This window comes from Pleurodeles waltl, chromosome 10 (assembly GCF_031143425.1).
Source record: "Pleurodeles waltl isolate 20211129_DDA chromosome 10, aPleWal1.hap1.20221129, whole genome shotgun sequence".
Taxonomy (NCBI): domain Eukaryota; kingdom Metazoa; phylum Chordata; class Amphibia; order Caudata; family Salamandridae; genus Pleurodeles; species Pleurodeles waltl.
In genome coordinates, this window is record NC_090449.1 from 894,405,409 (window position 1) to 894,549,587 (window position 144,179).

Here is a 144,179-nt window from a genome sequence, read left to right on the forward strand (position 1 = left end):
CACGGTATGCTGAAGGTTGCAGAAGTGTTTCCAGGCAGAAATACCACAAACAAGCCTTGCTAGCTGCAAGTGTCGTGGTAAAGGTTTTTGGATGCTGCTGGGGACCAGGAAGGACCAGGATGTCGCCCCTTGGAGGAGGAGACAGAGGGAGTGCTCAGCAGCTCAGAGAGCCCCCACAAAAGCAGGCAGCACCCACAGAAGTACCAGAGCAGGCACTTAGATGATTTGTGAACCGAAGCTGGCTCAGAGTCACAAAGGAGGGTCCCACGAAGTGAAGTCCAGCTCAGAGGGTTGAGCACTGTAGGACGGAGTGCTGGGGACCCAGGCTTGGCTGTGCACAAAGGAATCCTTGGAGAAGTGCACAGAAGCCGGAGCAGCTGCAAATCACACAGTACACAGGTTTGCAGTCTATTGTGGGGAGGCAAGGACTTACCTCCACCAAACTTGGACTAAAGGATCACTGGATGTGGGAGTCACTTGGATAGAGTTCCTGTGTTCCAGGGACTACGCTCGTCAGGATGAAAGGGGACCCAGAGGACCAGTGATGCAGTCTTTTGGTGCCTGCATTAGCAGGGGGAAGATTCAGTCGACCCACGGGAGATTTCTTCTTGGCTTCCAGTGCAGGGTGAAGGCAGACAGCCCCCAGAGCATGCACCACCAGGAAACAGTCGAGAAAGCCGGCAGGATGAGGCGCTACAATGTTGTTGGTAGTCATCTTGCTACTTTGTTGTGGTTTTGCAGGCATCCTGGAGCAGTCAGCGGTCGATCCTTGGCAGAAGTCGAAGAGGGAAGTGCAGAGGAACTCTGGTGAGCTCTTGCATTCGTTATCTGAAGAATACCCCAGAGGAGAAACCCTAAATAGCCAGAAAAGGAGGTTTGGCTACCAAGAAAGGAGGATTGGCTACCAAGAGAGGTAAGAGCCTATCAGAGGGGGTCTCTGACGTCACCTGCTGGCACTGGCCACTCAGAGCAGTCCAGTGTGCCCCCAACACCTCTGAATCCAAGATGGCAGAGGTCTGGGACACACTGGAGGAACTATGGGCACCTCCCCTGGGAGGTACTGGTCAGGGGAGTGGTCACTCCCCTTTCCTTTGTCCAGTTTTGCGCCAGAGCAGGGCTAGGGGATCCCTGAACCGGTGTAGACTGGCTTATGCAGAGATGGGCACCATCTGTGCCCATCAAAGCATTTCCAGAGGCTGGGGGAGGCTACTCCTCCCCAGCCCTTCACACCTATTTCCAAAGGGAGAGGGTGTAACACCCTCTCTCAGAGGAAATCCTTTGTTCTGCCTTCCTGGGCCGGGGCTGCCCAGACCCCAGGAGGGCAGAATCCTGTCTGAGAGGTTGGCAGCAGCAGCAGCTGCAGTGGAGACCCCGGAAAGGCAGTTTGGCAGTACCTGGGTTCTGTGCTAGAGACCTGGGGATCATGGAATTGTCACCCCAATACCAGAATGGTATTGGGGTGACAATTCCATGATCTTAGACATGTTACATGGCCATGTTAGGAATTACCATTGTGACGCCATACATAGGTAGTGACCTATGTATAGTGCACTTGTGTAATGGTGTCCCCGCACTCACAAAGTCCGGGGAAATTGCCCTGAATGATGTGGGGGCACCTTGGCTAGTGCCAGGGTGCCCACGCACTAAGTAACTTGGCACCCAACCTTCACCAAGTGAGGGTTAGACATATAGGTGACTTATCAGTTACTTATGTGCAGTGAAAAATGGCTTTGAAACAACGTGGACGTTATTTCACTCAGGCTGCAGTGGCAGGCCTGTGTAAGAATTGCCTGAGCTCCCTATGGGTGGCAAAAGAAATGCTGCAGCCCATAGGGATCTCCTGGAACCCCAATACCCAGGGTACCTAGGTACCATATACAAGGGAATTATATGGGTGTACCAGTGTGCCAATGAGAATTGGTAAATTTTGTCACTAGCCTGCAGTGATAAATTTAGAAAGCAGAGAGCATTAACACTGAGGTCCTGCTTAGCAGAGCCTCAGTGATACAGTTAGGCACCACACAGGGAACACATAAAGGCCACAAACTTATGAGTACTGGGGTCCTGGCTAGCAGGATCCCAGTGACACATAACAAACATAATAATAACCTAGGGTTTTCACTATGAGCACTGGGCCCTGGCTAGCAGGATCCCAGTGAGACAGTGAAAACAACCTGACATATACTCACAAACAGGCCAAAAGTGGGGGTAGCAAGGCTAGAAAGAGGCTACCTTCCTACACCCATCATTTCTGGCAGGGAGCTTTATCTAATGGGAGTGTCGGCAAAAGTAAGTTATATAGCTCAGGCACTAACTTTTGATTGTTATTTTTCAAAATAAGCCATTTTTTTAATACTGTCAATGGGCGACTTGCCCCGTCTTCAACAGAGCAATGAGACAGCCAATGTCTGACTTGTATATAAAGAAGTCATTCTGAATCTGGGAGCTCGTACGGGGCTTTCAACTGGTCAAATGGGATGGGGCCATCTTCAATAAAAAAAGTATCCGATGGAACGACAGTCTGCCTTTTGCCAGTAGCAAAACACTTGTAGATCTACACCAGGGGTGAAATTGGAGTTCCCCAAAAGTGGGGTTAAGGACGAGGGGAAACGTTGTCAGGCCTTTGCATGTGGCGACTGAATCCCAGACTCTTAAGGTCAACTGTGTAACGGGAGAAGAATATAAACCCCATGGTCGCTGTGTCTGTCTGAGGAATGGAAGGGTGCCAGCAATTGCTCGGTCCACAAATAGCCAGTGTTTTTCTGACTCTGCCTGTGATCACTCCACAACGTTTCAAATGTGAGCTGCTTGGTAGTATCTCTGGAAGCGTGGGATCCCCAGTCGTCCTTCCCCAGGGGGGGCAATAGCACCTTTCTCTGCTCATGTGAGGACATTGTCCTTCCCATATGAATCGGAGTATGGCGTTTTGTAGTGATCCAAGCATCCCTGTTGGCAGGTCAACCGGGAGGGTCTGGAACAGAAACAGCACCCTTGGGAGGACCACCATTTTTACAGTACCAATTTTGCCCAACCAGGAAGGGCAATAGAGTCATTATGCAGTCAAATCTTTAGTAATCTCTTTGAGTAACTCTTTATAATTAAGGGCCGCAGTGGCGTCTCCAGAGGTGGATATTTGGATACCTGGATATGTGATACAGTCTTTTCTCCATTATATGGGAAGACATCTGGCAAGAAGTTCTTTCTCGGCTAGTGGGACCGTGAGATTGAGGGCTTGTGACTTATTAACAATTACTGAGAAGCCCGATGCCATTCCAAACCTCTTGACCTCCTCAAGGAAGGCAGGAAGTACCATTGAGGGGTTATCAAGAGCTACTATCACATCATCTGCGTACAGGCAGATGAAATGTTCTCTTCAGAACCGGATCCCCGCTATGCCTGGGTTATCGCGCAATCTTTGCACAAATGGTTCTATGTAGAGGGCGAAAAGCAAAGGTGACAGAGGGCAACCCTGCCTTGTCCCTATACTGATGGTAAATGGGGCCAGTCTAAGTTGATAGCAAGGGTCACCAAGCGCTTTGCGGCTCGGTGACCTCCGTTATCAACATAACAAGCCTGTTCTCAGAGGCCGCGCAGTCTCTGAGAACATATGTGTTATGTTAATAACACGGGTCACTGAGTCGCAAAGCGCTCGATAACCAGTGTTATTAACTTAACAAAACTGCTCTCAGAGACTGTAGGCTCACGCCCTGCGGCTTCTGAGAGCAAGTCTGTTAAGTTAAGGGCAGAGATGAACGAGCCATGAAACGCTTGGCAATCTCTGCCTTAACTCAACAGACTTGCTTTCAGAGGCCACAGGGCGTGAGCCTGTGGCCTCCGAGAGCAGCCCTGTTAAGCTAGTGGCAGGAGGCCTCGCACATCGCGTTAGACACCCTCTAGCCACCCTTGGGGTTAGAGGGTGTCTAACGCGATGTGCAAGGCCTCCTGCCACCATATGTTGGAGGAGGAGGATGTGCATGGTGCGAGTTACAGGCCTGAGGCCCCTAGCCTCGCGAGCTTGGGCCCTCAGGCCTTATAATGTACCAGATGATTGGGGCCCGTGGGCCCCGAGCACAAGGCTCGGGTCCCCAGGGGCCCACCATTGTACATAGGATCCCCAACAGCAAACGTTGACCCGTGAGGAAATGGATGCCTTTCAGCAAGGTACATCTACCTATAGTTTTATAGTTAGAGAACTGTGTCAACAACCTACTCTTATTACCTATTTTGCTTTATTTCTAAAAAAAAATTCTGATACTTTTAATTCTTTATACAGGATATGATGCCAAAGTACAGACGGCTGTCAAAGCACTACAGCGGATCCTAGAGGCTCAAGACGTAAAGTCTTCAGCGCAACAAGATACAGCTCTTATGGGTAAAAAAATTATCTGATGCCTCAGAGAACGCTAATAATCAGGGGTTTATATTGTAAGTGTGACATTTATTTTTTTTCCTCTTCTGCACAGAGCCCCTGCAGGCAAGCACGATCGGCGAGTGAAAAATGTGGAAGACGGCATTAAAAAGGCAGGCAGGAAAAGGAAATCTAGAGCACCTAAACATGGAACACCTATGAAGAAAAGCCTCAACTTCGGGAGCACATCAGGTGTGTTTTAAAAATGTAGAGCGTAAAGAATCTTGACCTCTCTCTCTCTTTCTTTCTCTCTCTCTCTACCTAGTTTTTTTCCTCCCTCTAGGATATAGCGGTTCTAGCATTACCTAAATTTATTTTATTTTTTATCTTTCATATCGTAGAACCATCACAAAAGAACTTAGAAGGTGTCCGCCGTAAGACCAAGCAGTCAGTGTCGCCTTTAAAGGACGTCACAGGAGACTTGCAAAACAGAAAGTCGTCAATAGCCATGGAGATTGGCGCAGGGCGTCAGGACAAACAACGACCAGGGTCTTCAGATAATCGTCATAGACCAGGTATAGCCCTTAACTACTGTACCACTTTACAAATAAACACCCCCACTGGTACAACAATATCTTCTATTGAAAGTACATTTCTACAAGGATTGGGACACACAGATGATGGAGCCGTTACACCTGCAGACACACAACTTCAAGTAATGTTTAAAATCATAGATGGGGATCCCAAACAGCGCAACAAGCCTAAAATAAACCGTCTTTCCTCAAAGAATCATAAGAAGAAGCAACCGGTGCCTGAGCAACAAGAGGTTCCTCTAGATCTCTCAGTTAAAACCACAGTTACGCCTCTGACAGGACCCCGTAGTCCACAGAGGTCTAAGTATTTTAAGGCTGAAATGGGTAATGTAGAGGCGGTTCCCAACAGATTGGTCCCAAAAACTCCTAGAACTATTTTGGACTCTAAGTTTGAAAATGTTCACCCTGTAGGGAACCTTTATGCCACCTGCACAGGGCTTCTAGGGGCACTCGCGGGTGGGGTTGAGGGTTCTGAAACAATAGTAGCCACTCAACGCAACAGAGCTTCTAGAGTAGACCCAGCGGCACAGCAATCTTCAGGTCAGCAGTCACCCGATCCTAGCCCCTGCGTGTCCCACGCATCCGTGGCACTAAGCTAATACGATCACCATTTAAGTTCCCCATATCTAATGTCCCGAATCACACCTCCGGAAGCGTACGATCCCACCCGTCCCCCATCCAGTGTATAAGTTCCCCAGTCTTCTCCCTCTTCAACATACCCTAATAGTAGTAGGGGTGGTAGCGGGTTAGAAACTCTACGTTTTAGAACCCCATCTAGCGAGGAACAGTCCTCCGAAACAGCCGGGTGTTCGCATTGGGGCCCTGCTTTTTTGACCCGTCGTGGTCCACTCATTCAGAAAGTGGGTTAACAAAGAAACTGCACCTGGTATGGCTCAGGGAAATATAAACCCAGCATCTAACGCCTCAAGTATTGACCCAGAACATATCACTTTGGACCACACTAGAATCCTGGACACCTATATAAAAGAAATACACCTATTCATTAGAAAGCTGAAATTCAGACTGAGCCTGAAGACTTTAAAACTCGGGAAGAGGGGTCGCGATGCCACATCCTCCAGAGCCGGCCTGAGGGCTTTAACCCAGAGGTTGATGTTGTATAGAAGGGAGGTGGTCCAATCATGTGAATCAGCCGCTGCAGAAATAAGTAATATAAAGGTGTGACTTGGCTTGAGGGTTTGCCTAAGGAGTGTAAGAACCGCATGTATTAATACTAGCGTCCACAGGTCTAAATATAAAGAGAAAACCCTGGATATACTCACCAAAGCTCTATTGTTCTTACGAGCACTCAAAATAAAAAAAACGTAAGATCTACCCAAAAACTGCTTAAACCCCCAAAAATCAACACCCGTAACATATAAAATGACCTCAGCTAGGCCTCAAAACATAAAGTTAGGAGAAACATCATAAACATAGGGGTTTTTCAGACTTCAGGGGGTAGAGCCCAGAGCATAGTTACCCCCGAACAACCTGCAAGACCCCATCCCTTAGTAGGTGAAGTGGTAAGGACACAGCTTGTAAATACATTGAATATTGATTGTTCAAATATGCTGCGGTCGGTTACCTAAAAACAGCTGGGCTTGTAAGAAACAGAAGTGGGCTAGTTGCACTAGAAACCATAAGCTTTTAATAAGGAAATTAAAGAAAGCCAGACTAAAGCCCTCATTATGAACACAGCGGTAAACACCGAACCGCAGGCGGTGGCAGTAATAACCGCCAACAGACGTGCAGTCCAAATGGCCAAATAATGAACAAACTGAAACACAGGCATCCTGAAAACCACTCACTGCCAGCAGAGGAATGCCGACAACGACGGCAGAGCCCGCCCGCCCACAGGCCAACGGAAAGGCCCTACCCGCCCATCAAATAATGAAGCACTAGACCGCCATCAGTTCCGGGGCGGGAACCACCACCATGCAAAGCCAGGCAGAAACTAACCAAATATAAGGAAATACTCACCAGAGGCTCACACAACATGCCGAAAAAGACATGGAGAGAGAGTTGCAGATTGTGCCAGCTGTCAAGGAGACCAGATTCTCGGGGCTTGTGCATGTTCCCAACATGTCCACCTCTTGGCAGCTCCAAACTCCACTAGTTATATAGCACAGAGTTAAAGAATGGCCAAGTGGGGGAATGGGTTTTGGGTTGGGAACAGCGGGGAAGGAGACCTGTGAAAGCAAGAGTTAAACAACACAATTGCAAGATTAATCACAATGACTTTCAATAAGTTTTGTTTCAAATAAACACTTATACTGAAAACATGAATGGCCTAAGGCTTCACTAGAACTAGGCCTCAAGAATCTAGGTACCTGGAAATCAAGAAAAGGTTATACAAGGTTTTCATATGAACAATCCAGAATTAACATATTGGCGGTCATTACAACATTGGTGGTAAAAGCCGCTTACTGCCGTGCAGAAGACCGCCAACACACCGCTGCGGCTGCGGAAAACCACCACAGCAATTATGACCCACAGCACGGAATCCGCCAAAATTCAGACACCCACACAAGTCTGCCACACCAAAGGTCAGTGATAAACTGGTGAAAACAAAACCTCCACCGTCACGCCAACAGAAATACGCCCACACTATCACGACACACGAATCCACGTGGCGGTCTTTCAACCGCGGTATTCCATTGGCAGTACACACCGCCGCGCTCAAAATACACACACTCTTACAAAACACAGTGGGTACACGGTCCAGGGGACGGAGGACCAGGAACACAGGGGAACTGGGAGGGCTGCTGTGCGACAGGGGGCGGACAGGCCCAGGGAACCCACTCCCCACGAGGCCCTCTCCAACATCATGGGAGCCTACCACCACTCCCAGGAGACGATGGCAACGGTACTGACCAAGTTTCAGGAGACCCAGTGCCTGCAGGAGGAACAGTATTTGGGCTTCAAGGAGGAACTCAGAGCCATCAATTCCACCCTGGGCACCATCGTAGGGGTGCTGAAGGAAGTACTCAACACCAGGAGGGACACTGTGGCACTACAAGGGGCCCCTGACTCTAGCCTGGATGATGAACTGCCCACCACTTCCGCCGGCGCTAGTGGACAGGAGGCACCGCCACAGTCCACCACACCAGCACCCCACCCCCTGCAGAGGGAGAACCACTTCGCAAACGGTCCCTGAGATCCAGGACAAAGACAGAGAACGATGCCAAGACCCCCGCCAAGAAATGAGACCACTCTCCCACTTTGTCACCCTGTCCATCCTTAAACTGCCCCACCTCCACTTCCTATGCCCATTTGGGCAATGCACCTGTGAGACTACTAGACTATACTCTGCCATGGACATTCCTCCGCCATTACCCCTCACCATTTTGTTGCCCCCTCCAATATTGAGCACTAAAATAAACACCCTTAAAGCACAAAACAATCTGTAGTCAGTCTGTGATTTCGGAATACTGTATTAGCAATTACTGTGGCAAAAACCTCTTTCATTTGTAATGTCAACATACCTATGTCACACAGCTGTAGTCCATGAGGAATCAAAGCAGATGTCACACAGTGGGACCCACATCTGTGAAAGTGTAAGGGAAAGTGACAACTCAGTGACCATACACTGGGTGAAAACGGTAGAGAGGTAGTAGTGTTTAAGTACATGTAGTAGGCAGGTTTGTATTCTTATCTGTGTTTCACTGGAAATATTGCTGGATCACTGAGTCCCTGTTGTCCATGTCTTCTTCTGCTTCCTCGTCTTCACTGTCCACAGGCTCCACAGCTGCAACAACACCGCCATCTGAACCATCCTCCTGCAGAAAAGGCACCTGTCGTCGCAAAGCCAAGTTGTGAAGCATACAGCAGGCCACGATGATCTGGCACACCTTCTTTGGTGAGTAGAATAGGGATCCACCTGTCATATGGAGGCACCGGAACCTGGCCTTCAGGAGGCCGAAGGTCCGTTCGATCACCCTCCCAGTTCGCCCATGTGCTTCATTGTAGCGTTCCTCTGCCCTTGTCCTGGTATTCCTCACTGGGGTCAGTAGACATGACAGGTTGGGGTAACCAGAGTCACCTGCAAATGGCGAGGGACAACTGTTAGACACACACTAACCTGTAGGGATATCCCCAGACCCAGACAACCATTCCCACTGTCTTCCTTCAAGGTGCTCACCTGATAGCCACACACGGTGCCTCTGGAGTTGACCCATCACATAAGGGATGCTGCTATTCCGCAGGATGTAGGTGTCATGCACTGAGCCAGGGAACTTGGCATTCACATGGGAGATGTACTGGTCGGCCAAACATACCATCTGTACATTCATCGAATGATAACTCTTCCGGTTTCTGTACACCTGTTCACTCCTGTGGGGGGGGGACCAAAGCCACATGGGTCCCATCAATGGCACCTATGATGTTGGGGATATGTTTCAGGGCATAGAAATCACCTTTCACTGTAGGCAAATCCTCCACCTGAGGGAAAACGATGTAGCTCTGCATGTGTTTCAGCAGGGCAGACAACACTCTGGACAACATGTTGGAAAACATAGGCTGGGACATCCCTGATGCTATGGCCACTGTTGTTTGAAATGACCCACTTTCAAGGAAATGGAGCACTGACAGCACCTGCACTTGAGGGGGGATTCCTGTGGGATGGCGGGTACACAGTTCCTGGATTGTGGCACGGTCAAGCCTGTAGGTGATGATCACATGTCTTTCCTCCATTGTGGACAGGTCCACCAATGGTCTGTACACCGGAGGATGCTGCCATCTCCTCACATGTCCCAGCGGACGGTGCCTATGAAGGACAACAGCGAGCACAGAGTCAAACAACTCAGAGGTACGTACCCACAGCTTACACAGAACACGATTCCTAATCCAAAAAGTGGCCTGAATGTGTGTTGAATCTAGGCCTAGGTATGTGTGACGCAGTTAAAAATTAAGCCATGTGGGCCCCTGAAATGGCGGCTGCCTGACCTGTAAAGTGGGACAATTAGATGTGAGGTAACTGCGCTGGTGTTGTACACCATTGCGGTCGAAGACCGCGGCGCAATTCTGCATTGGTTAACATTGGACCCTATGGGTCCCAGGAGCCAATGACGATGTACGCCGGTGGTGACGGTACGCACCGCCGCAGACGTGACCGCCATTTTCTATCTGTTGAATCACTCGATACCTGATCTTCGACAGGAGAGGACCTACACTTCAAGTGCTGCTGTGACCTCAGTCCGGAAGAGACAATGGCTCGAGTGTCTGGGGAAAGGGCCCCTGCCTTCACATCGGAGGAGTTGGAGAAACTCGTGGATGGGATCTTCCCCCAGTACACGCTACTCTACGGTCCTCCAGACAAACAGGTAAGTACACTGGGAGCATGCTGTATGGGCTATGCCTGTGTGGAGAGGGGTGGATGTAAGAAGGAAGGGGGGAGAGTGCGGCGTGCATGAAACAACGGTGAGTGCATGTGCCACATGCCAAGGGTAGGGATGGGGGCCAATGACTGTGACGGTGCAGTTGGTAATACGTTTCTCTTCCCCCTGTACCAATCATGTAGGTCAGCGCCCACCAGAAAAAGGATATTTGGCGTGCCATCGCCAAGGACGTCCGGACCCTGGGGGTCTACCCAGACGGAGCACCCACTGCCAGAAAAGATGGGAGGGCATTCACCGCTGGAGCAAGAAGACGGTGGAGGCTCAGCTGGGGATGGCCTCCCAACGTGGGAGGGGTGACCCTCGCACCATGACCCCCCTGATGATCAGGATCCTGGCGGTGGCGTACCCGGAGTTGGATGGGCGCTTGAGGGCATCACAGCAGCCACAAGGGGGTGAGTACACTCTCATCCTGCTGATTTTGCACGCAGTGGAGGGTTCTGGGTGGGGGAGGTGGGCTGTGGGTTTCCCTAGGCCAGGGCGAGTTTAGTAGGCAAGGTCCCTCCGTAAGGCAACATCCACTGCCTCCACTGTGTCCCCCTACTCCTCATCTCCCTCCTCCCTCCCAGTCTCGTCTACACTCACACCTGCATGCACTATATCTACAGCCACTACTGCCATCACCAGCACACCCACCACCACACCCCGCTCACGTGCAGTCCCCACCCCACTACCATTCACATGTCCCCTGTGTCCTCTCTCCCAGTGTGTCTGTGACGCCACCTCCCAAGATACACAAACACAGGCACACACCCACCCAACAGCCATCCACCTCACGACAGCCTCCAGCGCATGCACTTTCACCCAAAGTCACCAAACGAACACCTCCTACAACCACAACCTCTTCCTCCACTCCTAAACCCCCCCCCCAGCTACCCGTCCCAGTGTCTCCCAAAAACTTTTCCTATCCAACCTTGACCTCTTTCCCACACCTCCCCCACCCCGTCCGTGTCCTAGGTCCCGAACTAGCACCTCAGCCACAACATCTCCGGGACCAGTGGTGCCTGTAGTCACCGGAATCTGGAGTGCACCGGCCACCAGGGCAGCCAGTGTGGCACGGAGCCACAGCACAGACAGTCCCCCACCTGTGAAGCATCAGAAGTTGGCCAGTGCCCAGCGGGAGAGGGGGAAGACTCCAGCCACCAAGGCCGCTCCCAGGGGTCCCGGTGGGAGTGTGGAGTCAGCTGCGACACCTTCCAAGGTGGGGAAGGGCCACAAGAAAGCAGGAAAGTCTGGGAAGAGCAGCACAGCGGAGGAGACCGCCATCATCCCCGCTGCCCAGGAGGCCATCATCCCCGCTGCCCAGGAGGCCACAGCCATCATCCCCGCTGCCCAGGAGGCCACAGCCATCATCCCCGCTGGGCCAGAGAGGACCGCCAGCACAAGCCCTGCTGGGACAGAGAGGACCGCCAGCACAGGCCCTGCTGGGACAGAGAGGACCGCCAGCACAAGCCCCGCTAGGACAGAGAGGACCGCCAGCACAAGCCCCGCTGGGCTAGAGAGGACCACCAGCACAAGCCCCACTGGGACAGAGAGGACCGCCAGCACAAGCCCCGCTTGGCTTGAGAGGACCGCCAGCACAAGCCCCGCTGGGCTAGAGAGGACCGCCAGCACAAGCCCCGCTGGGACAGAGAGGACCGGCAGCACAAGCCTCGCTGGGACAGAGAGGACCGCCAGCAGCTGAGTCACTGCAAAGGAGCCCGCCGCCTCAAGCACCGCTGAACAGGGCACCGCCGCTGCAAGCACCACTGAACAGGGCACCGCCGCTCCAAGCACCGCTGAACAGGGCACCGCCGCTCCAAGCACCGCTGAACAGGGCACCGCTGTCTCAAGCACTGCTGAACAGGACACCGCCGCTCCAAGCACCGCTGAACAGGGCACCGCCGCTCCAAGCACCGCTGAACAGGGCACCGCCGCTCCAAGCACCGCTGGCCCATGAGCGCCAAGGGCACTGACGCTACTGAGTCCGTCACAGGCAGTATGAAGCACTCTGGGAACAAAGCCCCCTCCAGAACCAGTGGAGAGATCCATCCACTACCTCTGTCCTTAGCAGGATGAAGCACTCTGGGCACAAAGCCCCCTCCAGGACCAGTGGAGACTGTCATCCACTTGAGAGGCTGTGGCTTTGCACTCCCAGGATTGAACAGTGGACAACCCACCCACTGTAGAGACTTGAGAGACTGTGGCTTTGCACTCCCCAGGATGGAACAGTGGGCAACCCACCCACTGTAGAGACTTGAGAGACTGTGGCTTTGCACTCCCCATGATGGAACAGTGGGCAAGCCACCCACTGTAGAGACTTGAGAGACTGTGGCTTTGCACTCCCCAGGATGGAACAGTGGGCAAGCCACCCACTGCAGAGACTTGAGAGACTGTGGCTTTGCACTCCCCAGGATGGAACAGTGGGCAAACCACCCACTGCAGAGACTTGGGAGACTGTGGCTTTGCACTCCCCAGGATGGAACAGTGGGCAAGCCACCCACTGTAGAGACTTGAGAGACTGTGGCTTTGCACTCCCCAGGACTGAACAGTGGGCATGTGGCCCCCTCGTGGATTTGGCATCGTGCACTCAACCGTCTGAAGTGCCCCCCCTTTTCCTCCCCCTGAGGTGCCTGTTTTCTTGCTCTCTGATGCCCCTGCAGTGTTCTCTCCATCATGGTCGGGGATCTTGTGTGGGCTTCGCCCCTACCGTGTGGGCCCAGTGTTCCACGGACTTAATTGGAGCACTACCTGGACTACTATGCTTGGTGTATATTTTGTTAATGGTGTATATATTTTTTTTTGCATACTTGCTTTTAACATATTTCTATGGTTACACTCATTTCCTTTTGTCTTTGCATTCTTCCAGGGGTTTGGGGGGTGTAACTATCATGTATAAATATGTATTAGTGTGTGTGTTGTAGTGGGTGAGGGTGTTGCGTGTGTGTGTCCCTGTTTTTTTCCTCCCCCCTCCCATGTGTCGTAGGTGCAGTACTCACCGTGGCATCGCCGCCAGCGTTCGTGCTCCTGGTAGAGGAGCAGGAAGACTATCGCAGGGAGAATTTGGAGTTCCGGCTCCATGGTGTCCTAGTTCCTCGCGGGGTGTGTAGAGGTGAGCATTTTCCCTTCGGAATCCTGTTTACGCCGTGTTTTTATCCGCGGTGAATCCGCCCCGGAAAAGGTGGCGGATTGGTAGGTTGTAATACTGTGGGCGGTACTTTGTTCTCCGCCTGTCTGTTGGCGGTGACCGCCGCGCTGTGTGTTTGTACTGCCGTGGCGGTCGGAGTGTTAAAGTGGCTGTCTTTGTTGGCGGTTTCCTCCATGGTCGTAATTGCACATTATTAACCGCCGGCCTGTTGGCGGTCTTACCGCCGCTTTACCACCGACTGCCAGGGTTGTAATGACCACCATTATATTTTTGGAACAATAAATAACACTGTTGGATCTGGGTTTCAAGAATACTATGAACCTTGAATAACACTCTATTGAATCTGTGTTTCAAGAATACTATGAACATTGAATAACACTCTATTGAATCTGTGTTTCAAGAATACTATGAACATTGACTAACACTCTATTGAATCTGTGTTTCAAGAATACCATGAACATTGACTAACACTCCATTGAATCTGTGTTTCAAGAATACTATTAACATTGAATAATACTCTCCAACTAGTTCTTGGAATAGTCACTGTATTATAACAAAGGTTAAAGAACACCTGGTTTTCTCTGCATGAATGAACTGTACTAGAACCATGAATAACACTGCTACGTCACTCTCTGATTAAGAGTTTCAAGACTCAAATGCTCAGGGAATATTATGCACCTTAATCAAACTGCACATCTAGATTTCAATGTCTAGAAATGATTGCGCACTCTGCTGACCTGTATTTCAAAAGTTAAACACCAGGAATGAATTGCGCACCATGTTGCCGATTCGAACATCGAGATTCACTTGCAATGAAACGATTGCGCACACTCTGTGATTCAAGAGTTTAATGCCGGGAAAGAATCGCGCACACTGATGCCGATTCTATTATCAAGAACCAAATGCCATGAAAGGATCGCGCACACTTCTGATCTGGATGCCAAGAAGTAAATGCCTGGAATGAATTGCGCATACTGTTGCCGATTCGGAATTCACAATACAAATACCATGAAATGATGGCACTCACTGCCGATCTGAATGCCAAGAAGTAAATGCCTTGAATGAATCTCGCACACTGTTGCCGATTCGGAATTCACAATACAAATGCCAGGAAATGATTGCGCGCACTACTGATCTGAATGCCAAGAAGTAAATGCCTGGAATAAATTGCGCACACTGTTGCCGATTCGGAATTCACGATACAAATGCCATGAAATGATCGCGCGCACTGCCGATCTGAATGCCAAGAAGTAAATGCCTGGAATGAATCGCACACACTGTTGCTGATTCGGAATTCACAATACAAATGCCATGAAATCAATCGCACACACAATTTTAAGTTTAGGTCCAAAACTCGAGTGTCACTGGAAAACGGAGTCGGGGGCCTAACCCGACCTCCGCCTTACCGCCCTGCTTGAAGATCACCAAATAAACAAGGGCAGGCCTGGAAATGACTGGATAGGCCTCAGGGACAGGATCTCTGGAAAATGCTACTGCTCTGCACCGGGACCTCTGAATAGTGAGCACGTGGAGCTGGGCTGGCTCCCTTATATAGAGCCAAGTCCCGCCCATGAGCCACACCCAACCATGCTGCAAGAAATACTTCTAGAAGGTCTTAGAATAAAGGACCACACCCTGTAGTCCTGCAAACAAGCCTTGCAAATGAACAATGAATTACAAACAGCATGAATGACTTTTCAAGGTAGAAGCTCTGCAATGCAAAAAGTTAACATACTGCATAGAGACACAATGCATGAAATATGCCTTTGCATAAGGACTGGGTTTTTGCATTTACGTCGCCCGTAGAGCGCGCCCTGTCCTGATGTTGACACCAGCCCTGCTCCTTGCCATATACTTCCACGACCGAGACTGCCAACAAAGATGACGACAGTAAGTACCACAACCTACTATAAAAGGGAAGAAAGGGCACAGTTACATACCCACCCACTCCATTCACCCTGCAACGCTCCCACAACCCTTCACAGCAGCACAAGCCATACACCCCACAGCAAGAGGTACTTACCCGACACAAGGCTAATCCAACCTGCCCAAAATACATACATGTGCCCAACACCCTCAAACAATGAAACGAGAGACCACGGATCCAGAGTGTGCCTTAAACAACACAGACCACACACTAACCTTTATTCTGCTCACTGAGCAACAGAAGTGCATATAAGGCCAATGGCCAGTCCATAGGTGAATAAGTCCGATGGGCCACAATGGCCCCAACTTGACTCCCACAAGTGCAACTGTACTCCACCTCATAGGGGCAACAATGGGGCATCCAGGCACCTCAGGGAACAGGGGCAGGAGGTAGTGGGGGTGGGGACTTACGACTGGGAGTGGGGGCTTAGATTTCTGTTTGGAAGGTGGAGGGGGCTTAGGTTTTGTCACATCAACTGGTGGAGCGGTCTTGGCCTGGGGTGCAGCAGATGTTCCTGGGCCAGCACGGGGTCTCTTCCTCACAGGGGAGGTAGCACGGGAATGGGAAGAGGGAACAGGGGCGGGCTGTGAGGTGGGAGGAGTGGACAGGGCAAGGAGATGAGCACGTTTAGGGACGAGACGGAGTGGGCCAGTGGGATCAAATAGGTCAACACGGGATAGGAAAAGTTTCTTAGGTACAATTGGGGTGGACCTGGAGGAAGGCGTGGGAGTGGAGGTGGAGGAAGTGGTTGTGACAGGTGTAGGTGTGCGTGACGTGGGTGCAGGTGACTGGACAGTATGCTGAGGTGTGGTGGGTGTGTGGGTGTTTTGGAGCGTTTGAGTGTCTTGGGAGGAGAGGGGTGGACACAGTGGGACAAGACAGCCTGCCAGTGTAAATGGATGTTGTCTGCAAGTCTGGTGAGTGTGCTGCATGTGTCAACTAAAGTCGTTGTGGTGAGTGCAGGTGTGGTGTCTGGGGTGCATGAATGGATGTGTGCTATTGTGGTGACTGCAGGAATAGGGTCAGCAACATTGAATGAGGGTGCAGTGCATGTGGGTGTGCATGTACAGGGGACAGACAGGGAGGCGGAAGAGGTGGACACACTGGGGGAAGTGGATGTTGGTGTGCGTGCATGTGTATGTTGGCTGTGTGCATGCTTGTGGTGGGAGGTGTAGTGCTTGTGTTTTGAAGTGTGCTTCTTGTGTGTTGAGGTGTGTGCCTGCATGTCAGAATGTGTGCTTTGGACGGGTGAAGGGAATGGGGTGCTGGAAGGGGTAGAGGTGGTTGGAGGGGGGAGGGAATGACCAGGGACAATGGCTGCCGTCAAAGAGGAGGCCAGAGCCTGAAAAGATCTCTGTAGGCCAGACACAGCACCGTGAATGCCATCCAGATATGCATTGGTCTGCTGCACCTCTGATGCTAGTCCCTGGATGGCATTATCGATGGTTGTCTGCCCTACAGAGATGGTTCTCAGGAGGTCAATAGCCTCCTCCGTGAGGGCAGGAGGGCTGACTGGGGCAGGGGAGGAGATTCCTGGGGCGAAGGAGACGCCCACCCTTCTGGGTGAACGGGCACAGGCAACTCGGTGGGGAGCAACTGGGAGGGCGGTGATGGTATGGGGGTGGCGAAGATGACACAGTAGGGGTGGGCCCACTAGGGTCTGCCACCGCCAGGTAACTCTCATCGGAGGAGGTATCGGAGTCACTACCTCCAGTGGTAGTTGCCTCCCCCGTGGTACTCCCCTCGCCCTCCAACCCACTGGTCCCCTTGGCATCGGACGACTCTGCCTCCGAGGATCTGTGGACCGCTGCCCCCCCAATCATCGGTGCCTCAGCTCCCTCGCCAGATGATGCTGATGTACACAGACAACGCAAGAGAACAGGGATGGGGAGACAAAACAGAAGAGACACTTGTGAATAGCTGAATGGAGGTACATAAGTGGTTCACACATACTCCCACCCAGAAAATATTCCACCAGGCAGCACCTACCGCTATACACAGGGCTATGCACCTGACTAGTGGCCAGAACCCTGCTTTACAGCCATTCCCCACAGAACTTAAGGACCTGACGTACTGCAGACTTGACCCTTACACCCCTACTCCCCACGGGGGCCATGTTGTAGATGGACACTAGACAGCATAAATTTGAACGCGCACACACACACACATCCATCAAGAAGCCAAAATATTGTATATGTACTCACCCCCCTGTGACTGCTGTGCAGCCTTCCAGCGCCCATCCAGGTCCGGGTACGCCACTGCCAGGATGCGTTGCATAAGGGGGTCAGTGCCCGATGGGCAACCCTTCCTCGTTGGGAGGACTTCCCCAGTTGGGCCTCACAGATCTTCCTCGCCCAGCACTGCAGGTCCTCCCACCTCTTCCTGCAGTGGGTGCTCTGCCGGTTGTAGACCCCCAGGGTCTTCACCTCCTTGGTGATGGCATGCCAAAGTCCCTTCTTCTGGTGGGCGCTTACCTATAAGAGACACACAGAAAAGTAACACAGAGGTCAGACACTGGCCAATCATAAACAGCTGGCTATACGTCCACTATGGGACAGACAGTTCAAACCGACTAACAGCACACACACAGGCAGCATGTCAGGAACCCTGGACTATACAGTGTCACACGTGCACACATGTATGCGGCCATCAACCACCATTACACACATCCATGCCCCCCAATCCTCCTACTCACCTGTACCTCTGGCCGACCATAGAGCTTGGCGTACAGGGGCAGGACCACGTCCACGAGCTTCTCTAATTCCTCGTTAGTGAAGGCCGGGGCCCTTTCCCGTGCAACACGTGCCATTTCCATGACCAGAGGCAGGACACAGCAGTACACTCAGTGGAGTACCTGCATGCACGAGATCAGGGAGTCCCGTGAAGTTGGGGTGACGATTTCGCGTACGTACCGTGGCAGTGTGCACCATCACCGCCGGCGGCGATCATGATACGCTAAGAATGACCATTGACAACCATGTTAACCAATGAATTTGCGCACAGCGGTAAACACCGTCTTACGCTACTACGTCAACCGCTAGCGGTATGATGTCACTTCCACCATGACACTTCTGGATTACAGGGGGCAGACATTTTGGCCTTAAGTACGCAGTTGTAAAACCCTCATCAGCACAATGCAGGCCCTATTGTCCCCTAAACATCCATAGGCATGAAACAATATACATCACCTCACCTGAACAGTCCAGATATATCATTGTGGTCATGTTGCTGTAATGTCACACACACTAAGCATTTGTGTCGTCGACAATCATGCCAGCAGTGCTGAATGATAAACAATGTGTGCAGATGTATGTGTGTTCCTCACACATGTTTTCAACTCCTCCTAGGTACAGACCCTTGTAGCGAGGGAGGGCCCCATTGGTGTACAGACCACTTGTTGATTTGCAGACCATGGTGGAGCGTCACACCATTATCAATTATAGACCCACTCGTGCTACTATTCATGAACTTTGTGCATTACTGGATCCAGCACTGAGACCGGCTAATCAGAATCAGTATGCCATCCCTTCTGAAGTGCAGGTGCTCTCTGCACTCCATTTCCTGGACACGGGCTCATTTCAAGTAACAGTGGGCATGGGTGCAGGTTTTTCTCAGCCAATGTTTACCATTATACTGTCCAGATTCCTGAATGCACCCACATAGCTATCATCCCCCCAAGAGTCAGTGAACAGGTGTTCATAAACAGGAAGAACTTTCATTCCATGAACATTCATTTGGTGTGTACTGCAGACCAGTACATCTCACATGTGAATGCCATGTTCCCTGGATTAGTCCATGATTCCTTTGTGCTTAGGAATAGTAGTGTGCTACACAAGATGGAACAACTACAAGAGGACAGAGGATGGATCATAGGTATATGTTTCTGACACTTATTGCCACATAGCAGACAGCCAGGCTGTCTGCCTCTGAGGGTTGTCATTGACAGTCCTGTTCTTCACCCTTTTCTAGGTGATTCTGGCTACCCCAACTTGCGTTGGCTCCTGACACCAGTGAAGAATCCTGGAACAGAGGCAGAGAGGAATTACAGTGAGGCTCATGGACGTACTAGGAGGGTGATAGAGTGTACAACCGGTTTCCTGAAGGCGAGATTTTGTTGCCTACATATCTCTGGTGGTTCCCTAGCCTATGACCCTGAAAAGGTGTGTAGAATAGGGGTGGCCTGCTGCATGCTGCAAAGCTTGGCTGTGAGGAATTCTATCCCCCTCTTGGAGGAGGAGGGTTTGTATATCCAGACCAGCTTCCTCAGAGAGGGGATGAGTGTGATGGTGATAATGAGGAGGGGGACGATCTAAATTCCAGGACCCAACTGATACTCTACTTCCAGTAAATATGCGGAACTATTGGATGAGATTGCTGTCTGTGCAGCATACTGTCAGTGTGCCTTTTCATCTAGGGTGGTGTTGGGTCAATAGTCATTGCCACTGTGACCAGGTCTGCATAGGACAGGTAGTATTATAGTATAATAGTTCAACACATCTGTAGGCACAACAAGATGTTATGCGTGTGGTGCATTTCCTGCTACTCAGATAATAATAAATGAGTTATGATACAGTTGCATCCATAGTTCACTTTGTTTAAACATAATGACATCGGACATTGTAAAAGGTGAACTGGTGTTTTATTTGGTGCAGGGATTAAATCTTGCAGATTACAGTGATGGGAGTAGGCTACTGGTGGTTGTACAATATGCCAACATGGTCGCAGCATTTGTTGGCAGTAGTGGTAGGTCCAACTATGTTTACCAGAGTTTGTTGCTGTTTTCAGACGGTTTGGTCGTTGATTCAGTGGGACACTTGGAGGACAGTTATTGCCAGAGTCACTTCTTTGAGGGGGCCTTGGTCTTGGCAGGTGTTCCAGTGCCATATCTGGGCCTGAGGGTCCATTTGAGTGCCTGGTGTTGGCCTGTACGGGTCGAGATGGATGTCCCCTGTGTGTCCTGAGAAGGTGGAACATGTGCAGTTGCAGCTGATCATGTTGTTGGGTCTGTAGCCTGGCCTGTAGTAGGGGCTTCCTGGTCTGTGTGGGCCTCAGGCTGTGTTGGGACAAGGTGCAGCAGTGCACCTACTATGCTGGACATTGTGGCATTGTGCAATTTCCACTGCTCCATTGCCTCTTGGTGGTGTGCTACTGGCATCCTTTGACTCTGCTCCAGGGTGGATACTATCTGGGCCAATCTGTCCTGGGTATGGTGAAATGGTCCCAGGACCTCAGAGATCACGTCCTAGGCTGCTGCATCAATCGTGTGGCCTCCCCCTGGGCCACTGATGCCCTCCCACTAGGCCTAGCCCCCTGTGTCTGTGTCCCCTGCACAGGTCTGGTGGTACAACTTGTACTGAGGCCATCGTCTTCCTGCCTGTTGGTAGGGGGTGACTGTGGCCTCTGTCCATGTGTTCCACCAGTCTGTGGCCTGGATACACAGGTGTGGGGACAGTTGCCCTGGGCTGATGTTGTTGGCTGGGTGGTAGGGGTGTCAGTGGTGTCCTGGGTGGGGCTGCTTGATGATGACAGTCCAGGACTGTGTGAGGGGCCAGGGTGATCGTTAATGTCCAGGGTTCCATCGTCAGTGTCCTGGGAGGTGCCTCTGTCTCCCTGTGGGGCACTGCCACTCCTTGTCCTGTCTGTCAGGGTGGCATGGGTGGTGGTGCCTGTTGGGGGGAATGGGCATGTCTGTTACAATTGCATGATCGGATAGGGTGCACAGGACTGAGCAGTTTTGTGCAGGTTTTCACACTTTGAGGCCATGCAGGGTGCTTTTGTGAGGTTAGCATTGAATTTTGCTTTGGATGTAGAGGTGCATTGTGGGTGCTGTAGGCCATTGTGATTCCTTACAGGGGTGGGTGGCTGTGCACAGGGGGAGGGATATGGGCCTGTTAGTGGGTTTGTGGGAATGCAGGGGGACTGGATGTAGTGATTGTGGCCTGAGTGGGGTAGTGGTCATGGTGGGTGTTAGAGGGGTGGGGTGGTTCATGCATTACAGGTGTGATGGATATGGGGTAAATGTAGACGACTTACCCAAGTCCAGTGAGTCCAGTGAGTCACCCAGGGTGTAGGATGGCCAGTACCTTTTCCTTCCAGTCAGTGTAGTCGGGTGGTGTTGGTGGAGGTCCTCCCCCAGTCTTCTGGACTGCCATGTGGTGCCTGGATGCCTTGGACCTGACCTTCCCACGCAGGTAATTCCATCTCTTGCGGATGTTCTCCCTGGTGCGTGGATGGTGTCCCACTGCATTGACCTTGTTGACTATTGTCTGCCATAGCTCCATCTTCCTGGCGATGGGTGTGTCCTGGACCTGTGCCCCGAATAATTGTGGCTCGACCTTCAATATCTCGTCCACCATGGTCCCTAGCTCCCTTTCTGTGAAGCGTGGGTGTTTGAGGGGTGCCATGGTGTGGCCATGAACTGCACTCAGCTTCTCACCTCTGGATGCAGGATTGAGAAAAACACCTGGTCTTCTGCTGGTTCTGGATAATCCCAGATAGGAGCGACCCTTTCTAGTAGCCACGGTGCCGCTTGACAGAGAACGCCTAAGCAGACCGTACCCTCCAGAAGTAGTCTCAGTGGAAAAACCCCAAGAAATGGGGAAAAAACCTCAAACCTCAGTACTTGAAAACAGGACAAAGGCAAAAAATCTCCAAAAGCGAAAACAGGAACGACAAACAGGAGCGAAGAGCACCACCAAAGGGAAGTGTTTGCAACACAAGGCAGAGCAAAACTGAGTGACTTATATACTGGAAAAGAGGAAGTGACCTCACAGGAAATGAAACAACACCATCTTGAATTAGGAAAAGCCCACAGAAAAGAATAGGGAAAAAGGATGTCGTATAAAAGAAAATGGCATGCTGGGAAATGAAAACAGGAAGAAGAACATGGAGACCAGCAGAAATGCTGAGAAAATGAAGCACACAGAAAGCAAGAAAAAAGAAAAGAAAAAGACAAGAAAGAGACCACCACCGACAGAAGAGAATGCCCTAAAGTAGGTAAGGGCGACGCGACTGGGAGTGCAAAACATGCGTCCCGGAACGTGTCGCCAAAACGGAAAGAAAAAGCGGAGGACGGCGCTCCGAAAATCGGTACTGCGATCCACCCGCGGTCGGGAAAAGAGACACCACGGTAAGGCGTGGCGTCACAGGTGTGTGTTGTGCATGGTGTCTTGTGTGGATCTAGGTGCGGGTGCTCTTGTGTGATTGGGTGTATGTATTGTGTATTGTGGTGTTCGGTGTCTGCTCCTGGGGTTCTCTGTATTAGTTGGCCTAATTTTGTTGCAAAGGATTGTGGGGTGTGTCTGTGAGTGATTTATAGTGTTGTGGATGTGTGTCAGGTGTGTGGGTTTCAAACTTGCCAATGTGTGCATGTCCTACTGTTGGGTCCACTTTCCACTCGTGGCGGTCTGTACCGCCATTGGTTGTTCGGCTTCCCCTGACCGTCGCGGTGATTTGTGCTTCATTATTTGGAGGGCGGGGAGTTTGTGTGCTCGGCGGTGGCGGGTGGGAGGTACACCATTTCTGCTGACAAGGTCCTGGTGGTGACTGGTGGCAGGGAGATTTTTGTCGGTTTCTGGTTTTTGCATCATTATATGGCGGGTTTCTGTTCACCGCCAATGGTGGTCTTCTGTTCGCCTTCACCACAGCGGGTGACGGTGTTTACCGCCGTGTTCATAATGAGGGCCTAAGTGTTACAAGGAGGTATAAAAATATGCCAGCACAGAGCCATAGTCAACTATCAGTGAATGATATACCCCGGAGCCCCCATCCTGCGACGATCCTCAACCTGAGGATTCAGAACCAGTGTTTTTAGAAAGTGTTAGAAGGTACAATCGTAATGTAGAGAGGTTTAATGCTACAGAGCATTATGAGGAATTCCATTTTGATAACCTGGATCATACAAATTCCTCTGATCACGGCATTATAGCTATCCATCAAGCTGTACAAATGCTCATAGAAAGGTTCTTACATGATGTGGGTCCTAACTATTTCTTTCAACTACACTTCCAGGGGCAGGGCATTGACAGTCCGTTCACCCGTCGAACACCCTGCGACGTGTTTGACGCTGTAGAACTTCTAGAAAACCTCTTTAGCCTGCTAGAAAGGAAGGCTGAAATAGTTGTATATTGCATCTTCAGAGTCTTCGCCCTCGTTGTCAGGGGTCACAAAGGAGGTGTTTCCAGACATTTAAAGAGTATCTTGTATAGTAAGATCATTGGAAAGAGACAAACATGGTTGCTCAACTTTAACATAGGGGCATCCAAAACTTGTCTGGCTGCTAGCATAGCTACTGATTGATCGCTCTACACCCGATGCTCACATTCTGTCTAGAGCTGCTGAAGCCCCTAGGGTGCTTGAAATACCACACAAGCGGATGGTTGGTTTTCGGGACACAGGTCTTTTTGAGAACTTTTTTGCTGTTATGGTGAAAGTTCTTTACCACAACGGTTCCTGGAAGTACTTCACGACCGGAGAGTGGACGAAAAGACCGTGTATGTTCTCCATCATGAAAATAATTTTCATGGTATTTTGAACCTGAGTGTTTTTCTAGGAGCCAAGTACGTGTGCACCAATTGCGACCATATCTACAACACACAGACAGCTCACCAATGTGAAATGCACTGTAAAATGTGCCAGAGAGATGGGTGTATTGAGATCACGGGGCAGAAGGTACGGTGCCAAACGTATAATATGTTTTGTTGCTCGCAAAACTGCTTGAGCATACATAACAGACTTGTTCGCTGTGTCTCTAAAGTAGACTGCAGGAGATGCGAGCGCTACGCAGTGCTTAATTTTTAAATAAAAAGGTGCCGGGGCTCAAAGCCCTTCTCAAACATGCGGCTGCTGCAATTAAATGTGTGAACACGGAATACTCAGGAAGCGTAATCCTGAAGCCATTTCGGGCTTCTTCAATCCATAAAAAGCCACTCCCTGCCCCTTCAGCTCACTCTTGCAGCTTTCTACTTTCTCTCTTTGTGACGCTTTTTTGTTTTTCCCTTCATCCGTCTTTCCCACATGTGTCTTTTGCTCACAGGAAATGCTTGAGGCAGAAGAATAAGCCCCGGCCCTCAAAAATAAGTGCTGGTGCTCAGCACCGGAAACAACAAGCACAAATTAAGCACTGGCACTACGTTGCCTATGAGCATAAATGCATCGGTATAAAATGTCCCAGATATAAGGTATATTGTCACACGGGGTGGAACACAAGTGTTACATGGTTAAAGAGTTCCCTCAGACCAAAACCGAAGACTACATAGTGTTCGATATAAAGTGTACACAGGAGACGGGTGTTCATCAACCTTACTATATTTATGCTCATCATCTAACTTCCGATGACAGCTGGAAGTTTGAAGGGCGTACGAGCGTGAACGATTTACTCACCACTTTCATGCAACAGAAATTCTAGAGGTGCAGTATGCTGGCTCATAACTCGAACGCGTACGACTCCTTCTTTATGTTGCAGACCATGATTGGCAAATGATGGCTGTAGAGCCCAGGGTTCCAAACTGATGTTGTTAAAGGCAATGCATTTTCAAATAAGGTTTGTCGATACCCTAAATTTTCTGCCCATGAAATTGAGCAAATTACCAAAAGCCTTTGGTTTCCTAGGGAGCAAAGGTTATTTCCACCACTTTTTCAACACCTGGGCCAGTCAGAATTATGAAGGGGCCATGCCACCAGCCGACAGCTACGGTTTTGAGTACAGGATGCCGGCTGAGAAAGCAAGCTTTCTACGGTGGGACTATGAAAACCGTGAAAATCACTTTCATTTTCAAACAGAGTTGAACGCTTACTGTCAGGCAGATATAATGATATTGCGAAAAGCCTGCAACAGTATAACTAGCTGGCGGACAGTATAACTAGTTAATACTGTTCCACATCCCCACTGATGAGACAGAATGAATCCTTGTAGCGGATTAGTTTGATCTTAAGATTGATGCCGTTGGCGAGTAGTTTCTCTTGGTAGAAAAGGTCTGAGTGTATGCGACCTAGGAGGTTGAAATGCTTACTGCCAGCGGTGAAGCTTGCTCCTTTTACAAAACCCTGATTGCGGCCGTCCAGAGCAGTAGCTTCAAAATGACCGTAAGTATCTTTGTAGAAGAGCCCCGCTGAAAGCTGTGTGTCCAGGGCATCGCCGCTGTAATAAAGAATACTCTGAATATATCCCTATACGCGTACATGTTATCACTTTGCGTGATAAGGCGATCCCCGAGGGTAATGTCCACCTGATTAAACATGGTTGCTACGGAGTAAGTGATCATTGCCACTTTAGCATCGTTCGCTATATTGGAACCATCAGCTTTTACAATTTTACAGATGAAGTGCAAGAGCGTGCTGTTGAGATCCAAATACATATCCATGGACTCTGACACATAAAACTCTATTGACCCCAAAGGTGTTAAAGCGGCTAGCCTCCATGAAAAAACAGTTTTCGATGCTAGTCTGTGTCGATTTTAGAGAAAACAGGTCTAACTCTGATTTAGCGCATTCACCCGATGCGCAATGTACGAAGGCCATGCTAACAGGTTGATCGGCTTTTTAAAAAATATTTTCGTTAGCAACCCTTCTCTTCTTCTTTGAAGCTCTCTTCTGACTTACGGATCTTCGTTTGTGAGCGTTCTTTGAAGATCAATGTTTTTTTTATAGGGGGTCAGTGGACCCCTGCTCTTTAAAGCACTGTGCTTCCTTTTAACAGGTGTGCGAGACTTGTACACCAGCCCCGCTCCTTTTTGGTGTATGCTCTTTCTGAGCCTGAGAATCTATACCTGTGAGACTACCTGGATGATCTATTGGCTAAGGGTTTCATTCGTCATTCAACGTCACCAGTATCGTAGTCTTTGTTCTTCGTTCCCAAGAAGAATCGCGAGCTGCGCACCTGTATAGATTATTGCGCAGTGAACAAAGTGACCATAAAAAAATCGGTATTCACTTCCGTGGATCCCGGTACTTTTAGATCAGGTACCTCGGTCGACCATTCATACTAAAATCGTGTAGTATCTGTGTAGTGGTATACATAGACGACATTTTGATCTATTCATCTTCCACTGAGGAACATATAGGGCATGTAAGAGTGGTTTTACAACGGCTTCGTGAGCATCATCTCTTTGCCAAGCTGGAAAAATTTGTTTTTCACGCTACAACTGTAGAATTCCTGGGATATGTAATCAGTCCTGATGGAATTTCCATGGATAGGTCCAAGGTACAGCCCATCCTGAATTGGGTAGCCCCAAGATCCATCAAGGAAGAGCAACAGTTTTTGGGATTTGCAAATTTTTATACCCCACTTTTCTACCGTGGTATCTCTGATAACTAGTCTCCTACAAAAGGGGGTTAAGTTCCTCGGGGATGCAGAAGCTGAGAAAGCCTTCCAACATCTTAAAAACACATTCACTAAAGCAACCATTCTCCATTATCCCGAACCGGCTCATCCATTTTTCGTGGAAGCAGACGCTTCCCGAATGGCAGTGAGTGGTGTCTTGTCCCAATGAGATCCTGAGTCTGGGCATTTCCATCCAGTAGCTTATTTCTCAAAGAAATTGCTACCCGCAGAACAAAATTACACGGTGGCGGAGCGGGAACTTCTGGCTATCAAGCTTGCCTTCCAGGAATGGCGTCACCACCTACTAAGAGCTAGACACACTGTAACTATTTACACAGATCACCGTAATTTACAGTTTTTTCAAGCGACCAAGGCCCTGACACCTCGTCAATTACTTTGGCTTATATTCTTTAACGAGTTTGACTTTGTAATCACCTATAGGCCCGGTACTACACAACAAAAGGCAGACACGTTGTCTAGGATGGGTTTCTCCTCTGATGTTGCGCTAGAACAGGTCAGAAGCATTATACCCCCAGAAAGAGTCATGGCTGTGTGCACTTCCCAAGAGTTCCTTGAGAAAATATGGGTAGCCCAACACAAGGTTCCCTGTTCAAATGATGTGTATGAAAAAGAGGGTTTACTATACCATGCTGATCAGTTGTACGTTCCTACCAAAGAATTACGGGATACAGTGTTACATTGGGGACATGATTCTGTCCTCGCAGGTCACCCGGGTGGGAAAAAGATGTTAGATCTCTGTCAAATATGGTTTTGGTGGCCCACACTTGTGTAGGATGTCAGAAGCTACGTCCAGACTTGTTCCACCTGTGTTCGGGCTAAAACCCCACATACTGCAGCCACAGGATTGTTACTTCCCATGCCAATTCCGGTGGGCCCATGGCATACCATAAGTATGGATTTTATTTCTGATCTCCCAGCTTCCAAAGGACGCACTGTCATGTGGGTGGTTGTAGATTACCTAACTAAAATGGCTCATTTTGTTCCATTAAAATGCCTCCCTACAGCTTCCAAGCTCTCTGATTTGTTTGTCCAACACATTGTACGGCTTCATGGGTTTTCCACCACAATTGTTTCAGATCGTGGCCCCCAATTTACATCACTGCTTTGGCGTAGCTTCTGTTCCTCTGTCGGTGTAGATGTCCGCTTGTCCTCTGCATATCATCCACAAACGGATGGGTGGACGGAACGTGCCAACCAATCGCTGGAGCAAACCCTGAGATGTTACATTGACACATGGTCTACTGAGTGGGATAAGGCCTTACCTCTTGTTGAATTTGTATATAACAACAGTGTCCACACGGCTACAGGAGTATCCCCATTTTACTGTTTGTTTGGTCTGCACCCAAGAATGCTACCTATAACTGGGTCCCAAACATCCACAAGAGTCCCATCAGTACAGAAACACCATGAAGAGTTACAGGAGATTCAAAAACAAGTACAACACCATTTAAAACTCTACCAAGCTCAAGTAAAAAAACAAGCAGACAAAAGAAGGAGACCTGCTCCCTCTTGTCAGATAGGAGATCAGGAGTGGCTCTCATCAAAAAATCGCCATCTTGCAAGATTCAGAAAGTTAAACCACTGAATTCTAGGCCCCTTTCCTATTGCCAAAATCATCAATCCTGTGGTAGTAGAACTGACATTGACAGATGATTTCAAGGTACACCCGTGTTTCATGTGTCGTTACTCCGTCCCTAGTCCCCTGATACCCGCGATGCCCCACCACCTCCCCCGGTAAAAGTACACGGGCAATGGGAATTTGAAGTGGGTAAAATTCTTGACTCCAGGTGCGTCTGTGGTGCTCTACACTATTTATTGGCTTGGAATGTCTATGGGCCTGAGGAAATTTCGGGGAACCCGTGTCCACAGTTCATGCTCCACATCTTACTAAAAAATTCCATCTCCTGCACCCTTCCAAGCTCGGCCCTTTGAAAACATCCTTGGTGGGGAGGACTGTCAGGAGTCCCCAAGGTGCCTACTGCGTTATCTGTCAGCATCCCAAGGGATTAGGGTTAAATCATATCTCTTTTCTTGGTTAAACCTTCATGTTTCTAAGTAACTTACATATTGTGCTGTGTTACACAATTGGTTTTATCAATGCTTGTTTAACCAATGCTTGTTTGCTAATGTGAGCAGGTGTAGACATGTGCTTCTAATTGGGTGTGGTGATTCATCCACATGTGGAAACTCAACTGCTTTCCTGATTGGCTATAAAAAGCATAGTGAAGCATGCCTCCCTGCTTGGCTTTGTTTTGCTTCCTGATCTCAGCATCTGACTTGGCAGTCCAGCCCCTGCTGTCATCCTCGTATTCAGGACTTTTGAGGCAATTCTTTTCTTCGTTCCTGTACCAGCTGACACCAGGCATTCCTCCAAAACTCCGGAAAAGACTACAGCTAAGTGACTGGTAATCTCCAGGGAGTTTGTTCTTTGAGCGCCTCGCTTTCCTAGAACAGCTGGTGTATTTCAGACCTCATATTTTGGCAGAGTGCTTATCTTGAAGAAACAAATGTATTTTTGAACATTCTACATTATTATTGTTGTTACTTGCCTAAATGTGCTTCAGGAAATCTGCTTGAGCTCCAGTACTACAAAAAGTGACAGTGCAATTTTAAAAGAGCATTTATGTGACTTTTCTTTCTCTAATAGCATAACTCTTGGATTTGAATTGTATCATTCATGCCTGTGTTTCAGGTTTGAGGAATTTGCTTTTTGAAGGGTTTTTCACTCACACAGTGAAAACAAACCAAACTGTGCCACCCTACCTGTTTGAACCCAGAGTGGACATTTGTATTTTTTTGGATGGTTTTTGTTCCTTTTAGTTTAACCCTATGCATGCAGGAATGTTATATATGATATAATTAATGCCCTTGTTTGTGTTTCTTGTGCATGATAAGTGCAACCACAGTTCTAATTCTAGTGTGCAACAGTGAATCTCTGTGAAGCCAGCCCTAGTGTTGCAGTACTTATTGTTATGGTACTCATTTTGGGTTTTTGGTAATGCTGTGTTGGTAATTGTGCCAACAGTTTTTATTATCCAAGAAAAGTGCTGGAGCATCCCAGTGTTCTTCTACCGCTCCCGTGCCCACATCAGAAAGTGAGATTCAGTTTCAAGGAAGTTGAGTGCACTAACTCTACTTCACTCTGTCAACAACGACCTGCCCCCCCGAAGACACAGGGTGCCTGGCTGGACCTGAAGACGTGGCAGTGTTTTGTCTCTTTCTCTTCCACTCCCCATTTCCTTTTGGGACACCTGCCGGGGTTTCTGTGTCCACCAGGAAGTGCTGAGAGGTGTTCCAGGAGGTTGGGGGGCATACCATCGCCCCTGCAGACATCCTGCTTTTCAGATGAGTGGCCCCGTCTTGACACCGTCTAACATTATCTAACACTAAATGCATATTCTCACACAACTCAATGTTGGCTATGGTTTTGTCGATGGCTCCGACCACTGAGGCCACAGATGGGTAATATCCGTGAGGAAACCAAGTATGGATGGTCATAGCATCCTGAGTACGCTTTATATTAAATACGGCGTCGTACATTGAAAACGTATTCCATGTTCTGGGGTATTGGATTTCTGTTCGGGCTACCTCCCAATCACCTTTCAAGTCTGCAGGTTTAGCCATTTTTACTGTATAATTAGAAATTCTATTTTCAGGGAACATGTCCTTTGAGGAGTTTGACGGCAGAGTGATATAAAATGGTGCTGTATCCATCTTCGCATCTACAACGATCCCCCCGTCGTACTCACACAACCTGCACAGAACTGGCCGGTATCCAACTGTTAAATTTCTCAGGCCACCCCGCCATTTGACAAAACCTGGCGGTCAGCTCCTCTACCTTTACTTTTCAAAATCTTTTCAACCTTGTACACCCTGTGCGAATCATTAGGTACCTTCTGTAGCTCCTCCTTGTAAAAGACACCAACACCTTTTTCCTGTCATAGTCCTTTAGCCTGTAAATATATATACATCCTCTTTAAATTCCACCCTTTCCACTGGTAATATCTCGTCACTAAAAGTCTGTTGGTAGCCCTTAGTAAACACCCCTTTCAGTTTTGAAACCCTAACATGGTCACCTTCTTTTAAAACAGTCTTCATTACATCTGCAGCAATCCGACTCCCATGCACAGTTCGCCACACCTTTAACGAATTATCAGCCATTACATCTACGGGAGCCATTTGGATGGTTCTGTGGTAAGTGGCGTTATAAACATCTAAAAAAGCCTGTAGAACATCCACGTTCCAGCAGGTGTTATAAGCTGTGAAATATCTCCACATCTTAGACTTTAGGGTTCTGCTAAAACGCTAAAAAAAATGATGCTTTTACCTTCGTGTACGTTACAGATTGTTTAACGTTATGCTGCTTTAACAATTTCTGAAACGCTTTGTTTAAAAATTATTTTGCTGCGTCTGTTGGTAGTTTTTGAGGGGTTCACCCTTTCCTTAAGATTGCTTTAAAGGCTTCAGTTACACCAGAACCACTTTTATCGCTTAGTGCTTCTGCGTAGGCGTACTTGGGCAATACATCTATAACCATAATATGGATTAAACACTGTTATTATGCTTTGCTAAATCTTGAAGACTGATTATTTCCGCCTGCCATTGATAATCTACTTGTGCATTAACTATGGTAGGTCTTCTCTTAAAACGTTTCCTGGAGAGTTTATGGAGTGAATATGCCTCTTCCCCAGATAACCACGTCTTCACAAGTGCTCTGTTTACCGGCTCATTTTCAACTAGAGCCCTTCTAAACAGTGCTTCGGCGTCCCCAAAGCTAAAACACCTCTTGTATCGTAATAAAGCTTCCTTAATCCATCACTCAACATGTTGTCATCTGTTACAAACCATGAAATGAAAGACACAAATTTTGTGTAATGCCGTTTTATTGTAAAATAAAAAATATTAGCACGGAAAAAAACAATATACTTTATATTTCTAGATACAGATCTTATGCTGTGGTATTGTTGGACATTAGACTATCTTTTGACTACATGTACATACTACTACACTCACTACATACATTACTAGGTGTCATGCCCCTAATCGACCTCAGCGTCACAAGTTTTGCTATTTTTATAGATATAGACTTAATAGCTCTAGACACAACTTCCCTCTCACCCCTCCTATAACTTTGTACACACAGGATACTGACAGCATTCATAAGTTTGTACAGCTCAAGGCCCGACAATACTAAACCCTTCTTTGTGAAATAATCATCTTTCAGAAACTCCAAGGCTGTGCGTAACGCGATCGTCAGCAAAAGTCTTAACTCACGTATACGCCTTTTGTACACGCTCCAATATTTATCGGCTGTGAGCATCCACGCGTTGATACACCATTTGATTAAACATTCAGGACTGTCGCACATCATTGTGGCGGGTGACTCAGAAATGTTCAAATAATGCAGAGTTACATGGTGTATTTCAGCTATTCTTTCTTTAATCAGCACATATACCATTCTGCCAATGCATATGTATCTGGGGTGTAACTCATAGACATCTTGCACCTCGACATTCTGATACACGTCCTAAAAGTGAGTAAGTACGTACATTAAATAATAGCGTGTTGACCCTCTTCTCAATACTCTACATTTTTTTTAAAACAGTCTTTGCTGGGCTAATGGACTGATTCTTCTATTTTTAAAATAAACATCACACAACTGTCTTCCTATTACCCTTTCTATCTTCTTTCTATCAAAATACATCCACAACCCCTGCACACACTCAAGTTTTGAACCTGATTTATTTGAGTATTGGATCTCTTTGAGCACTGCTGATATGATCTTAACCATATCGGGGTGTACATTTTTCTTTTCCTTGGACATCCCATACACAACTCTTAAAATTTTATACACCTTGTACAGGTCTAGCCTGCTACATATATGTCAAATTGTTCTTGGTGTGTACGACTCATATAGACACTTGTGAGCCTCCTGTTATGTTTCGTTAATTTTATGCCCATAACAAAGATTATAATAGTCGCGTTTCACACAAGTGTTCTCAACAGTCACTGCAAAACCTTTAACAGGCCATATTGCATCTGGCGGGACGCCCTTTTTCCTTTTCGAAAACGCCACCATCATAGGTACAAACACAATTCTTATGCGGCTCTTTGTTCTGGTTTATGGAATTTTCAGACAGTTTTGAACAACATAAGCAGTAAAAATGTACATTGTTAAGCTTTGATGATGATCCTTCTCCGGCGGCGCTTTTTGTCGATGTTTTCTACGGTTCAATCAGAAACAAAAACATACTATTAGTTAAAGGTAACAAAATATACACATTTATGTGTTAAGTGTCTATATCATACTTTTTACTAACCTCTTCATTTTCTTGACACTCGGCTGCGCCTCTGAAATCTTGAGAATCGCACAGATCCATTGATGCGTGACTGTCGTCAGTGTTTAGACGCGGTTGCTGCACGATAACTGCATCCGTTGCCTTTTTCTCCACAAACCCCATATCTTCATAGACAGGGGAGTTGGGAGGCGCTAGAGATTCTTTTACATCATCAACATCGGTGAAAATGTTTCCAACATTTAACTCTTCACTTGATGTTTCGCCATCGCTGTTCTCGCACTTAATAGGGGATATCAGCTGGTGTAAATCCTTGAGGCTGAGCTTTTCAAGCCAATGGAAAAGATCCTCTTGAAATCCTGTAACATCGCATACCTCGTCTTTAGGAGTACCCTGCTGCGCGTTCTCATCCAATACCGACAATTTTAGGGTTCGGTAATATTTGTCAAGTGTTCAAGCCACCCTCTGAGGCCGCCTTTTTGATGAGGGGAGTGTTTCTCTTCATAATGACAGAATAATCTCTTCTAGCTAGATGCTCTGGGTTTAGCGCAGGTCACTTAGACAGCCCCTTTTATGCATTCTAAGGGTCAGAAAGGGCGTATTCCTCTACAACGTGACACATGCTCTACAAAGGGACTCTTATTTGTTGGGGGAATGTCGCATAACCATGCCCCACTGTATTAGCTCCTAGCCACATGCCTAACGTGTTCAATGTCACAATCCCACTGATCCTACTATACCTACGCCAGTTCCAGGGTTGTTATGCAAGGCTCTAGGGAGGGTGGGTGGGGGCTCTGTAGTTCCACTGCATCTCCCTCTGAGGAGCCACACTGCATCCCAACCAGCCTGACGACATGAACATGCCCAGACTTGTCCTCTTAGGCACAGAAACACAGCTCACACCTGCACGGCAGCCATTTTACACAACACATACACCTAGACACTAGGAAAAGCAACAGGGTACGTGACTAACACGTCATCACACTATGTCACAACACACATGCCTCACCTACACCTACATCAGTTCCGAGGTGGGCTCCCAGGGGTAACCGGACATCCTGGTAACGGATGTGATGTCATTTTCAGGGCGGGACAACTGTCACTTTTGAATGATGAGGAAAGGTATCCCTGATTGCTACTGATATATATATATATATATATATATATATATATATATATATATATATGAACAGGACATTGAGAAAACCATGACGAGGTTAGAAAAGTGAGGATATATACAAAAGGCATTAGAGAATGCTGAAAACAAAGCAGACACTTTTGAACATGAGGTCCTTTTGAAAGAGAAGAATAACAAATTTGGGACAGTCAGAAATTGTTCTTAGACTTAAACAAACATTGGCATCTATTAAAACTTGATGAGGAATTGAAGAAAGTAATTCCTGATGGTCCACTTGATCTTTCAAGCAAAGGAAACTCACTAGGGCAGCTTCTTTGTCCAAGGGCACGTATAAATATTCAGATAATATAAGCAACACAAGAAACCTGTCAAAAGGTTTTTTCAAATATGGTTTTTGCACTCCATAGAAAACTCTAAAACATTCACATCAGCAAATGATAAAAGGGAAAGAAGGAACAACTAGTTCATAAACTGTACCACCACCCATTATATGTAAATTATTTATATGTTGTGCATGCATGAAAATATATGTTGATTCTACAAAGAAGGCCCAACATTGGAAGGAGCACATCAGGGCATCAGGGCTGTCACCAATAAGGATGTATGCTACCCTTTGGCAAAACATTTTTGCATTGATCACCAGGCGAATGCTCTTCAGAAAATCAAACTGCGGGTATTCAAAGTATGCCAAAAGATTGATGAGATGGTAACTGAAATTGAGACCAGCTGAAACACCTTTCAATATGTGAAGATAGGCTTGAACATAAATGACAGATAACTATTTATAAATGTGGTAACCACAACACTCCTCAATGCGTAACAACGTACTTTATCTGATGGGTTACAGTAATGTAATAGTTACAAAAATTTGATGGTATAATTATGAGTGTTGTGTGAAATCATCATGTCTAGGCTTGCAAAGCTCCCTACTCCTAAAAGCTAATGATGCAAATATGATCCATCTGTTTAGTTCTGCTACATTAAATTGCAAATGTGACTTTTTCCAAGATTTTTCAGAAAACCACTTCTTGCCATTTTCCTGGAATTTATAAAAATAGAGAACAAGTAAAATGCTAATACATTTGACTAGTTTTAGGATGTTGATCATTCTTACTCTTGGCTCAACATATAACCTATAGAGCATTGATTGCCTTGTTTCTGCATTGTAGGATCCTCACTGGAGTAATAAATGTAGAATATGCCCAGAACTTTTCTTCTCATAAATGCAGTGTGAATGAAATGTAAACGGCTCATCGACACTTAAAGCGTCCAGAAATAAGTGTTGCATTCTTGGTATTTGTTTTCCTTTCTGGAATCACCAATTTGAATCAAGACCAAGACTGCACTGCAGCATTTTTCCAACTTAATTATTTGTGCAGTTTTCGATACAATAAACAAAAAATTGCACACTCTTTTCAGTTACATTGTAAGAAGTAAGGGCCATATGTACGAACACATTTTCCCATAGACACAGAATGGGTAAAACCCTTTGCTACATCTGGCCCTAAGTCGCACAGATCCATATCCCTCTCCTCCCCAACCTCAACCCCACCTGGCCAGCAATGTATGTACTCTTACCTGTGTATCGTCAGTGGCCCACACGCAATATACACACAACAGCCAGGTGGTCTATATTCTAACCTCACATTTTAAGTGTGCACATTACTGCTACTTGCCCCAATTCTCGTCCAGTGCAGTTCTCAGTCCTCCACCTGTGCTTCATTATCCACCCCCTCAGCAAATTGCTCTTTGATATCTCTCCAAGTCTCCAGATCGTTTTGCACCTTCTTGTCCCTTTTAATAATTTGAATGAATATTTCTTCTGCTAATGACAATTCCAGCATGCCCTGCACCCATAATATGACACCGGGATGTTGTTCACCTAACCAGCCAATGGCAACCCGCCTCCTTTGCTAATAAAAAGGCAGCTGTAAGAACTTAGATGGCATTTTCTTCTGCTTCGGTCGATCAACTTGACCCAACAAGAAGTGTGGAGGATCCCTGGGCAGTGCAATCCCTATAGTGTATCCCTGCACCCACCTTAATCCAATAATCCAAGACACTCGAGCAGGACCAGGCCATGTGCAGAAAGGTTGCTCCCTCTGCATCCCGGGCAGTCCGGTGATCCAATCGGGTGCATCTTTCTCAGTGTACTTAAGGTTAGATATGCATGACCTGCATAGCATCACGTAGCTGAAAATATATCAAACCAGTAACAGGAACCTCAAAACCCTTGCATTTCAGAAAAAAAAATAAAACATAATAATAATATAAGATAATGTTGCTGGTGAGCTCAAGAATGGACAAGGTTGTGCGGTGTGGCCAAGAAAATGACTGATAACGTGTGAACATCGAACTTTGCACAAAAATCCTACAGTTATCCTGAGCCTAAATATTAGTCTATCACTATAAATACCCAAGGGCGATTCCCCAAGATCTGGATAGACCTAGTGGTGAGTAGGTAGGCAGCAGAAGGAGCTCGAGCATCTGGCCTTTTAGAGGCCTGCCTGAACTTACCACCAACATGGTTGCACCTGAGGAACAGAGGAGGTGGCGCAACTGAATATTGGTGGACCGCGTGCTACTCGCAGAAGGGCTGGCGCCGGAGAGAGAGGCGGAATGGCCCATGACTCTGAGGCGGTGCGGCTGATGGCAGATAGGCAACATGCCTTGGTCGAACTCTACTCCTAAGGCAGAGATGTACTGTAGGGCATTGGGCCACGGCGGGTGTGGCCATTTGGGGGGTTGCTGCATCGGAAAGGTAAGAGGAGGCCCACTTGGGCTCGCAGCCAACCTCACTTTTGAAGATGAGATGAGGGCATGTATGAAATGTGGAGAGGGAGACGATTGTACTTTCCCCGCGTCCTGCCACTGGCATTGTGAGAGATATGGACCAGGGCGAGAAGAGGCAGCTTGTGGGACTGGCTCTGAAAAACCCATAGGGCAATGAACAACCACTAATACCTGGGCTACTGCAGGATTCTGGAATGTCTATGTTTCATCTTAGAAAAGGCAGACAGGGCAGTATCAGCAACGATCCCCAAGCCCCCCGATAGAGAAATAATCAAGAGCGAAGTTAGAATTAAGCGAGAGGTGCCTTTTGAATTGAGAATAAAGTGCTCTTCCCAGACTGAATGAAAATTGTCCAGCGGCAGTGGAAAACATGACCAGGTGAAGCAGACAACGCAGTTGGACTCAATTATATGCTGCTAAATTCTGCCAACTGAGAGGGGCGATGGGACACAAAAAGTGACCAAAAAGCATAATTATCACCAGTAGTAGGGCCTAAGGAACAAAAGATAATTGATGTGTTTGAGGGGCCGACCTAGAAGATCACAATACCCCAATCAAAACACCACAAATAGGCTCTCAGGAGGAAGAGACACAACAACAAATGAGACCAGGCAAAGAAAAACACATTGTAGAAGAAGACGAACCCATTTCATATAAACCATAAAAACTTGCCTGCTTTCATGAATTAATGATTAAGTATAATTGGGTGAAAGAATCCAGGAGGTAAACTTCGGGGGCGAGGTTGAGGGGTAAAGAGGTCCCCTTCAAGTTCTATATAGCGCACTAGAGTGAATACGATAAGAGGCACAACAACAGGAAAGAATGCTGCACCAAGACACCTTACTGAATCTACGCTCCCCCAAGGGTTAGCATCGCAGCCCACACAGAAAACCACAGAGGTGTGGCTAAGTTGCAGGACTATAAGCCTGATTTAGAGTTTGATGGAGGGGATTACTCTGTCACAAATGTGACGGATATCCTGTCCACCGTTTTACCACCCCATATTAGCCTTTGGAGAGTGCAATACAGCGGACAGGATATCCGTCACACTTGTGAGGGAGTAAGCTGCCAGACTCTAAATCAGACCCTGAGTTTGTTTTGATATAGGGTATTCCATGATTAATTTTGTTAAGTTATGGGAGAACTATAGAGGGAAGAGGTGAGGGGGACAGACCCTTCCAGTAGGGGACGTGACCATTTTTCAAGTTTAGTGGACAAAGGAAAAGTAGGATGGGTGAGGGAAACACGTTGGGAATGTTTCAGGTACAGTTCAGAATGCATGCTTTCAGAGAAACCAATACTCATGACCAAGACACGGGCAGAGACAGTAACACAGCATATGAGAAAGAAGAAACACCTAGTAGAATGATACCGGTAGTCCATAATTTGTCATTAAAAATGCCCTCCTGGAACGTACTTGCTCTAGAAAACAAAATTTAGAGAGGAAATGTGGCCCTTTATATACATCGACACTCCCCAGAAATTGTGTTGCTCCAGGAAATACATCTGGTGAGGACTGAGTGCAAATTCCTGGGATGGGGTCAATATTCATGCAGGCTTCTCCCGAAGGTCCAGAGGGGTGACAATGCTCGCAAAGAAACTTCCTGTTGGAAAGTGGATTATTGGTAAGGGCAGGTTGGTACCTACACTTAGTTACAGGCCACAATTTCACAGTAGGTCCAGTCAAGGTCTCAGTAAATTAATCCTTGCTCAACCCTTGGTAGCTTAGCCCACGAGCAGTTAGGCTTAAATTAGGAGACAGGTGTGTAAAGCATTTAATATAAAATAAAAAACAGTAAATAAGTAAAACACAACACAATAAAAATCCAACATCAATTTATACAAATAGGAAATATTTTTATCCTTGAAAATGACACCCAAATGACAAAAATCCATTGTAGGGAACTGGATATATGAATTGTTAAATACTGAATGTAAAAAGATGCTTTCTAGTGCCTAAAAGGAAAAAGTGCCAACCGCAGACATCTGGTCGCGCTTGACCGGGGCACAGTCAATCAGTAATCACCAGTATCATTCAAATAATGGTGTAATCAGGGCCAAAGTGATGACTTTCTTCCCCTTCCCCTTTTTTTAAATAGCTAAAAAAAAAGCACAGCCTTAATGGGAGCTATATTGAGATGTAAGTAATGTGGCAAAAGCAAAACATTACAATAATTAAGTCCTATCTACTCCCCAGACTACAGCAGGGAGTAGTAAAGGAGATACGCACTATAATCATAGAAGCCAATTCCCCATTGCATGTATTGGGAGGATATTTTAACAAAGTTCTGCTACCTGCATTTGATAGAGAAGTGCTTCCCTGGACATACACACACACACACAACTCTCCACAACTCTCACAGTTAATATGGGCAATGGCAGTGACAATGTTCATATTTTTCTGGGGCACATTAAATTTCCTCCTATGTTTATCCCAACGTGGGAAATTCCTCCCATAGAAAGAATAGTTTTTCTGGTGAAGAGATTTCAGATAATTCACCCCTGATTATGACGATAGGAGGGAAAACCACAGAAAGATGGATTAACTGGAGATTAAATTCATGGGAGTTAAAAGACCCAGCGGTAACAGCTGAGGTTAGAGTCGACTCTAAGATTAATTGTAAGGAGACTCCCCAGTGATATTCTGGGAAGCGTTCAAGGCAGTACTCAGGGACTAACGCAGAATATTATCACATGTAGTAAAAAAACACAAGATTGAGAAAATTAGGGCTACAGTTTAGAGATCCAGTAGCTGTAGTCAGTGTTGTACTACTAATTCTTCCTGATGAAAAGACAAGGAGGCCTGGTTCTCTAGCTGCTCTTTGAGACTATATATATGGCGGCAAGGGAAGAAAGCATCTTCTACCAGCCACCCAGTCAACACTGGCGGTCTGGCATAGAGCAACACAGGTGGAAGATAAGGTTACATAGGAAACACTTTTGTGGCAAAGGAATATACTGAAATAAATTCATAAACTAAAAGAATTCAAAGCATGGGACCATATTGGAGTATCCATATTAGGGGACCTGATATAGGGGCACAGCTTAAAATGCTTTTCAAGTCTGTAAAATTAATAGTATGACTCAGAGCCAATTAAAAAATACAAACAGTTAGGACATGTCCTACAATCTGAGAAGCTAGACGGGCCAGAAATCCCAGAATATGTAGCTTTGGAAAACAGAGTGCTTCTGGGAGAGTTCAAGAAAAGGCAATTGTGTCCTTCAGTGGGACCCTAAACAAATAACATGTGGAATAGGCTGCAGAAAATGAGGGCCAGATGGGAGGAAGATTTCAAAGCAATTAGGAAGCTGCACTGATGCACTTGAGAGACGTTGTGATAAAGGTAAGACTGGCACTGATTCACCTATAAATCCTTCACAGGCTATACTGCAGTACAAGCCGTCTCTATAAAATGGGACTGGGAGAATTAACTGCCTGAAATGTAAAGTAGAAGAGGACACCTTTCTACACAGTATGGGGCTGAAATAAATAACAAGAATTTTCAAAACAATTTTAAACCTGATAATTGAGTTATACATCATGTGGTGTTGAGGAGATTCATTACTAATATTACCTTGGTGCCATGAGCATTGCAGCTATGACTGTTATGTGTTATCTATATAAAGGCATTCCAAACTGACATGGTGGAGCATGCTATAGAAACTGGGGTTGATCCTAGAATGTAAAATTCCCCCAACTGCCTCAGTTTATAATTGTTAGGGATCCTTAATGACGTGGAACTTCCAATAAGCAAACTTAGGTTTTGCATGTTAGGACTGATTGAAGCAAAAGGGACCTTTCAAAAAAGTGGGGTTCCGAGAATATACCTACCAAATCCCTATGAAATAAGAGAGTCAGACTGGCATGGACCTATACATGGGAGCTGAAAAAGTTCATAAGCTGGAGAGAGGAGCACCAACCAGAAAGAGTACCCAAAGGTAGAAAAAGGTAAATTCCCAAGTACATCACCTACACATCTTATTACACAGGGTATGTTTTGAAATCCCCATGTAAATATCTTTACAGAGGCAGTACCAAAGTTACATTATGTAAAATTATACTTGAACACTTGAGAGTGATTAAAAATGGGGATAGGGCTTACCTTGTCACAAGACACTTTAATGAATATCATGACAGCAAAGCTGAGATGCTTTGTTTCTTTGGTATTGACAGGGTGGAGGAGTATCCAAGAGTATGTGACAGAGAAATTCCTCCAGATAATGGAATCATGCCTTATTATTGATTTGCAAACTAAAAGTCAGTGGGGTTTGAGCAAGGATGAGGGGTTGGCGGTATGTATTGGAATTTAATGATGCTGTGGTAACAACAGGGACTGAAACGCACATTGAGTTTGTAGCCAACCCCTGTGCTAGTGTTTTATGACCTGTGTACCTGAACCTTTAGGAAACAGGTGGAACATATTAATTGCCTGAGGAATGCATCAAAGAGGTTTTTCCATTCTACTAGTACATACATTTTATTACCCTGCTGTGGGAGGGACGGGCAGACATATGGACAAGGAGGCTGGGTTTTCTTCCCAATGTTGATTTTATTTGTATTTACAGATTGTTAAAGAAAAATGATATGTATATATGTCCATGGTCTTCAGCAATCTGCTGTAGATATTGTGTAAGGGTGAATGTTTCTTCGGTCTCCTTTCTGCAGATGCCTTCTCCTGGGTAATGCCGCCCAGACTTTCAGAGAAAGAGATAGCGGTAAGTATATAGATGAATAGTCAATTTTGGTGTACCATCACCATCTCCTGGTGTGCCCTTCTCTTTGTGCCAGATTTCTTTCCTAGAGTGAGGGAAACATGCAGACGATCTACCCTGGGACTTTGCCTGTGTGTTGTGTACTCCTTAAGGGTCAGGAGTTGGGTATCCTTAGTGACCATTACAATGTAACATGCAGGGGTTGCCGACTAGGTTAAAGGTTCAGTTTGGTGGTCTTCAGTGTCTTTTAGTTTAAGGGGTTTTAAGGTATATGACTTCTGTATATCATCTCATAGCTTAACAGGGGAAAACGCTCTAACGTAGGGGGTGTTTTGGGCAGCACATGCGCATGCAGAAAACAAAAAAGAATGGTGTGCTCAAAATGCAGTGTTATAGAAAAGGTCAGATGCGGTGCCACAGATATGCCCATGCGTAGTGTTACAAAAATCAAAACACCCTTACTCGTGCTGTTCCCTCCCCAACACAAAACAAACCTCCTCCCTCTCCCTCCCCTCAGTTCTCACCCACTACACCGCAACTCTCCTGAGTTGCGGTGGCTCTTCAGCTTCCTCTGGGGGTGTCCACCTCTCCTCGCTCCAGGTCTCAGGATCTCCCTCCATATCTGTGGCATTCTTGACGGCATCAGCAGTGTTTTGTGTTTTTCCCTCAGTCTGGCAACTTCCTCCTTCTTCTGGACTCTCAGTCTCTCCCTCACTCTCCTTCCATCTGGTGACAGCGTCCTTTTCTCCTCCTCCATGCTCCAATGATTGGCTCTCCCCTTGCATAGTCCCGCCTTCCTGTTTAAAAATACAATGGTCCCTTTTTAGTGTTGATGTGCATAGAAACTCTCCTGCTTTAAACCTTTCTTCTCCTTTTTCACAAATGTTCAAGATGTTATGGTGCTCGGCGCAGCAGTTGTGGGTAAGTCTGTGAGGTAAGTAGGGGGCCTCTCACAACTGCTTTTTCCATTGTATTAACTTTTCTCTATTCCTTATTTTGGAAATGTATCCTTGACACACATTTTTTAAGGATTTTTATCTAATTGGTTGTGTTTCATTTGGTGTCCACAAGTCAAAGTGGATTGATTAGGATACTTACACTCAGAATGCTTATAATGTGGTATATGGTCATTTACGACATGTTATAGACGTCAAAATATGGCACCAGCCCTTGACAATTCATGCATTCTTACTTGACTAACTGTATTTTGCTTTTTAGCATGAATTGCAGGATAACTGTGGTTTAGCACTAATACACTTTATCATCATGGGGGATGTTTGATTCCTGTATCCATAGGCAAAAAAGTATGCATTGCCCGTGCATTGCACAGTTAAATATTATTCATACATTGAAGGTCACATTGATGTAAAATACATGTGTTTATGTATTAAGGTCTACATAATGAATTATGACCTTTATGCTGGTGATTATGCCTATGTTCATTTTATAGATCATGTGAAACATGCTAACATATTCATATGTTTAGTACTGAATTGTGCCCACCATGTTTAGAAATATCTTGGGAAAATTTCATATTTGTGAAGAATTTCTTTCATTTCCATTACTGATGAATTATGTTACAAATAGAATACAATGGGCCAGATGTAGCAAGCAGTTTTGCTCATTGTGGGGGTCATTACAACCCTGGCGGTCCAAGACCGCCAGGGCTGTAATGACGGAAGCACCGCCAACAGGCTGGCGGTGCTTCCTAGGTCATTACGACCGCGGCGGTAGCGCCGCAGTCGCACCACCAGGGCTGGCGGTTTTCCGCCACAATGGCCCCGGCGGTGATAATCCTCCAGGGCAGCGCTGCTTGCAGCGCTGCCCAGGGGATTACGAGTCCCCGACCGGGGACTGAACCGCGGTTTGAACCGCCAGGAAAAGGCTGGCGGTACGGGGAGTCGCAGGGCCCCTGGGGGCCCCTGCACTGCCCATGCCTTTGGCATGGGCAGTGCAGGGGCCCCCTGACAGGGCCCCATGCAGCTTTTCAAAAGCGCGACGAGTGCAACTGCACCCGTCGCACGGCCACAACACCGCTTGCTCCATTTGGAGCCGGCTTCCATGTTGCGGCCGAGATCCCCGCTGGGCCGGCGGGCGGAAACTCGGTTTCCGCTCGCCGGCCCAGCTGGGATGTCCAAATGGCCACCGCGGGAGTGCGGCCGCATTGCCGGCCGCACGGCGGTTACAACTTGGCGGGCGGCAGTAGCCGCCTGCCAATGTTGTAATGAGGGCCTCTGTGTCTATGGGAAAATGTGTTCGTACATATGGCCCAATGTCCTTATGTTTGGATTTTTCATGTTTTGAGATTAATCTGTATGTTATACATATGCAGAGTATGGTTATTTGGTTTATAAGAGCATGGAGGACTGACCAATATGTATGTGATGTTTCATCTCTCCATTGGAAGTAATTTGTTAATGCTAATGCTGGTTTACTTAGATTTCTTGCAGGTGGTTGGGCATGCTCATAACTTAACAAAGACTCCTTTGAAGCTGAAAAGTGTTGTTGGTATGTTGCACAATAACAAGGTATTCTTCACTGATGGTGTGCTACTTTGTTCCTTTGAGAGGAGTTCCTGACTACATATATAACGTTGGTGCCATTTGATGAATCTTCACAAAACTTTCCAACCTTATCCACCTCAGCTTCTTCCTGGAAAGTTTCAGGGTGATCAGTCATACGGGGGGGGGGCTGATAAAAAGGGGGGGTCCCAAACTCCAGTTTCTCCATGCAATTTCCATACAGAATTTTAAACAGTGTTACACCAAAACAGCTAAACAGAATTTTAATTTGGCAAAAAGCTAGCTCTTTACCTATAATGCATGTTGTTCATGGTTTGGTGTAAATCTGTTCAGTAATTCTTGATAAATTTAAGTTCAAAATTTATAGATACTGACGTTTTCTCTAAAATAATAAATACTAGCTTTTCGATTGGCTGAGGGGCTTTTTTGGCATGAGCACTCTGACTGGCAGGCCAGAACATGTTAAGAAATGGTGCAATGGCCATTACAGGATTTGGGGACTTGGCCTCTTGTCCTGAGATAAAAAATAAAAAATAATAATAAGGAAGCAAGGTAGAGGCACCATGACCCACGAGCCCTTGTGGGGAGTCCTAACTACAAATTGTGCTCCCACCAACTCTGCTTATAACTTCACAGATTGCATCACTCACAACATGTTCAATTACATCTTTTATGACACCACTGATAACTGAAGTGTACAAAACATTGTGTCACACAACACCAACAACACAGCAACATAACATCTACCAATACAACTGGCACACTCACATTGAACACATTCCATGTTGTCAGATTCAAAACACATAAGAATTGGATGTGTCATGGAACACAAACACCACTCTCATTAAACATCCCAGGTATCGACCCACACACCACCCACATTGCAACACGATGGAAGGACAATGAGATGCACAATAGTCAGAGAGACAAATATCCCAAGCTCACTTTGCAAACAATACCTGCCCAATAGGGATGGGGGCATCCAGAGAACTCAGGGAAGGATGCTGCACTGGGACACATATCACTTTACCCATGCCCCTAAAACAACATTTGCACAGGAACTGGCCCTACATGTTTCTCAAGGACAAACAATACGAGAGCCAAGTGACATGCCTATCTGCAAAATGTGGAAGTACAAATCAAGAAAGCAAATACAACAGCAGCTGCATGGGACATACATCTAGATGAAGTAGGCTCAAGGTGCACACAGCAAAATGGGCACATGCACAATCAAATGCAAACAAAGGTAGCATAGTTGAACACCCTCCATGTCTGCAAGAACAAAACTCAAGCTGCCACACATGAGACCAATCTACAATCCTAATCAGGGGGACAAGTCTAACACCATACACCATAGACATTGGACCACCCTAGGTTAAATACTTACCATACCAAACAGAATACAATGAAATGACACCACAATTGTTTTAAGAAAACACATATCTATACAGTCAACATCTACCTTAGTCATGGATGACACTAGCACTGCCCACAATGTTAGATTTTCGTAACAACAGCAAATGGATCAGCAATCAGGCTGAAACACACACAACTGTAGGCAGGCAACACAAGTCACTCAGGAACAACATAAAGATAGAAAAGGAATCGCAGGACAAATGTGTACCTAAAAAACAACAATTTGGGTTTATTTATAACACAATGGATAATAGCAAAGGCCATTGGCCAGTCTGTCTGATAGTCACTGCACAGTACTGTACCCACACTTGACTCCTATTACTGCCAGGGAGCCTCCACAGGAAGGGGCATCAAGTGGGCTTGTAGGCACCTCAAGGATCATCCTGGGGAGGGAGGTTGATTTGGGATGGGTGGGTTTGGGAGGGGTGTACTGTTTCTTAGGAGGGGTGGGCTTCTTCTTGGGAGGGAGGGGGTATGGGTGCTTTCAGGGGATGGGCAAGATTGACAGGGGAGGACTTCAATGTGATATGGATGGGTTGGAATGTGGATCAGGCCTCTTGAGTTTGGGACCGGGGGTGGAGGGAACAGGGGAAAGGGCAAGGTCAAAGAGGAAACTCTCCTTTGAAGCACTGGGATGGTCATCAGAAGGGGTTGGGGATTTGGAGGATGTGGGAGTGGTTGTCTGGTGTGTCGGTGTTGATGTCTTGGGTGTGTGAGGTATACTTATGTTTCGGTGGTGTCTGATGTGTGTGTTGGGAGCTGGGAGGAGGTGATGGATGATGTGGGAGTGGTGGATGTGTCTGTTGGGGTGGTATCTGAGGGTATGCTGGTAGTGGTGGATGTTTGTGTGTCTGTTGGGTTGGTGTCTGCAGGTCTGGTGGGTGTGGTGGATGTTTGTGTGTCTGTTGGGGTGGTGTCTGCAGGTATGATGGATGTAGTGGATGTCTGTTGGTGTGGTGTTTGTGGGTATGGTGGGGGTGGTGGATGTCTGTTGGCCTGTTGGGGTGGTGTCTGAGGGTATGGTGGTTGTGGTGGGGGTCAGTGCCTGTTGTGTTGGTACCTGTGGGTATACAAAAAGAAAGAAAATCACCACATACTCCTGATCACACTTGAACAACAGCTCTGATTAGCAAATATTACCATCATGTCAATTAGGTCCCAGCAACAAACTCTGCCAAAGCAGCCCCTACTTGTACCATACCGTATGCATGCATGCCATCTGAACTGTAAACAATTGCCCAATTGTATGGCTGAAGTTGTGCAATCACAGTAACCATTGATCAAGTAGGAGACCACATCACTTTTAATGCTTTGTCTCATGGAGCATACCTCAGTTACCTGCTGTCAAACAATAGTAGCCCAATGGCAACTTCATTCCGACAGATCCCACACAAGGTCATGCAGGCATTTATTTCTCACATAAACAATATCACAACAATGTGAAATGATGCACCCAGAACACGCCACGTTGCTGACAACAGTACAGTAGCTGGGAGAAGGTGACATGGAATTACTCATGTCACACTTGAAACATATCAACAATACACACTTCACCAAGTGGAATTTGTCCCAATGGAGTCATGAAGGTAGAACCAAAGTTGCTCTGAGATGCCACACATTTGGCATGGAAATGTTCACTGTAAACTTCATGCGCAAATTGACAGGGAGATATTTCCCTAAAATCCACAATACAATGAATCAGCAAACCCCACGGCAATCACCCCTAATGTCTGGTACCCCTTACAATTGCATACTCTGTTTGCATTAGTAGATACCATTATTCCTTTGTATAGTGGAGATGCCCAGGGATTTGCAAGTACCAGTAGAAGGCCCTCAACATGTTGCTTAATGGGAAGCTACATCAATGTCACCATTTTGGTCCTCCAAACCCATATGTCTGTGCATGAATGGTTGTACCCAACCACATGTGATTTCACCATAACTGCAAGTCACTCCATGATGCATGCCAACAGTCAGGTGACAAACCTTCCCCATTTCCAAGTGCATTGCACTTTGCCACATGATGCCACATCAATGGCCTGGAAATGCACATTGTGTCAAAAAAATGTAGTCATACAACGTCTTGTCCCTCATTGCTACTGCAGTTGTACATGCCAAATGACATGCAATGATGGGTGACGGTATGTGTCAGCCAACAATCAATGGTGACACACTCTTGTCTGTGGCATCACATAAGATGTACTCCCATTGCATATGTCTGATTCACACATAGGTTGGCATGCATATATATGTGAGGGAATACAGGATTCATCCCATGAACACAGGTTGACCATGCATTAAACAGTAGCGTACACATTTGGCAAAAGATAAAGGGACACATGCCAACAGGTAGGCACAAGGAATGTTGTCAACAGTGATCGCATACAAATCATGTCCATGGACATTCCCCACTTACCACATAAAAGTATTGATCTGTAGCTGCACCCAAATAACTATGTATGCTCTATCACATGTATGATGGCCATCTTTATATTACAGAGTAGTGAGACACAAGCACCCGTCACATGCTGTAGACAAGTAGCCTCTGGGTGGCAGATGCCAATATACTCATTTGACCAGACACATGGCTGAGGACAGTGATCCATCACTTCCTTCATTTGGCCTGTAACACTAAGGAGTTTTGTTTTGTTGCATAGAATTCACCCCCCCTACTACAACAATTACTTGATTGATCAATGTACACAGCCATATGTTGCCGCTGGAGGGCAAATTGTTTGTGGATTCTACAAAGTTGTGTCCTAGGTCCCTGAGCCAATAGGTAAGGCGCATCAGTATGCACCACATGACATATCTACACAAAGTCACTCATCTCCAGTGCCACACATGGCTCATACCTAATTGTCAGGGGGAGATGTCAGAACCTAACACCTTAACTTGGGAATATGACAGGCAGGAATATGCCCTGTACTCGCCCACTTGTGGCTGTTGTGGTCCCATCAAATGCCTATCAAGGTCTGAGTATGCCACCGCCAGGACGCGTGACATTAGGGGGGGTCATGGTCTGATGCGCGCCCAAGTTAGGAGAACAGCCCCAGCTGGAACTCCGTGATCTTCCGGGCTCAGAGTCTCATGTCCTCCCACCTCTTGTGACAGTGGCCTCTCCGCCGGCTGTGGACCTGCAGGGTCTGCACTTTCTAGGCGATGGCTCTCCATATCCCCTTCTTATGATGGGCATTGACCTGCAAGAATGCAAAAGACAGATAAAGGGATTACAATCACAAATTTTCACAGAAATGGTTGAGTCACACACGTCAGAAATACCAAGCAAGAAATTGGCAATTTGTTAACACACCACAAGTGTAAAGCACACAAAGTAATAAGTACAGGGACACGACTGCAAACATATATATCCATCTGCAGACTAACCCACCACCCTGTTCAGGGCCTAGAATGACCAAGCAGGCCTATAGACATCAGATAGTCCATGCTCCAGTAAAATGTACTGTGATGTGAGCCACAATGAATCACTACCCAGCAATGTGGCTTCTGAAGGGTAAACTCCTGAGCCCTGAATAGACAAACATATTCACACATAGTACAGACCTCACCCTTACACTTGAGTGACAATGAGGTGGCTTGCATGGTGGCTACAGGAAGTGTATTCCTTGTCTCAGTGTAGACATGTGGCCTACCAAACGCAGACTCATGCCACTTAAGGGGGTGGGTTCTGTGGTATGTACTTATATCACAGAATGCTCCTTTGGACATATGTATCTATCCTACATAGATGACATTCAATATACAAAGGTATGCATTGTATACTTTTTGCTATGTGACCAAGCTACTGACTCACATATCATGGCCTCACAGGAATCAACACACTGTCTGCATTGTGGGTTTATCATCAATGCAATAAGCCTGTACAGGACAAATATGACTTCTGTGAAGGTGACAACAAAGCTGTGGGAATAAGGGACCTGTCATGAGTCAAAAACACACACTGACAATGAGGCCGAATGCACATATAGACTACTTCTGGGATGTACCTCAATACCCTTTCCTAATTTAGTCAATGGAATGAGGCATTCATGGAAAGTTGTGGCACTAGAGCATCATATTGTCCACATGTCAGGATCAACTGGTGTACAGGGAGTGGGGACAGTGCCACCATTGCACAGCCACTGTGGCTCTACACCAGCTTGGACTATGTCCCATATTGGGAGATACATTTGACAGGCCCACGTCTCTGCAGGCTGAGCATACAGAACCTACATGTCACTCCATTTACAACACTTCTATATATGACAGTACAACATGTGGCCATCAGGGAATTGGCATGTGGTGTGTGTGGCAACCTGAAGGGCAGAGTGAGTCAGGATATGCCTTCAAGACTACAGTTTGGCAAGGCCAGATGTGGGTTGAAAGTGGTACTATACACATTACTTACAAGATTCTCAAATGACTCAGACAAGATGCATACAATGCTCATGCTGTCATGCACATACATGTTGTCCAACATTTAGAACCATCATGATGAAAGAGACATCAGTGGATGACAGGCAAAGTCTCCTTACCTAGTTATGTGCATCCAACACAAGGAGAATCTAGGACCCCAAAAAACTCACACAACACGATGTGACTGAACTTAACATGTAGTACTGGCCACCAATTCCATACCTGCACAACGGACATCCCACTGATGCCACACAGACTGCAACAACAGGCACACAAGAAGTCCAACTGCTACATAGGGGCACATTGTAGCCTGTGACGAGGGAAAGCATAGTGCTGAACAGTATCAATTGTGCCTATGAGATTCTTACCTGCTCCTCTGGTGAGCCATAGAGCTGTCCATGACATCCAGACAGATGTGTTGAAAGCCATGGGGGTCACATGTGACCTTTGTGTCGTTGCCAGCTGTGATTTGGATTGGATGTCATGTCTATCCAGTCAGAAATCCAGTCTTATCTAGTCAGAAATGCTTTGTCACATGATATTGTTGGCATGCATTATGTATGTTGCTGTGGACACACTGACTAATGTTACAAATCATGTCTTGTCACACAAAGGTACCCTGGTAGAGGGAGGATACAACAACCTACTGTCTACTGCCCACTGCCAGACCTTCAGACCATGGAGCAACGCCACATAATCTTGTTGTACCGCCTGGATAGGCAAACAATAGTGGACTTATGCTGTCAGTTGGAGCCAGACTTATGCTGTCAGTTGGAGCCAGATCTGATGCCGGCTATTAGTTATCAAACCAGCATACCACCCATTGTACAAGTCATGTCAATTTTACACTTCCTGGCCCCAAGGTCCTTCCAGCATACAGTGGCCCTATCTGCTGGTATGTCCCAAACTATGTTCAGTCTGATGTTGTAGTATTTCCAATCAGCAATTTTGAAACACATTGAGAGCTACATTAGGGTACCCGGCATGACAATTTAGCCAATGTGAAGGCTGACTTCTAAGGATTTGGCCACCTGCCACATGTGGTGGGGGTCATTGATGGTAAACATGTTAACTTGGTGCTACCTCAGGCCACTGAACAGGTCTATTGCAACAGAAAGAATTTCCATTCTATCAAAGTGCAAGTTGTCTGTTTGACGGATCTCTACACGTCACATGTCTGTGCCCATTACCCTGGATCAGACCTTGATTTATTCATAATGCGGAACAGCACGTACCCCAGCTGAGGTCACAACTGCACCCAGAGAGAGCCTGGCTGGTTGGTAAATCACCTCTGTCCCGATTTTGTGTGTGGGCAATGTCAGGTGCTACACTCATGAAGTGAGTGACTCATTGTTGCACTTCTGACCTATTGCTTAAACAGGAGACTCCGCATATCCAAACTGTCCTTGGATGTTGATACCGGTGTGCAATCCAACTACGCCAGGGGAAGTCCGCTTCAATTAGGCCCATGGAAGAACACAGCAGCCTGTGGAGCGGGCTTTTGGGCTCCTGAGAACCAGATTCCGCTGTTTGGACCCGAATGGTGGAGCTCTCCTCTACTAACCCAGAAAAGTGTGTCAGATCACTGTGGCATGCTGCATGCTTCACAACATCGCCCTGCAGAGGAATATCCCGTACATCCCAGAGGGGGGGAGCCTGCAGTGCCACCAGGTGCAACTCATCTCATCAACAGCTACTTTGCATGAGTGTAAGTATGTCATGTCATGTAATACCGGTGGCTGTACAATGAACTGTAGTTGTGAGAATGTGTGGAGTTGAGCATTTTGGAAACAGCTAGGGAGCTGATACTCTGCTGCTTGATGAGATAGCGTTTGACACATCCCTACCTTGACGATGTTGCTTTGTTTGTGTAGGTTTCCTTGCAGTGTACTTTCTTGCATGTAACTTGTGTCATAGGTATGGTTTCAAGCCTATACTCCTTGTTTTGTTCTTTGTCTGGTATCTTCGTATGGGCATTTCAGAGTTGTGACATTGGCAGGTATCTGATGCTGTCCTGACATACAAAGTGGACATGGATTGTTCCAGGTAATGTAGGTCGCAGAGTTTGGATGTATGAAACCTGTAACAAGACAGCTTGCACAGTGTTTAGGTGGAGGTACAGAAGTGGCCATTGCACTTCTCTGGTGTGTTGTGGTGGGCCTGATGCATCATGTGTGTCATCATGTCTTCATAAAATATGTAGTCCTAGCTTTTGACCAAGTCATTTTTCTTCACATTGGCTAACCACTCTTTCCGTATGACCTGTACATAGCTGTAGATGTGTTTTATCACTGCACGTCACAGTGCCTGAGCCACAATACTGACATATGTTTATGTCATACCACCAGATGCATGGTAACTGGATTATGATGGCCCTGTGATCAAGGACTGTTGCACTGCCATCTGTCTGTATCTTGGATTATGTGATGTTGGATTACTTTGGTGTGGTATGTGATAAGGCTCAATCTGCTGACATTAACCACTTTTGTGTTTGTCTATTCAACAGGACAATGTCTGGCAAATCCCTTCCTTCAGTGGTCTAGGGGTCTGTACCTGTAAATATGTTCATTTACTCAGTATGAGTCACTAATTCTTGATTTCCAATAGTCCAGACATATTGACAGCCTATGTGCTGCCCACTGTAAAAAAATGTTTGGTGTTGACCAGGCACTTGTAGTAAATTGTTGGTGTGTAATGGTTGTAATCCTGAGCTGGACACTTGTACCTGTAACATATCCCTGCTTGCACAAGTAGCTTGTATCTTCATTGAATGGTTCACATGGTCTTACATCTCTACATAGCTAAATGAAAAATGTAAGTGAGCAGACAATGAGTTTGTGATGGATGAATTTATTACAATGCTGATACAGACAATACATTTTGGACAGAAAGTAACAAAATAGTGAGGTGAAGGGGTCAGTCATGTTGAATGAAATCACTGGAGTAGATGCACACCACTGGGAGTACATAGTCCAGAGTACTCCTCCCATTGGAGCTGGAAGGTGGTTGAGGGTCACTCCACAGAGTGAATGTGTGGCACACAAAGGAGATCCTATAGGAAGGGGTCACTTGCTGGCAGTGGTGAGTGTCTTGCCAACTGCACCTCCTGGATTATTTGCTGGACGTCCCCACTTGCAGGCGGGGGGCTGCTGCCACAGTAGCAGGGGTGTCTAAAGCTGGTTCTTCCTCTGGCAGAGCCTCCCTTCTAGTGGCTGGCACCGATGTTGAGGTTTGGACCGCCATTGGCCGACCACCGTGAAGGGACTGCCACAGCGACTGTGTGCTTGTAATATGCGTAGCGGTTGGCTGCAGTGCTGACGTCTCTGGTGGTCGAACCACCTAGCTCCAGGCCACCACGTCACTGGCTTTTTTGCTTGGCAGTTGACAGCCCTGCCTCTGTAACTCGTAATAGGGTGGTCTGGAAGACCGCCAGCATGGCGGTCTTTTGAGGACCGCTAACATGGCAGTCTGGTGGTCCAACTGCCAAACTCATAATGAGGCCCTAAGTCTCCACCTATCCACATAGTAAACCGCACCTCAAATCAGTTATTAGGGTTTCACATCTCCCTGGAGACAGACAGAAAACCACAACTCCATAGTTTTTTGGCTTGCTTTTAAAAGAAGAGAGTTTCAAAGTTAGGATGTCTTTTGGTTAAGATCAAAGAGAAGAGGAACAGCAGGATGAAGAAGAAAACAACTTACCAGTTCCAAAGAATTCCTCTGGCATCCGAAAATATTTCTCCATCCCTTCAAGAGAAAAGAAAGTTCTTCCAAAATTTGTCCAATTTAATATATGCAGCAACAAACTTTCAAGAGGTACGGTGAAGTATTGACAAGGCACATCCTCCATTTCGAAACACCTGAAAACTACAGATAGAAGGAAGTATCACAGGATGATAAGAGCGAGGGAAGGTGATGCATCACCATCAGCAGCTAGACCATCTATGGGACCCTTAGCATCTGACCAGATGGTTACCATCCCCTCTGTTTTACCAAGACTGCAAGACACGGTCACTCATTGTGGCAAATGTCATATGCCAGTTGCACTAAAAATGTCATCAGTTGCCCGGTTTATGAATGCTGTCAACAAGCATAATTGTTAATTTTTTTTCACCTCACCGTTCCATCTTTCATTACTCTTTAAACACAAGTAGATATCTGAAGAGCTACTGTAAAATAAATGTAACTTTTCATGACATACCATTAGATTACATACTATAAGCAAGTGACTAGCTACATAATTGGTTATGTCAGTGTGTAACAGGCTGTGTAAGTGTCTGAGTATGGATATATAGATGGGTATATGAGTGGCTCTACAGGTGAGTGAATGGTGTGTGAGTGGTTGAGTGGATATGTGAGTGAGTGTATCAGTTCCTCTGTGGGTATGTCACTGGATGTGTAAGTAGTTGTGTGGGTGTGTGACTGGGTGTGTTAATCACTCTAAGGGTGTCTAAATGGGTATATAAGTGGCTGTATGGATTGGTAACAGCCAGACCTGGCATCCTTGGAGTGGTTTCCCCTGACGTTTTGCCTTCTGACCTCCTGTTTTGCTGACTTAAATGCTACTGGGGGAGCCTGCAGCATTGATTGTGCCACCCACTACAATAGTCCTTTAAACATGCCTCAGGCCTGCCAATGCAGAGCCTGTGTTAGCAGTTGTAAACTGTCATTTTGACCCGGCAAGTGCACCCTCTTGCCAGGCCCAAACCTTCCTTTTTAGCACATGTAAGTCACCCCTAAAGTAAGCCCTAGCTAACCCCAAGGGCAGAGTGTAGTGTATTTAAAACATTGGACATGGACTTTTATGTTTAACATGCCCTGGTAGTGAAAAACTATTACATTCATTTTCACTACTTCAAGGCCTTTCTCTCCCATAGGTTAACATTGGGATTACTTTCCAACAGTCTTTAAGTGTAATTTCCAATTGGGAAAAGATAGAAATTTGGAGTTTGGTGTCTAATCTCACAGTTTCAAATCACAATTTATAGTGAAGTTGGATTTTAAATTGTAAGTCTGAAAATTCCACTTTAGAAAGTGGGCATTTTCTTACTTTACCCATCCCATTCTTCTGCCTGTCTCTGAATACGTGTCTGGGGTGGGTGACAGCTGGGGTTTGTGCATTCCCTCTAGACAGCCACACACAAATAGAGCTGGGGGGCATTTACATCCTGACGGCCCATCACCAGATTGATGGGCCTGCCTGGGCTAGATGGGAGGGATTAGCTGACACACCTAAATAGGGCTGTGCCTGTCCCCACACAACAAGTTGCATAACCCCCTGTAGAGTGTCTGGAGCCAGGGAAAGAAGGGCAGGGACCTTATGCTCTTTAAAGGCCATTCTTTGAAGTCTCCCCTGCTTCAAAGGTTCAATGGGTATCAGTACTGGACTGCAAACCCCACCAAATCAGTACACTTCTGGATTTGAGGACATTTTTTCAGGAAGGAGGACTGCTGTGCTGCAAGGAGAGACTGCCACTCTGCTGACCTGCTTTGCTGTGCTGGCCTGCTGCCTCTTGCCAGGGAGTGAGAAGGACTGGACTTAACTCTCTGCATCCTCACAAGAAACAAGTGACTCCAATGGCTTGCTGGCTTGCCTCCTGTTTTGAAGTCTCAGGGACATCAAAGACTTCCTCCAACTCTACTTTAGCTGTTAGACTCTGCCAACTATGAGTCCTGTCCTGGCAAGAGGTGCCAATCTAGTCCTGGGCCTTGAAAGGAAACTCTGCAGCTGGTCTCCTGCAAAAATTGACACATCAACTCTGTTTGCCGATCTGAACTTCTGCAACTCCCTCGACAACAACACATTGCTGCTGAGGTCGAGGACTTCGCTAAGTGGCTCGATGACGCATCGTCTTCATCACAAGGGGTTCGACAAAGCATTTCGAGGGCACCGCTTCGGCAACTGCGTGGCTTGATGATGATGCATCCCCTGGACTGCGCAGATCGGAACCAATGCAACATCTCCTGGATGTCAACGCAGCCCTCCCTCCAAGGTACTGTTAAGCAGGCCATGCATGGGTTGTGTAGCCGGCCTGCTCTCCATCACGGTTTGCCTGAACTTTAAATTTACCCCAGTCTAGTGCAACCTCGAATATCCTTTTATGACTAGTGACTTTTAAGTACTACATTGCAGTTCATTCTTTAAAAAATTATATCTTGAGTTCTACTTATTGGATTTTTGTCATTTTGGTCTTGTTTTACTCAAACATATTCTCTATTTTTGTAAATTGGTGTGGAGTCTTTTTAGGTGTTTTCACTGTTACTGGAATTTACGTTTTGCACAACACTAGACACATTGCCTTTTAAGTTAAGCCTGACTGCTCTGTGCCAAGCTACCAGAGGGCGAGAACAGGTTAATTTAGGGTGTGTATCTGACTTACCCTGACTAGGATTGTGGTTCTAATTTGGACAGGGTGCATACATCTGCCAACTAGAGACCCAATTTCTAACTGTAACTGGCTGTCTTAGTGGGAATTTGGGTGTGTAACTGTGTGTGCTTATGACTCTGTTAGAGGTGGATACAAAAGTGTTGTGTGGGTGTGTGAGTGGATATATAAGTGCCTCTGTCCCTGTCTGGTTGAGTGGCTGTATGGTTTTGTAAATAGGTATGTGAGTGGTTGTACAGGTGGATGACTGGGTGTATGACTGGGTGTATGGGTATGTAAGTGTGTGTGTAACTGTCTGAGTGTTGGGCATATGAATGGCTGTATAGATATGTGAGTGGGTGTGACTGTGACTGCATGGGTGTGTGAATGACTATGTAAGTGGATACAGAGGTGACTAAAGGGGTTTGGGAATGGTTTAATAGGTGTGTGACTGAGTGTGTCAGTCACTGTCTATTTGAGTAGTAGGTGCCTTAGTGCTTCTGAGGAAGTGTATAAGTGCCTATCTGACTGTATGAGTGATGCAAACTATATACTATTAAATTACATACTATAGGCAGGCACCCTCAACTAATTTCAAACACATTATTTCATACTGGCTTAATAAAATAGCTATATTTTCATTACAACAATTCCTCTTCCTCCTTTGCTGCTCACTATATTTTTAATTAATGGTTTCATCTAACCTCTCTTCTATTTTGGCTTTTACTGTAGTGTAGTGGTTACCAAACTTTTCACTTCTATGGCCCCCACTTTATCATTACTGGGACCCGGGGACCCCCACTGAAACATTACTGGAAGCCGGGGACCCAGGCCTATACATTATTGATGATTTCAAACGCAATACAATAAAACAAAAAATACAGAAACAATCATTCCATCAAACACATCAATCAATCATTTGTTAAGCGCGCTACTCACCCAATAGGGTCTCAAGGCGCTGGGGGGGGGTGCTACTGATCGAATAGCCAGGTCTTGAGACGCTTCCTGAAGGTCAGGAGGTCTTGGGTCAGATGTAGGTTGACGGGGAGGCAGTTCCAGGTCTTGGCGGTGAGGTGGGAGAAAGATCTGCCGCCGGTTGTGGTCCGGTGGATGAGGGAAACAGTGGCAAGGTTGGCGGAGCGGAGCTGGTGTGTCAGGACGTGGAAGTTGAGACACTCGTTGAGGTAGGCAGGGCCGGCGTCGTGGAGAGCCTTGTGAGTGTGGATCAGGAGTTTAAAGATGATCCTTTTGTTGACAGGGAGCCAGTGGAGGTCTCTGAGGTGGGCGGAGATGTGTTCGTGGCAAGGGAGGTTAAAGATGAGTCGTGCTGAGGCGTTCTAAATGCGCTGAAGTTTTCTCTGGAGCTTGGCCGTTGTTCCCGCGTAGAGTGCGTTGCCGTAGTCCAGTCTGCTGCTGACGAGGGCATGGGTGACTGTTCCTCTGGTTTCAATGGGGATCCATCTGAAGGTCTTGTGAAGCATGCGGAGGGTGTTGAAACATGAGGATGAGATGGCATTGACTTGCTGGGCCATAGTGAGCGATGAGTCCAGTATGAAGCCGAGGTTGCATGCGTGGGTGTTGGGAGTTGGAGAGGCTCCTAGAGGGGCAGGCCACCAGGAGTCATCCCATGCTGATTTGTTGGAGCCAAGGATGACGATCTCGGTCTTCTCCCAGTTGAGTTTGAGGCAGCTTACCTCCATCCAGTTGGCGATGGCGTGAAGTCCGTTGTGGAGGTTGGTCTTGGCGGGGTCCTTTGTGAGTGAGAGGATCAGTTGAGTGTCGTCCACGTAGGAGACGATGTTAAGGCGGTGGGAACAGACGATGTTGGTGAGCGGCGCCATGTAGACATTGAAAAGGGTGGGGCTGAGAGCGGATCCTTGGAGTACTCCGCAGATGGTCTTGGTGGCTTTTGACAGGAACGGAGGGAGGCGGACTCTCTGAGTTCTGCCGGAGAGGAAGGATGTGATCCAGTCCAGGGCCTTGTGGTGGATTCCAGCGTTGTGGAGGCGTGTACGAAGTGTATGGTGACAGAAGGTGTCGAAGGCTGCCGAGAGGTCAAGGAGGATGAGGGCCACGGTTTCACCTTTGTCGAGCATGATCCTGATGTCGTCGGTAGCAGCGATGAGAGCGGTCTCGTGCTGTGGTTCTTGCGGAAGCCAGATTGGCAGATGTCGAGCGGGCTGTTCTCCAGGAAGTGTGATAGTTGGCTGCTGACTATCTTCTCAATGACCTTTGCTGGGAAGGGGAGTAGGGAGATGGGTCGGTAATTCTTGAGGTCTTCGGGGTCTGCCTTGGGTTTTTTGAGCAGGGCGTTGACTTCGGCGTGTTTCCAGCTCTCCAGGAAGGTGGCGGTCTCGAAGGAGCTGTTTATGGTGGTACGGAGCTGGGGGGCGATGATTTGGCTGGCTTTATTGAAGACATGGTGAGGGCAGGGGTCGGCGGGTATTCCGGAGTGGATGGTGCTCATGGTCTTGGTGGTGTCCTCGTCGTTGGTGTGGGTCCAGCCACTCAGGAGGTTGGTGTGGTTGGGTGTGTTGGGGTTGGCGTTGGCAGCGGTAGTCGTGGGGATCTGGGAGGCGAAACTGCCTTGGATGTCCGTGATCTTGCGTTGAAAAAAGATGGCGAGGGAGTCGCAGAGGCCTTGCGAGTGGTGGGGGTCGGCTGAACAGGACTTGGGGTTGGTGAGTTCTTTGATGATGCTGAAGAGCTCCTTGCTGTTGTGTGCGTTGTTGTTGATTCGTTCTTTGTAGAATGATCTTTTGGTGGTCTGGATGAGCTGGTGATGCTTGCGGATGGCAGTCTTGAGGGCGGCGTGGTTGCTCTCTGTTTGTTCTTGGCGCCAAATCTTCTCGGTTTTCCGTCACTCCCGCTTGGAGGCCTGAAGGTCAGCCTTGAACTAGGGTGCTTTCTTGCTGGTGCGGGTGATGGTTGATTTCCTAAGTGGAGCGAAGGTGTTGGTGCAGTCGTCTAGCCATTGTTTGAGGTTGAGGGCTGCGGTATTGGGGTCGCTGGTGTTGGGTGGCGGGGCGAGGGTGGAGATCAGTTGGTCCTTTGAGATCTTTTTCCAGCTGCGGTGAGGGGTCGGTTGCTAGTGGTGGTAAGCGGTGGGTTTCTGGAAGGAGAAGTGGACACAGCGGTGGTCGGTCCAGTGGAGTTCGGTGGTATGGGTGAAGGTGATGTGGCTGCTGGTGGAGAAGATGGGGTTGAGTCTGTGGCCAGCTGAGTGGGTGGGCGTTGTGACGAGTTGTTTGAGACCGAGTTTGGCGAGGTTGGCGAGCAGGGCTGAGGAGTTGCTGTCATCGGTGTTCTCCAGGTGAAAATTCAAGTGGTCGAGGAGCATGTAGTCCGTGGAGGCGATGGCGTCGTGTGGACGGGGGCCTGGGGGTCTGTAGACACGGGTTCCTCTCAGGGTGGTGTTGGCTTTGGCGTAAATCTGGAAGTGCAAGTGTTCGGCGGCATCAATTGTGTCATGGGTGTTGGTTGAGATCCTGATGGTGCTCCTGTGGACTATGGCGATTCCTCCTCCCGGTTTGTTGGTGCGGTCTCTTCGGGCAATTTTGTAGCCTTCAGGGATGGCTATGGCAATGTCGGGTTCCGAGGAGGGGTTCATCCAGGTTTCGGTGAGGAAGGCGATGTCTGGGGAGGTTGAGGTGAGCAGGTCCAGAGTTTGACGGCGTGCTTTTGGACGGAGCGGGTGTTGAGGAGGATGCAGCTGAGGTGGTTGTTATGGGTGGAGTTGTTGTGGTGCTTGGTGGCTTGGGTGCAGGTGAAGTTGCACATCCGGCAGGAGAAGGGTCCATGGGTGTGTCTTGGGGAGGTCTGGACGCAGGCGGTGGGGTGGCCAGGGTTGAGCGCGTGGAGTGCTTTTAGCAGTGTAACAGCGTCTGGCGGCGTGGGGGGCACGTGGGACAGGGGGCCTGATGCTAGGCACGGTAGGCGTGGATGGGCGCAGATGGGAGGGAGGAGCAGCTGGGAGGCGGGGAGCGGTGGGCAAATGGGGGTGTGAGGGGGCGGGGACGCAGGGGACGCAGAGGCGGGAACGAAGAGAGCAGGGAAAAATGGCAAATTAGGCAGAAGACGAGGAGAGGCACAAAAACAGAGTCAGAGAACAGAAAGGCACAAAAACAGAGTCTGAGAACAGAAAAGGCACAAAAATAGGAGAAACGGCACAAATAGCACAAAGACAAATTACAGGACACACACACAATACTTATGGCAACCACTAGACACCAGGGATGAGGCGCAGGAGGGTGCCTGCGGATGGTGGAGGGCCTCGAACTCGCAGCAGCAGTGAGGGCGGGGTCGGGGTACTGAGGCAGACAGGAGGAGCTGCGCAGCGTGTAGAGTGAAACCTGGCCTTAAATCAGTTCGGGGGTCATGCATGATCATTTCAAGGGGTGTCTAGCAGATATAGAAGGTATACTATTCCATACCATTAACCAATGTATCCCTCTACCACCCTCAACTTTGGTATCCTATCAACCTTTGTATCCCATACCATTCTAATTAGTTGTACATGAAGTTTCAATTTTTTTTGTATTTAGGAGTTTTTTATATTTTATATCTGTATTGTTTATGTTTTGTTATTGTTTAAGGGGGAGTATGGTATTATGTCTAAGGTAAAATCTCACAAGCTGTAGAATGTTTGTATTCACGAGCTGTAGAATGTTTGTATTCGCGAGCTGTTGAATTTTGCATTCATGAGCCTTAGAACAATTAGGAACAAGAGTGTCTTGAGGAACGTTGGGAGAAGGGAGGATGATGTTGAGGAGAGAGGACAGGAAGTTTCTATGTGCTGTCCCTATTTATACTGTGATTGCGGCGCTCTTGATCCTGAGCTGAAATAAAGCATCAAACACATTCTCGTGTTAGTGCTGTGCTGCCAAACACAAGAATATACCATGCGCAAACAGCCCACCCACGCCAGAACAGTATGGATGTGAAAGAGAAGTATCCTTTCCAAGAGCATATGGATTGTGCGTTCAATAAATAACAAGGTAGGAGCTATGTAAAGCATCTAACTCTGGCCTGGAAGAAAACTGTGGCATCTTGCTAACGACGTATGTCCGACATAAAAAAAAAAAAAAAAAACAATAACTGCCTGGATAACTGGACTGCATCTGTATCCACCCCTCTTGAATGGTTAGTAAGTTTCACTCTCAAAGAGAACCTCCCTCAGGAACAGATGTGACAACACATTGGTGACCGTCACAACCACCACTGTGTTCCAAAAACCCTTTCAAACCGCTAAGGCACCTTCTTATATACAATTTTTTGGGCAGTGTTATATAGCACAAACTCGACTGAAGGTATTTGAGAGCTTTACGTGAGCATCGGTTACATTACACAAAGACACATTCATTTTTGGTAGGCATCACAGGAAGGCCAGAATCACAGGATAGTGAGCCACGCCGAGACTCTAACTTGGTCCCCCGGCTCATAAGTCGGCAGCTCTGGCTATTAAGCCACATTCCCTCCCAAAAGGTTTTGCTTACATTTTATAACCCTTCTTAACACAAACCACCACAAACCGAGTCTGGAGGCAAAGTGGGCTAACAGGACACTAAATAACAAACACTATATATATAAACAGCAAAGACAGCAAATTATACTGCGACGCTGAATGCAAGACAACGCACATCATAATCCCAACGAACAAGGCAACTTGACTTCGTGAGATCAAACAAATGATAACACATTTTATTTAATTTGCTAACAAATAAAAACAAAAATAATAATTCTAATGATAAGGTTGGAGCTTTTCTAAATTTTAACTGAAGCCACACATTGCCCATACTATATTTTGTTTGATGAACCTGCACTTCTCCCATGAATCAATCTGGGGATACTAATTTAATTTTTAGCCTCCAATTTCAAATTCCTTGACATTTACAGTATATTTTAAAAATTTCAGTTGTACATTTAGCCACTTTATTTATGTACACTTTATTAAACTGTTAATATTTTTTCTAAGCAGTCACGGATCCCCTGAGGAGGCTTCGTGGACCCCCAGGGTTCCCTGGACCACAGGTTGGGAACCATTGCTGTAGTATATGTTAGCTACACATTTTCTTTTAGCTTACAGACACTTATAAGTTTTTAAAAATATACTTTATTTTAGTACAACCTAATTAACATACCTGTAAAATCTCTTTGCTCTTGTTCAACCTTTATTTTAATATCTGGTAACATCTGTTTTCCACAGCAAATCTCAAGTCAGAAATATGTCAATGCTCCTCTGCTCTCAGTAAAAAAGTACCAATAATGACTACCCTTCCCACTGCGCTCTCACTCATACACCTGTACTTAACAAATCACAGACGTCCTTTCATCTTTTATCTTAGTTATACGACTTCCAAATGATCACTATTTTTAACCCTGTCCATGTTTCCTGTAAATAATCCCAATTTGGTACGTTTTTTGGATCCATTAATTCACACAACAAAAAGCAGTCAATAGTCTGCTGTCAATGCTTTTCATTTATAATTTATTTTATTTGTAAATATTGTTAATTACACGATATACGCTCCTTACTGAGCAATTTGTGTACACCAGTCTGCTTTTCACTGTCACAGTGTGGTCTCTCTTATTCCCTTCTCCCACACTCTTTTAGCTGTGTTTCCATAGTAACCATGTTTCTAATAGTCTTTGCCTACCAGTAGGTCAAAAGTTCACAAGACCTTCTTCCAACAGTATAAAGCTTCACATTAACTGCAGCAGGTGTGGGTGACTGTTTGCAATTCCAAGCATATCCCACACAAAATACTTTTTCATATTTTTCCAAAGCCAATCACAGAGTTAATTACTTTTAAGGTCTTGGCTGGACAAGTTGTATATACTTTGTGCCTCCCATTTGCTGGCTCCACCATGGCTCACCTATTCTTTCTCACCATTTGTCCATCGCATGCATTTGTCATGCCTTTTGCTGTGTTTAACCCTCCCCCAGGGCAGGAACCAAGTACTAGACTAATACACTGGTCACCATTTTAGCATGTGTTTCAGGAACTACTTTCTTCTTTCTTGAAAAGCAATTGACACAATAGGTCCTGTTTTCAATCCCTTCGAGCTCCTCTGTAAACAGGCCAGTAAATCGTGTTGTGTTCTCCTCACATTTGCTGTGCATTCCAAGACTGAGGTCAAAGATCTTCCCCTGTGCTGTCCCACACTACCACCTCCCTCCCAAAGCTGCTTTTTTTTCCTATTGCGGCACTCGCCTTATTTACTCATATTCAAAGCAAAAAATATAAATATATTCCTGGAATATTTGGGCAAAATATCATAGATTTTGAACTTTTGTAGATTGTAAACCACAAGTAGTTAAACTACATTGTTTAGTACATTTAACAAATAGCTCTTGTGCACCTGCCAGAGGACATTAAGCAAGGTCATACCTGAAGGAATTTAGTTTATTGCTTGCAAGATTTTAGGGCTTGATTAAATATAATACCCGGTCACTGTTTGCTACTATTACTGGAAAACACTCACAAAGAGAGAGAGGCCCTACACAAAATGATGAATGAAGAAGCTATGGTTTTGTATTCCTCTCTCAAAAAATTAGGACATTTTCAAACAGACTGACATCCTAATCTAACATGGGCCGCTCATTTTTTCTGTACTGCAGGATTGTACGATGGGTGTGACTAACATGTGAACAAAATCATGTCTTTCAAATGTAGTAGTGAAGAGTAGGAAATGCCCCTCCCCCAGCCCTTAAGTTATTATTTATGATAGAATTAGGCTTCCACCCCTTAAACTAAATTTGGTCTGCGAGTTATCTCCGTTAACCCTCTCTGTCAGACTACTCACAGTAAGCCAAATGCCCAGTAAAAGAGCCTTTTTATTGCTTGCCTGACTTTATCGTTTTCTGCTCACTCATAATTTTCTCTTCTGTTTTTCGGTCTTCGGAAAAAACTCTTTAGCAAATCGAGGCCACGTTTATCAAGGAACAGATTGACCTACAGTAAGCTCCCGGTGCGTTAATGTACGTACCAGGGAACAGTTACGTAACTGTTTTTGTTTGGGGTGGACAATGTTAGTTGGACCACTTTATTAAGTCACCACTAACTGGGACATTCTGAGATTGGGAGGAGGAACGCACCATGCCGTGGTCGACCCGTGAGCAGCCGCTTGTTAGGGAGCTGGCCTGTGCGGAGAAAGGCAAGGGATGTTTTCCCTCCCTGGGGGTGTGGTGATGGTGGACATTTTCACTTTCTTTTTAAACCACAGCTAGTCTCTCTCTGTAGGCCACAGTAAGGCAGCTATGTCCTCTAGTTATGGCACAGTAGGGGTCAGGGAGCTCATTATTTCAAGTGTTAGTGCACCTTCTTCCTTATCAGCAGGCCGAAACGTTCAGTAATGCAGTTACAATTTAATATGTTTTATTTATGGTGTAGACTTGAGTCTTAACTTTTTCCTGAAATGGCATGCACCATTTGATTATGTAGCTTTGCAGTTCCGTTTTCCCAAAGTCTGTGACTCTAATCTAAGAGTGCATTAAGGGTAGCGTCACTGGGTACTACAAAGATTGATCGCTTGGACCAAAATAGTATCAGTGAGAGACACTGATGTGTTTTGTTGGCCTGCATCTGAATACAGATTTTTTTAAACAAATCGGTTCATTTAAGTATTGCTTCTAACTATAATGTACATGCCACACACGTGCATGTGGCAAAGAAGCTTCCATAGCTGTCGGTCTTATACCTATTCTGTGCTTGCAAACAAAGCTTGCACTGTTGCGACAAGTACAGCAACTTTTCTGTGAATAAGAAAAGGTGGCACTTGTAGTGTTTTGGGTACATTGAAATATGAGTCAATTAGGTGCCAACTTGTTTTTAAGAGGATACGCAAAGCAGAAGACGGCAGCTGTGTTGATGAGATGTTGCCGATAAGCTATCTGTGCTGGAGGATCAGGGAGAGGCAGGCTGTTTGCCCAAGAACCACGGCTGTGATGTATAATGCTAAATCATTTATGACCCAGAACAAGAAACCAGCTAACCTCTACTTTCTTGGTCAACTAATCTGTGACAAATGCCAGATGATGTTTCTTAATATTTATTTATTCATTTGGACGTTTTGGATTTATGAAAAACCATCCTTTTATTTGAAAAAACGTCATACAACGGTTCATTCCTGTCGTTTCAGTGCTTCAGCTAAAGTGCCATCCAGGGAGCGTCCTGTGCTGTGAAACCAAAGCCGGGTATTCAGCTAAACAAGCCTTCCTGCCAGGGGACCTGCTTACCTGAAAGAAATGCAAATGTGCGCAATGAGTTAATCTGCAAATATAAGGGGTAATCTGCAAACATAACAGAGGTGCTTGGGAGCCAGTACTGGCTTTAGCTGATTGAATCACTTGAAGCTTTGTGATGGCAAAAATTCGTTCTTTTTGAGTGGTAGTGCAAAGAGTTAACAACTGAGCTGTGAATGCGTGCTTTTAATAGTTGTACTTGTATAGCTCTTACACCTCCCAGGGGTTGAAAGGACGGTTATGTAAACAAATTGCATGAAGTACAGTCTGTGTATTACTAAAATCTATGTTTTGGAAGCAGCATTTAACCTTAAACATTTATGCACATTTGGGTGCAGTCTATCCTATTCTGTGTGTAATGGAAGTTTAAAATACTTACTTATATGTTCACAGTGCTTTCTGTGACAGGCTGTGACCTCGTAGCACTAAAAATACACAAGTCACTGTTCTCCACTTCACCAACCAATATTTAATTATGTGGCTCTCTGGTTACACACAGGTGTCTAAGAGGCATTAACTAATAGAAGTTTTATAACGTATTACAGTGCATTTCCCACATTAACAACTTTTTACAATGTATTTTTCATTTAAGCTGCACAGTATTTTATATGTAGCCACCTGACAGTGAAACACCCAAAAAACTTACAGAATATTTTGTTTTTTTAGCCACACCTTAAGCCCCATACTCGCTGACCCCCATTGCATGCAGCATCACAGTTCCCATACGTTTGTTAATGCACTCTGACCACTGTTTAAGAGCTGGTATTCTGAGTCCAGTAACTGGCCACACAGCCAAAGTGCGGTGTTCCCTAGATGACAGCTACGGAGAGCAGCTTCCAGGACCAAGTTTATATTGCCTTTAAATTTTTCTACTTGGAGTGTTTAACTGGAATATTTTCAACGTAGCTTTATTTTCCTCTCAATAGTTCAGTATTCATTCTGTAACCACGTTTTTTTTTGTCACAACAACAATATGTCCAGTAGTTCACTATGGCATCATTTAATTTTCACCTCAGCACGTCGTGTCTGTATGTACCTCTTTAATTTTGTTTTGTCTGAAAATTTCTATCTAAAATAAACTACAAAATAAAACAGGGATAATTATTTCATACTTAAATGCTGCTTCATTAGCCCACTGTTCGTCAACAGCTCTCCAGTGGTTATTAACAAACCTGGCAGCAGTTTAGTAAAACCTGCACTATATTCAGTGCAATGCATGTGCATTATTGACTCTGGATCGTATTCCTACTCAGAATTGATGTGAAACAGAAAGGAAGTGTGCCACTGATATTTCTGTGACTTGACTGTGTTATTTTGTGAACCCCTCCTAATTATAGCGGCGTACACAAACACATTAACATTGACATCATTTAGAGCTCCCGAATTGCTGAGACATTTTGGCTTTGCCACATAATTTCACTCCACACCATGCCACATAACGCCAAAAAAGTCCACGCCACACAATTCAGCGCCACACAATTCCATACCTCGCAACATATTTACACTCCACATAATGCCACTCAACACCACATAATTAAACTCCACATAATTACACTCTACTCAGTACCACAAATACACCCCACATAAATTCACTCATTGCCACATAAACTACATAAATACACTCCACAACATGTCACATAATTCCATTCAACATAATTTCAATGAACGCCACACAATCCAACTACACACAGTTCCAGTCCACACCACATAATTCCACATCAAACCACATAATTCCACTCCACAACACAGTTCCACTACACACCACATATATCCAATCCACAACAAATAATTCCACATCATGCCACAAAATTCAACACCACACCACATAATTCTACTCCACGCATTCCACAATAAACAATACCACTACACGTAATTACACTCCATGTCACACAGTCTCATTTCAGATAATTCCATTACACTCAATATCACATAATTATTATCCATATAATTCCACTGCACACCATGCCACATATTCCAATACACATAACTCACCTCAACACCACACAATTCCATAAACAATTCCAATCCAACCCACATAATTCCACTCCACACCACATACATCCACTCCACTCCATAACACATGGCTAAAATACATTGACGTTGCCAATACCAATAGCTCTTGGATTGCCATATAGGCAAGACCTTTTGGCTTTTCCAATGCTTGTTTTCTTAAAGTCATTACCTAATTTTAGTTTCCTGCAGATCTCCACCATCTAATCAAATATGTTCTTTTATATTTTAATTGCTGTCCTCCATTTTAATTGCCTTTCATTTTCAAAATGGACTCATTCTGCTGCAGCCTTTTCCTGCGTGCTAAAATTATCAGAGTCTGGATTGTGGGCCATAGTTTTGTGTTTTGGGCTATAGAGAATGTTAAAAAGAGTGTCATTGACAGGGACCTAGGTTTACCTAATCGGGCCATTACTGGGGTTGGCCAGAGAGGGTTAAAGTGGCATCAGTTGCTGTCCTTGGTTGAAAGCACTGCGGATTGCCAACATCCAGACCTCATGATTGTGCACTGTGGTGGCAATGACCTAGGCCAATTATTGAGGTGGGACTGGAAATTATATTGAAGGATACCCTTGCTAAATAAATATTACTTTTCCTTCATACTGCCTTGGTGTTCTCCAAAATTTACCAAAGACAGAAGTGGCAGCGGTCAACCCAATTTTGTCCGCAGATAAAGAAATCCTGGAAACATGTCAATAAAGCTCTTTCTGCTATTCTCCGAGACTAAAACATGGCTCTATATACCATAAAAACGTACGCTTTGCTATGCACGGAATCTATTGAAAAGATCAAGTCTGTTTCAGAGATGGAGGCAACAAGGTGTTCCTCAACAACTTAAAAGACTGCATCTTGTTCTATATGTAATTATTGTCTACACACCATAAACACAGAGACTCTTTTCAGATCCGGCCCTTTTCCCAAACACCGGTTGTTTTTGTTTTCAATTGTTTTTTTCTAATTTCTCACTCAGATCTGTGGCTGTGCCGTGGATCCCCGGCCAAATAAGTGGTCTGCTGGCAATGTTGCAGTTGGACCCACGGATCTGTTCCCAACCATAAGCACACATTCACCACAAAACACCACAATAAATTCAAACATATCTTATTGCAATTTATATAACTATATAACTACCTGTGTGTGGGTGCATGAGTAGCTGTGTAAGTAATTGGGTGTGCGAGTAGCTGTCTTGTGCCTGTATAGGTGTGTGAGTGGTTTTCTGGATCTGTGAGAGGGTGCATAAGTGTCTGTATAGGTGTGTAAGTGGTTGTGTGGGTGTGTAAGTGTTCTGTGAGTGGGTGTGTGAGAGGGTGTCTCAATGGTAGTGTGGGTCTGTAAGTGGGTGTCTGTATACATGTGTGAGTGTGTGTGCAGGTGTGTTACTGGGTGTGTCAGTGGTTTTGCTGCGTGGGTGTATAAGTGCCTTTGTGGGTCTGTGAGTGGGTGTGTAAGTGCCAGTAAGGTTGTGTATGTCGCTGTGTGGGTGTGTGAGAGCCTGTGTGGGTCTGTGAGTGTGTGTGAGTGATTGTCTGGGTATCCGAACGGATTAACAGTGACTGTATGTGTATGTGAGTGGCTTTATGGAACTGTGAGTGGCTGTATGCATGTGTGAGTGGGTGTATGTTTGTAGAATTTGGGGTCTGGATTCTTGAATCCGTCATGGATTCACAAGGGGGCTGTGCTGAGTGGTGCAGTAGATTTGTGGATCCTCGAAGCCCCCCAAAAACAATTTTCTTGCTCATGAGGGGTCCCGCACAGACCCCTTCATGAGTCGCATGAGTTGAGGGTACCTCTACCCTGACCCCTTCTATTACTTTTCAGTTTTATTTTTTACAGCAGGACCAAGTCCCTATATACAAAATGACTGCTTCAACCTTCCTGTCAGGTTGCAGCCAGTCGATCATGGTATTACTGTTGATGCGTAGATTTGCGGATCCATCGCAGTACATCTGCATCACTAGATATACAAAAATCTTTTTTTCTTTAATAACTCCAAAACAACTGAACAGATTTAGACCAAATTACAAAAATTGATCTTTCTGGACCAAGGTCTAGCTTTCTGTCAAAGTTGGTGTAATTCTGTCCAGCGGTTCAGGCTGTATTCATGTCTAAATTCCCTATGGGAATTTGCATTGGGGAAAACGTGTTTTCAGACCCCCTCGCTTGACAAACCATCCCGAAACTTTCCAGACAGCAGCTGAAGTGAGTGGCAAACTAGTTTTGAAAATGTTGTGACGATTCATCACACGGCGCCAAAGTTATTAGCAAAACAAACAATGCTTTTCCTATGGAAACCACGTCCTAACTATACCTACCTACTGGCGACTATATACTCACTGAAAAACCCAAAGATTACAGGGATGTTATAGTGAGGTTCTGAATTTACTCGTTCAAAACCATAGAAATTCAGCAGTTATAGTTACAGTTCTTTCAAGTAACTAAAACTCGTGCCCTAAGGTAACTATTACTTGCGCCTTTACCATGCACAGTTCCGCTGTCCCTACTTTTTTATTTATTTATATTTTCATTTATTTGATTTTTTATTAAAAAGCCCTTTATGGGCTATGTGGGACCACGAAGGAGCCCTTTTTTATTTTATTTTGTTTGACCCCCTTCAGCGTAGGCATAGCCTCCTTTTTTTTTTTTACTTTGCCCGGGGCGGGGTGGTTCCCTGGGTGCAGTGGGGCATCGGCCCCCCACATATATTTAATTATAAGCCCTGGGGAGGTGGTGGTCCCCAGGGCAGTGGGGGGCTGTGGGCCCCCAATGCATGATATAATAGAAGCCCCAGGGGGTGGTGGTTCCCAGGGCCCCCACATATATAAAAATAGAAGCCCTGGGGAGATGGTGGTCCATAGGGTAGTGGGGGGGCATAAAAAAAATGAAAGGTCTGGGATGGTGGTGGTTCCTGGAGCGGTGGGGACCCCCACACAAAAGTTTTAATGCCCCCATGACACGGCCCACCCATTGGCTTATAAAAAGAAACAGGCGCTGGAGCCCGTGCTTGTTTTTTTTTAAAGAAAATGCTGCCTTGAATTCACAAATCTCACTAACTTGCTGCAAAAAATGTATTAAAAAAATGTTTTTTTGCTCTGGCTCATCAGTGCTAAGGGGTCAGGGTATCTCGACCGTTGCCCCTTTTGCATTTTTTTTTTACTTTTTCAAGATGGCTGCCAACACTTCCTGGTTTGAAGTGTTGGACGCCAATCAGAGTTGTGCATTTCCGTGCACGAGCTCGTTATTGTTCGGGAATACTTCTTGGCCAGAGATATACAAATTTGAATTTCCCTAAATCTCTCAAAAACTACTGAACGGATTAAAACCAATTAACAAAAAGCACCCTCTGCGTACTGACAGCTAGTTTTCTGGCAAATTTATTGTAATATTGTCCAGTGGTTCGAGCTGTAGACATGTTGACAGCTTCTATGGGAATTAACATGGGAAACACAATGTTTTTTAGCCCCTTTTTTCTCGGCCCCTGCTTGACGGATCACCCCAAAACTTTACATGCGCACCAAGAATCACTCGGACACATTTTTTGGAAAATGTTGTGAAGATTTGTTGAACGGTGACAAAGATATAGGCAAGTCAAAAAACTATTTTTCTATGGTCCTAACTATAACCACCTACTGGTGGGAGAAAGAGAGGGAGAGAGCATGTATGTGTGTGTGTGTTTGTTTGTTTACTATCCTTGTGGGGACTAGGGTGTGATACCACACTCATGCTGTGGGGACTTAATTGCACTGTGGGGACCTGAACTCAGGTCCCCACAAGTCAATGTCTTCTAAATGATTTTTAAAAAATGGCTTTAGGAACATCTGTGTAGATTTTTACAATTTTTTTTTTAATTGCCTTGTGGGCACCTGTGTTTCATAAGGTGTGTTTATATTTTTGCTCAGCTCTGCCCCTGTAGACCGAAGGTGGTACTGCAGTCTTAAACACACTTTGGCCCTCATTATGAAGACGGCGGGATACCCTGCTGTCAACCGCACTGACGGTTGACGGAAGACAGCCAGCGCAGCAAAGCCCCCGACGACCCTATAATGATGTTCCCACTGGGCCGGCAGGCAGAAACAGTGTTTCCGCCCACCGGCCCAGTAGGAAACAGGGCCTTTACAATGACGCCGGCTAATGTGGCAGTGCGCCCTTCATGCATTTCACTGGCCGTAATTCAGGCAGTGAAATGACGGGGCTGTGCATAGGGGCCCCGGGTCACCCATTCCGCCAGCCTTTCCCTTGCGGTGTAAAATGGGACTCATAATCCAAAGAGCAGCGCTGGCAGCGTTTTCACCATGGCGTTTTTGCCACGGTCATAATAAGGCGGGCGGACCACTGCAGCTGTCCGCCTGCCACCGTGAGTCTGGCGGTGCATGGACTACCAGATTTATAATGAGGGCCTTTGCACTTAAACACACTTTGCTTACTAAACACGCACACTAGCTGCAGAAAGGACAGACATTTAAAAGGAAAAGCTGCATAACGCTGTGTTTATCCTAATATTTTTTATGCAAATTACCCTTTTCTATATTTATTTAAATAAAACTTTATTTACATGAAGTATTTAATTTAGACTTTTTGTGTCTGAATGTTGTAAGTTGTTCTATAAATATTGCTAAAAGTTTTTTGGGTCAGTTTCAAATTCCAGAATACTTCAGTAATTCATTTTGACTACTCCCTTTAGTTAAAGAAATATGGTGCACTATACTGCAATACAATATAAACTGGTTTTATCATTTTTGACAAACAACTTAGAGGCATCAATACTTATTGTTACATTTTGAGGCTTACGCCAGGATTTCATAGCCTTTATGTTGCTTTGCCTTTCTAATTTTAGGGTTTGGGGTGGGTAGTGGAAAGTGGTGGACAGGGTAATGTTAGGGTTTAAGGGTGGTAAGGGTAGTTTTAGGGTTTAAAGGTGGGTAGTAGTAAAGAGTGCTAAGGGTAACTTTAGGGTTTGAGGTGGGTAGTGGTAAAGGGTGGGCAGGTAATTTTAGGGTTTAGGGGTAGGTTGTGGCAAAGAACGGTAAGAGACATCGGCCGTAGTGTTATGCTGCACTGTGAGTCTGCACACCAGGCTGTACCTAAATCCGGGGAGGGGGCAATCACCCCTCCTTGGTCCCTCCTGCAGACGCCCATGTGTACGCCACTCCAGTCCACCTCACTTCACTCTATGCCACTCCACTGGATGCTACTCCAACATGCTATTCCACTCTATGCCATTCTACTGTATGCTACTCCACTCTACTGTGTTCCACTGTATGCCACTCCACTGTACAACACTCCACTTTACGCCACTTAATTCTGCTCTATTCGATTTGACCTCCATTACAAGGTACAGGACTCCACTGTATGCTATTACACTCTACCCCATGCCACTGTGCACCACACAAGTCTACACCACTCCATTAGATGCCACTCCACCATCCGCTACTCCATTTTACACTATTACACTGTAGCCGGGCGCCGGACATCCCGCTACATATACGGAGAATTGCAAGTATACGGAGTGCCCCGGGGGTCCCATGGACTATGGACTTGCGCCTGATAGAAACCGGGATATCCGGGTTTCTAAAAGTATGAAAATAGTAGAAGGACGGCGCGCGGCGCGCACTGTTGTTGCAGAGGAGGGAACAGATGCCGGAGAGAGGAAGAGGAATGTGAGCACGGAGGACGACGACGCAGAAAGCGCCCTGCCGGCAAACGAGGAAGAGAACACCGATCCAAGCTCTTGGGGAACCCAAGACACGAACCAGGACGGAGCAGGAGACTCCGAGGAGCCACAATTCCGCCACGTCCCTGGAGGGGTGTAGCTGCAGCAGGTACGGTCCTGCCTCAAACAAAAGTTGAACGCTCTAGTGGGAAGGGAGGAGGGTGGAGAGATGGAGCGGAGGGATGTTGGGAAGGGATCATTGAAAAGGGGGGTGAACACCAATAAAAGGGGGGGGGCACTATTAACAATCACGGAGGCACTTAACTGTGACCAAAAGAAGGAAGTTTGGAACTCACCAGGGTGAAAGTGGAGATAGGCTCCTATCTTTCATTTCAGTCCTTTTCTTTTACCCCAGTTCTGGACCACTACCTCGACTATCACCATTCCCACGGCATCTCTCTCCCTCTCTCTCTCTCTCTCTCTCTCTACACCCCCTCCCTTACTAACACCATCCCAGAAATCCCCAAACGTACAACTTACCTACTGTCCAATTCTGTTTTCCTTCCCGGTCCACCTGACGCCACCACCGCTGAGAGTCTTATCATTCTACGCCGAAGACCCTAGAAGAGAAGAAACCAAAGTAGATACGCAACACCAAAGGAAAGAGAGAGACTGTGTGAAGGCAACTATTCACTTCCAATAAAGCCACTTGTATAAAAATCAACAAACTGGAGTGTCTCTTTCATCCCTATCGCTATCCCACTGCCACAGTGGTGTCAGAAGTGGGATTGGTATAGTAGCGGTAGAGGACGGAAGGACAAATAACCCGAACACCATGGAAGGGAAACCCACACTAGAGGACATGATACAACAGCTTGCAGAAGGTCAACGTCATCTACAGATGGTATGGGAGGCCTAACAAAGGGAAGCCAAGGAGGATAGAGAGGCCCTCCAGAGTGCACTAAAAACACAGGCCACCATTATGGCAAATAATCTGTTGGTGCACGAGACAGCCCTACAAAACTTAACGGACACCATTGCCGCCAGTAAGGTTCACCCCAACGTACTGAGTTCGGTACTCCAAAAGTTTCAAGAGGGAGAGGACCCTGATGCGTTCTTTACAAACTTCTAGAGGGTGGCTTCCTCCGCTCAATGGCCCGAAGAGTGATGGGGTCAGTATGTGGCTCCCTTATTGACAGGTATTCTACAAACTGCATATCAGGCGGCCAACCCGGATGGAATCACACCCTACAACGAAAGCAAGAAAAGTATCCTGGAAAGGGTGGGACACGACACGGAATACTATAGTCTAAGATTCCGCAAGATAAAGTGGGCCCCTTCCGAAGACCCTAGGACTTTATATTAAAGGGTAAAGGCCTTAGGACTTATATGGCTAGGACCCACAGGGACAGAAAGGGAGGACGTCATAAAAGCAGTCCTTTTGGAACAGTATTTGGAATCCCTTCCTCCTCTCACACGTAGCTGGATTCGACAACACCCTAAAGCCGATACCTCCAAGGCCATTGACCTGGCCTGTGCCTACCATCGCTCTACTGAATTTAAGAGTGGGCCTCCCAAACTAACAAGCTCTTCTGCCCGTCCTCCAATAGCAGCTCCCCGGCCCCTGTCCCGGAAGGGGAGTGAAGACACTTGGTTTCCTCGAACAATCGACCGGCCTCCTATGCAACAACCCCAATGCTATAGCTGTGGTGAATGGGGACACATAGCTCGGGCATGTCCTTGCAAGGAGGACAAGGCAGAACCCATGGAGATTGGGGTAACCCGGGGACGGGTCTTATGTACCGGGAAGGGCAATCCTAGGTGTATGCAAGAGATAAAGGTCAACGGCAAAAATATTAAGGCCTTAGTAGACTCGGGGTGTAGCCAGTCAGTCCTCAGAGCCGATTTGGTTGCTTTATCGGAATACCAGCCCCACCAACGGGTTTCCATACTCTGTATTCATGGAGACAAGAAGGACTACCCAATGGCTGTCGTTCTTCTCGAGTGGGAAGGGAAACAGGTAGAGGTCCCTATGGGGATTATGGACCGCCTGGTAGAAGAGTGTATCATAGGTATGGACTGTATATTGTTTCCTTAACTCATACTGAAGGTAAAAGCGGGAATCCAATTAGAGTCCTGGTGGACAGAGGCCCCTTTTTCGGACATGCCGATAGAGAGTGGAAAATCCCGTTACAAGCCTACACGGTGGGAAAAGAGACAAGAGAGACAGCTATGCTAGACACAAGGGGAGGAAGCAAACGCAAGGGGGACACTAGGTACTACCACAACCCCCTTACCCTCTTTCCGTAGCAGTCAACGGGAAGACCCATCCCTTCAACATGCCTGGAGAGGAGCTAAAACGGAAAGTACTGGCGAGGTGGGTCCTTATTTCCTTATGTGTAAAAATCTCCTATACAGAATCACCAAACACGACCAGCATGAAAAAAGACAATTAGTAGTACCAGAACCCTACCGAACTCAAGTTCTCTATCTTGAGCACAATCAACCGGGGGGCTTTATGGGAGAGAAAAAACAGAGGAGTACTTATTGCGATGGTTTTATTGGCCGGGGGTTTATGCCCCCATCTGACGAATTTGTGCCCAATGCCCAAAATGTCAATTAGTAGACCCCGGATCTCAGAGGAAAGTACCCTTACAACCTTTGCCTATAATAGACATTCTGAGTTGGCATGGACCTAGTAGGTCCCCTCCTCCCATACACAAAAGGACATACTTACATACTGGTTCTCGTTGATTACGCCATCAGATACCCAGAAGCCATACCTCTCACGAGTATGACGACCAAGAATGTGGCTCAGGCCATGATTGTTTTTTTTTCCAGAGTCGGATTTCCTAACAAAATTTTAACAGATCAGGGTACTCCATTCATGTCCGCTTTAATGACTCATATCTGTAAAATATTGGGGGTCAACCAACTCAAAACGTCATTATATCATCCACAAACCGATGGCCTTATCGAAAGGTATAATCGTACTATAAAAACATTGTTACGAAAAACCGTCTCTGAATCGGGGAGGGACTGGGTAAGGAGACTCCCTCTGGTCCTCTACGCAATAAGGTCACATGAACAGGCCTCTACGGGCCATAGTCCTTTCGAGTTGGTCTTCGGACGACAGCCCCGTAGTTTACTTGATATGGCGGCCGAGACATGGGAAGAAGAGGAAGGCGGAGAAAAACCCTTGTTAGAATACGTCCAGGAGCTTAAATGCCAACTACAGACGGTTTGGGAGGATGTCCGCAACCACATGGAAAGGGCCCAGGAAAAGCAAAAGAGTTATTATGATCAGGGAGCAAAAACAAGACAATTCCAACCCAATGATAAAGTACTCCTGTTGCTTCCCAGGTCAGACAATAAATTATTAGCCAAATGGCAGGGTCCATATAAAGTCGTGAGACCAGTCTCCCCTGTTACGTATCTCATAGAATTGTCACAAAACCCGAAACGAGTGCAGGTGTATCATATAAACCTATGAAAAGAAATGGGAAGAACCCACTATTACAGTACCACCTATAGCTACAGGGTTCTTTGTAACCCCCGACAAACCCTTGGACATTGAATTATGTCCCACAACCCCAGAGACGTCATCCCTCTGACCCCAAATCAGTCCTCACATACAAGAAACCCAACACCGACAGTTGAACGAACTTCTAGCTCAACAAATCAGGTTATTTTCAAAAATTCCCAGAAAGACCACATTGATACATCATATTAAAACCCCAGAGGGTCAAACCGTGCAACTACGACCTTACCGTATCCCGGAGGCCCGAAAACATCTAATTGAACAAGAAGTAAAAACCATGCTACAAATGAAGGTGATAGAACCGTCTGTCAGCCCCTGGTGCTCACCAATCGTGTTAGTCCCGAAACCAGAAGGCTCGGTCCGTTTTTGCATTGTCTTTCGCCGGCTAAATGCAATATCCCAATTTGATACATATCCCATCCCACGGGTAGACGATCTCCTCGAGAAATTAAGGAAGGCCGAATTTATGTCAACCCTTGATTTAACCAAGGGATATTGGCAAATACCACTGGCTCCAGCAGATCGGGAAAAGACAGCTTTCTCGACCCGCTCAGGACTCTACCAAATCACAGTGCTACCATTTGGCCTACATGGCACCCCTGCTACTTTCCAAAGGTTAATGGACCATCTCTTGAGACCCCTCCAATATTGCGCAGCCGCGTATTTAGATGACATAGTGGTCTTTAGCGAATCGTGGGAAGACCACCTCCAGCATTTACACCGCGTTTTCCAGGTCCTAAGCGCGGCAGGCCTCCCAGCCAATCCAGCTAAATGTCACCTCGCCCATGACCACATCGCGTATCTCGGATATTTCATAGGGAAGGGACAACTGCGACCCCAGACTAATAAAGTAGAGACCATCCAACGGGTCCCGATTCCAACAACAACAAAAAGAGCTCCGTTCCTTCTAGGGTTTAATAGGCTATTACAGACGGTTCATACCCAACTATTCCACTTTGGCAGCCCCTCTTACCGACCTTCTACGGAAGGACCAACCATCCAATCTATCTGCCTTGACGCCTGACCAACTATCTAGCTTTCATCACCTAAAATCTCGCCTCATGACAACCAGTTTTACAATGTCCCGACTTTACGAAACCCTTTCACCTCCAAACCGACGCCTCGGACGTAGGGTTAGGTGCAGTTCTGTCACAAGCAGACGACCAAGGGCATAAACATCCTATAGTATTCATAAGTAGAAAGCTGTTACCCCGGGAACAACATTATCCAATAACTGAAAGGGAATGTCTAGCCATAAAGTGGGCTATAGAGAATCTACAGTACTACCTCTTAGGCCATTCATTCATCTTATACACCGATCATGCTCCGCTCACCTGGTTAGCCGCCCACAAGAATACGAACTCTCGCATACTACGGTGGTTCATGGAGCTCCAACCATTCTCCTTTCAGATATGTCACATCCCTGGAACTCACCAGTGCACTGCTGACCATCTATCCCGTTACCCTTGGACAACGGAACTCCATCAGTCCCGTGCTTGGGAAGGGAGATGTAGCCGGGCGCCGGACGCCCCGGCTACATATACGGAGAATTGCCAGTATACGAAGGGTCCCGGGGGTTCCATGGACTATGGACTTGCACCTGATAGAAACCCGGATATCCGAGTTTCTAAAAGTATGAAAATAGTAGAAGGACGGCACGAGGCGCGCGCTGTTGTTGCAGAGGAGGAGACAGATGCCGGAGAGAGGAAGAGGAACGCGAGCACAGAGGACGACGCCGCAGAAAGCGCCCTGCCGGCAAACGAGAAAGAGAACACCGATTCAAGCTACTGGGGAACCCAAGACACAAACCAGGACGGAGCAGGAGACTCCGAGGAGCCACAATTCCGCCACGTGCCTGGAGGGGCGTGGCTGCAGCAGGTACGGTCCTGCCTCAAACAAAAGTTGAACGCTCTAGTGGGAAGGGAGGAGGGTGGAGAGAGGGAGCAGAGGGAGGTTGGGAAGGGATGATTGAAAAGGGGGGGTGAACACCAATAAAAGGGGGGGAGCACTATTAACAACCACGGAGGCACTTAACTGTGACCAAAAGAAGGAAGTTTGGAACTCACCAGGGTGAAGGTGGAGATAGGCTCCTATCTTTCATTTCAGTCCTTTTCTTTTACCCCAGTTCTGGACCACTACCTCGACTATCACCATTCCCATGGCATCTCTCTCTCTCTCTCTCTCTCTCTCTCTCTACACCCCCTCCCTTACTAACACCATCCCAGAAATCCCCAAATGTACAACTTACCTACTGTCCAATTCTGTTTTCCTTCCCGGTCCACCTGACGCCACCACCGCCGAGAGTCATATCATTCTACGCCGAAGACCCTAGAAGAGAAGAAACCAAAGTAGATATGCAACACCAAAGGAAAGAGAGAGACTGTGTGAAGGCAACTATTCACTTGCAATAAAGCCACTTGTATAAAAATCAGCAAACTGGAGTGTCTCTTTCATCCCTATCGCTATCCCACTGCCACATACACTCCACCACTCCACTGTACAAAACTCCGCTCTACGCCACTCCACTCTACGCAATTACACTGTACACAACTCCACTCTGTCAGTCCACTCTACACTATTAAACTGTATGTAACTCCACTCTATGCTTCTTCAATATACACCACTTCACTACATGACACTCTGCTATACATTACTCCAATATTTGCTATTCCACTCTATGCCATTCCACTGTATGCAACTCCACTCTGTGCTACTTCTCTCTGTCACTCCAGTGTATGCCACTCCACTCTACCCCACTCCATTCGACGCTATTCCATTGGCTGCCACACCACTGTATACTGTTACACTCTACTCTATTCCAGTGTATGCCATTCAGTCTACACCACTCCACTGTATACCACTCCACTCTACGCTATTCTACTCCACACTATTCCACTCTAAACTATTCTACTCTGCCAATCCATTGTACTCCACTCAATGCTATTCCACTGTATGGCACTCAATTCTACACTATTACACCATATGCATCTTCATTCTTTGACCCTCTGCTGTATGGTATTCCACTCTACCCAACTCCACTGTATGCCACTCCAATGTATGCTATTACACTCTTACACCACCCCATAAATCACTACTCCAGTCTAAATCACTTCCCTATATGCGACTCCACTGTACACTATTCTAAAAATATTACACTTTATACCACTATACTGTATGCTACTACACTATACGCTATTATACCCTACACCACTCCACTGTGTGCCTCTCCATCCTACGCTGCTCCAATCTATTCTATTCCACTTTATGCCACTCCACTGTACACTACTCCACTCTACGCCACTCCAGTGTGCTCTCTTCCATTCTATATAACTCCACTATACAAAACTCTACTGCACTGTATGCCACTCTACTAGACTCTACTCCACTCTGTCCCCATGCTCTTCACTGTCCAAATTTGCACTCAACTCTATGCCCATACAACCAAGCTGCAGTAGGCCACATAAGGGAGGAACACCATGTGAAAAGGCCCACAAGCCAATCCTGAAGCACAGGTAAAGAGCATATCCTGTGGAGGAAGGCAACACAACATCCCCCCCCTGCAAAAAGGAGATCGCAGGCAGGCCAGGGAACCCCTCAGGACAAACCTCGCCCCAAACATGAACAGGAGAAAGAACTGAAGCAGGCAGGAAGAGCTGCCCAGAATGCAGACATCGAGGAGAGACACCCAAGAAAAGGGTCAGTAACTCCAAAAAGACCCAGAAGCAGACCCACCACACTGGCCACGAAAGAACCAGCCAGAAAACAAACACCAAGCAGGAGCACAAGTGTCCCACAGAGCACAACCGGCCATGAGAAAGGACGGGCCCAAGAAAGAGATGGAAGCAGAGAGAGACAAAACAGCAGCCAACACTGGAGGAGATCCCCAGGGAACGGCCCAAGAGGCAGGAACCAGAACAACAAGGCTCAACACCAAAAAGAACAAACAGCCTAACCAGTAAGGAACCGCAAACAAAAGCAAACACAGGCCAACCAGGACCCCAACCACATACCAGGAGGGAGCACAACTGGAACAGACCAGGACAGAAGACACACAGCCAAACCAAGGCCCCAACACCGGCAACAGGACAAAAAAGAGGCAGCGCCACCTATACCAAGAAAAAAGGCAGCGGCCAGCGGAGGCCCGACAAGAGGGGAAAGGAGACCAACACTCCCAAAACAGAAGCCACGGTCCACCATGCAAGTACCCAAAAAAGGAAAGACTCCTGAGGCAACCCAGAAAGACAAGGAAGCGAAAACCTGAAACTCCAACAGCAGGGAACAGGGACCTCGAAGGAGACACAGACCCTGAAGGAACACGAGGGAAAGGAGGGGAGACTAACAAAAAAGCCAGGAGCCTCGCCACAAAGAGTGCCAATGCCAAGCCAGGAGCCACACCAACCCAGTGGGATGTAAGGAAGGCCGGAAAAAGAAAAAAACGGAGGGGCACTACAACAAGCACACCAGCCACCACAAAAAAAAGTGTGCACCAAATCAGCGCTTGGAACCGGAAGAGCCAGCCAAAACTACCACCAAGAACCGCCAGTCCGAAAAAAAGGGGGAGGGGGCGCAGCAACAGACCCCACACACCCAAGGGGGACTTTACAAGGTCAGCGCAACATGCAGTGCAACCCCACCAAAACAAAGAACAGGGAGGCACCACAACAAAGCCCACAGGCATTGGGAGAAGAAACTACCAATGGCGCGCGGAAGCACCGCATCCTGAGAGCGGAGGGAATAGGTAATGTGATGTGGTATGTGTAGAGCCTACAACCATGAAAAAAAGCACCTGGAGGACGAGCCAGACTTGGACCAACTTCTGATCCCCGTGGGGGAAGGGGGTGCCGCTGCGGGGAAGCCACTGCCACCGTCTAGCCCAAAGCACAAGCGGTAGTCCAACAGAACATAAAAGTAATTGGAAAAGACTGTAAATAAATGCGACCTCACCGGAGTCGTCCCGCCATAAAGAAGGCATGCACAAAAGAGCAATCAATAACATCAGCCCCCCCTGGCATCCACAGAATAGGCATCATTCCAGCGCAGCAGCATAGTGGGGGGCCACAGCAGACACCAACAGGAGCACGGCCCAGAGAACAAGAAGAAACTGCCAAGCGCTACTTACCCCAGGAACACGCCAGCAGCTGAGCCGAAAGCATGCCACCCGCGCATGATCAGCAAACACAGCGTTCGGTTGCCTGCAGACACTACAAGGCTCCCAGACGGCCAGCTGTCCAGGAGACCCTGCAAACAGACTGCCACTGTCAGAAAAAAAATAAGGGACTAAAACCCACAGCATCTCGGGTGAAGGGCAGGGCCCAAGCGGTAACCAGCAACCTTCCAGCCCACCACGGAGTCCTGGCAGAGAACTCCCTGGCACACAAGGGCCTGCCCAGCGGCCACAGCCATAGAAAACACAGTCATAGGAAAAAAAAGTGGCAGCGGACTGCAGGGATATGCGCAAAACAGCAGTCATCCAAGCCCGGCAGGGACAACATCCCCAAGTCCTCATCCTGTCGGAAGACAGAAAAAAAGAACAGGCGCAATGCTGGGTGAGTACAATTTTTGTACTACCAGAGGGAGTGGTTGAGAGAGATATCCCAGCATTCCTCTTGTTCTTTTTTCTGTCGTGGGAATAGTTATCTCCAATAAGTGATGAATGGGACGAGGACTGGAGGGACCTGGGAGTAATGGAAATTACCAAGCCTGCATAGTCTTGATCCCACAGCTTGCCTTTTCAGTTCACCACTAGACACTCCCAGCCTTGTTATCTCACTCTTGCATTTTATTTTTCATCTATGCTTTCTCCTGACTTTCTCTTTCTTTTCCCATTATGGCCCTCATTATCAATCATTTTTTTTTTATAGAGTGCGCTACTCACCCTAGAGGGTCTCAAGGTGCTGAGACATTGGCGGTAAATCCCACTTACCGCCATGCTGATTGCCGCCAACATACTGCAACAGCAGCGGATATCTGCTAACCATATTATGACACACACACAAATCCGCCAGCCCAAAGGTCAGTGATAAACTGACGGTATCAAAACCCACACCGTTACGCCAACAGAACAATGCACACAACATTATGACCCACGAATCACCACGGCAGACATTCAGTGGCGGTAAACCATTGGCGCGTTCAAAATACACACACACTAACAAAACAGCACCACATTGGACAGTTCAAACTACACACACCTGACACCCATCCACATACCACACCCACACCACTATAAAACACACACCCACATTACACACAACCCTTTACGAATACCAATAGTTGCCACCAGAGAGAGACAGCAAGAGCACACACACCACCAGAGCCACATACCACCATCACCTATACACCACCCACGCAACTTACATCACACACCCCAACATAACACCCTACACATCCTCACCCACACCACTCACACTACACCAATGGCACCACAATGACACCCCAGATTCTCTGAGGGGGAGCTAAGGGTCATGGTGGAAGAAATCATCCGGGTGGAGCCACAGCTATTTGGATCACAGGTGTAGCAGATATCTATTGCAAGAAAGATGGAGCTATGGCGGAGAATCATGGAGAAGGTCAACGCCATGGGCAGCACCCCAGAACAAGGGATGACATCAGGAAGAGGTGGAATGACCTACGAGGGAAGGTGCGTTCCATTGCAGCAAGACACCAGCTTGCAGTACAGAGGACTGGTGGTGGACCCCCACCTCCTCCAAACAACTAACAATATGGGAGGAGCAAGTCTTGGCAATCATGCATCCTGAGGGCCTGGCAGGAGTAGGAAGAGGACTGGACTCTGGTAAGTCAACTCTCTACATCTATCACCCCCCTACCTGCATGCTATCACATACCCCCACCCTCACCCTCACTCCCATCACTCCACCACTTCCCACACACCCCATGATTACAACCCACTCATCCCAATGCCAAGCCCTGCATGCCATACCAATGCATGGACACCACTCACAGCCCTGCATGGACACCTATCACTACATCATGCACACTAGAGAGAATCAGTTAGCACACCAAATAACAACTCACACAAGGTAAAGCTGCCAGGGGAATAACAACCATAGAGGGCAACCCAGCCATGCACAATATGTCACACACAGAAACAATAACACTGCATTTACATCCCCACAGGTATCACAGCCAATGTCACCAGAGAAGAGGTGCCAGCAACAACCAGTCCCCCCACAGAAGAGGCCCACAGTGAAGGCAGCAGCTTTGCTCGCCTGGATCTGGAAGACCAACCTGGCCCATCAGGGACCTCCAAACAGTTGGTTACCCAGGCACAGTCTCACACCACCACAGAGCCTCCCCCTCTGGAAACACCACCACAGCACCCACCCAGCGGTCCCATACCTCTGTCCCCAGGTCACGTCAATCATCAGTGTGTCCGCCACTACAGGGACCCCAGGGCACCCCACAAACCCAGGACAATCAGGGACCTGGGGTCAGTGGCAGTGGGCACACGGTTCAGGGGACAGAGACACAGGACAACAGGGAAGCTGGGAGGACTGCTGTGCGCCAGGGGGAGGACAGGCCCGGGGAACCCACTCCCCAGGAGGCACTCACTGTGATCCTGGGAGCATACCAAAATTCCCAGGATACGCTGGGCCAGATCCTGGACAAGATGCAGGAGAGCATGTGGCTGCAGGAAGGACAATAGCTGGGGATCAGGGAGGACTTGAAGTCCATTAACACCACCCTGGTCTCCATTGCAGTGGTGTGCTGGCAGACATGGCCAACACTATGAGGGAGGCAGTGGCACACCAGTGGGCCCCTGCCACTAGCCAGACTACTGAACAGCCCTCCACCTCCGCTGCCGCTAGTGGACAGGACCAACAAGCCACCAGCACCCCTCCCCCTGCAAAAGGAGAACCACCCCGCAAACATTCCCTGTGATCCAGGCAGAAGCCAGAGACTATTGCCAAGACCCCTCCCAGGAAATTAGACTCTCCTGATTGTCACCCTTGTGTCCCACTCTGTCACCCTGTCCACCTTGAACTGCTATTGCTCCCCTTCCTATGCCCCCCTGGACAATGCACCTGTGCTACAAATAGACTGGACTCTAAGCTGGACTTTCCTCCATCATCACCCCAGCCCACAGCACTTCCCCCTTTTCATCAGAGCACTGCAATAAACACACTTTGAAAAAATACAAGTATGGAGTATGTCAAATGATTTAAGTGTGTATTCGTTTAACAAGCCTTAAACATTGCAATTCAACTGTACAGTAATGTATACATAGTGAAGACCTGTAGTTGGCTGCAGTGAACACACCAGGAGCAATAGTGGGCACCAACATCTGCAAAAATAGATGCCAATGGGTACAGTGAGTGGGCAGAAGTAGGAACGCACAGCCTGCCAGTGACATTGTCACACATCAAATTGTCAATGAAATGTGAAATAACACTGTCTTACCTGTGTGTCATTGGAAGTATTGGCGAATGACCGCACTTCTGTTGTCCTCATCCTCATCCTCTGCCTCCTCATCTTCACTGTCCACAGGGTCTACTGCTGCCACATGTCCATCTCCAGCCACCTCCTCCTGAAAAAAAGGCACATGGTGTCTCAAGGCAAGGTTGTGCAACATACAGCATGCCACGATTATCTGGCGGACCTTCTTGGGTGAGTAGGACGGGGATCCACCTGTTAGATGGAGGCACTGAAACCTGGCTTTCAGGAGGCCGAAGGTAGGTTCAATAATCCTTCTTGTCGCCCATGTGCCTCATTGTACATTCCTCAGCCATTGTCCTGGGATTCCTCACAGGGGTCAGTAGCCATGATAGGTTTGGGTAACCTGAGTCACCTGCAAATATCGAGGGACAACTGTTAGCCACCCACTAACCCTTATGTCCCACACCATACCCATTCACCAACATCCACTGGGTGGGAACCAGGGCTCACCTATTAGCCACACCCTGTGTCTCTGGAGTTGGGCCATCACATTTGGGATGCTGCTATTCCTCAGGATAAAAGCATCCTGAACTGACCCAGGATACTTAGCATTGACATGGGAGATGTACTGTTCCGCCAGGCACACTATCTGCACTTTCGTTGAGTGAAAACTCTTTCGATTTCTGAACACCTGTTCATTTCTCCGCGGGGGGACAAATGCAATATGTGTACCATCAATTGCACCAATAATGTTGGGGATATGTCCCATTGCATAGAAATCCGCTTTCACTGTGGCCAAATCCTCCACCTGGGAGAAAACAATGTAGCTGCGCATGTGTTTAATCAGGGCTGACAACACTCTTGTTAGCACTATTGAGAACATTGGCTGTGACATTTCTGCTGCCAAGCCCACTGTCACTGGTCCGCGAAACACACCATCTGCACATTCATCAAGTGATAAGTTTTTTAATTTCTGAACACCTGTTCATTTCGCCATGCAATATGTGTCCCGTCAATTGCACCAATGATGTTGGGTATATGTCCCATTGCATACAAGTCAGCCTTCACTGTTGACAAATCCTCCACCTGGGGGAAAACAATGTACTGAACATGTGTTTGATCAGGGCACCCAACACTCTGGTCAGCACTATTGAGAACATTGGCTGTGACATTCCTGCTGCCAAGCCCACTGTCACTTGGAAAGAACCTGTTGCCAAAAAATAGAGCAATGATAGCACTTGCACAAGTGGGGGATCCCAGTGGGGTGACGGACAGCAGATATCAGGTCAGGCTCCAATAGGGCACACAGCTCTGTGATTTGTGTCCTCCATTGTTGCCAAGTCCACAAGGGATCTGTATGTGGGGGATGTCTCCATCGCCTATTCATCTGCAGCGGTTGCAATCTATGGGGCAAAAGAGTGAGCAGCTGGTCATTATCTGGACATTGTAACCACTACAGTACAATGCATATTGTGATTGTTACAATATTTTGGTGGCATATGTCCAGAATGTGAAATTGTGAACTGTGACACAGTTAAGATCCATGGCCTGCCCCTCACCCCCCCCGAAATGGCATCCGCCTGTCCTGAATGGAGCGACAGGTGGAAATGAGGTAATTACGCTGACGTTGTGCGACGTTGCAGAAGGCAGTCGGGAACCGCAGTGCACCTCCTCATTGGATAATATTGGGCCCTATGGAGTACAGTGGCTAATGGTGAGATACGCCAGCGGTGAGGGTATGCAATGCCGCGGACGTCACCGCCATTTTATATCTGTTCACTCATTTACTACCTGACCTTCAACAGGAGAGGACCTACACTGCATATGCTGCTGTGACCTGTGTCTGGAACCTACCATGACTCGTGTGACTGGGGAAAGGGCCCCTGCCTTCACCTTGGTGGAGTTGGAGTGACTGGTGTATGGGGTCCTACCCCAGTACCAACTTCTGTATGGGCCTTCAGACCAACAGGTGAGTACACTGTGAGTAAGATGCATGGGGCATGAATGCATGGAGTGCTGTCTGTGAAGGCCTTGTGTAAGGGGGTGTTGGTGGATGGGCCCTGGGCAGTGTGCAGCATGTATGCTGGGGCATGTCTGTGCTAATGGGGATGGTAAGGGGCATGGTGGGCCATGAGTGTAACAGGCAGGACGGTCTGACTAATACCTTTCCCTGTGTCTATTTCCTCTGCAGGTCAGCGACCATCAAAAGAAGGGTATATGGCATGCCATCGCCAAGGACTTGCAGACCTTGGTCTACGGCAGGCAGAGCACCCACTGTCACAAACGGTGGGAGGATCTGAGACGCTGGGCACAGAAGACCGTGGAGGCCCAGCTGGGGATGGCCTCCCAACGAGGAAGGAGTGCCCCTCGAACCCTGACCCCCCCGATGGCCTGCATACTGGCGGTGGCCTATCTGGAGCTGGATGGGCGCTTGGGGGCATCACAGCAGCAACAAGGAGGTGAGTACAGTGCCCTTCATTGCTACTTACGCCTGGTGGGATGGTATCCGGGTGGGGCATGTGGGTCTGTGGGTGCCCCAAGGCCAGGCCTGACATTGCAGAGTAGGTCCCATGTTGGGTAGGGTTCTGATGTGAAATTCCTCCAACCTAGCTAGTAGGCATCCACTACTGGGCAGGGGTGAGTGGGTCTCAGGTATGCTGCAGTTGGCGGTGTATGTCCCTATCCATGGCCTGGTGACTAGCATTGTAACTGGGAGTGCATTGCCTAGAGTGTAGGGCTGTTCCCTGTGTGTGATTGTGTTGTGTACGCCGACGGTGGTGTAGGTGCCTCCATTGACCAAGTGTATCCTTTGTGTGTCCCCCTCTTTTTGTTTTGTCATCCTGTCCTTATGTGCATTAGCATCATCTGGCGGAGGAGCAGAGGCACCGGAGACAGAGGGAGCTGCATCCCACAGAACCCAGGAGGCAGAGTCCACCGAGGCTGAGGGCACCAGTAGAACAGAGGGCGAGGGGAGACAGGAGGGGACAGTTCTGACACAGATACCTCCTCCGATGGAAGCTCCCTGGTTGTGGGGGACACCGCTGTGCCCACCCCAGCTACAGGTACAACCGCCACCCTTGTACCAGCACCGCCCTCCCAGCAGCCCCGCAGCGAGTTACTCATGCCCGCTCACCCAGGAGGGTGGGCATCTCCTTCGCCCCAGGCACCTCAGGCCCTGCCCCAGTTAGCCCTGCTGCCCTGAGTGAAGAGGCTATTGACCTCCTGCGATCCATCTCTGTTGGGCAGTCAACCATTGTGAATGCCATCCAGGGGCTGGCAGCCCAAATGCAACAGTTCAAAGCATTTCTGGAGGGAATTCACACTGGCTTGGCGGCCCAACAGAGATCAATCCAGGCTCTGGCCTCCTCTGTGATGACAGCCATTGTCCCTGTTTCCACCCTCCAATTTCCTCTTCTCAGTCCCATTGCCCTTAACCCCAATCTATCCCAAGCACATAGGCAGAAGAGCATGCACACAGGACAACACACAACAGTGGGACAGGCAAACACAAGCACCACACTTCATCCCACAGGCACTCACACAAACACCATCCAGATGCAGACTTACCAACATCCACTGCCTCCACTGTGGCCCCCTCCTCCTCGTCCTCTACCTCCCTCCCAATTGCGTCTCCACTCACACCTGTATGCACTACATCCTCATCCACTACCACCATCACCAGCACACCTATCAGAACACACACCTCACTAGCAGTCACCACCACAACATCCATGCACACGTCCCTGTGTCCTCTCCCACTGTGTCTGTGCCCCTTCCTCCCAAAGTACACAAATGCAAGCACTCAGACACCCAACAGCCATCCACCTCACAACAGCATCCAGCCCACGCACCTGCACCCAAACACAGCAGACTGATACCTCCTAAAACCACTCCCTCTTCCTCATCTCCCAGACCTTCTCCCTCTTCCCGCCCGATGTCCCTAAGAAGCTTTTCCTCTCCACCGTGGACCTCTTCCCTACACCTCCTCCCCCCATCCGTCACATCAGTCCAGGGTGGTCAGAACCCAGGCAAGCACCTCAGCCACCCAGTCCACAGGCACAGTCTGTCCCCAGCAACTCTAGGTGGGAGGATCCTGGCCACCAGCCAGCCAGACAGAAAGGGTGCCTGCCCAAAGTGCTTCAAGGATGGGCAAGGAGCCAGCCCCACTACAGGAAGGAAGGCCACGGGCTGTTGACTGTGACCTTGCACTCCCAGGGCACGATGCCCCTCCAGAACCAGTGGGGATGCCATCCACTCACCCCATCCTCCCCAGGATGAATATCACAGGGCACGATGCCCACTCGGGAACCAGTGGAGAAGCCATCCACTCACCCCATCCTCCCCAGGATGAAGATCACAGGGCACAATGCCCCCTCCAGAACCAGTGGAGATGCCATCCACCGGAGAGACTGTGGCCTTGCACTCCCCAGGACCAAGCACAGGGTATGTTGCCCCTTCCAGAACCAGTGGAGGTGCCATCCACTCACCCCATCCTCCCCAGGATGAAGATCACAGGGCATAATGCCCACTCCAGAACCAGTGGAGAAGCCATCCACTCACTCCCTCCTCCCCAGGATTAGGATCACAGGGCACAATGCCCCCTCCAGAACCAGTGGAGAAGCCATCCACTTGCGATACTGTGGCCTTGCATTCCCCAGGACAAAGCACAGGGCATGTTGCCCCCTCCAGAACCAGTGGAGAAGCCATCCACTTGAGAGAATGTGGCCTTGCACTCCCCAGGACAAAGCACAGGGCATGTTGCCCCCTCCAGAACCAGTGGAGATTCCATCCACTCACCCCATCCTCCCCAAGATGAAGATCACAGGGCACAATGCCCCCTCCAGAACCAGTGGAGATGCCATCCACAGGAGAGCCTGTGGCCTTGCACTCCCCAGGACCAAGCACAGGGCATGTTGCCCCCTCCAGAACCAGTGGAGAAGCCATCCACTCACCCCATCCTCCCCAAGATGAAGATCACAGGGCACGATTGTAGGAAAGTACCATCTTCCTTGGCATGTTACCCCCATTTTTACCTGTATGTCAGTATGTTTTTGCCTGTCTCACTTGGATCCTTCTGGTCAGGACCCCAGTGCTCATAGTTTATGGCCTAATGTGTGTGTCTGTATAGTGCTTGACTGTGTCACTGAGGCTCTGCTAATCAGAACCTCAGTGCTTATGCTATCTCTGCTTTTAAAGTTGTCACTGTAGGCTAGTGACTTCATTTACTAATTTCAATTGGCACACTGGACGCCCCTTATAAGTCCCTAGTACATGGTACCTAGGTACCCAGGGCATTGGGGTTCCAGGAGATCCATATGGGCTGCAGCATTTATTTTGCCACCCATAGAGAGCTCAGACAAAACCTTGCACAGGCCTGCCATTGCAGCCTGCGTGAAATAACGCACATGTTATTTCACAGCCATTTCCACTACACTTAAGTAACTTATAAGTCACCTGTATGTCTAACCTTCACTTGCTGAAGGTTAGGTGCAACGTTACTAAGTGTGAGGGCACCCTTGCACCAGCAAAGGTGCCCCCACATAGTTCAGGGCCATTTCCACGGGACTTTGTGAGTGCGGGGACGCCATTACACGTGTGCACACATACAGGTCAATACCTATATGTAGCTTCACAATGGTAATGCCAAATATGGCCATGTAACATGTCTAAGATCATGCAATTGTCCCCCCATTCCAAATCTGGTATTGGGGAGCCGATTCCATACATCCTGGGGGCTCCACCATGGACCCCCAGTACTGCCAAACCAGTTCTCTGAGGCTTGCACTGCAGCTACAGCTGCTACCACCTCACAGACAGGGTTCTGCCCTCATGGGGTCTGAGCAGCTCAGTCCCAGGAAGGCAGAACAAAGCATTTCCTCTGAGAGCAGGGTGTTACACCCTCTCCCTTTGGAAATAGGTGTTACAGGCTGGGGAGGGGTAGCCTCCCCCAGCCTCTGGAATTGCTTTGAAGGGCACAGATGGTGCCCTCCTTGCATACACCAGTCTACACCGGATCATGGACCCCTTTTCCCCTGCTCTGGCCCGAAACTGGACAAAGGAAAGGGGAGTGACCACTCACCTGTCCATCACCACCCTAAGGGTGGTGCCCAGAGCTCTTCCAGTGTGTCCCAACTTCAGCCATCTTGCTTTGCAAGGTGTGGAGGCACTCTGGAGGGCTCTGAGTGGCCAATGCCAGCAGGTGACGTCAGAGACCCCTCCTGATAAGAACATACCTGATAAGGTAGCCAATCCCCCTCTCAGGGCTATTTATGGTCTCTCCTGTGGGTTCTCTTCAGATTCTGCTTGCAAGTTTCCTTCAGGAATCCTCTGCAACTACTACTTCATCCTCTGACCTCGGATCAACCTCAGCCGGCTCCAGGAACCGGTGTAACTGCAACAAAGTATCCACAAGGGATACTTTTCTTCTGCAACTTCAGCTCCAGCCAGCAACTGCAACAGTATCCACGGCGGGCACACTCTGGGGACTCCCTGTCTTCATCCTGCACCAGAAGGACAGAATAAATCTCCCATGGGGTGACGGAGTCACTCCCCTGCGCATGCAGGCAGTTTCTAAGATGACGACCAGTACACTTGGACTCCTCTCACAGCGACAAGCGTGCTCCTAAGGACACAAGGGTGGACCCCATCGATCTACACTGTCCTGAGGTCCTGCTGACGCAATTTGGAGGAGGCAAGACATTGCTTTCCCTAAGAGCAACAGTACCCCTGTGTACTGCATCTTCTTCACCTCCTGAGGCCTCTTGGCACTATTTGCTAAATTCCTTCATGCACAGCCTGGTCCAGGTCCCCAGCACTCCATCCTGTGATGCTGAACTCGCTGAGTTGTTCTCCGGCGGCGGGGGACCTTCCTTTGTTGTGCTGCATCAACTGCATTTTGCACCTCCTTTGTCCCCATGTTCTGGGACTCCCGTGGGTGCTGTCTGGCATCCTGAGGGCTCTCTAAAGTGCTGAGAGACCCCTCTTCTTCCTCACACAGAGTTGAGGCCCACAGGTCCCTCCTGGGTCCAGCCAGCGCCATTTTGACACAAAATGCAGATTTGTGGTAACCAAGGCTTGTTGGTGACTTCCAACACAAAATCACATCTGCGTCCATCTTCACGTCGTGGGAAATCTTTTGCATTATGCAAGAACCCACTGCCATCTTCCTAGGGTGCATTCCTGCAGTCTTCAACTAACCAGGGACTCTTCTTTTGCACCCTCTTCTGGCTTGGCAGTGGCTCCTGTCCTTCCTGGAGCTTCTTTCAACTTCTGGACTTGGTCCCCTTCTTTTTCAGGTCTTCAGGTCCAGGAATCCAGCAGTTGTTGTTTGCAGACTTGGTTGGTTACTGCAATAATCCATATCACCAGGTGTAGTGTGTCCTAAGGAAACTTGCAGTACTTTACTCCTGATTTTCTGGGCTCTGGGGTGGGGTAATATACTTGCCTTTACTGTATTCTTACTCTTCCAGCGATTCTGCATACACTATACTTGTCTAGGGGGGATTTGTGGTTTGCATTCCACTTTCTTAGTATATGGTTTGTGTTGCCCCTAGACCTATTTTCTCTCATTGCATTCTATAGCATTTCCTATTGTTTGCACTATCCTATGACTAATTACTTGTCTAATTTTGGTGCCTAGTGCATATATTGTGTATAATACTTGCCTCCAGAAGGAGTATTGCCTCTAAGATATTTTTGGTACTGTGTCACCCAAATAAACTACCTTTATTTTTGGTAACACTGAGTATTGTCTTTACTTGTGTATAAGTACTGTGTAACTATAGGTGGTATTGTATGAGCTTTGCATGTCTCCTAGTTCAGCCTAAGCTGCTCTGCTATAGCTACCTCTATCAGCCTAAGCTACTAGAACACTACTACTTCACTAATAAGGGATAACTGGCCCTAGTATAAGGTGTAAGTAACCAAGGTACCCACTACAAGCCAGGCCAGCCTCCTACAATGATGCCCCCTCCAGAACCAGTGGAGATGCCATCCACTTGAGAGACTGTGGCCTTGCATTCCCCAGGACAAAGCACAGGGCATGTTGCCCCCTCTAGAACCAGTGGAGAAGCCATCCACTTGAGAGAATGTGGCCTTGCACTCCCCAGGACAAAGCACAGAGCATGCTGCCCCCTCCAGAGCCAGTGGGCAAGTTACCCACTTGAGAAACTGTGGCCTTGCACTCCCCACGAAAAAGCACAGGGCATGTTACCCCCACCAGAGCCAGTGGGCAAGTCACCCACTTGAGAAACTGTGGCCTTGCACTCCCCAGGACATGTTGCTCCCTCCAGGACCAGTGCATTGTACCATCTGCCGGCTGAGGTGCCCCCCTTTGTCCGTTCAACTGAGGTGCCTGCCTATTTTCGACCTGATGCCCCTGCAGTGTTCTCTCCGTGTTGTTGCAGGAGTGAAGTGGGGCCTTGGACTTTGTAATGTTACCCTGTGGCCCACGAACATTGAGGACTGGGCAGTGTCCCTTCATTTGTAAATATGTATATACTTTTTCATTTGGGTGCACATATTGCTACCATTTTATCTTATTACTCTTACTTTTGTCTACTGGAGTTGTCCTTGCATTATTCCTGGGGGGTACGGGGTAAATATGTTATGTTACTGCTTCTGCTTGTGTGTATGGTGTTGGGGGTGGGGATGTTGCGTGTTGCGTGTGTGTCACTCTCTTTTTCCTCCCCTGTGTGCTAGGCGGCTGTACTCACCGTGGTTGTCTTCGCCATTGTTGGTGTTCGTAGTGGAGCAGGACGTAAATCAACATTGGGAATATGTGCAGGTCAGGCTCCATTGTGTCGTGGTTCTTCCCTGAGTCTCCATAGGTGAGTCCTTTGACTTCTGAGATCTGTTTTTCGCCAGGCTTTTGATGTCGTTGGTACCGTCCCGGAAAACGTGCTGGTTTCCTGCGTCCTAATACAGTGGGCAGAACACTGGCTTCTGCCTGGCTGTAGGTGGTTACCACTGTGGTGCCTGTTGATTCCGCCCTGGCGGTCGGTGTGTTAAAGTGTCTGTCTGTCTAAGCTGTTTCCGCCATGATCATAATTTAGCAGTCTATTACTGCCACATTATCACCAACCACCAGGGCTGTAATGAGGGCCTATGTTTCTTTTTTAGGCTTGGGCGAAGTTCAAATTATTCCAGTGTAATTCACAGAATTTTTTATGGGTTTTTTTGTTACGCGCAATTCCCAAAATTATGCCATTATGCCACTTTACGTAATTATGTGCCATTACAATAAAAATGTGCTACAAATGGCACAATTTACTGCAGTTTTACTAAAAACGCAAGCTGACATGCACATGTTGTTTGTGGTGTTTTGTTTAAATGCATCGTCACTCCAAAAATTGATGTAAGGATGCATTTTGGGCTAAACGATTGTGCAAAATTATATGCATTTTGCATATGTGTGTTTAACTTTGTGTAATTTTGCCGTAATTTCGAGTAACTGTACAAAAGCAAATTATGCATATTTCGCATACCTCTATTCTTTTGCTATCTCCTGCTCTGAGTCAAAGTCTGATGTGGAAACAAAAGGGCTGGTCCCCAAAAATGTGTGGCGGTGGGTCCCACCTGCAAGCACCACCTCAAATTACGCACTGAATTGAGATGAATTAACAGGGAAAACCATATTGAAGAGGTTGTTCATATAAACAACGCTACTGCTAATATTCTCATTCTAAATCCTGTACTTTTTTCTGCGGAAACTCCACCAAACTTGCAGTATTTCTACAGTATGAATTGGAACTTCCAGGCATAGTAATCGTCAGTGTGAATAAGAAATTGTAGACTATGCCTGCAAATTTAACATTTTGTTAACCCGCATTGAGCGTGGATTCATAAAAAGCTTTGTGAACTTGGTCATTTGAGAAGACACTTGCATGTCTTGGTTATGACGGGTAGCGGCTATCAGACTTTTATAGTCTGTTGTGTCTGTCTGTCCTATTTATTTGCCTCAGTACAGCAGATGTATATTGGGTTATTATGGGTATATGAGCTGTATGATTTTACAGATACAGAATGTGACCAGCAAGTGAGGCATTTTCTGCATGGACTGCGCGTTACATTTATTGTTTCATTGCTGTGTGAGAAGATTAGATGAAAATCTATGTGTGGGGGAGGGGAGATACATCTAATTATTGCCCTAGCTGGGCAGAAAGTGGGAGAATAAATACCCTTAAAGAAACATCTATTTGCCGAATTTTCTAAGCTAACCTTACATACAAACCAGAAATCCGTTACAGATGGATGCAAAGCAAAATCAGGCCGTTGCTTTACCAAAGAGGCGCACACAATACTGCATGTTTTGGACTATCAACCATTTTGGTCTCCAAAATGTTTTTTTAAGGCAAAAGAACCCTGAGTCTGGTTTCAATATTTTAAAAATATAGTACTTCCACATCGGTTTACTTTGTTGGGTGCACAAACAAACACAAACACAAGCTATCTATGAGACTTCATTGATCCACAGCATTCAAACGGGCTTTGGCAAAACATTATTCACTGTTGAAATGCAGGACTGACCCACTCAAATGTGGATTACTGGGCCCCAGTTGGCAATGGCAGAGTCTGTGTTGAGGGATTGAGGTGCCTCACACGGTGTTAGGATCCGGAGGCCTCCAGACAGCCCACACTCCCCCCACCAGAAATACACAGACCGACAAACTTAACTCATTGGAAGTGGTTTTTATTATCAAAAACATTTCAGAATATCTTATAACTTTAAAGCAAACTAGTTATATCAAGTGTAAAGGTTATTAATTCCACAAACATTTATCATATTTACATGTCATGAGAGTTTAGTGACCATAAATCAAATCTGACAGGATCCCTTCCTGTCCTGAACCCCCATTGGACCACACAGGTGACCCATATTTCACCTGTATCCATAGGAGGGGCGGTTACCCTGACTACACCGTACCTTGTTCTCATGTTTCGGGTTTCGCCCCCCCTCCAAACACCAATCAGACTTGGGGTGTAGCGGGGCGGCCAAGAGCTTGAGCCCCATGTTCCCCCCAGCGATCTGAGCTCTCTTACCCCCTGATCGGGTGTATACATCTGCTGGTTGGCTCAGAACTTCAGGATCCTATCCCAGGTGTCCTCCCGGGGGCCCAACCTTGGGGACCCCCCCTGTTGTTTCTATGCACATTTATATCTCAATTTCCGCCACGAGGGCGACCAGGGCCCAAAAGGTCCTTCGCCCTCCCCACCCAAAAAAAGACTGCGAGCAAAACCCCACATGTCACGAATGAATTGATCAGTCCCTGCCTCAAATAGATGCACCTGGTCCCTGTGAAACATGTGGGAGCCCTTTAAGAGTTTGTGGGGGATGTTCCATAAACGCCCAGGGCCCCGGCAAAGCTTGTCCATCTCAGCGTTAAGCCGGCGAACTGAAACATTGATAGTCCTTGATCTGATCCCTGTGCCCCATTTTCGACGCTGCACCATGTGTGACCAAGCAATTGCTGCATTTGGAAATTGTTTTGCCAACTTAGTGATCTCTAAGAATACTGTTTCCCTTAGTGCCTTACGGCCCAATCGCACCAAGTCGTTGCCTCCTAAGTGAATAATAATAAGATAACTGCAGCCCCCCACATCCTTTCGTCACATTGACCAAATGCTGTAGTTGAGTGATGCCCACTCCACCAATTCCACACCAGCTTAACGCCACACCTTGCACCATCGCCAGATTCGACCCACAGAGCTGTTGCACCCGGTACGCCGCCCGTCGAACAAATGAATGCCCCAGAACCCAAACTACACGTTGAGACATTTGACTGAAAAGAAAAGAAAATAGCGTGAGCAGATCACATACTAGCATCAGCGCCGCCATTATACCAATTTGGGCCTGATGTACCGCTTGTAACACTCTGACGACCACCGCCCGATGCCTTTTACTGTGGTAGCCGGCAGGCCAGCAGCCGCCGCCAGCGTGGCTGCCCCTATTCTAAATGAATGGGAGGAGTATCCTTTTTGATCCACCCCAATTGCCTTCAGGGCCAACTTGAAGACCTCCAAGAACTGGTAGCGCGATAGGCAGTCCCCATTAGGGTGTATGAACAAGGCAGAAGAGCCTGCTGGAGGGCGGACCGCAAGGTATCTATTCGTTAGCGACATCGGGCATAAGGGGGATCCGGACGCGGCACAGAGTGTGATGCGCGCTCATTTTTTAAGCTGGTCTGTTTTTGATTTGCGCAAGACTATAGAAAGGGACCCTGCCTGACTGTCACTTCACCCCACTGTAACCCTCCTGCGTGGTCGCCCCTGGAGGAGCCCACCAATTCGCTGATGCGGAAGGCCCCGTAAAAGGCCACCGCGAATGCTGCGGCAAATAGAGCCGACTCAGCCTGTGAAGAGCAGACGTCTTGGAGTGCACGCAAAAGGTTCTCCATCAGGGGTGCGGTAACGGGCGCCTGGCATCTGCACTAACGTGGACCACCCTGGCCCAACCCGCTAGAGCCCGCTTTATAGTAAAAGTATTCAAAGGTCCCTCTAGTTTTCTGATCCTTGCAAAGAAATGTATCGCCGCCAAGTAAGCCTTTGCACAAGACACAGGGCGCCCCAAGATTTTTAGATGCTGCAGAAAAGCGCAAACCGCGAACTCGGTGAAGATTTCGGAAATATGCTGCGTCTGCAAGAACCCTCTGTAATGGTAAAAATCGTTCTCATAAGCTCTCTTAGTGCGTGGTGCTAGAGATGTCGCTACTAAGTCTGGGAGGGCGGGGCACCAATTCTCCACAGAAATTCTGGGAACTCCGTCATCTTCTCCATCGCCCAGACCGCCAGCTGCGTTGTTATGAACCCCAGGTACGTGTTTAGCCCTGAAAGTAATGTTGTGTTGCAGACAGGCCAAAATCAGGTGTTTTAACAGGCGCAGGACCAGAGGGCATGAAGCCCCTTGGCCGTTAATAACTTCTACTACCGCCATGTTGTCAGACCAAAAGATTACAACCCTATTCTTCAATTCTTCCGCCCAGATATTTACAGCTACAACAATAGGGAATAATTCCAAAAAGGCTATGTTCTTGGTCCAACCCCTGCTGACCCAATCCTCTGGCCAATCAGCCCTGCACCACAAGGGGCACAGTATTGCGCCAAAACCTATGCTATCTGCAGAATCAGTGTACAGGCCCAGCGTGGGGCTGGAAATCGCCTTGTCCGGCCAAATGACGGCTCCATTGAACTTTTGGAGAAAAAGATCCCACAACCTTAAGCCCTCACTAACCTCCCCAGACAACCGAGTGTGAGCCCGGCCATTCAACGAGCGATAGATCTAGAAAAGGGGCGGGCCATACGAATAATCCTTAGTGCGAAATTCTGCTGGCCAACCAGTACCTGAAGCTGGTGAAGGGTCACTTTCTTCTGAGACAAGATTGTACGAATGGACCCTTTGAAGGCTAGCAACTTCTCCTGAGGCAAGCGACACTCCCCGGCCACAGAATCAATTTCAATCCCCAGGAAAGTGATGCAAGTGGAAGGGCCGACCGTCTTTTCTGGAGCCAAAGGGACCCCAAATTCCTCAAACATTGCGATCAACGCCCGGAGAGCCTACCCCGCACTTGTCAGACCTAGGAGGGTACAGGATTAAGAATTCATCCAAGTAATGAATGACATCGCGGTGACCAGTACGAAGAGAGAAAACCCACTGAAGAAAAGTGCTGAATTGCTCAAAATAACTGCATGATATACTACAACTGATGGGCATACATTGATCATAGTAGTATTCTCCCCGGAATTGAAAACCCAACAGGTGATAATCTTCGGGATGTACAGGAAGCAGTCAGAAAGCTGACTCAATGTCGGTTTTTGCTAACAACGCCCCATGGCCTAACGCCCTTACTTTTTCCACTGTGTTGTCAACTGATGCATAGTGGACCGAGCAAAGTTGAGGATCAATGGCATCGTTAACTGATGACCCCCGGGGGGGTGACAAATTGTGAATGAGCCTGAACTGCCCCGGTTCCCTCTTAGGAACCACTCCCAAAGGGGAACACATAAAGCCTGTTAAAGGCGGACTTTTGAAGGGGCCTGCTAGCCTGCCCAGGGCCCGTTCTTTTGTCAGCTTTCTGGCTACCACCAAAGAGTTCTGTGATGCTGAGATTAAGTTCTTACAGTGATTCACTGGTGAGACATTAGAGGCTGGTACCCTGAAACCAAAGGAAAAAACGTGAAGAAGTACCATTGTGGAATCTAAGACCGGGTAAGCCTGTAACCACGGGCGCAACAAATCTAGTCTAATAGGGGAAGGCAGGGGGCGATCAATTTGATGGCTTACTAGGATATCTGCCCCTCTCTTTTGACTTCTTGATACATTTAAATTCTGTGTGGGAGGGGTGCCCGCAAAAGGAACAGTTGTGTCTGAACTTGCAGGATCCGGCGGGACGTGAACACACCTTCCTGTTGAATGCCCAGCAAGAACCCTTCTTCTCACCTGACACTTGTGGCCGAAGGGGCTGCCTCCCAGAGACCTTGTTGTTAACGCATTCTAGCCATACATTAACCTCAGTTTGATCACAGCCAATGGATGGATCTACTACCTTAGCCCAACAAAAATCTCTGTCATATTCCAACCAAGCAGACCCCCCCCCATAAGTGTGTTGGGCCTTCAATATTTTATTTGCGTAATAAATCAAAGAGGTGCCCAACTCCGTTTTGTCTCCAACAAAATTGACATGAATACGTTAAAATCAAATAACCAATTTGTAATGTTCTCTTCTATTTTGGGCTTCCTTTCAACATAAGAGGATGACTTAGGTTCTTTTTATTTTGTCTCAACCTCCCTCCTTTTTGCCCTTATTAATGAAAAGATGTCCACAAAATCCCCCTTCCATATCTTCTCCTTTACCTCTGTACTAACGTGAGCTGCCAGCTTACCTGGTCTGGATAGCAGTACATCTGTTGTCCCTTCCTTTGTAGGGTTATCCTGACTAGGAACCTTGCTGCTACTAGGCAGGACATTTTGAACTAAGGGGGGTGATGCAAGAACAGCGCCTGGTGTCAGGGCGACACTCGGGCTATTAACTGAAGCTTGCAGAGGATTTGAGGTATGTGCCGCCGCCAGTGCGTCCACCTGGCGCTTTAGGTCATTTAGTGAATTCTGCAAGGAATCGCTTGACCCCCACGGGATTGTAGGCGGCGGTGTGTTGATAGTTGGGGCATTAATACTGGCTAACAACTTGGATACCTCTAGTAATGCCTGCCAGGAAGGATCCTGTACATGCGCCTGCTGCTCGGGAACCCGAGCAGGTGGGGGCACAGGCGGTGCAGGCAAAACTACACCTGGTAAAGGAGCGGGTGGGACCCCTGACTGCGTTGTAGGACCCAAAGCGGCCAGGGACTTACGGATATCAGCCAAGACCCCTCTAGACCCAGACCCGGTGATGTAGTGGTGCCAACAGTTTAGGCCGGAGGCGCGGGGGGAGGGGCTGCGGTGGGGGCTGGAGGCTTATGTGCTGGCGGACTAACCGCTGTGGAGGGCGCCTGATTAATGGAGGCAGGAACCGGCGTCTTTCCATTTCTCCTGCGCTTAACGGGGGGTAAAGCAGTGCTGGGAGCTACATGGGACCGCTTTGGGCGGTTGGTCCTATCCCCACTAACTTCTTTCTCAGGGGACCCATTGACCTCTACTGCATCATCGCTCCCCAATTTTTCTAAAACCAATCTTAACAACTGGGATAATTTGGGGTCCCTCCCTTTTCCCTTTGGGGTGCCAGCCTTTTTTGGTGGCATGATGAAATGAAAACGCAAGCAACTGTCCTGAGGCTGAAATTGAAGAAGTTTTTTGTTGTTGTTTTTTTAAAATTGTGTTATTGATGACAAACAATACAAATACAAACACAGTTAACAACTGGATCAAGAGGATAACACTTCTTAAGTACTCAACTCAGCCAAGGCCAGCCAGAATAATTAGTGCAACCATACGGCCACACACACCCTTTAGCTGAATGCAAGTAAGCCAATTGTTACATTAACAATATTTTGTAAACATCACGCGCCACACAGGCAGGTGTAATACCACAGCTATCATGCAGTAATATACATTTCCCCGGCGCTAAAACTGAAAACCCATGCTGCACATAAATTCTTTGCGTGTCAATAACAATAAGTATACCTTGATCACAACATTTAAAAAACAGTGCGACACACAAACACAAGACCAGTTGGCCCTGCGTGCATTCCGCAAAATTACACAACAAATGACTGGAGTCTATAAATCGCGCTGGTATCAATTTTTTTATTTATTTTATTTTTAAAGCGCCTGTCGCGCACTGTTTCAAATGGTAAATCCTGCCCACCCAAAATGATTTGAAAACAAACTGCGCCTAAAGAGCCTGCTCGACGCAGAGCTGGACGCGCCAATCCTTACCCTGTGACCGGCGTTCTGGCTCGGGATACCTAGATTCCCTAAAACGCGCATGCAATAAATTTAACAAGGAGCCTGCCGCAAAAAGCACCCCATGCGGTTTGAGAAGGGGGGGGCCAAGTAAACAAGCAGTGCGCGCGGAGCTGGGCGCGCCAATACTTACACTGCAAAGCGCAGCCCAGATTGCGAATTATTGCCCCCGAAGCCGAGAGACCGCAGCGAGTTGAACAGCACCCCCGCGTGGCTTAAAAAACAGGGGGCCCGGCACGCCACTGGAACGCGAATAAATCGAGCCCGTGCGCAGCGCAAATACTTACAGGTCCTCTACGTCCGACGACGGCAAAGCAGTGAAGACCCAGAAGACGATGGCAAAGCAGTGAAGACCCAGAAGACGTCAGCAACCGAAGAAACCGAGGAAGCGGGAATCTCAAACGCGGGCTCCCATGTGAACCCAGCCGCCGCACCAGGTAAAGAAGGACTAGCCTTCTTGGGGGGGCTCTTAAATAGCCCCCCACTGGATTGCGGCGGCCGGATCCGGCCAGAAGCCAACGCCAAACCAACGTCTGGCCCCCTGCTGTACTTCTGCCCCAACGCCTCGCGAGGCGCGGGGGCGGAAGTCCGCCCAGCACTGTGCACCTCCGGTGCGGCAAAAAAATGGGGGTGAGTCCTGGTCCTCGGAGGCCCCGACCCCTAACGGGCCGCGCCCCCCCACTTTGGTGAGAGCGCTTCACCCTAGTAGTGCTTCAGCCATAGGTGTATGTGTTTGCCAGGGAAGATGGAAACAAAGAGATCGATTTAGACTCATTATACTGATTGCTCAGCAACAAGCATCTGCTTAGAAAGCTTTGATGAGCTCTCCCCTTTTCTCAGTTCTAAAAGCACTCCATTCAGTACAGTTCATTTAAGGTTCAGGGGCCTACAAAGTCAAAAGGTTTTTGGCATAAGGGGGTGAACACTGGCCTACAAGACTACTTCCTGGTTCCTGGGTGCAGCAGAATTCGGTAAATACAAAACGGGTTAAAGGCAGCATGAAACACCTCTATTTTATGTTTTTCTAGACAGGTGCATGAAATACGCTCAGAGACCGTATAATTAGTGGGCCATGTGCCTCAGCTGTTTTTGTAAGACCTTCTGACTTTTAGAGCTAAATCTGGCAGTTTATGTGTGTATTTTTACTTGGATTTTTCTTTTTAGAAATTCATTGCGTCAAATATTGACTGTCACATTCCTTTATTTTCAGAGTGGGGTAGTGGTCCCGGGGCAGGTAGTATGGTAGTTTATTACTATATGTAAATGTTATTGTTTTCTTTGCCAAAAGGATCAAAATAAAGTTTGTCATGTGCGTATTGAAACCTGTGATCTGCAAAGGATACACGTTTCCCAAGCTAACCCTCTCAAATATGTTACTTTGACCAGAACTTGGTGTCTGATGGTGAAAGGTACACCTGTGCAGCAGCTTCGCAGGGCCTTACAGTTATGGAATTCAAGTAGAATTTTACTTTTCATAGTTTAAAGCACATGTTTGTGTGAACTCATACATTTCCATTACTTTTCGGTCTTGACATATGTTTATTGCAGCCATCGTTGCATTCATCTTGAGTCCAAGCCCAATCCCTTGCTGAAAAGTCACTGAACTGTGAATTTCCAAATGTTGGAATATGTATAAATCTACAAAGATTTTAGTTCTTATTGAAAAGTATATGCTAGAAGACACCCTTTTGCTTACCTTGAATAGATGCAATTACTTAAAAGGAGTCCATTGGTTTTATTTGGCCTATTTGTGGAATTTCAAATAGATGACGAGAAAGGAGTCTGTAGGCTACATATATTATTACTTTGATTCACTAAGCATAGCAAAATGGTTAAATGTGCAAAGATCTGGGACACTTATAAACTCCAACACTAGCAGATAGGGTTAGCCATATTCTTATAGTCAAGATAGTCCTTTGAGGACAGATAAAAGCAGTTGCCACTTGGAGAAACAAGCAGGTGGAAGTGAAGTAGGACTTGGAAACACACCAGAAGGAAAATGGAAGTACATACAGATGGCCGAACCCTATGAAAGTTTAAAGATGTGTGCTCATGCTGAGGTGGCATCTCAAAACATCAAACCCTTGACAGAAATGACTTACTGCCTGCTAAGAGTAAAGCAGAAATACTACCATGGGGGAGGTAGAGCTGGGAAGCTTGTGGTGTGTAAACATAGGACCATTCAGAAGGGACCAAGTAACAAGAGGCAGGCTGTAGATGAGAACATAGCCAAGGTTTTCAGCACGTTTTATGAATGCTTGCATGAGGCCCAGGAAGGCCCAAACATGCATAGATATTGATGAAGTTTTTTTTTTTTACAATGCACATCCTGATGTCATGTATTTGAGGTACTTTTATATATAATAATGAAAAAAGAGGGAAAGTGAAATTTAACAATTGCCTAGGATCACACAAGTGGGTAAAGCCAGGATTAATCTCAGGTTATCTGGTTTCACATTGTGCAATTCAGCCACTAGGTGTATATGCTTTGCTTCCCTTACCCTCACCTTATCTCCACCACCCTAAACCCCTCGATGGGGTCTCTGCTAAATTTTACAAGACTCTGGCACCTATCCCGACAAGATTATAGAATTCTTACCCAGACCCTGCTCAGATCACCCCCTCCATATTGGTAATTTCCAAACTGGCAAAAGAGCTCATCCATGGCACCTGTAGATGCCAATATTGTAAGTATCCTGGCAGCTTTATTGGACCCCATCACCCCAGTTTAATTATCTCCATTCGTCCAAGAGCTATTTGGTGGAGGCAATACTAGAAAATGTGGCATATAATAGACAATGTGTACAGAACAGCTATATAAATACTGTTTGTAGGAAGCTGGCTCTGTGTATACTAATGGGATATATGGGGTCAGTACAACATTGTGCGGCTGCACTCCTGCGGTGCCCATCACAACATCCCCGCTGGGCCGGCGGGCGCAAACCTAGTTTACGCCCGCCGGCCCAGCAGGGATGCGGCCGCAACATAGGAGCCGGCTCCTAATGGAGCCGGCGGTGTTGCGGCCGTGCGACGGGTGCAGTTGCACCCGTCGCGCTTTTCACTGTCTGCTATGCAGACAGTGAAAAGCTGCACGGGCCCTGTTAGGGGGCCCCTGCACTGCCATTGCCAGTGGCATGGGCAGTGCAGGGGCCCCCAGGGGCCCCAGGACTCCCCTTCCCGCCAGCCTCTTCCTGGCGGTGCAAATCGCCAGAAACAGGCTGTAGGGAACTCATAATCCCCAGGGCAGCGCTGCTTGCAGCGCTGCCCTGGCGGATTATCACCGCCGGAGCTAAAACGACGGGAAACCGCCGGCCCTGGCGGTGCGACCGCGGCGCTACCGCCGTGGTCGAAATACGGGTCTCCGTACTGCCAGCCTGTTGGCGGTACGGACGCCACTTTAGCCCTGGCGGTCTCAGACCGCCAGGGTCGTAATGACCCCCATAGTGTGCACAGAGTCCAGTGGTTCACCTGAGGCTTTACAGAGGCTAAAGTAAATAATACTAATGCTCTCTTTTGTGGTAGTGTGGTCGAGCAGTTAGGCTTGTGAGAGGGTAGTGCAAAGCATTTGTTGTACACACCCAGTCAAGAAACGAGGCACACACTCAATGACTAACTCCAGATCAATGTATTTATGTAGGAAAATATATTTTGTTACTTTATTACTAGAACCAAAAGGTTCTTGTTACAAGTAAGTACAGTTGCAAGTAAGTATTAAGCATACGTATCAATTGTACTTTGTTTAGATTTCACCAGTAAAACAGTTTACAAGTAAGTAACACTTTTCAATTTCAAAAGTCAACACAGTTTAATTTTTCATAGGAAGCAATGCAGTGCTAGGGGAGGAAAAGTATCAACACCGTTTACAGGTAAGTACTCGACGAGCCCAGTCTTCAAGAGTTAGGATGTCTATCGGTGGGGGTTCACATTGACCCCAGAAGTGCACCACCAGCAAAACAGGGTCGGCTGGGTGCAGAGGTCAAGGTAGGTGTGGGGTTTTCCACTGACTCCTATGGAGAGTGGGAGTACTCAGAAACAAACAGCCTGCAGGTAAGTACCTGTGACTTTGGGGCACAGACCTGGGGGGTTTAAGTCATCACTGGGGTGGGGCACAGGTCGGCACCAAACACACATCCCCAGCGGCACATGAGCGGCCGGGTGCAAATACAGCCTCAGGCGCCCATTGCTTTTCCATAGAGAAACCCTGGGGGTCACAAAGATGCTGGAGGCTGGGCCCATTGGGTCGGTCTCGGAAAACCAAAGGCTGGGTAGATAGGAGAGGAACCCGCTGGAAGTTGCTGTACCATCGGTTGGATTCCCACGTACTGGGGGCTGCAGGTACAGGGGTACCTTGAGGAGTCAGAAATCTTTGTCGGACCAAGTTGCGGTCAGGGAGATCCTCCGGATTTAGGCTGCAGGCATCATCGTGTTGGCCAGGAGGGGGCAGCCCAGGGTGGACTCAAGGTTGGAATCACCTGGGGACCGTCTCTGGACCGATGGGCCACCTGGACATGGGCCGTGGACGTCGGGTGCAGAGTGGACAGGGCTCGTGGATTCAGGAGGCTCTGGAATTCTTTGTTGGAGTTTCTTCTGGAAGGGGCCACTGTCCACTGGAGATATTGGTCCCCTGGTGGGCAGGCAGTCCTTTGGGGGTTTGTAGAGATCACTGGTCCTGCAGGATACATCACATTTTGGTAGCAGAATATTTGAAGCTGCCGACAGGCCTGTAGGGGTGGGGTCACGTCAGTGGTCGCCTGAAATCTTCACTGCTGGGGTGGTCAGCTTATCAGTCCATCTTTCTTCTTCCTTGAGGTCACCAGAAATCTGGTGAGTAAGGTCCAGGGGTGCCCCTAAATATTGGATTTAGGGGTGTTATTGGGGTCAGAGGGCAGTAGCCAATGGCTACTGACCCTGAGGGTGGCTACACTCTCTGTGTGCCCTCTCCCTTTGGGGAGGGGGGTCACATCCTCCAAACCAAGTTGTAGGATTCTGCAAGGAGGGGGTCACTTTATATATGGACACCTTAGGGGTGGGTCCTGGCTGCAGTGGTCACTCCTCCTTGATTTCCCTAATTTTCTTGCTGGACCTGCTGCCAAAAGTGGGGCTTGCTCCAGGGGACGGTTATCTCCACTAGCTAGAGTGCCCTGGGGCACTGTAACAGCAGGCCTGAGCTTTTGAGACTCACCGCCAAGTGTTGCAGTTCCTTCAGGCGGGAGGTGTGAAGCACCTCCCCCCAGAGCAGGCTTTGTTCCTGAACCCCAGAGAGCACAAAGGCCCTCACCCCATGGGGTCAGAAACTCGTCTGTTAGTGGCAGGCTGGCACAGACCAGTCATCCTTACACCAAAGGGTTGGGTGCAAGGCCATCATTAAAATCCAAGTCTAGGGTCTCCAGTAATGTAAGCACTACAAGACAAAACAAATTCACCTAGATCTCAATTACTATTTATTCTCTATTACCTGTGTCCCTACCTATGCACTGGAAACTTTAACCATGCGTGTATCACAGTACCTCTATTTCTGCCTACACCCAATACCATTACTCCTAAGTGTGCCTTCATTTCTCTATGCTTCTCTATAACTTTGCTGTCAGCTACAACCTAGTACCTTTAAATCTGCCTGTGCCGCAGTATCACTACCCATATCCAAGTAACACTTTTTCTCCCGCCCCATGTCTACTGCCGCTTTTCTCTCTCTTCGTGTTAGTGCCATTTGGTTGATTCTTGTTCTGACGTTTCTCTGTCAAATTTCCTGCAATATTTTTTATTAAAAGGGCTTTTTCATATGGGAAACTCATCAATCTGAAGGCATCAGACCGGTGTGTGCATTTTAGTGTATCCCTTAAATGTTGCGAAGCCTCTAATAGTCAGAGTCCAGTTGCTGATGCAGGCCATAATTTCCATAAATTGAGGGAATACCAATAAGGCCCTCATTATGAGTGACAGGGATGATTGCAATATGTGCTGTTACTGCTGTTATCGCACATATCGCAATTTTGAGTTTTGTGATAAATATCATCAGGTCATACTTGCTGATATTTATTGGTGGAAAAATGGACAGTATTTATTAGCACATGACGATTTTGGAGTGGTAAACACCAAAATCAGCATGCTATTCTCCGTAATTGGTTGGTATTTATCATTCTGGATAAATTCCAACTCAAAGGAGTTGGATTTTATCAAGTGCAACAAATATCACCACTCCTAATGAGGATCTTAATGTCTTCTAAGGTCCATAAATCTAGTCTTACTTCTAACATATTCAGACAAAATCACATTGCTTCCTTTTGTTTCAGTTCTCTCATCTATTATTGTAGGTGCACTTAAAAATAGCCTGAGCAACTATCTGAGCCACTACATGAGCGGCAGTGCCCTGTTTCCCCCATTATTCTTAAACTTCTCTGTCTGCGTTTGTTCTCCTCCACTCCTTTCGCTGCCTGTGTTGACAGAAGAAAATCTTTTCACTGTACAGATGCTATAAGTATTGGCTTTATCAATGTGTGTTAAAGTTTAACACTGAAATAGGTAGTGGATATATTGAAATGTAATGTTGTGGATGCACATAGCACTGACATTCTACTGGGTTGTTAACTATTCAGGATTGGGGAACAGATTGCAAGCAATAATAGCCTTAATTGATTAAGCTTCTGCAAGAGTGCATGTGATGGAAAGCAATGCAAACTATATAGCAGTGGCTAACTTTCACTTGCAAATGGAATTTTGTACTAAAGAGTTATGCAAGAAACATTGTCAAATGCAATTGTGCTGCATATTGCAAAATCCCTGTTGATCTGTAGTAAGAGGAGTAACAACACGTAACAGTGAAAACATCCTTATGATTTAATGTAAAGTCAGATCAAATAAAATCATGCAAAGTAGCATGATCTGACTTTGCGTAGAATGATAGCTCCCAATGAAAACAGGTACAAACCATGGCCAAAAACAAGTGTGATACTTCTAGGCCTCTGCAAAATTTAAATTACATCGGTGTAATGTGCATAATTTCAGGAATTTAGTGGAACGCTTATTATATGAAACTCTTGAAATTGGACCATTACGACACTTCGCTTAATTACATGCCATGTTATGTTATGTTATTGGTGTTTTTATAGCGTACCAATTGCCTGTGAGTTTATCCAGTGCTATGTAGCTGGTATGTGAGGCCATTCCTGGAAGAGTTACTCAAAGAGCTAAGTTTTCAGTTTTTTTGCAAAAATCTACAAGAGAGGTTTGTGCAAAAAATTTACAGTGAATGTACACTTTGTGGTAAAAAATTCCATGAGTGCACAAGAACAACAAAATGCAAGTGCTGTTGTTCACATTACTTTTGTTTCAATGCATCCTTGTACTAAAAATAGGTGTGAGGACGCATTTTACACCAAAACATAGCGTGAAATGACAGATTCGCAATTCGTGTAATTTTGCCATTTTTTTAATTATACAAAAGCTAATTATGTAAATTTCAAACAACCCCCACATACACCCATGAAACGCGTTCCTGGGGCAGAGTAACGCAACGCAGTGATTCGTGCTGCATTGCTTTACTCCATATTTATGAAGCCATTCAGGGCCATGCAAGGAGGCCATGCATGGCTTCATAACTCTCACTTTGGGCTTGCATTGTGCTTGCATTACGTTGTGTGGTGCAAGAGCAATGTAACTCCCCTTCCAAATATGCCCCTTAGTCTAATGACCACACTGCAACTGCACTGCAACACCGTGTATGTACAATGCAGTGATTTGTTGTTTTAGTTTGCCTATCGCAAAGCTGCATATTATTTGTTAAGGGTCGCACTGCACATTTCTGGGTAAATCTAGGTCGTTGTTTGCGTAGATATGGATCAATGAAGTGGGCACACAATATAGTTGTGCATCATTAATAGTCCACATGCATATGTGACAATTACACTGAAGGAACGCATATGGGGAAAAGTTGTGCTATAATACAGAGTGTTCCATGACTGCTGCATGCCTATAATGTTAGGTTGGAAATTTTAGTGTTAATTTTTTATACAGCATGGTAACCTCACCAGTTTGGACAGATAAAAAAAGGCCAGTGACAAAATGATATTATCTGATTTGCTCACACATATAGTTTTGTGAATTGGGAGTGCCAAAATGCCTTCTGATTTAATTCCATCGCTCTTACTTCTCACCCGATTAGCCATTTATTACTTGACTATTTTCTTGTCCTTATTTAAAATAAAGTGCACGAACAAATATAGATGGGAATAAGAACGCCCCATTATTTCCACTGCAGCTGTTCCTACTGACCGAGAGGAAACTCCGAACAAGGCTTTAGTTTGGCAGCTTCAGATGTGCATAATACACGATTATCCATAACAAGACTCATTAGCATGATCACAGACCGGTGTTCTGAAATACCCTTAACTTGGAGAAAACGCCCTGCTGGGGAAAGCGCCCTGCTGCAACAGAACACACCTTTGCAAAGTCGCGAGACAGAGCAGCAGCTTGGGGTAGAGCAGCAGCTTAGTGTGTTCTCATCTTCACGTTTAGCAAATACAAGAATGGGGCAGAGGCACAGGAATATGCTTTCCTAGTTAGAGGCCTGCAATTCAAAACTCTATCCATTCTGAAAAAGGAAAACAAAAATGCATTATTTTTCTAGTGCTTTACAAAACCTTATGTGTGTTAGCACTTAATTCTTCTTTTTAACATGTAAATAAATAAAGCAACTTTCTTTTCCAGGCTTCCATTGTCCCTAAGATAATGCTCAGTGACAGGGATGCCTCTCTCTTATAGACCTTAACAAGAGATGTTATTGGAGAAATGTACTTTTTTTTTCTTCTTTAAATTGGTAATTTGGTGCTGCATTTCTATTAAGAACGTAGTACAAGTACCTGTTGCTTAGCTGTATTAAATCCTTATGGAGATTGAACCTAATTATTTTCACAACCTCCTCTCCTTTGAAGGTGCAGATCTATGCTGAATTATTTTTCCCTAGAAATAACGGGTAAGGGTGAAGGAGGGTTCATTAGAATTGATTTCCTCTGCATTTAACCAACAGAACTAAAACACAGACTGGGAAAAATGCATTACTGTGAAAGACTTGTGAGGAAGAGAGGGGAAGCAGACAAAAGGGGGAAACAGAATTAGAGAAATATCAGAACAATTAGAGGGACACAGAAGGAAAAAGCGTAAAAACAAGGAAAATCCAGGAAAACTCAGCTACCAAGAAGAAAGACAAGTAGTGAAAAACAGACGTGCTGAGCAAAGAGGTAAGTTTAAAATGAAAGGGAAGCAAAACACCAACTGCAACGTGAAAGAGGGACAAACGGAAAACATGATAGGACACCAGATATTGGCACAGAAATAGGTGGTTAGACAGCTAAGCAGAAAGAACAAGAAGTACAGAAGAAGACAAGCTGGCAGGACTGTTAAGGAGGGATAGACAATGGGAGATCAGGATCAATTATGGCTGAGATGAACAGATAAGAGAAACAAGTGGGGAGCAGCTGCAACATCTAGGCCTGGGTGAAATTTAGATTATGCAGGTGTTATGCACATAATTTTTGAAATTTTGACTTGTACTAGTTACGCTAAATTCCTGAAACTACACCATGATGACTCTTCACGTAATTACATGCCATTAGCAGTAGAACTTCATCACAAAACATGTCATTCACACGAACAACAGAACGCGAATAGCTGTTGTTCGTGGTGCTTTGTTAACATGCATTCTTGTGGGAAAAATTGACATGAGGAAGCAGTTCATGCTAAAGTATAGCATATATTGTAAAATATACAGTTTGCATATTTACTTGTAATGTTATCTAAATTTCGTGGAATTAGGGGGAAATCAAACTATCCTAAATTGGCACACACGAGAGCACACTCAAGTTGTTCCATGTAAGACATGCGTATCTTATGCATTGCTGATTTATTTCCCTTTCATACTGGTTTGGTAATGATAATGTGAAAACTTAGTACAGTGATGCACAGAAAACAACCAGGACTGGATGAGCAAAACCTGCCTGATATCACACAGCTTGGCACCCACCTACATTTAAACCAGGCCCTTTGGGTGTAATGTCGGTATTCACCTTATGGACTATGGGCATCTAGTTTTCCTATCTTTTCTCTGGCGTTCTATCAGCTTTTATGGACTTTGGGCATAGTTTTTACTGCCCAACTGTCTCCTAATTAGTAAAAGAAAAAAGGATCCACAACTTTCTCATAAATGCAGCATATTATTGGCAATCAATTATGTCTTTTGTCAAGAGCTGATCCTGGACAAAGTATTAGAAGTCAGTGCAGCATAAAATGCCAGGGATGAAATGGGGCTAAGGGGAAAAGCCATGCCCATAAAATGATGTTCATGAAATTTTTTCTAAAACACATTTATTGAAACATCCCCCACAGGCTCGTTAGGAAAATTGCATGCATTGAAAACATTAAACAGGCAATCAGAACAACATTAAACATGAAATCATTATACCAGAGGGCCTAACGTTATGCCTTGATATTCCATCCAGTCCCCCAAAAATTAGCAGTGCTCAAATAGGCATCCCCATGACAAAATGTACATAAAGTTAATCATACACCATAGCTGCTAGGCATCTGTTTATCTTTATTATGTTGCCATGTGCTCGACAAACCTCCTGAATTTGTACAGGTCGTTGCCACCTCCTGCCAGCTACATCTGTACCTTCTCCCACCACACGTGTATCCCTGAAATATTCTGAAGGCCGCAGAGGACCTTGAATACACTGGGGGTGGAGTTGTCATCTGACTAAGCAGTTTTGTGTATATATAAGGTTGGGTGCCCCAGAGTGAAGGGGCAGCCTCCGTAGGATAGTCACTTGACTGTCCAGGGACTCTGTACTGGCTCGGGCTAGTAAACCATCTAATAAAACTTATCTTTTCTCCTACAATTGGTGACTCCGTCTGGTTTGTGTAATGTATGACTATATACCCTGAGGATTTAGGGTGTCCCTCCACCGCTGAGAGAGAATCAGCGACATTTTCTCCCGGTTCCTCACCCAGACCAAATAACTACGGATATTCAAGGCCATATACTTCTCCATTCCCTGGGCCCATCTAGGCACCCAAAGAGAGACTATATTCAGCCAATGCTTGGCCAAGTCTAATTATGCCAACACAAAGCCTATGTGAATGAGAAAAAAAATTGTATCTGTTAATCTCTGTGTCACACGTTATATGGAGTGAGGACAGTGTAGAGTCTGGGGGAGCGATTCACGAAGGTAAATTTAGACCAAAGCTTTACAACTTTCGGTGTTCACAAAGGTAAGTTACAAGTAGCATCTTTGTATCCGCACTCTGGAAAGGAGATTCCACACTCTGCCCTCCCCCTGAGCATAGATGGAAAGATACTACTTGTAATTTACCTTTGTGAATACCGAAAGTCGTAAACTTAGACTTTTGGTCTATGTTTATCTTTGTGAATCGGGCCCTGTGTCTTTTTGGCAGTTGCTGACTTGTTTCAGGAGTTGACTGACATTGTCCCAAAACAGTTTAATCCAAGGGCATTCCCACTCTGTATGAAAGAACTCTGCTTTAGTCTTTTTGCAGCACAAGCATCAAGAAGAAAAGACTCTGCCATACAGCCAAAGCCTATATTATGTATAATAGCCTGACTTTTTAAAGCCGATTGTAAGGCCTCCCGGACTTCCTTGGCCTCTCTTTGGTGTGCTTCCCACACCAACTGCAGATGTCTTTGTCCTTCTGCTAGTTGCTTAATCATATCCTCGAGGGACGGGGATTCACTCATGATGAAACACGCTCGTAAGCCCACCTGGGAATTAAATCCCACTTCTGACACCACTGTGGTAGGCTACTACACGAGCGGATCAAGTAAAGTCAGAAAAGGGTTATGTGCGTTTAAGTTTGAAGTTTTATTCTCTGTTTTATTCACAAGATTTTCACTTCTTCAATGTTTATAGATATTTGGTAAGCCTAAGTTTTCTGTTCTTCTCAATTTCTTTCTTTCTCTCTTTCTTAGGTTTCCTCTCCCTCTGGACTATCCCGGCTGTGAAGGATGTGGGCGTCTCTCTCGGATTCCGGCATGAAGAGAGAAGAAAATAACAGGTAAGTCCTTTCTGCGGGAACGGGCTGTTGGGTGTGCTCGTGAGGAAAAGGGTAGCAAGCAGGGTAGGTCCGTGAGGGGGTGGTCAGAGGTGGGGTTTAGGGTTCCTGGTGCTCGTATAGTGCCTGGTTCCCTTCCTTCCCCTTCCCTTGAGACTTATTCACCCTCCCCGTCCTTCCTCCCGCCTCCCTGAGGCCTTTTCCCCGCGCCCGTGATTCCCCGTAACCCTCCTGTCCCTAGGAGGGACCGTACCTTGTTAAGCCACGACCCTCCGGGGTCGTGGCGGCAGTCTTGCGTCTCCGGTGTCACTCCTTTTGCCGCTTCCCGCGTTTCTCCACTTCTTCTGCGGTCTGACTCCTGCCTCCTCGATGGGGTAGCTGGTGACTCCCTTCTCCCGGTCGGCGTTCTCTCCGTCTCGTCCTGCTTCTCCGTCGCACTCTCTCTCCCTCCTGGATCGTTGTCCTTTTTCTCTTTCACTGTCGGGACCCGGAAGTCGTCGTAGCTATTACGGCGTGGCGTCCTCCTGTTGCCAGGGGAACGCAACGTCGTCTCTGGGAAGCCTGCCGAGTAATGGCGGATTCGGGGTAAGTAAGACGCGGTCTCCTCGACCCGTCTACAGTCCCCTACCCATGATCGGGACTGCTCGAGGACCGAGGAGGACGAAGGAGGAAACCGGGAGAGGTAGTCGGCAGGACCTTGTTGGGAACCAGGGACATAGCGTACCTGGAACGTAAAGGGTTGCAGTTCTAGGAACCATCTCAAGATTCTAGAGTTAGTGTCTTTGTGAGAGGCAAGCCAGGTGAGAGGGGCATGGTCAGTAAATAAAACAAAGGACCTGCCTAAAAGATAATACTGCAAGGAGTCCACAGCCCATTTGATGGCGAGACATTCTTTTTCGATAGTTGGGTAATGGGTCTCTCGCGGAAACAGTTTTCTACTTAGAAAAACCACAGGGTGGTCAAAAGCCTCTCCATCGGGTTGGGTGAGTACAGCTCCGAGACCGACGTCCGAAGCATCAGTATATAAGTGAAACCTGTTTGAGAAACCGGGACATTTTAGTATTGGGTCTGTGGTAAGGGAATGTTGTAATCAATCAAAACTACTCTGTTGGGAGTCGGTAAATGGGACCAGTTTCATGGGGTTTTGTTTTGTCAGGAGGTCAGTCAGAGGGGCTGCAATTGTAGAATAATTGGGGATAAATCGGCGGTAGTATCCTACTAAGCCTAGGAATGATCGTAGGTCTTTCTTCGTTTTTGGTTTAGCTGCCTGGAGTATGGCCTCAACTTTGCTTTTCTGCGGTTGTAGAGTGCCATTCCCTATGACATAACCTAGATATGAGACTTCCGTGCTTCCTAATAAACATTTCTTAGGGTTGGCAGTTAAACCAGCCTCAGATAAGGCGGAGAAGATTGTATGCAGATGCAATAAGTGATCTTGCCAGGTTTCACTAAAGATGACAATGCCGTCTAGGTAGGCTGCGGTAAAGGTCTGGAAGGGTTTTAAGATTCGATCCATCAGGTGCTAGAAAGTTGCGGGAGCGCCGTGAAGACCAAAAGGTAAAACCGTGAATTGATAAAGACCGGAGGAGGTTGAAAAGGCTGTTTTTTCTTTGGCATCGGGGTGGAGGGGTATCTGCCAATACCCCTTGGTTAAGTCAAGGGTGGATAAGTAACGAGCCTTCCCTAATTTCTCTAAGATGTCATCTACTCTGGGGATAGGGTAGGTGTCGAACAGGGAGATCTCATTAAGTTTGCGAAAATCAATACAAAATCTAATCGATCCGTCTGGTTTAGGAACCAACACTACCGGGGAATTTCAGGGACTGTTAGAGGGTTCAATGACTCCTAACGCTAACATTGTTTCGACTTCGGTTTCAATGATGGGTTTTCGTGCTTCAGGGATGCGATAAGGACGAAGACGTACTACCTGTCCTTCAGGTGTTTTAATGTGATGATATATCAAGGAAGTTTTTCCCTGTATTTCTGAGAAGAAATGGGGATGTTTTTCAATTAGGGTGTATAATTGTTTTTTTTCAGTTTCGGTTAGCTCCTTATTAATACTGGGTTTCTCTTCTGGATATGTTATTCTTAAAGGGCATAGATCTAGTTCCCGTTCTTTGGTAGAGGAGACAAAACAACCGGTGTTTGTTTGTTCCTCAGTCTCTTCTGTAGGTCTCCATTGTTTTAATACATTTATATGGTAAATTTGGGTTTTCCTCGGGCAAGTGTTTATCTCTAATAAGTAAGTAACAGGAGAGACTGCTCTAATAACCCTATAGGGTCCTTGCCATTTAGCAATCAGTTTATGATCAGATGTAGGTCGCATGATGAGGACCTGATCATTGGGGAGAAAAGAACGTATTTTACTTCCCTTGTCATAGTATGATTTTTGTTGTTTTTGAGCCGTGACTAAATGACTATGGACGTCGTCCCAGAGGGTCTGTAACTGACTTTTGAGTTGGTGGATATAGTCAATCAGGGGTTTTCCTTCTTCCTGTTCTTCCTCCCACGTCTCGGCGGCCATATCCAGGAGACAACGAGGTTGTCTCCCAAAAACCAATTCAAAGGGACTGTGTCCCGTAGAAGACTGTTCGTGGGTTCGTATGGCATACAGGACCAAGGGAAGCTTCTGATCCCAGTTGCGACCGGACTCGTCTACAGTTTTCCGCAGCAATGTCTTTACAGTGCGGTTATATCGTTCTACCAACCCGTCTGTCTGGGGGTGATAGACCGAGGTCCGTAATTGGGTGATCCCTAATGTCTGACATATTTGTTTCATGAGTTTTGACATAAAGGGTCCCTTGATCTGTCAGTATTTCCTGGGGAAAACCTATTCGGGAGAACACTGTTATCATGGCTTGTGCTATTGTTTTGGTTGTCATGCTGGAGAGGAGTATGGCTTCGGGGTATCTAGTCGCATAGTCCACTATGACTAAAATATACGTATGTCCCTTAGAAGAGGGAAGTAGGGGTCCTACGAGGTCCATACCCACCCGTTTAAAAGGGATATCAATGATGGGTAGAGGGTATAGTGGTGCTTTCCGGGGCATTCCTGGTTCAGTTAATTGACATCTAGGACATTGGGAACAGTACCTGCGTATCTGAGCATACACTCCGGGCCAATAGAATTTTCGCATAAGATATTCTTCTGTTTTTTCCCGACCATAATGACCTCCCCCGGGTTGATTATGGGCTAAAAACAGTACTTGGGCTCGAAATGGTTCAGGGACTACTAATTGTTGCTTGGTTTCGCCTGTAACCATTGTTGTTATTCGGTATAGGAGGTTTTTCTTGACAAGAAAATAGGGACCCACCTCATTGGTGATTTCTGTCTTAGCCGAACTCCAGGCGTGGGAAAGGGTAGGATCTTCTCTCTGGCTGGTTTGGAAGGAGATGGGCCTGCTGCCAATTTCTGCTACTAGTTTAGGAACTTCCTTCACTTTTCGGGCTTCCTGATATTGTTTTCTCTCAAGTCTTTTCTCATTTTGTGTGAGTTTTTTTCGGTGGGGTGGAACTTCAATGGAGGAATCGGAAAAAGGGGCTTCGGTCCACCACTCGGGAGTTACGGTGGGTCCGCGGACTTGGTCTAATAGGTCATAGAATCGTGTATATTCAGTCCCTATAATGCAGTCCTCGATTAATCGATCCATAACCCCTATCGAAACCATATCCTGAAAGGGACCCCATTCAATTTTAACCATTGTGAGGGGATAACTTCCTTTGTCTCCATGTATACAACAGATGGAGACCCAGCTGTTGGTAACGGAAGTATCAAGATGGATTAGACCCTTCCGGATTACAGATTGGCTGCATCCTGAATCAATTAATGCCGAAATGGCCTGTCCATTTATGGTGACCGCGTATCTAAATTTCTCATTCCCTTTTCCTGTACATAGAACTCTACGTCGTGTGACCCCAATTTCCATGGGTTCCGGTCCTTCAGCTTTCCTTGGACATATTCTTGCAATATGGCCCCACTCTCCACAGTGGAAACATTGTGGGGACCGCATAGAGTGATGTTCTACGGGTTTAGGGAACCGGGTTTCTTCTGAAAAGTACCTGGGAACTGGTTTTGATGGAGGGGTGGGAGGTTTTTGAAAAGGTCTCGTAGACAAGGTTTTAATTTCTGCGGAACGATGGAAAGCACAAGCCAAATCAATAGCAACCTCGGTGTCCACCTTTGGGTGTTGACGGATCCAGTTCTTAGTACTAGGGGGCAGGGAGTCTAAATACTGTTCTAAAATAATTGTCTTAATGACATCTTCCCGGGTTGTCCCTACGGGTCCCAACCATTTTAGAGCCAAGTCTTTCACCCGGAAGTAGAAGGAGCGAGGGTCTTCGTTCATACTCCACTTTATTTTTCTAAATTTTAAACAATAATATTCTGTATCATGTCCGACTCATCCCAGGATACTTTTTTTTATCTCTTTGTAAGGGGTAGTACCGTCAGGGTTGGTGGACTGGTATGCAGTCTGTAGGAATCCAGTGAGCAGGGGTGCCACATACTGACCCCAGCGGTCCTCTGGCCATTGAGCAGACGAGGCTACCCTCTCAAAGTTAGTAAAAAATGAGTCTGGGTCTTCCCCCTCCTGGTACTTTTCTAGGACCGAACTGGGGACATTTGGATGCACCTTACTGGTCGCTATTGTATCGGTTAACTTTTGTAATGCGGTCTCATGTACTAGTTGGTTACTGGCTAAGATCGTAGCCTGACTTTTTAAAGCCGATTGTAAGGCCTCCCGGTCTTCCTTGGCCTCTCTTTGGTGTGCTTCCCACACCAACTGCAGATGTCTTTGTCCTTCTGCCAGTTGCTTAATCATATCCTCGAGGGACGGGGATTCACTCATGATGAAACACGCTCGTAAGCCCACCTGGGAATTAAATCCCACTTCTGACACCACTGTGGTAGGCTACTACACGAGCGGATCAAGTAAAGTCAGAAAAGGGTTATGTGCGTTTAAGTTTGAAGTTTTATTCTCTGTTTTATTCACAAGATTTTCACTTCTTCAATGTTTATAGATATTTGGTAAGCCTCGGTTTTCTGTTCTTCTCAATTTCTTTCTTTCTCTCTTTCTTAGGTTTCCTCTCCCTCTGGACTATCCCGGCTGTGAAGGATGTGGGAGTCTCTCTCGGATTCCGGCATGAAGAGAGAAGAAAAGAACAGGTAAGTCCTTTCTGCTAGAACGGGCTGTTGGGTGTGCTCGTGAGGAAAAGGGTAGCAAGCAGGGTAGGTCCGTGAGGGGGTGGTCAGAGGTGGGGTTTAGGGTTCCTGGTGCTCGTATAGTGCCTGGTTCCCTTCCTTCCCCTTCCCTTGAGACTTATTCACCCTCCCCGTCCTTCCTCCCGCCTCCCTGAGGCCTTCTCCCCGCGCCCGTGATTCCCCGTAACCCTCCTGTCCCTAGGAGGGACCGTACCTTGTTAAGCCACGACCCTCCGGGGTCGTGGGGGCAGTCTCGCGTCTCCGGTGTCACTCCTTTCGCCGCTTCCCGCATTTCTCCACTTCTTCTGCGGTCTGACTCCTGCCTCCTCAATGGGGTAGCTGGTGACTCCCTTCTCCCGGACGGCGTTCTCTCCGTCTCGTCCTGCTTCTCCGTCGCACTCTCTCTCCCTCCTGGATGGTTGTCCTTTTTCTCTTTTACTGTCGGGACCCGGAAGTCGTCGTAGCTATTACGGCGTGGCGTCCTCCTGTTGCCAGGGGAACGCAACGTCGTCTCCGGGAAGCCTGCCGAGTAATGGCGGATTCGGGGTAAGTAAGACGCGGTCTCCTCGACCCGTCTACAGTCCCCTACCCATGATCGGGACTGCTCGAGGACCGAGGAGGACGAAGGAGGAAACCGGGAGAGGTAGTCGGCAGGACCTTGTTGGGAACCAGGGACATGGCTTACCTGGAACGTAAAGGGTTGCAGTTCTAGGAACCATCTCAAGATTCTAGAGTTAGTGTCTTTGTGAGAGGCAAGCCAGGTAAGAGGGGCATGGTCAGTAAATAAAACAAAGGACCTGCCTAAAAGATAATACTGCAAGGAGTCCACAGCCCATTTGATGGCAAGACATTCTTTTTCGATAGTTGGGTAATGGGTCTCTCGCGGAAACAGTTTTCTACTTAGAAAAACCACAGGGTGGTCAAAAGCCTCTCCATCGGGTTGGGTGAGTACAGCTCCGAGACCGACGTCCGAAGCATCAGTATATAAGTGAAACCTGTTTGAGAAATCGGGACATTTTAGTATTGGGTCTGTGGTAAGGGAATGTTGTAATCGATCAAAACTACTCTGTTGGGAGTCGGTAAATGGGACCAGTTTCGTGGGGTTTTGTTTCGTCAGGAGGTCAGTCAGAGGGGCTGCAATTGTAGAATAATTGGGGATAAATCGGCGGTAGTATCCTACTAAGCCTAAGAATGATCGTAGGTCTTTCTTCGTTCTTGGTTTAGCTGCCTGGAGTATGGCCTCAACTTTGCTTTTCTGCGGTTGTAGAGTGCCATTCCCTATGACATAACCTAGATATGAGACTTCCGTGCTTCCTAATAAACATTTCTTAGGGTTGGCAGTTAAACCGGCCTCAGATAAGGCGGAGAAGATTGTATGCAGATGCAATAAGTGATCTTGCCAGGTTTCACTAAAGATGACAATGCCGTCTAGGTAGGCTGCGGTAAAGGTCTGGAAGGGTTTTAAGATTCGATCCATCAGGCGCTGGAAAGTTGCGGGAGCGCCGTGAAGACCAAAAGGTAAAACCGTGAATTGATAAAGACCGGAGCAGGTTGAAAAGGCTGTTTTTTCTTTGGCATCAGGGTGGAGGGGTATCTGCCAATACCCCTTGGTTAAGTCAAGGGTGGATAAGTAACGAGCCTTCCCTAATTTCTCTAAGATGTCATCTACTCTGGGGATAGGGTAGGTGTCGAACAGGGAGATCTCATTAAGTTTGCGAAAATCAATACAAAATCTAAGCGATCCGTCTGGTTTAGGAACCAACACTACCAGGGAATTCCAGGGACTGTTAGAGGGTTCAATGACTCCTAACGCTAACATTGTTTCGACTTCGGTTTCAATGATGGGTTTTCGTGCTTCAGGGATGCGATAAGGACGAAGACGTACTACCTGTCCTTCAGGTGTTTTAATGTGATGATATATCAAGGAAGTTTTTCCCTGTATTTCTGAGAAGAAATGGGGATGTTGTTCAATTAGGGTGTATAATTGTTTTTTTTCAGTTTCGGTTAGCTCCTTATTAATACTGGGTTTCTCTTCTGGATATGTTATTCTTAAAGGGCATAGATCTAGTTCCCGTTCTTTGGTAGAGGAGACAAAACAACCGGTGTTTGTTTGTTCCTCAGTCTCTTCTGTAGGTCTCCATTGTTTTAATAAATTTATATGGTCAATTTGGGTTTTCCTCGGGCAAGTGTTTATCTCTAATAAGTAAGTAACAGGAGAGACTGCTCTAATAACCCTATAGGGTCCTTGCCATTTAGCAATCAGTTTATGATCAGATGTAGGTCGCATGATGAGGACCTGATCATTGGGGAGAAAAGAACGTATTTTACTTCCCTTGTCATAGTATGATTTTTGTTGTTTTTGAGCCGTGACTAAATGACTATGGACGTCGTCCCAGAGGGTCTGTAACTGACTTTTGAGTTGGTGGATATAGTCAATCAGGGGTTTTCCTTCTTCCTGTTCTTCCTCCCACGTCTCGGCGGCCATATCCAGGAGACAACGAGGTTGTCTCCCAAAAACCAATTCAAAGGGACTGTGTCCCGTAGAAGACTGTTCGTGGGTTCGTATGGCATACAGGACCAAGGGAAGCTTCTGATCCCAGTTGCGACCGGACTCGTCTACAGTTTTCAGCAGCAATGTCTTTACAGTGCGGTTATATCGTTCTACCAGCCCGTCTGTCTGGGGGTGATAGACAGAGGTCCGTAATTGGGTGATCCCTAATGTCTGACATATTTGTTTCATGAGTTTTGACATAAAGGGTGTCCCTTGATCTGTCAGTATTTCCTGGGGAAAACCTATTCGGGAGAACACTGATATCATGGCTTGTGCTATTGTTTTGGTTGTCATGCTGGAGAGGGGTATGGCTTCGGGGTATCTAGTCGCATAGTCCACTATGACTAAAATATACGTATGTCCCTTAGAAGAGGGAAGTAGGGGTCCTACGAGGTCCATACCCACCCGTTTAAAATGGATATCAATGATGGGTAGAGGGTATAGTGGTGCTTTCCGGGGCATTCCTGGTTCAGTTAATTGACATCTAGGACATTGGGAACAGTACCTGCGTATCTGAGCATACACTCCGGGCCAATAGAATTTTCGCATAAGATATTCTTCTGTTTTTTCCCGACCATAATGACCTCCCCCGGGTTGATTATCGGCTAAAAACAGTACTTGGGCTCGAAATGGTTCAGGGACTACTAATTGTTGCTTGGTTTCGCCTGTAACCGTTGTTGTTATTCGGTATAGGAGGTTTTTCTTGACAAGAAAATAGGGACCCACCTCATTGGTGATTTCTGTCTTAGCCGAACTCCAGGCGTGGGAAAGGGTAGGATCTTCTCTCTGGCTGGTTTGGAAGGAGATGGGCCTGCTGCCAATTTCTGCTACTAGTTTAGGAACTTCCTTCACTTTTCGGGCTTCCTGACATTGTTTTCTCTCAAGTCTTTTCTCATTTCGTGAGAGTTTTTTTCGGTGGGGTGGAACTTCAATGGAGGAATCGGAAAAAGGGGCTTTGGTCCACCACTCGGGAGTTACGGTGGGTCCGCGGACTTGGTCTAATAGGTCATAGAATCGTGTATATTCAGTCCCTATAATGCAGTCCTCGATTAATCGATCCATAACCCCTATCGAAACCATATCCTGAAAGGGACCCCATTCAATTTTAACCATTGTGAGGGGATAACTTCCTTTGTCTCCATGTATACAACAGATGGAGACCCAGCTGTTGGTAACGGAAGTATCAAGAGGGATTAGACCCTTCCGGATTACAGATTGACTGCATCCTGAATCAATTAATGCCGAAATGGCCTGTCCATTTATGGTGACCGCGTATCTAAATTTCTCATTCCCTTTTCCTGTACATAGAACTCTACGTCGTGTGACCCCAATTTCCATGTGTTCCGGTCCTTCAGCTTTCCTTGGACATATTCTTGCAATATGGCCCCACTCTCCACAGTGGAAACATTGTGGGGACCGCATAGAGTGATGTTCTACGGGTTTAGGGAACCGGGTTTCTTCTGAAAAGTACCTGGGAACTGGTTTTGATAGAGGGGTGGGAGGTTTTTGAAAAGGTCTCGTAGACAAGGTTTTAATTTCTGCGGAACGATGGAAAGCACAAGCCAAATCAATAGCAACCTCGGTGTCCACCTTTGGGTGTTGACGGATCCAGTTCTTAGTACTAGGGGGCAGGGAGTCTAAATACTGTTCTAAAATAATTGTCTTAATGACATCTTCCCGGGTTGTCCCTATGGGTCCCAACCATTTTAGAGCCAAGTCTTTCACCCGGAAGTAGAAGGAGCGAGGGTCTTCGTTCGTACTCCACTTTATTTTTCTAAATTTTAAACGATAATATTCTGTATCATGTCCGACTCATCCCAGGATACTTTTTTTTATCTCTTTGTAAGGGGTAGTACCGTCAGGGTTGGTGGACTGGTATGCAGTCTGTAGGAATCCAGTGAGCAGGGGTGCCACATACTGACCCCAGCGGTCCTCTGGCCATTGAGCAGACGAGGCTACCCTCTCAAAGTTAGTAAAAAATTAGTCTGGGTCTTCCCCCTCCTGGTACTTTTGTAGGACCGAACTGGGGACATTTGGATGCACCTTACTGGTCGCTATTGTATCGGTTAACTTTTGTAATGCGGTCTCATGTACTAGTTGGTTACTGGCTAAGATCGTAGCCTGACTTTTTAAAGCCGATTGTAAGGCCTCGCGGTCTTCCTTGGCCTCTCTTTGGTGTGCTTCCCACACCAACTGCAGATGTCTTTGTCCTTCTGCCAGTTGCTTAATCATATCCTCGAGGGACGGGGATTCACTCATGATGAAACACGCTCGTAAGCCCACCTGGGAATTAAATCCCACTTCTGACACCACTGTGGTAGGCTACTACACGAGCGGATCAAGTAAAGTCAGAAAAGGGTTATGTGCGTTTAAGTTTGAAGTTTTATTCTCTGTTTTATTCACAAGATTTTCACTTCTTCAATGTTTATAGATATTTGGTAAGCCTCGGTTTTCTGTTCTTCTCAATTTCTTTCTTTCTCTCTTTCTTAGGTTTCCTCTCCCTCTGGACTATCCCGGCTGTGAAGGATGTGGGCGTCTCTCTCGGATTCCGGCATGAAGAGAGAAGAAAAGAACAGGTAAGTCCTTTCTGCGGGAACGGGCTGTTGGGTGTGCTCGTGAGGAAAAGGGTAGCAAGCAGGGTAGGTCCGTGAGGGGGTGGTCAGAGGTGGGGTTTAGGGTTCCTGGTGCTCGTATAGTGCCTGGTTCCCTTCCTTCCCCTTCCCTTGAGACTTATTCACCCTCCCCGTCCTTCCTCCCGCCTCCCTGAGGCCTTTTCCCCGTGCCCGTGATTCCCCGTAACCCTCCTGTCCCTAGGAGGGACCGTACCTTGTTAAGCCACAACCCTCCGGGGTCATGGCGGCAGTCTCGCGTCTCCGGTGTCACTCCTTTCTCCGCTTCCCGCGTTTCTCCACTTCTTCTGCGGTCTGACTCCTGCCTCCTCGATGGGGTAGCTGGTGACTCCCTTCTCCCGGTCGGCGTTCTCTCCGTCTCGTCCTGCTTCTCCGTCGCACTCTCTCTCCTTCCTGGATCGTTGTCCTTTTTCTCTTTTACTGTCGGGACCCGGAAGTCGTCGTAGCTATTACGGCGTGGCGTCCCCCTGTTGCCAGGGGAACGCAACGTCGTCTCCGGGAAGCCTGCCGAGTAATGGCGGATTCGGGGTAAGTAAGACGCGGTCTCCTCGACCCGTCTACAAATATGTTCTGTGGAATATGCTCTATTAAAGTAACATAAATGAGAGCTGCAGAATTGGATATCCACCCACTACTTGACAGCCACATTGGTTTCTACCAATTCTTCTTCTTTGAGAGTTGCAAAATACTTTTCCCAATTTGCATGCAGCTTTGAAAAGGAGTGATGAGACCTTATGTGGGCCCATTTCACTCATCAATATTTTACCCTCTAATGGTTTAAATTCTGCTAAGTTTGGAAAAAACGTGAGCTATTGTAGTAGTGCATGCCACTCCTAGAAATAACAAAAATAATGAGTTTTGTCTAGTTCAAAATTAGTTTGGAGCTCTGAGAACATGCATAATGCATTACAGACTATGATAGATCACAGCTTCAAGATATCAATAATATCCAATTTCCCAAGGCCCCGAAGAGAATGGAAAGAACCCAGCCACTATCCAATAGGGTGTGGTCTCCTGTGTTTGCATGCAATGTCATCTCCCTCTAGGTAGCTTGCCAACGCTTTATTACAGTTTTCATGGCGGGGTAAGTCTCAAGGTATTTTACCATCATACAGGGAGTGCAGAATTATTAGGCAAATGAGTATTTTGACCACATCATCCTCTTTATGCATGTTGTCTTACTCCAAGCTGTATAGGCTCGAAAGCCTCCTACCAATTAAGCATATTAGGTAATGTGCATCTCTGTAACGAGAAGGGGTGTGGTCTAATGACATCAACACCCTATATCAGGTGTGCATAATTATTAGGCAACTTCCTTTCCTTTGGCAAAATGGGTCAAAAGAAGGACTTGACAGGCTCAGAAAAGTCAAAAATAGTGAGATATCTTGCAGAGGGATGCAGCACTCTTAAAATTGCAAAGCTTCTGAAGCGTGATCATCGAACAATCAAGCGTTTCATTCAAAATAGTCAACAGGGTCGCAAGAAGCGTGTGGAAAAACCAAGGCGCAAAATAACTGCCCATGAACTGAGAAAAGTCAAGCGTGCAGCTGCCACAATGCCACTTGCCACCAGTTTGGCCATATTTCAGAGCTGCAACATCACTGGAGTGCCCAAAAGCACAAGGTGTGCAATACTCAGAGACATGGCCAAGGTAAGAAAGGCTGAAAGACGACCACCACTGAACAAGACACACAAGCTGAAACGTCAAGACTGATTTTTCTAAGGTTTTATGGACTGATGAAATGAGAGTGAGTCTTGATGGGCCAGATGGATGGGCCCGTGGCTGGATTGGTAAAGGGCAGAAAGCTCCAGTCCGACTCAGACGCCAGCAAGGTGGAGGTGGAGTACTGGTTTGGGCTGGTATCATCAAAGATGAGCTTGTGGGGCCTTTTCGGGTTGAGGATGGAGTCAAGCTCAACTCCCAGTCCTACTGCCAGTTCCTGGAAGACACCTTCTTCAAGCAGTGGTACAGGAAGAAGTCTGCATCCTTCAAGAAAAACATGGTTTTCATGCAGGACAATGCTCCATCACACGCGTCCAAGTACTCCACAGCGTGGCTGGCAAGAAAGGGTATAAAAGAAGGAAATCTAATGACATGGCCTCCTTGTTCACCTGATCTGAACCCCATTGAGAACCTGTGGTCCATCATCAAATGTGAGATTTACAAGGAGGGAAAACAGTACACCTCTCTGAACAGTGTCTGGGAGGCTGTGGTTGCTGCTGCACGCAATGTTGATGGTGAACAGATCAAAACACTGACAGAATCCATGGATGGCAGGCTTTTGAGTGTCCTTGCAAAGAAAGGTGGCTATATTGGTCACTGATTTGTTTTTGTTTTGTTTTTGAATGTCAGAAATGTATATTTGTGAATGTTGAGATGTTATATTGGTTTCACTGGTAATAATAAATAATTGAAATGGGTATATATTTTTTTTTGTTAAGTTGCCTAATAATTATGCACAGTAATAGTCACCTGCACACACAGATATCCCCCTAAAATAGCTAAAACTAAAAACAAACTAAAAACTACTTCCATAAATATTCAGCTTTGATATTAATGAGTTTTTTGGGTTCATTGAGAACATGGTTGTTGTTCAATAATAAAATTAATCCTCAAAAATACAACTTGCCTAATAATTCTGCACTCCCTGTATAGGTAGTGAATAGGGTCCATCCTTTCCATTACCAATTTTTTTTAGGTCTGTGCTGTGTCGTGTAACCATTCATTAATTATCATCAGTTGTGATGCAAGAGTATGCAACTATGTCAGCTGCTCCAATACCTCAGTCATAATGACATTTATAATATTTACACATAGATATGTGGTGTACCTTCTTCCATAGGATGTTCTGAACCATCCCTGTTGTTCATGTAAAGTAGCCATGAGGAGAAGTTTATTTTGAAATTGATATAAAATCCTAAAGAGTGGGACTATCTTGAAAACAGCCACTCTACCCATTAGAGATAGTGGGAGCAAAGGCCAAATGTTTTCATTCGTACACAGTTTATCAATTTGTGAAGCAAAATCAGTTGTGTTTTAGGATAAAGATTGCTCATATATCAAAAAGTCTTACATGCTACCTGTAGCTCTGAGACCCAGCATAGATCTGAGATGGAGAACTCAGTGGGTACACTACAGATTCACTACGTTTGATTGTAAGGACAGAAAACGCATATTAGCTGGAGGACACAAGGACCTGGCCATGCAGGTGCATGCAAGTCATGCGCATACAGTGACACATAATCATTTTGAGTAAGAGACCATTCCTTCACTAGCACATCTCTTTAGAGCCATTCAGCGTGCAGCTCAATGGCAATAGCAAAGAAGAGAAGGAATAGGGATAGCCCGGAGAGGCACCCCTGCTTACGGGAAATGGATGTCACTTCCATACTCTCACTGTGTTGTTCAAACTATTTATAGAGTAGACAAATGCCTTTGAAAAAATAATGCCAAAAGTTCATGGACGTAGGAAGTTAAAATAGATATTACCAGACAAAAGGACTGTTAGATGTCTGCCATCACTGGATCACTAACACAACACTGTGATAAACTATTTTGTTGCCAAAAATATCATGCACCACAATATTGTGCTCCTATGCTCATAGTAGTAATTACAAAAATATTGGAAAAACTTTGTTGACATTGATGTTGTTTACAAATATTGATTTATTAAGATCGGCAACTGTTTAATATTTTAATATATAAATGTAAAATAAATAAATGCCAATAATACTACATATAAATATACACTTATATAAACACACAACCATGTATACTTTACCAATTCAAAAAATATATTAATTGATTTTGACAATAAATAAAATGGTCAACACTTAAAACCCCAAACACGTTCACTAAAAATACTATAAAGATTATAATACATTTAAAAATAAAAACAAATAGTATGATATGTGAAAAAAACAAAACAATTAATTCTATAAAATATATTTAACCAATATTGTGAAAACTAATGGAGTCGAAGAATATGCTTATACCTCAGTAGCGTACGTTTTGGATTTCGGAGAGGATAGATTTACGTTTCCTGCTCCAGTCACTGCAATAGTAGGAAAAGTGTTGGACTTCAGAGAGGTGAGATTTACTATTTCTACTCCAGTCCATGCAACAGTAGAAAAATGTAGGGTTAAGTTGATTAATCACACTCCAATCAAAGCAACAGCAGGGAAAGCACTGGACTTCGAAGATGTGAAATTTACTATTACCCCTCCAATATAAAAATAGGTAGGGAAAGTGTTGTAGTTCAGAAGTGTTACACTTACTATTCTCACTCCAAACAGTACAACATTAAGGGAAGTAACAGTAGGGAAAGCACTGGATTTTGGAGGGGTAAAATGTACTATTCCCACTCCAAACAGCACAACAGTAGGGAAAGTGTTGAACTTGGGAGGGGTAAAATTGACTATTCCCACTTCAGTCTGTGGAATAGCAGGAAAAGCGTTGGACTTCAGAGGGCTAAAATTATTATTCCCACTCCAAACAATGCAACAGTAGGAAAAGTGTTGGACTTCAGAGGGACAAACTCCAGACTGTATGACAGTAGGGAAAGCATTGTCTTTCAGAGAGGTGAATTTTACTCTTCCCACTCCAAACAGTGCAACAATAGGGAAACTGTTGAACTGTGTGCAGGTAGAGAATATACAGCAGCAAGAGCACAAGATTCCCTCACATACAAATGTAGAACCGGTGTAGCATATGGGACAGCTATTAATGCACATTCTGTTGCAATCATTTTGTATCCTCCGAACAGATCTCTGTGACAGATGCGCAAACCTTCAAATTATCTTTTTTGATTTTTGAAAACATACATATTTTTCAGAAATGCAGACCTGCTTCCTATAAGGAAAATGGACTGCATTAAAAAAATGTACTCTATTAAAATGCGATCACAAACCTGGTGGTCTGCTTATCATAACAGACATCCATCCCTGACATTTCATCCAATCGGAGAGGGACTGCTTCTCTTTTGAGAATGCATTGCCACCCCATTTGAAGGGTGAAACCATCAATGTTTTGCGACTTTATTGCAATTGTAAAACATTGATACGTAAGATACTGATTGGATATCTAGTAGGGACACCTACAGCATGCCCTTTGCAGATCCTGAATCTGTTCCACTAGGCATCCCATTGTAGGAGCCAGCAAAAAATATCTGACTGTAAAATGGGATTAGTACATAAGAAAAAGGATTTTAATGGACACAAATGCTGAATTAGAGTACTTGCATCTATTAATCTGCATAGTAAATCTGATCCTAGGATATGCTGCATGGGACAGATCTGTGTAATTGTCGGTGCTGTGCTTCACTGAGTGTATATTTAGAACAGGCTCTTTTAGCCTGGCTGCTAGTGGCGCTACATATATCTCTTTAACTGCCGGAAAGATTTAGAGAGTGTGAGAAAGTCGCCTCTTTCTAGCATGGTTACCCCCACTTTTGGCCTGTTTGTGAGTGTGTGTCAGTGTGTTTTGCCTGTCTCTCTCGGACCCTGCTAGCCAGGACCCCAGTGCTCATAGTTTGTGGCCTAATGTGTGTATTGTCAGTAGTGCTTAACTGTGTCACTGAGGCTATGCTAACCAGAACCTCAGTGCTTATGCTCTTTCTGCTTCCAAATTAGTCACTGTAGTTTAGTGACTTCATTTACCAATTCCAATTGGCACACTGGATCCCACCTTATAAGTCCCTAGTATATGGTACCTAGGTACACAGAGCATTTGGGTTCCAGCAGATCCTTATGGGCTGCAGCATTTCTTTTGCCACCCATAAGGAGCTCATTCAAGCCCTTTCACAGGACTGCCACTGCAGCCTGCGTAAAATAGTGCACTTCACAGCCATTTTTACTGCACTTAAGTAACTTATAAGTCACACATATGTCTAACTTTCATTTACTGAAGGCTAGGTGCAAAATAACTAAGTGCGAGGGCACCCTTGCACTAGCAGAGGTGCCCCCACGCAGTCCAGGGCCAATTCCCTGGACTTTGTGAGTGCGGGGCACCATTACACGTGTGCACTACATATAGGTCAATACCTATATGTAGCTTCACAATGGTAACCCAGAATATGGTCATGTGAGGTGTCTAAGATCATGGAATTGCCCCCCCCCCATTCCAAATATGGTATTGGGGAGCCAATTCCATGCATCCTTGGGGCTCCACCATGGACCCACAGTACTGCCAAACTAACTCTCTGACGCTTGTACTGCAGCTACAGCTGCTGCCACCTCACAGACAGGGTTCTGCCCTCCTGGGGTCTGAGCAGCTCAGTCCCAGGGAGGCAGAACAAATCATTTCCTTTGGGAGGAGGGTGTTACACCCTTTCCCTTTGGAAATTGGTGTTGCAGGCTTGGGAAAGGTAGCCTCCCAGAGCCTCTGGAAATGCTTTGAAGGGCACAGATGGTGCCCTCCTTGCATAAGCCACTCTACACCAGTTCAGGGACCCCCAATCCCTGCTCTGGTGCGAAACTGGACAAAGGAAAGGGGAGTGATCACTCCCCTGTCCACCACCACCCCAGGGGTGGTGCCCAGAGCTTTGAGTCACCAGTGCCAGCAGATGACATCAGAGACCCCTCCTGATAGGTGCATACCTGGTTAGGTAGCCAATCCCCCTCTCCGGGCTATTTAGGGTCTCTCCTGTGGGCTCTCTTCAGATTCTGCTTGCAAGTTTCCGTCAGGAATCCTCTGCAACTACTGCTTCATCCTCTGACCTCGGATCAACTGCAGACTGCTCCAGGAACCGCTGTAACTGCAACAAAGTATCCAGAAGGGCTACTTCGACTCTGCAACTTCAGCTCCAGCCAGCAACTGCAACAGTTTCCACGGTGTGCACACTCTGGGGACTCCCTGTCTTCACCCTGCATCAGACAGACCGAAGAAATCTCCCGTGGAGTGACGGAGTCACTTCCCTGCTCCAGCAGGCACCTTCTAAGACGATGAACGGTTCTCTTGGACGCCTCTCCTGGCGACGAGCGTGCTTGGAACACAGGTGGTGGACCCCTTTGACACAGACTGTCCTAAGGTCCTGCTGTCCAAATTTGGATGAGGTAAGAGCTTGCTTTCCCTGTTTGCGACTGTACCCCTGTGCACTGCGTCATCTTCACCTCCTAGGCCTCTGTGCACTATTTGCAAGAATCCTTCATGAACAGCCTGTCTCTGGTCCCCAGCACTCTATCCTGCAATGGTCAACTTGCTGAGTTGTTCTCAGGCGGCGTGGAACCTTCTTTTGTAGTGCTGCAGCAACTGCAATTTGCACCTTCTTTGTCCCCGTGCCCTGGAACCTCTGTGGGTGCTGCCTGGTCATCTGTGGGTTCCCTCCAGTGTTGGGAGCCCCCTTTGCCTCCTCAGTCCAAGTTGAGATGCCCAGATCCCTCCTGGGTCCAGGCAGTGCCATTTTGACGCAACCAGAAGAACCAAAGAAATCTCCCATGGAGTGACGGAGTCACTCCCCTGCTCCAAGCAGACACCTTCCAAGATGACTACCGGTACCCTGGGACTCCTCTCACAACAACGAGCATGCTCCTAAGGACACAGAGGATGGACATAATTGACATAGACTGTCCTGAGGTCCTGCTTACGCAATTTGGAGGAGGTAAGACTTTGCCTTCCCCAAGAACGACGGTACCCCTGTGGACTGTGTCATCTTCACCTCCTGAGGCCTCTGTGCACTGTTTGCAAAATGTTTTCATGCACACCCTGGTCCAGGTCCCCATCACTCCACCCTGCGACGTTCAACTCGCTGAGTTGTTCTCCGGCGGTGTGGGACCTTCTTTTGTTGTGCTGCATCAACCACATTTTGCATCTCCTTCGAACCCGGATCCTGCGACTTCTGGGGGTGCTGTCTGGCATCGTGAGGGCTCGCTAAAGTGCTGAGAGCCTCCTCTTCCTCCACACAAAAAGTTGAGGCCCCCAGGTCCCTCCTGGGTCCATCCAGCGACATTTTGTTTAAAAATGCACTTTTGTCGTAGCCAAGGCTTGTTGGTGCCTTCCAACAGAAAATCTCATCTGCAACGATCTTCACGCCGTGGGACATCTTTTGCATCATGCAGGAACCCACTGGCATCTTCCTAGGGTGCTTTTCTGCAGTCTTCTACTAACTAGGGTCTCTTCTTTTGCACCGTCTTCTGGGTTGGCAGGGGCTCCTGTCCTTCCTGGAACTTTTTTCGACTTCTGGACTTGGTCCCCTTCCTTTGCAGGTCTTCAGGTCCAATAATCCAGCAGTCGTTCTTTGCAGACTTGGTTGGCTGCTGTAAAATCCCCAAAACGAGGTGTAGTTTGTCCTAAGGAAACTTTCAGTACTTTACTCCTGCTTTTCTGGGCTCTGGGTGGGGTAATTTACTTACCTTTACTGTTTTCTTACTCTCCCAACGATTCTGCACACACTATACTTGTCTAGGGGGGAATTTGTGATTCACATTCCACTTTTTTAGTATGTGGTTTGTGTTGCCCCTAGACCTATTTTCTCCCATTGCATTCTATAGGATTGCCTACTGTTTGCATTGTTCTATGACTATTTACTTGTCTAATTTTGGTGTCTAGTGTATATATTGTGTATAATACTTACCTCCAGAAGGTGTATTGTCTCTAAGATATTTTTGGTACTGTGTCACCCAAATAAATACCTTTATTTTTGGTAACACTGAGTATTGTCTTTACTTGTGCATAAGTATTGTGTAACTATAAGTGGTATTGCATGAGCTGTGCATGTCTCCTAGTTCAGCCTAAGCTGCTCTGCTTTAGGTATCTCTATCAGCCTAATCTGCTAGAACACTACCTCATTCACTAACAAGGGATAACTGGACCTGGTGTAAGGTGTAAGTACCCAAGGTACCCACTACAAACCAGTGCAGCCTCCTACAAGAACTCTGAGACATTGTAAGTTCATTGTGTGAAATAAGGGTAAACATTCACAAATGTTGATGCTACAATTTATGGCCGAGTGTTCAATGTCTGGTTGCAAGTTTGATTGGTAAATGTTGAGATCACTGTCCAGTTCTGCTTCACCATCAATAGTAACTTTACATTACAAGCCACACAGCTGTGGCATTCCTGCCATTTTATCTTTGTCCCCACATATGCCCCTGGAATTTTGAATTTTCTGGCAGAGTTTGTGTGATACCTTCATAATTATGGACATCACAAATTTCAGATCTGATACTCATCAGTGACACCCCTTTGGGCCTTGAGAATGGGGAGACCCTCCATAGATCTCCACACCCTGCAGTCTCAATACTCATGAAGGTGTCACACATTGAGGCAGGTTGTAGAGTTCTGTTACTTCCCTCCTGTTAGTGATTGAATGAGGTGGTCTTCTTCTGTCTGGATTAGCAGTTGCAGGAGCAAAATTTAAAGCACTCTCTGCCTCCAACCATAGCAAAAATATAAGCTTGCACAAGTGTCACACAGGACAGTCTCTTTTCTACTGGACCTCTTTAGCTGTCTAACAGTTAAACCACTCATGGCGGTTTAACAAGTAACACACTCATTCTGGTTTTTTTTGTCCTTCATGATACATAAATACATATTTGTTCTGCATTATGTCCACTGGCTATATTTGGTCTCTATAATGTTCCAGGATGCAGCTCATTGTTTAAGAACCTCTAAGTACACTTACTCTAAAATGTATTTTGTTGGAAGCTCACATTGGTGCTATCTGTCAAGGACACCTTTTCAAGAAATTAACTTGTCTTTCATTTCTTTTCAATTTTTGTTACTGTGCACATTTATCTATTTGTTATTTGATGACTGCATGTACTGCCCCGCTATTTGTTTGAGAGCTGGACTTTACTATAAGGTAACCCTTATGGAGATGACTATCAAGTTATCTCAGATTTCCAAAATGTGCACGTCAATAATACTTCTATCTTTCCTGCATTTTTGGTTTTATGCATTGATAAAAATTGTCACCAGTCTCATAAGACATTGACATTGCACATGCTACTTGTGGCTTGCTTTGCTCTACAGTATTCACTGCCTGCACCCTGCACCACTTAGGTGTTGACGACCAAAGACAAGATGTACAATCAGCTTGTACTGACTAACCTGAAGCTGACAGCTGCCACTGTGTCAACACAGCCCACTCTCTGCCATCTCTCATGGCTGAGATTCCCAGAAATCCTGGCAGCTGTGCCTTTGATTAAAAAGTGAGGGTACATACACTTTTAATGGGTTTGGGTACTAGACATGCACCAGTTGTTCTTTTACCCTGGTGTTTGGTATATTTCACACATAGCCTGAATCCCAATTAATACATGGGACAGTGGATTTTAGACCAATCCTGTCCTTTCTTTGACAAAAAGCAGTTATGAGGTCACATACATCTCTCTAGAGAGCAGCTATGCAGAGCCTATTGTCAATCAACATTTCATATCCAACAGCAAGTTATGTTGTGTAAGTTTGAGAACAAATTACATATAGACAGGGAATTATACTGATCTATATTTTATTATCAGTGCAACTTCTGATACATTGTTCCTCTACTTCTGAGACCATGTCCCTCCCACCATGTTAGCGCTATGATTTCAGGTACTGGAAAAGCCATCCAATCCCTTCAATTTCTGTTGTCCCTGAGACAGAAAGTGAAATCCAGTATCCCAGCAGTGAACCATAGAACTTAGTATCCACAACATAAAATCTCTCCACCCTCTTGAAGAAGATGACATGGCATTTTCTCTGCTTAAAGATGAGTCAATTTTTAACCTTTATATGCTAGAGTTGTTGTACCTGGTGTTGTATGTTTTGGATTTGTTGTGTGAAGATACTGTGATGTTTAGGGTCTGATGTGCCCCCATCTGCAGAACATTTGGCTTAGTGACTGTTGACTCCACAGAACTAATAGAGTGAGATGTGGTGATGTTGCAGTCTATGAACTTGAAGAAGGGATGCATGACAATAACCTTCTTTCCTCCTGAGTTTTTCAGCCAGCTGCCAGCTAGGGATGACACAGTCATCTTTTAGCCAAATAGCAGTCAACACATTGCTTTCCCTTAGTAGGAGATTCTTACTTCTTCCCTCCAGCTGCACATGGCAGTGTGGTAAGCAATATTATTGTGATAACAGATCAATACATATAAACTTCACATATTTAATTCTACCTGTGTCTGACATTACCCTGTAAAGGGATAAAAACACATAACTTTTAAGATGATATTTGGTGTTTAGAGATAATGCCCTCTGCCAACCCAATGGGCAGCAGGTCACATAGCAAAAATATATACAGCCATTAGACTATGGTGGGATACATGCCATCTGTCAGGATGTGGAAGCCATTTCTCCTGCCATCCTGGCTGGACTACTGCACACCACATTTTGGGATCACTGCTGACCCTGAGGAGATCTGTGTGTCTCCAGAGGAATCACCGCCTCAAAAGCCTTGGAGATTGAGGGCCATTTTTCTATTTTTGCAGTTTGGGGAACACCAGTTCGAATTGCCATATTCAAACTAAAATAAATAAATGCTCTGCATATGGCAGGTGATGTGATGTATTTACACTGATGGCCCCAGATCCATCAGGCCATAGATATAGGGTTTCAGATGGCAGGGGGTACCACCGTTGGAATCATGGCAGACCAACTGACTAAAACTAAAGGAGATGAACAATCAATTTTGCGAGCAGGGTACTCCACCATATTTGTGGTGGAGTACTCTCTCTGCCAAACTCTAAAACATTCCCTTGGTCTTTCCAGGCACTCACAATCAATCAATCAGAAATTTGTAAAGTGCACTACTCAGCCATTAGGGTCACGAGGCACTGAGGGGGGGGGCATGCTGCTACTGCTTGAACAGCAAGGTCTTGAGAGGTTTCCTGAAGGTCAGGAGGTCTTTGGTCTGACGCAGGTGGGTGGGAAGAGTATTCCACGTCTTGGCAGCGAGGTGCGAGAATGATCTGCCGCCGGTTGTAGTTCTACGGATGCGTGGGATGGTTGCAATGGGCAAGGTTGGTGGAGCGGAGATTCCGGGTCAGGGTGTAGAAGGAGAGCCGTCTGTTGAGGTATTCTGGTGTGGTGCTGTGCAGTGCTTTGTGAGCGTGGGTGAGGAGTATGAAGGTGATTCTCTTGTTGACTGGAAGCCAGTGTAGGTCTCTCAGATGGCCGGGGATGTCCAGGATGAGGTGTGCTAAGGCGTTTTGGATGCATTGCAGCCTCTTCTGGAGTTTGGCCGTGGTTCCTGCATAGAGGGCATGGCCGTAGTCCAGTTTGCTGGTTACGAGGGCTTGGGTGACTGTTCTTCTGGTTTCAGTGGGGATCCATTTGTAGATCGTTAGGAGCATGCAGAGGGTGTTGATGCAGGAGGAGGAGATCACGTTGACATGCTGGGTCATGGATAATGAGGAATCCAAGATGAATACTAGGTTTCCTTGCGTGGTCGGTGGGAGTCGGAGTGGCTCTGAGAGAGTCAGGCCACCAGGAGTCATCCCATGCGGAGGGAGTGGAGCCAAAGATGAAGACTTCCGTCTTGTTGGAATTGAATTTGAGGCAGCTGTTTTACATCCATTCGGTGATGGCCTCCATTCCTTCATGGAGGTTGGTCTTGGCGGAGTCCTTGGTGAGGGAGAGGATCAGCCAGGTCATGTTGAGGTTGTGGGATCAGGCAGTGTAAGCAAGCAGGGCCATGTAAATGTTAAAGAGGGTCGGGCTGAGGGACGAACCCTGGGATACGCCACAGATTATTTTGGTGGCCTCCGAGCGGAATGCGGGAAGGCGGTGTAGAAGGCTGGCCTGGCTTATAGTGGGTACCTTGTGGTACTTACACCTTGTGTCAGGTCCAGTTATCCCTTATTAGTAGAATAGTGGTGTTCTCGCAGTTTAGGCTGTTAGAGGTAGCTATAGCTGAGCAGCTTAGGCTGAACTAGGAGACATGCAAAGCTCCTACTATACCACTTATATCATATAGCACTATATCATAAGAAAATACAATACTCAGAGTTACTAAAAATAAAGGTACTTTATTTTAGTGACAATATGCCAAAAGTATCTCAGAGGACACCCTCATTTAGGAGGTAAGTAATATACACAAATTATATGTACACAGACCAAAAATCAGGTAAGTAACAGTTAGAAAAGTAGTGCAAACAATGTAGAATCACAATAGGATGCAATAAGTAGAAATAGGCCTAGGGGCAACACAAACCATATACTCCAAAAGTGGAATGCGAACCATGAATGGACCCCAGGCCTATGGTAGATTGTAGAGGGTCGCTGGGACTGTGAGAAAACACTAATGGTATCCAAGATGCCCCACCCCAAGACCCTGAAAAGTAGGAGTAAAGTTACCCTACTTCCCCAGAAAGAGAGTATAGTCGAGATAGGGGATTCTGCAAGAACAACAACTGCCAGCAAAACACTAAAGACGGATTCCTGGACCTGAGGACCTGTAAAGGAAGGGGACCAAGTCCAAGAGTCACGCAAGTGTCCGGGGGGTAGGAGCCCACTAAACCCTGGATGAAGGTGCAAAAGGGCTGCCTCTGGGTGGAAGAAGCCAAAGATTCCGCAACAACGGAAGGTGCCAGGAACTTCTCCTTTGGTCAGAAGATGTCCCACAGCGTGCTGGAGGATGCAGAGTTATTTTCATGCAGAAAGACCGCAAACAAGACTTGCTAGCTGCAAGAGTTGCAGTTAAGGATTTTGGGTGCTGCTGGGGCCCAGGAAGGACCAGGAGGTCGCCCCTTGGAGGAAGAGACAGAGGGGGCGCTCAGCAACTCAGAGAGCCCCCACAGAAGCAGGCAGCACAGGCACTTAGAAGATCTGAGGACAGCGGTCGACTCAGAGTCACAAAGGAGGGTCCCACGACGTTGGAGTCCAACTCAGCGAGTTGGGCAATGCAGGACGGAGTGCTGGGTACCCAGGCTAGGCTGTGCACAAAGGAAGTCTTGGAAAAGTGCACAGAAGCCCGAGCAGCTTCAGATCACGCAGTACGCAGGATTACTGTCTGGCGTGGGGAGGCAAGTACTTACCCCCACCAAATTTAGACAGAAGGGCCACTGGACTGTGGGAGACACTTGGACCCAGCTCCTGTGTTCCAGGGACCACGCTCGTCAGGATGAGAGGGGACCCAGAGGACCGGTGATCCAGAGGTTTGGTGCCTGCTCTAGCAGGGGAAGATTCTGTCGACCCTCAGGAGATTTCCTCTTGGCTTCCAGTGCAGGGTGAAGGCAGACAGCCCTCAGAGCATGCACCACCAGGAAACAGTCGAGAAAGCCGGCAGGATGAGACGCTACAATGTTGCTGGTAGTCATCTTGCTACTTTGTTGCGGTTTTGCAGGTGTCCTGGAGCAGTCAACAGTCGATCCTTGGCAGAAGTCAAAGAGGGAAGTGCAGAGGAGCTCTGGTGAGCTCTTGCATTCGTTATCTGAGGAATAGCCCAGAGGAGAGACCCTAAATAGCCCTCAAAGGAGGATTGGCTACTGAGAAAGGTAAGCACCTATCAAGAGGGGTCTCTGATGTCACCTGCTGGCACTGGCCACTCAGAGCTGTCCATTGTGCCCCAACACCTCTGCATTCAAGATGGCAGAGGTCTGGGACACACTGGAGGAGCTCTGGGCACCTCCCCTGGGAGGTGCTGGTCAGGGGAGTGGTCATTCCCCTTTTCTATGTCCAGTTTCGCACCAGAGCAGGGCTGGGGGATCCCTGAACTGGTGTAGACTGGCTTATGCAGAGAGGGCACCATCTGTGCCCATCAAAGCATTTCCAGAGGCTGGGGGAGGCTACTCCTCCCCAGCCCTTCACACCTATTTCCAAAGGGAGAGGGTGTAACACCCTCTCTCAGAGGAAATTCTTTTTTCTGCCTTCCTGGGACCAGGCTGCCCAGGCCCAGGGGGGCAGAAACGTGTCTGAGGGGTTGGCAGCAGCAGCAGCAGTGGAGACCCCGGAAAGCAAGTTTGGCAGTACCCAGTGACCATGGTGACGCTACATATAGGTATTGACCTATATGTAGTGCACAGGTGTAATGGTGTCCCCGCACTCACAAAGTCCGGGGAATTTGCACTGAACAATGGGGGAGGGCACGTTGGCTAGTGCCAGGGTGCCCACACACTAAGTAACTTGGCCCCTAACCTTCACCAAGTGAGGGTTAGACATATAGGTGACTTATCAGTTACTTATGTGCAGTGAAAAAATCGCTGTGAAATAACGTGGATGTTATTTCACTCAGGCTGCAGTCCTGTGTAAGAATTGTCTGAGCTCCCTATGGGTGGCAAAAGAAATGCTGCAGCCCATAGGGATCTCCTGGAAACCCAATACCCTGGGTACCTAGGTACCATATACAAGGGAATTATAAGGGTGTTCCAGTGTGCCAATGAGAATTGGTCAAATGAGTAAGTACACTAACAAAGTAAGAGGGACTGGGAGTGTTGTTGCTCCAGTGCACAGTCTCCCTATAATAGTAACTATATAAAGGTGCACTGTTCCAAAAATAGGAAGAGAAAAGGTTGAAAAACAGGGAAAACCTGTATTCTCAGGAGCAAGAGCCCTCAAGCATCACTCTGGATGACTGGTATCATCATCGGGAGTTGCTCCTCACTAGGCCGGCGCTGCAATGCCTAGTGGGCACCCCGAAATGGGGGCTCTCAGCCGGGTTCTGAGATGGAGACTAAAAAATACAATAGTGCAAGACACAGGTGCTGTAAGTCACCGTCAAAGAAAAAAAGAGGTAAGAAAGGAATTTAAAATTGGTTATTCATCCATAAACTTCATCATTTAATTAGTCAAATGTAACAAGGATGAAGACCAAGGTTAAAAACAGTTGAAAGTTAGGTTGAGGATTATGCTCATACGCCTTTCAGAGAAAAATTGAGTAAATAAATATATTAGAGAGACCTAAAATTTTAAGGCACCTCTATTTTATGGTCGACATGTTTCGCGTCTATTGGTCTATACAGATCCACTGACGCTTCATCAGGACCTACGTAACTGAAAAAACAGACCTCTTTGAAAATATGTGTAAAACCAGTCACTTACTTAAGTTGGCTAATAGTACAGGTACTCTGAAAAACAAAGAAAAAACGCCATAGGAAATAAACCAAATTCCACTGTTGTAATGTGTCGCAAAGGTTCAGAAAGGTATGGCGCAGTCAAAATTTGGTCAATAACAATGAATGGGACAACACAAAAAGAAAATGCTTACCACCCCCTACTCGAGAACAGGTTCCATGGGTAAGGCGTCTCTAGGGCTCATGGTGACGCTAATTGTAGATAAAGGTGAGGAAATAACGGTGAAAAAATATATAGATGTAAAAAGACGATATTACTCCAATGTACAGACTAGTGGAAAAATGAATTGTAAATACATATTCAAAAGTCTGGGAGTACCTTCATAAAATAGTGAAATGTATTGGGTTAAAAATGTCAATAAAGTGCCACAAATAACATGGTGAGTGGTACATCTAGAGTTAATACCCAAACATGTAATTAAAATCCACAATCACATATCAAGGTCGGGCACAGTATCTACTCTTTAGTGTATAACTCAAGATCAATTGTGAGCAAAATTGCATATTGTCAGGTAAAAGTGTCCAGAAAGGAGTGATCAGCCGAATATACTGGATACGGAACTAAGTAGCATTAGGTTAGGGCAATAGTCATGTTACTCTCGCCATGCAGCCGAAATATTGTCAAAAAAGGAAAGGGAAAAAAAATAATAGGAAGGACAACAAATCACAGAGTTGAAGGTCCCGACGTTCGTAATGTAACGTCTCGGACCGGTACTCACGTAATTATCGTCATGGGTCCAGCATTTAGACCTAACCTCGGAGACCGCCTCCCGACAGCAACCGGGTCGGGTGATCTCCGAGTCCTTTTGTAGAGAGCGCTAAACTGGACGCGTCTCTAGGCAGCGCGTCAGTAGCGCAAAATAGAAAACGGACTAAATGCGTCCAGAGATGCAAAAACGAGGAAGGACTACAAGTGCTAAGCACTTGTAGTTCGGCACCTCGAAAAAATAGATATGTCAAGGGGGCTGAGTCCCCACAAGATAGTAATAATATTAAATAAGTACATTGAGGGAATTTTTAATAGTCAGTTGCCCTAAGTGGAACAAAGAATATAATTGATAGGTCCGTGGGAACAATAACACGGTTTTGCTGTGTTCCTCAAACTTATGGTATTCGTGGAAGTTATTGTTTTCAATTGTATCGAGAGGGCCACAGAAAAAGTAATAAATAAAGCCCAGAAATTAAATATTAATCAAAGGAAGAAAAATTATGTAAATGTATACAGAGAGGAGGAGAAAGAGCCAAAACCTGCCATATAGAGTATAGGAATCTCAAATTAGGGGCAGAATTAAGGTGAAAGAGAGGTCCAAGGGATATCATCATTGAGACCTCTTAAGTGGGTCCCCAATTTGAACACCCACTTTTGTTCAATCCTGAAAAGAGTTCTAGAATCATTGGGGCGGATAAATGGTGCTTCAATGACCACCCACCATAAATCATCCGGGGAATGGTGCACCTCCAAAAAGTGTACACTCAATTTGGTAGTGAGCTTTTTACACCTGATATTGCTTCTGTGTTCGTTAATACGGGTCTTCACGGATCTTGATGTCATACCAATATATCGTAGATTACAAGGGCACGTGATCATGTAAATGCAATTCCTTGTATTGCAGTTAGTATGTTTTTTAAGATACCAAGGACCTATAGAGTCAAAATCCAGTTGTTTCAGGTGTCGAGTCAGGCCGCAAACATTACAATTGCCACAGGGATGGTGTCCCACATGGGGATTCAGACACCCCCTACCGCCATCCTGTTCATGGCGGGAAACCCGCAGAAATGGCATGGGCACTGCAGGGGCCCCCGTAAGAGGGCCCCACAAAGTATTTCAGTGTCTGCTTTGCAGACACTGAAATACGCTACGGGTGCAACTGCACCCGTCGCACCTTCCCACTACGCCGGCTCAATTCTGAGCCGGCGTCCTCGTGGGAAGGTTTTTTTGCCCTGGGCTGGCGGGCGGCTTTTGGCGGTCGCCCGCCAGCCCAGGGCAAATCTCAGAATCACCGCAGCGGTCTCACGGCCGCAGTGCGGTGTTCTGGCGGGGTTACTTTGGCGGGCGGCCTCCGCCGCCCGCCAAGGTAAGAATCACCCCCTTAGTGGTACACACTCGTCCACGTCTTGTACACAACCCCCCTAATCAAAAGACTCTATGGGATCTCCCACCGGTTGTAGGACACCATCCCTGTGGCAATTGTAATGTTTGCGGCCTGACTCGACACCTGAAACAACTGGATTTTGACTCTATAGGGCCTTGGTATCTTAAAAAACATACTAACTGCAATACAAGGAATTGCATTTACATGATCACGTGCCCTTGTAATCTACGATATATTGGTATGACATCAAGATCCGTGAAGACCTGTATTAACGAACACAGAAGCAATATCAGGTGTAAAAAGCTCACTACCAAATTGAGTGTACACTTTTTGGAGGTGCACCATTCCCCGGATGATTTATGGTGGGTGGTCATTGAAGCACCATTTATCCGCCCCAATGATTCTAGAACTCTTTTCAGGATTGAACAAAAGTGGGTGTTCAAATTGGGGACCCACTTAAGAGGTCTCAATGATGATATCCCTTGGACCTCTCTTTCACCTTAATTCTGCCCCTAATTGGAGATTCCTATACTCTATAAGGCAGGTTTTGGCTCTTTCTCCTCCTCTCTGTATACATTTACATAATTTTTCTTCCCTTGATTAATATTTAATTTCTGGGCTTTATTTATTACTTTTTCTGTGGCCCTCTCGATACAATTGAAAACAATAACTTCCACGAATACCATAAGTTTGAGGAACACAGCAAAACCGTGTTGTTGTTCCCACGGACCTATCAATTATATTCTTTGTTCCACTTAGGGCAACTGACTATTAAAAATTCCCTCAATGTACTTATTTAATATTATTACTATCTTGTGGGGACTCAGCCCCCTTGACATATCTATTTTTTCGAGGTGCCGAACTACAAGTGCTTAGCACTTGTAGTCCTTCCTCGTTTTTGCATCTCCGGACACCTTTAGTCCGTTTTCTATTTCGCGCTACTGACGCGCTGCCTAGAGACGCGTCCAGTTTAGCGCTCTCTACAAAAGGACTCGGAGATCACCCGACCCGGTTGCAATCGGGAGGCGGTCTCCGAGGTTAGGTCTAAATGCAGGACCCATGACGATAATTACGTGAGTACCGGTCCGAGACGTTACATTACGACCTTCAACTCCGCGATTTGTTGTCCTTCCTATTATTTTCTTTCCCTTTCCTTTTTTGACAATATTTCGGCTGCATGGCGAGAGTAACACGACTATTGCCCTAACCTAATGCTACTTAGTTCCGTATCCAGTATATTCGGCCGATCACTCCTTTCTGGACACTTTTACCTGACAATATGCAATTTTGCTCACAATTGCTCTTGAGTTATACACTAAAGAGTAGATACTGTGCCCGACCTTGATATGTGATTGTGGATTTTAATTACATGTTTGGGTATTAACTCTAGATGTACCACTCACCATGTTATTTGTGGCACTTTATTGACATTTTTAACCCAATACATTTCACTATTTTATGAAGGTACTTCCAGACTTTTGAATATGTATTTACAATTCATTTTTCCACTAGTCTGTACATTGGAGTAATATCGTCTTTTTACATCTATATATTTTTTCACCGTTATTTCCTCACCTTTATCTACAATTAGCGTCACCATGAGCCCTAGAGACGCCTTACCCATGGAACCTGTTCTCGAGTAGGGGGTGGTAAGCATTTTCTTTTTGTGTTGTTCCATTCATTGTTATTGACCAAAGTTTGGCTGCGCCATACCTTTCTGAACCTTTGCGACACATTACAACAGTGGAATTTGGTTTATTTCCTATGGCGTTTTTTCTTTGTTTTTCAGGGTACCTGTACTATTAGCCAACTTAAGTAAGTGACTGGTTTTACACATATTTTCAAAGAGGTCTGTTTTTTCAGTTACGTAGGTCCTGATGAAGCGTCAGTGGATCTGTATAGACCAATAGACGCGAAACATGTCGACCATAAAATAGAGGTGCCTTAAAGTTTTAGGTCTCTCTAATATATTTATTTACTCAATTTTTCTCTGAAAGGCGTATGAGCATAATCCTCAACCTAACTTTCAACT

The 144,179-nt window shown here is 46.7% G+C and overlaps 1 long non-coding RNA gene across 2 annotated transcripts; it reads right to left on the reverse strand.

Annotated features, from left to right (window-relative positions):
- Nucleotides 1-42,246: 42,246 nt before the first annotated feature.
- Nucleotides 42,247-102,166, reverse strand: LOC138260827 (uncharacterized). Of its 2 annotated transcripts, none has more exons than XR_011199018.1 (4): nucleotides 101,908-102,166; nucleotides 79,076-79,155; nucleotides 73,827-73,906; nucleotides 42,247-42,463 (listed from the first exon to the last, which is right to left on the reverse strand). It is a non-coding gene; the product is annotated as an uncharacterized lncRNA (long non-coding RNA). The 2 variants fall into 2 exon arrangements; XR_011199017.1 differs by lacking the exon at nucleotides 42,247-42,463 and adding an exon at nucleotides 65,497-65,623.
- Between the last annotated feature and the right edge of the window lie 42,013 nt (nucleotides 102,167-144,179).